This window comes from Osmerus eperlanus, chromosome 8, assembly GCF_963692335.1.
Source record: "Osmerus eperlanus chromosome 8, fOsmEpe2.1, whole genome shotgun sequence".
In the NCBI taxonomy this organism is placed as follows: domain Eukaryota; kingdom Metazoa; phylum Chordata; class Actinopteri; order Osmeriformes; family Osmeridae; genus Osmerus; species Osmerus eperlanus.
Genome location: NC_085025.1, coordinates 11,494,967 through 11,635,316, shown reverse-complemented (window position 1 = coordinate 11,635,316; position 140,350 = coordinate 11,494,967). Strand labels below are relative to the sequence as shown.

The 140,350-nt window shown below is 46.1% G+C and overlaps 6 protein-coding genes across 9 annotated transcripts in view; 4 read left to right on the top strand and 2 right to left on the bottom strand.

The window, feature by feature from the left end:
* The window catches only part of col12a1b (collagen, type XII, alpha 1b), a 48,605-nt gene extending 14,659 nt beyond the window's left edge, over nucleotides 1-33,946 (top strand). The window contains exons 15-64 of the mRNA XM_062468112.1: nucleotides 3-183; nucleotides 2,074-2,203; nucleotides 2,562-2,710; nucleotides 2,885-3,014; nucleotides 3,579-3,727; nucleotides 3,950-4,079; nucleotides 4,265-4,404; nucleotides 4,669-4,798; nucleotides 4,921-5,060; nucleotides 5,665-5,794; nucleotides 6,102-6,241; nucleotides 6,372-6,501; nucleotides 6,715-6,854; nucleotides 7,094-7,223; nucleotides 7,458-7,597; nucleotides 7,983-8,112; nucleotides 8,232-8,371; nucleotides 8,485-8,614; nucleotides 9,757-9,899; nucleotides 10,877-11,006; nucleotides 11,182-11,324; nucleotides 12,158-12,287; nucleotides 12,977-13,096; nucleotides 13,345-13,491; nucleotides 13,610-13,726; nucleotides 14,718-14,870; nucleotides 14,991-15,065; nucleotides 15,802-15,941; nucleotides 16,125-16,248; nucleotides 16,363-16,506; nucleotides 16,654-16,818; nucleotides 16,986-17,024; nucleotides 17,132-17,270; nucleotides 18,606-18,748; nucleotides 19,361-19,470; nucleotides 23,326-23,484; nucleotides 23,828-23,905; nucleotides 25,468-25,554; nucleotides 25,909-25,962; nucleotides 26,402-26,497; nucleotides 27,092-27,145; nucleotides 28,351-28,404; nucleotides 28,496-28,549; nucleotides 28,707-28,778; nucleotides 28,889-28,924; nucleotides 29,075-29,141; nucleotides 29,306-29,491; nucleotides 29,892-29,960; nucleotides 31,414-31,584; nucleotides 32,975-33,946. Coding sequence (XP_062324096.1) covers nucleotides 3-183; nucleotides 2,074-2,203; nucleotides 2,562-2,710; nucleotides 2,885-3,014; nucleotides 3,579-3,727; nucleotides 3,950-4,079; nucleotides 4,265-4,404; nucleotides 4,669-4,798; nucleotides 4,921-5,060; nucleotides 5,665-5,794; nucleotides 6,102-6,241; nucleotides 6,372-6,501; nucleotides 6,715-6,854; nucleotides 7,094-7,223; nucleotides 7,458-7,597; nucleotides 7,983-8,112; nucleotides 8,232-8,371; nucleotides 8,485-8,614; nucleotides 9,757-9,899; nucleotides 10,877-11,006; nucleotides 11,182-11,324; nucleotides 12,158-12,287; nucleotides 12,977-13,096; nucleotides 13,345-13,491; nucleotides 13,610-13,726; nucleotides 14,718-14,870; nucleotides 14,991-15,065; nucleotides 15,802-15,941; nucleotides 16,125-16,248; nucleotides 16,363-16,506; nucleotides 16,654-16,818; nucleotides 16,986-17,024; nucleotides 17,132-17,270; nucleotides 18,606-18,748; nucleotides 19,361-19,470; nucleotides 23,326-23,484; nucleotides 23,828-23,905; nucleotides 25,468-25,554; nucleotides 25,909-25,962; nucleotides 26,402-26,497; nucleotides 27,092-27,145; nucleotides 28,351-28,404; nucleotides 28,496-28,549; nucleotides 28,707-28,778; nucleotides 28,889-28,924; nucleotides 29,075-29,141; nucleotides 29,306-29,491; nucleotides 29,892-29,960; nucleotides 31,414-31,584; nucleotides 32,975-33,096 — 6,010 coding nt within the window. The 3' untranslated portion in view covers nucleotides 33,097-33,946. The remainder of the gene's footprint in view (nucleotides 1-2; nucleotides 184-2,073; nucleotides 2,204-2,561; nucleotides 2,711-2,884; nucleotides 3,015-3,578; nucleotides 3,728-3,949; nucleotides 4,080-4,264; nucleotides 4,405-4,668; nucleotides 4,799-4,920; nucleotides 5,061-5,664; nucleotides 5,795-6,101; nucleotides 6,242-6,371; nucleotides 6,502-6,714; nucleotides 6,855-7,093; nucleotides 7,224-7,457; nucleotides 7,598-7,982; nucleotides 8,113-8,231; nucleotides 8,372-8,484; nucleotides 8,615-9,756; nucleotides 9,900-10,876; nucleotides 11,007-11,181; nucleotides 11,325-12,157; nucleotides 12,288-12,976; nucleotides 13,097-13,344; nucleotides 13,492-13,609; nucleotides 13,727-14,717; nucleotides 14,871-14,990; nucleotides 15,066-15,801; nucleotides 15,942-16,124; nucleotides 16,249-16,362; nucleotides 16,507-16,653; nucleotides 16,819-16,985; nucleotides 17,025-17,131; nucleotides 17,271-18,605; nucleotides 18,749-19,360; nucleotides 19,471-23,325; nucleotides 23,485-23,827; nucleotides 23,906-25,467; nucleotides 25,555-25,908; nucleotides 25,963-26,401; nucleotides 26,498-27,091; nucleotides 27,146-28,350; nucleotides 28,405-28,495; nucleotides 28,550-28,706; nucleotides 28,779-28,888; nucleotides 28,925-29,074; nucleotides 29,142-29,305; nucleotides 29,492-29,891; nucleotides 29,961-31,413; nucleotides 31,585-32,974) is intronic.
* Nucleotides 33,947-81,537: 47,591 nt separating this feature from the next.
* cd109 (CD109 molecule) lies at nucleotides 81,538-95,992 on the bottom strand. Of its 2 annotated transcripts, none has more exons than XM_062468508.1 (32): nucleotides 95,889-95,992; nucleotides 95,444-95,610; nucleotides 95,289-95,317; nucleotides 94,641-94,877; nucleotides 94,370-94,495; nucleotides 94,018-94,057; nucleotides 93,517-93,598; nucleotides 93,310-93,403; nucleotides 92,923-93,058; nucleotides 92,602-92,711; nucleotides 91,940-92,206; nucleotides 91,651-91,752; nucleotides 91,351-91,413; nucleotides 90,899-91,228; nucleotides 90,338-90,421; nucleotides 90,107-90,176; nucleotides 89,701-89,809; nucleotides 89,382-89,499; nucleotides 89,109-89,222; nucleotides 88,174-88,392; nucleotides 87,784-87,925; nucleotides 86,980-87,156; nucleotides 86,807-86,888; nucleotides 86,036-86,264; nucleotides 85,672-85,843; nucleotides 85,133-85,323; nucleotides 84,335-84,493; nucleotides 84,129-84,197; nucleotides 83,038-83,171; nucleotides 82,769-82,925; nucleotides 82,472-82,574; nucleotides 81,538-82,381 (listed from the first exon to the last, which is right to left on the bottom strand). In XM_062468508.1, exons 1-32 carry the CDS (start codon nucleotides 95,966-95,968, stop codon nucleotides 82,188-82,190), a joined length of 4,386 nt encoding a protein of 1,461 aa, XP_062324492.1. In that variant the 5' UTR covers nucleotides 95,969-95,992; the 3' UTR covers nucleotides 81,538-82,187. The 2 variants fall into 2 exon arrangements, with proteins under 2 accessions (XP_062324492.1, XP_062324493.1); XM_062468509.1 differs by having other exon boundaries at nucleotides 89,701-89,806.
* Nucleotides 95,993-96,476: 484 nt separating this feature from the next.
* On the top strand, nucleotides 96,477-98,394 carry naa20 (N-alpha-acetyltransferase 20, NatB catalytic subunit). Its single transcript, XM_062467326.1, has 6 exons — nucleotides 96,477-96,601; nucleotides 96,885-96,909; nucleotides 97,086-97,176; nucleotides 97,570-97,705; nucleotides 97,790-97,935; nucleotides 98,028-98,394. The coding sequence occupies exons 1-6, from the start codon at nucleotides 96,549-96,551 to the stop codon at nucleotides 98,111-98,113; spliced, it is 537 nt and encodes a 178-aa protein (XP_062323310.1). The 5' UTR covers nucleotides 96,477-96,548; the 3' UTR covers nucleotides 98,114-98,394.
* A 77-nt stretch (nucleotides 98,395-98,471) lies between these two features.
* On the bottom strand, nucleotides 98,472-103,496 carry crnkl1 (crooked neck pre-mRNA splicing factor 1). The gene is made up of 14 exons (XM_062467325.1): nucleotides 103,300-103,496; nucleotides 102,776-102,928; nucleotides 102,592-102,683; nucleotides 102,331-102,489; nucleotides 102,018-102,184; nucleotides 101,681-101,859; nucleotides 101,413-101,583; nucleotides 101,098-101,289; nucleotides 100,933-100,992; nucleotides 100,746-100,826; nucleotides 100,259-100,498; nucleotides 100,043-100,144; nucleotides 99,611-99,859; nucleotides 98,472-99,444 (listed from the first exon to the last, which is right to left on the bottom strand). Exons 1-14 carry the CDS (start codon nucleotides 103,345-103,347, stop codon nucleotides 98,668-98,670), a joined length of 2,670 nt encoding a protein of 889 aa, XP_062323309.1. The 5' UTR covers nucleotides 103,348-103,496; the 3' UTR covers nucleotides 98,472-98,667.
* cfap61 (cilia and flagella associated protein 61) lies at nucleotides 103,494-121,431 on the top strand. Of its 3 annotated transcripts, none has more exons than XM_062467324.1 (26): nucleotides 103,494-103,629; nucleotides 103,918-104,080; nucleotides 104,184-104,334; nucleotides 104,438-104,514; nucleotides 104,780-104,847; nucleotides 104,934-105,054; nucleotides 105,204-105,336; nucleotides 106,120-106,326; nucleotides 106,443-106,493; nucleotides 106,580-106,680; nucleotides 107,195-107,234; nucleotides 107,552-107,691; nucleotides 108,689-108,815; nucleotides 109,294-109,371; nucleotides 109,474-109,680; nucleotides 110,289-110,417; nucleotides 113,110-113,237; nucleotides 115,686-115,778; nucleotides 116,082-116,250; nucleotides 116,478-116,652; nucleotides 118,226-118,512; nucleotides 118,767-119,094; nucleotides 119,934-120,022; nucleotides 120,113-120,321; nucleotides 120,924-121,020; nucleotides 121,158-121,431. In XM_062467324.1, exons 2-26 carry the CDS (start codon nucleotides 103,938-103,940, stop codon nucleotides 121,362-121,364), a joined length of 3,555 nt encoding a protein of 1,184 aa, XP_062323308.1. In that variant the 5' UTR covers nucleotides 103,494-103,629; nucleotides 103,918-103,937; the 3' UTR covers nucleotides 121,365-121,431. The 3 variants fall into 3 exon arrangements, with proteins under 3 accessions (XP_062323308.1, XP_062323307.1, XP_062323305.1); XM_062467323.1 differs by having other exon boundaries at nucleotides 103,548-103,695; XM_062467321.1 differs by lacking the exon at nucleotides 103,494-103,629 and having other exon boundaries at nucleotides 103,876-104,080.
* A 2,055-nt stretch (nucleotides 121,432-123,486) lies between these two features.
* insm1a (insulinoma-associated 1a) lies at nucleotides 123,487-126,003 on the top strand. Its single transcript, XM_062467450.1, has one exon. It carries the CDS (start codon nucleotides 123,769-123,771, stop codon nucleotides 125,137-125,139), a length of 1,371 nt encoding a protein of 456 aa, XP_062323434.1. The 5' UTR covers nucleotides 123,487-123,768; the 3' UTR covers nucleotides 125,140-126,003.
* The last annotated feature ends 14,347 nt before the right edge of the window (nucleotides 126,004-140,350 follow it).

Here is a 140,350-nt window from a genome sequence, read left to right as displayed (position 1 = left end):
AGCGATTTGTTCATTGGAAACATGTGTGTTTGTGTGTCTGTAGCCCCCACGGGGCCGCCCCAGAACTTGCAGGTTTTCAACGCCACCACCACCACCCTGTCCGTGAAGTGGGACCACGCCCCTGGCCCAGTCCAAAACTACAAGCTCACCTACCAGCCTGTGGCCGGAGGCAAGACTCACTCGGTAAGTTCAAGACGTCTCAAGCTCCAGTCTCAAGCAGGGGATATGTTAGGGTTGTGATTTGGCTAGACTGTCCCTTTAACTGAGTCACTTGATGGAATTTGTCCAGTGTGTTAACAAGATGTGTTTATCAGCTGGTTGTCATGGCCAACCGGGCCACCCCTTGCCCTGAAAAATGTGCAGTTAAGCAAACACAGTAATCCTTTAAAATCCCAACATGATTTCTTAAGACTTTATCATGTAATGTTTTTAGTTTTTTTTTGTTTTTCTTCGCTTGTAATGTGCAGTGGTATTGTTCTCGCTCTCTGCCCCCCCCCCCCCCTTTCCCCACCTAATTTCTTGGAGCTGTTTGAGCTGGGAGTGGAGACATTAGTTATCATAGTAATGGTCTCTAACTTGGGGATTCCTCGGCAAGCCCAAGCTAGTTAGTTTGATAACCCTTTCATAACCGTTGTGATGTAACGGGGAATCTTACAATAATAAAAGAGAAGACAACCTCCAAAAATATCCCTCGTGCCATGCTGAGCGATATAAAAGGTTAGTAGAAGTCGGTTCAGTAGAAATAGTCGAATTGGTTTATAGTTCTCTTTAAAAAGCATGTTGGATGTCCAAATCACAGACAGTCAGGGTTAGTAAGCTGTCGGTCTGCTCTCTCATCGTTAGTTCGACCTTTGGACAGTCTCTCCTAAACATTTTTTTTTATTCCTAGAGTATCACTGCATAGCTGCCAAGACTACATTCCAAACTGGTTACTTGATTGTGATCAGGGATGAAATACCTTAATAAAATGTTGTCTTGGGATGATGTTGTTATATGTCCAAAATGTAGTGCACCAGTTACCATTTTTATTGTGTCTGTGAAAAGTTATGACAAGTGTTCTCCAAACAGTGTATCTGTTTCTGAAGCTGTGATCTCAACACAACGCCACAGGAAAGGCCTGTCATCCTTTTGATTCAATTGGAGTGTTTTAGTGACATGACGACTTCCAGCCGAGTGTGGAAAGCTGTCTCGACCTCGTTGTCCATGGCCTTGTTGATTTAAACTAATCTAGATATAATCTACATATCATATCGGCACTGACGGCACTGAACTGCTAGTGATAACAGCTTAAGAGGATAAGAAAGGATCAACATAATGTACTGTTGATGTGCTCCATTAAATAAACAGATTTGGGGTAGCGCCACTTAAATGGGGTTTCATAGCTTGGCCTTCTTACTTTATGTGCTTAGTTTTTATTAAGCGCCATGATACGTTTCATAAATTGGATTACAGACTGAAGCATTGTTTGTGTATGATGTCTGACGTCCCACAGGCCCACTTGGTCTGTTCAAACATTTTATTCATGAACTAAACTGTGTAAAAGGGCATTGTTCTCTCCTAGAAGCCATCAAATGGCACTAGCCTTTGGGAGTTCTCTCACTATTGGACTGCTGCAGGAGCAGTGATAAAACATTGGCAGATTTGAGGAAATCCAGTAAGCCTGTTTCAACAGTTTTCCCTCGGCACACCGGGAGGTAGCCGAAGCCGTGTTCCTAGCTCCGCCACTTTGTCAAAGTCCAAACCTGATGCAGGAGCTCTGGGTTTACGTCTGTCATGTTTGAATGACTTCTCCCCTGACTTAGTGGAGAAGAAGCTTGGCCTTTTTACTAAGCTTGTGTGTTCAGACAGGTGTGGGTGCGTGTGTGTGTGTGTGTGGGGGGGGGGGGGGGGGGGGGGGAGTTCTCCAAGCTGACAACATCTCGTAACCGTCAAAGCCACTTTGCAGTACTTGTAATCCGAACCTCACTTCTCCTAAACAAATTACGCTCTTACTTTGAAGCAAGAGGTCCTTTGACTTCCCTAAAACAAAGTGGAGACTGATAGATTCTTGACACCTTAACCCCCCCCTGACAGACCCAGGTTGGAGGGAAGAAGAACAGTGTTCTTCTCCAGAAACTCATCCCAGACACTCCCTACTCGGTTACCGTGGCAGCTGTCTACCCCAGCGGAGAGAGCAAAGACATCTCGGGCAGAGGAAAGACCAGTAAGTGGCCCCCGATGAAAGGATCTCTTGACACAAGATTTAGCCAAGGCCACAGCTGGCACCACACACGCTCAGTCAGTCACGGTCAATAGACTTCACAGAGTGGAGTAAGCCCACCGTACTTGTACAGGCATTGTGACATTATTGCCAGGATATAGCATCCACTAGCACACACATTGTAACATTCTAGATATGTCATGTCACATGAAAGTCTCCAAAGCAATGTACAGCACAGGGGGGATTTGAGCCTGTGACCTCATTATCATGTGCTCTACCACTGAGCTAAACCCAGCCCAGGTTTAAAGAGTGAGGTTCTCATTATCTGTGCAGCTAAACAGGTCTCGTTTGTGTTCTCCAGAGCCCCTGGGTGGAGTCAAGAACCTGCAGGTGCTGGACCCCACCATGACCACCCTGAACGTGCGCTGGGAGCCCGCCGAGGGGAAGGTCAAAGAGTACAAAGTCATCTACGTCCCTGCTGCTGGAGGAGCTGAGGCAATGGTAGGACTGGTAGGAGCACCGTCAGCTGCCTGTCTTAGCTGGTAGTGGTTAGAGGCCAGAGCTCCGTTTGATGGAAAGATGAGTCAACAGTTGATATGGCTGTTAGTTCTTTTGAAAGTTTTTATTATGTCATTGACAGGGTTTGGCTATTTCACAGTGTCTGTACTTTGTGTGATCCATCAGGAGCAAGTGTCCGGGAGCACCACCAACACGGTCCTGAAAGCTTTGCAGCCAGACACCCTCTACACTGTGTCCCTGGTGCCGGTGTACGCAGAAGGAGATGGCAAGCAGATGTCAGAGAACGGGAAGACCAGTAAGTCTGGCTGGCCTCCCTGGACTCAAGCATTCTCTCAACTTTGAACCACGGATCAATCACATTTGGCTCGTGTTCAGTTCATTTGATTGAGGTCCCATTTAGACAAGCAAATATCACTTTATATCAACTATATCTCGAGGGCCTTTCTTTTAATTACAACATATGGGTCATATTTTCAGTTGTGTCCTTTTGGCACTGAAAGGATCTCACTGAGGGCTTTCATGTGATATATAATACTCATGTTCACCCAACATGGTACTTAACTATAGGAGTCAAATGGCTGAGTGGTGAGGGAATCGGGCTAGTAATCAGAAGGTTGCTAGTTCGATTCCCGGCTATGCCAACCAAATGACGTTGTGTCCTTGGGCAAGGCACTTCACCCTACTTGCCTCGGGGGGAATGTCCCTGTACTTACTGTAAGTCGCTCTGGATAAGAGCGTCTGCTAAATGACTAAATGTAAATGTAACTCCCTTTGGCTCCAATTCCTCAATATGCACAGTGGTAAACACCCTGGATTCTAGAAGAAAGACACAGACTGAAGTCCTGTTTGTTTTCTCCAGAGCCCCTGGGTGCAGTGAAGAACCTGCAGGTGCTGAACCCCACCATGACCACCCTGAACGTGCGCTGGGAGCCCGCTGAGGGGAAAGTCAAAGAGTACAAAGTCATCTACGTCCCTGCTGCTGGAGGAGCTGATGCAATGGTAGGACTGGTAGGAGCACCGTCAGCTGCCTGTCTTAGCTGGTAGTGGTTAGAGGCCAGTGAATCCATGCGTTATTTGATGGAAAGATGTGATTAGGGTGTACTTGCGGGTTAGGGCCAGTGTGTAGTTGTGGGTCAGGGATAGGGTGGTGCATAGTGTGAAGTTCTGAGTCATGTCAATGAGTTGCCACTGGCTGGCCATTTCATGGTGTCTGAATGTTGTGACTTTCAGGTGTCAGTGTCTGGGAGCACCACCAACACGGTCCTGAAAGCTTTGCAGCCAGACACCCTCTACACTGTGTCCCTGGTGCCGGTGTACGCAGAAGGAGATGGCAAGCAGATGTCAGAGAACGGGAAGACCAGTAAGTCTGGCTGGCCTCCCTGGACTCAAGCATTCTCTCAGACACCAACGAAAAACCTTAGATAAAATACATTTAGTTCCTATTTATTGTATGTTTTCATTTGGACTTTTCGTTTAGAAAAGACCTTTTGACCCAGAGGGCCAATTCATTGATCATAACACAATGAATTTTGTGTGGTTGTCCAGGACCGTTGGGTGGAGTGAAGAATCTAAAGGTGACCGACCCCACCATGACCTCCCTGAACGTGGCCTGGGACCCAGCTGATGGTGCTGTGCGCCAGTACAAGATCTTCTTTGTCCCGGCTGAGGGCGGCACTGAGGAAATGGTGAGACTCAACTCTGGTTGTTTCTTTCTTTTCTTTTATTTCTTTCTTCCTCCCTCTCTTTATCTCCCTCCTTTTCTTCTAACAGGTACCTCTCTCTCTCTCTCTCTCTCTCTCTCTCTCTCTCTCCCTCTCTCTCTCTCTCTCTCTCTCTCTCTCTCTCTCTCCCTCTCTCTCTCTCAAACATTTTCCACTTGTTCTTACTTGGAGTGTTTGATTTGCACGAGGTTCTCTAAACAGAGAGTTTTCCTCCCTGCTGTTGAACAGGAGCAAGTTCCTGGAGGCACCACCACCATTGTCCTAAGGAACCTGAAGCCAAACACCCTCTACACCGTGAACGTGCTCCCTGTGTACCCAGCCAGGGAGGGCAAACGCCAGGCAGAGAACGGGAAGACATGTAAGTGTGTAGCGCCCAAAACCTGCCCCAAGCAGCTACATAGAGAACAGAGGAAACATCCGGAGAGATTTGAAACTGAAACCATCCGGAACTTTCCTTTTCTTTTCTTTTTGCGTACCCAGTGCCTTTGGGGGGAGTCGGCAAACTGCAGGTGACCAACCCCACCATCACATCGCTGACCGTGAACTGGGATGCGGCTGACGGGAACGTCCAGGGCTACAAAGTGGTCTATGTTCCTGCCGCGGGGGGCCTGGAGATTGTGGTGAGAATCCGCCCCCCCCCCCCAGCGCCCCTCCTGTCTCCACACAACTCAACACCAACGTAGTGTGGTCACACATGCCGGCTATGTCATCCCCACTCGTAGCACCACATGTGGCCCAACGGCTTCCTGGTCCTCTGGGGGAAACACAGTACTCCTCCACTGGCGTACACAACTTGGCGTGTCGTCAACCCTGTTGTGGGAGCGGAACGCGGCGATGACAGGAAGTCTTGACAGGAATCTGGGGGGAGGGGGTTTTCAGCCTGGGTGGGTGCAAGCAAAGCGTGAACAGCTCCGTGATCGTAAGGTAATTGACGGTAGGGACTTGGCTGGCAAACGTGTAATGCAATCCGTTAAGCATTACTTATCTGTTTGCAATTGGCGCGTTCACCGTGGCCTACGACACTGCTTTCATTCTCAATCGAACGACTCGTCAAAATAATCTCCCCTGAAGGTGGCGAAAGTCATTGGACTGCTTGTTTTACATCGTTTTGCGCCTCGTTTCCCCCCCTAGAGAGACCAGCAACCCTGCTCGCTGTTGTCATTTTGGAACGGTCCCTTTCGTGGTTTTAGAAGGCTTGTTGCTCACACTGCCTCTCCTCTGTAGGATCACGTGTCAGAGAGCACCACCTCAACAGTCCTACAGAAGCTCCTACCAAACACGGTGTACAGTGTGTCTGTCATCCCAGTCTATGCGGAGGGGGATGGGCCCATCTCCTCTGACAACGGAAAGACAAGTAAGTGTTTGAATTTTTTTTATATCATGAAAAAATACCTCCGACATCGTGGTTGATGACCACTCGAAAGTGTCAACAACTCAGGTCGACAACTCCCGACAAACTAGTCATTTTGACAATATATATCCTTTGACCATGACTGTACAGCAAAAAAGCAGCATGCTAGTTTAGTAAATATCAAATCATACTGTATTGCTGTGTGATTTTTTTTATGTGATAAAAACAAACATGTCAACTGACTGTACACCATAGATGTACCGTACAGGTGATGAAATGACAAGGCCCTTTGTGTCTCTCCTCTGATAAGAGCCCCTGGGCTTTGCCAAGAACCTGCAGGTGGTGGAGCCCACCACCAGCACTCTGAACGTGCGCTGGGACCCGGCGGAGGGCACCGTGCGCGAGTACATCGTCATCTGGGTCCCAGCTGCAGGAGGAGAACAGGATGTGGTAAGGCCGTCTCGCCAGCACCAGACTCACCGCCCCAGAGAATGTCTGGTGTTCAGGATTTTCCCTCTAGACCAGGACACAGTCTGGAGCCGGAGCGCTTTCTGAGGTCGTTTTGTTCTGTTCTGCCCAGGACCAGGTGAGCGGAACCACCACCGCCATGCTTCTGAAGAACCTGGAGCCCAACACGGAGTACACGGTGACTGTGGTTCCAGTGTACCACGAGATGGAGGGCAAGTCCCAGTCCAAGAACGGAAAGACACGTGAGTTCCAAACGGGTTCGGTGACCAAACAAAAAGCTCTTTCACTTACGCGGCCTAAAGTCTGTCTACTGTCTGTCTACGGTGCTTGGTTACGGAAATAAAACAAGTCGTCGACCCAAGAGTCGCGGATATCATTGCAGAAATGCTACCCACCCATATTCTTTGTCGTTTTCCGACTGGCAAAACGTCCTAACGTTGTCTTGTCCACCGCAGTGCCCATGGGTGGGGTGAAGAACCTGCAGGTCATCGACCCCACCATCAGCACCCTGAACGTGCGCTGGGAACCTGCTGTGGGCAATGTGCGCGAGTACAAGGTCTTCTACGCCGCTCAGCCAGGAGGGGAGGAGCTAACGGTAGGACTCTGACAGCCACGATGCTAACTACCTGTGTACTACCCTACTGGAAAACCCTTTTTATATGGGTGGGGCTTGCATTTGGAGAGGGGAAAAAGTCCATTGTTTATATTTTGTGTCAGTGAGTTGATCATGTGAAGTATTTAGACACACCCCTGGAGGTCAGGACACAGTCTCGGTCCGTTTCATTCGATTGGACTGTAGAACTCTGACAGAGCTCTGTCAATCTTCCTGAACAGGAAGTGGTGTCGGCAGGCACGACCAGTACCGTGCTGCGTAACCTGGACGCCAACACCGTCTACAACGTGTCGGTGGTGCCCATCTACCCCGACGTAGTGGGCATACGGGCATCCGAGAACGGGAAGACGAGTGAGTGATCTTAGATCCACGACACACCCAAAACAACCTCACGGTGTTCGACGCACCCGGCACGCTTCTACTTGCTAAAAGCGTACCACACAGTGGTAACTACAGAGAGCTCTCGCTGCTCAAACATGACGGACAGCTAGTCCTCAGCTGTACTCCCTAGACAGGTTATTTAAGCCCAGGCTCGTTTGGGAGAGGGGGGGGCGAGAGAGTGATGTAATCAGGGCTTTTTTTCAGAGCCGCTGGGTGGAGTGAAGAACCTGCAGGTGACCGACCCCACCACCAACTCCCTGAGAGTGCGCTGGGAGCCCGCCGAGGGGGACGTCAGGCAGTACAACGTCCTCTACGTCCCTGCTGCAGGCGGAGCGGAGTTGACGGTACGCCTCAGTCGCTGTCCGGCGCAGTTCAATAGATCTTTGGCACTTCCGAGGGACTCATTCACGGCAGAGTTCAAAACCGAACACCCGAAGGGCGTGGGTTTGGTTTGAACGTTGATGGGGGACAGAAAACATGATTTCATTACCTTACATGCTAGCAATACCCCTGCCTCTAATTACTGGTGATCTGGTCTCTTGCCACTGGTAGGGAGGAGGTACATATCCCTACTGTCCGCCCCTAAACCTAGGCCTATGCTAACACCTAAAACACATTGACATTTACAATCCACTAATGTACATGCCTGCACACGGGCATGTCGTCAAGGATCTGGTAGATCATAAATGAATTATAATGCTGTGTATTGGGTTAACTCTTTTCTCCCAGACCCAAGTCTCTGGGATGTCCACCAACACCGTTCTGAGGAACCTGCAGCCAGACACAAAGTACAAGGTGACGGTTGTCCCCGTGTATGCGGACTTGGAAGGAAAACGCCAGTCGGAAAACGGAAAGACGAGTAAGTGGCGAATCAGCATTCGGAACGCGCGGAGCTCTACGGTGACTCCTCTCGGTGTTTCCCTGTCACTGAACGACCTCCTCGCTGAGCTCATCTCCTCTCCCGTTTCGTCCCGGCAGAGGCCTTGGGCGGGGTGAAGAACCTGAAGGTGACCGACCCCACCACCAGCTCCCTGAAGGTGCGCTGGGAGCCCGCCGAGGGGAACGTGCGCCAGTACCGCCTCTTCTACGTGGTGTCCTCTGGCGGCGCGGAGGAAATGGTAAGACTGTCGCTGTGGTCGCTTCTCCTCCGGCTGCACTGTACCGTTCATTATAACCTGGTCACGTCGGCACATCCTGTGTCCAGTAATGTGTCGTTCCTGTCCGGTCACAGGAACAAGTGTCTGGGGGCACTACTAGCACCATCTTGAGGAATCTGTTGTCGAACACGCCCTACACGGTCACCGTGGTACCGGTCTACCCTGAGGGAGAAGGCCTGCGCCAGTCTGATAACGGAAAGACCCGTAAGTTTTTGGACAGCTGCCTCTGACTCAAATCCTCCCCTCAATGTTTTCATGTTTTCGTCTTTGATGTTTTTTTCCTCTGGAGTTTGAAGTCCTATCTCAAGTCGCAAACAGCCTTGTGGGAAGTGTCCCTCGGGTTAACCTCAAACAACTGTAGAATTGAACAGGCTTCAAATCAAATGCCTAAACCAGATAGACTTAACACAGCCAAGAGGATAGCTCGTTGCCCCGTGTCAGGGTGGTGTAATACCCTGTTGTGTGCCACGGTTTTCTTTGTGCTCAAACGGCTTGCCATGCCCAGTCAGCAGAATCCATCTCAGGGAAGTTAATTGGAACGTTGTGATTCCAGCAGAGCATGTCAGTATTACAGAGCTGAGGGTGCATAATGATTCCGTCGAAAGTTCCAGTTATGTGCAACGCTGTGAAAAGGTTTGGAGGGACATTTTTATGTGAGCTTACTAGTTCCTTGTCATTTCATCTGTATTAAGACACTCGTTTACTGGCATTGTTATCTGAAGTCCTGTGGTGATGCTGGACCAGATGAGCACGTATATTTATGGCTGACCGATCTCCCCGAAGACACGTCATACAGTCTAGGGCTCTGAAACATGGGGGCGTTTATAGTATAGAGTAAGTCTCCTTCTCGTTTAGATAAAATAGACTTTGTAGCTTTTTTCTCTTATGAAAAAGGTGGCTAAGCCTCATGCTACCTACTACATCTATCTTTATGGAGCACACATGCTGAATGCCAGAGGAATATGCACATCTGTTTCAGTTTAAAAAGGAAGTTAAGAGGCTTTTGCCTAAACTCAAAACGGTGCAGCTTCTCTCCACACAGATGCTATAAAAAAAGAAAAATGGCATTGCCACAGGACACTTGGCTTCCCTCAGCAGTTGTGAGTACCTTCTCTGGTTTTTACTGAGCTGTTTCCCGCTGAAACACACCTCAGCGGACGTCTACCCTTGACCTTCCTCGTGTGGCATCTTCCCTCTCATTTTGAGCTGCGTGTGCCCGGAGTGAATTCCACAGTTGTCTCTGCTTTGTGTTGCGACCTCTACCCCCCCGGCTAAGTCGAGTGGAAGCTGTACATAGCACTTGCACTTTCCCCTCTGACTTTCTCCTACCCTCCTTGACCCTGCAGTTCCACGCACGCCGCCCAAGAACATCCAGGTGTACAACCCCACCCCCAACAGCCTGAACGTGCGCTGGGAGCCCGCCTCGGGGCAGGTGCAGCAGTACCGGGTCATCTACGCCCCCCTGACAGGAGCCAAACCCGCCGAGTCTGTAAGTCACTTTCTCCGCTGTGAAATGGGGCCTGTCATTACACAATTTGAGCCCCCGGGGGGCTGGAGAGTGAGGGGGGGGGGGGGGGTCGTGTACAGTCTCCTTCCTCCACTCACAGGAAACTCACGCAGCGAAATGGAGGGAGCGTTCCTCTGAAGGCTCCCTCTCGGAAGGTTTCCTGTGCTGGTCGTCTATTACGTCGTAGTCCAGAAGGGTCGGTGTCGATTCACCCCCAAAAAGAAAGACTTTCTGTCTCGAGATGATTATTTCTGGATGCCCCATTTCGCACCAAAGGGCGGGAAATATGTCCGAGCACATCTGTGGGAAGCCTCGATGAAAGTCAGATGTGTTTGAAGTCCCGCGGCCTCAGATAAAGGATAATGGAGCCCACTCCAAAGATTACACATTCCATTTCGATGTAGGATCGTTCCGTTTGAGAACGGCAGGCTGTTTTAATACACGTGTCCTACACCTGCATGGCCTCTCCATGGCTCCTTTGGTCGCGACACGGCCAGTTCAGTCTGCAAACAAGCCTGATAGAAGGGTCCGGAGGCAGCTGTATTTACCATGATGTAATGACTCCCTCAATAAGTAATAGGGGCTGGGTGTCGTGCTTATTGTGGTGATACGGACACTTTAATCCCCGCTGTTGTTAGACACCGCATTGAGATTAAAGCCGAAAGTGTGTTCTGTAATAACAGCCGCATCGTAGCACTAACTGTTTACCAGTCCCCCATAACGGATGACTTTGTTTAACATTTAACCTCTTAAGGCTTTGTTAGTATTTCGACGTTTTTTCGGCAACCCCATGCATCAAAAATGACACCGGTAAAGAGTAACAGTGAGCTCATTATATACATTAGTAGTTCCAGATTGGTGTGTAATCCACAGAGGGTTCATTTGAATAGGGAGATTCTCTCGGGTTGTTTTGGTGATGTTTATGACCCTCCCCCCCCCCCCGTGACCCCTCTCAAAAGGTCCTGGTTCCTGGGAACATCAACAACGCATTCTTGGACTTGCTCATTCCAGACACCCCCTATTCCGTCAGCGTGCTGGCTCTGTACTCGGACGGGGAGGGGCACCCGGTGAAAGACAGCGGCAAGACCCGTGAGTGTCCCCATCGGATCATGTGCCTGCTTGGTTTTCACCCTCCGACTCACGCAGTACACAGACCAGCATGCCCCCCCGGCTCTTAGCTCCAGCATGTCCGCTGCAGTAGATGTGTGTGTGTGTGTGTGGGTAACTGATGGGGGGCGGTGTGGCGTCTGTGTGTGTGTCGCAGTGCCCCGTGGTGGCCCTCGGAACCTGCGTGTGTTCGATGCCACCACCAGCACCCTGACCATCGGCTGGGACCACGCAGAGGGCCCCGTGCAGCAATATAAGATAGGCTACGCCCCCATGACGGGAGACCCCATCACTGAGTTTGTGAGTACACCACCTGATTGTCTGTTGTAAGACATCACAAAAACACCCCTCGATGGATGGGTTACATAGTTTGAAGGGTTCCTATGTTTGCATTTACAAAACAAGGTACTAAACATGCTGACATTTCTGTATGACTGAGGTTTTGTAATATTCACATTATTTGTGGAGCACAAGGGAGGGAAGCTCAACCTGTCTCTTCTTTACAAAAGATGTCAAATATGCTCTATTGAAACTTTCATGTTTATGTTATCGAGAACAATTGCAAAAAAAGATTGCAAGTAGCAAAAACATTGACCTCCCACGGGCAACAAGTAATCAGACTTATCAATGTTAACTCTCATATCAGCTCTCATGTTCAATGTGGCGTTCCAGCCAAGATCTTGAATGAAGTCATCCTGAGATCTTAATGTGTTGTTATTCTTGTCTGAGTTGTGAGATTAATTCATGTCTCAGTTAGAGCCTCTGAGACGGTGTTGCATTATGAATGGTCGTAAACACTGTGTTTCACCAACAGTCGCGGAAGGCCAGCTGTTGTCTTTCACCAGAGCAAGGAGCTTGGGCACGAAGACTTAGAGTAGACTACTTAAGAGAGAAAAATGAAGGCATGGCTCCGTGTTGACGTTTGGACAAATGGTCACCCACCGAGGCCATAACTCTGTGTGTGTGGGGTCACCAAGCATCCTTTTAACCGATCCTCATTGTCCTCTGAGTGATGATTCACTACTCTGGGAGCTAGCATTAGCAAGTAGCTTCCGTCATCACTTCTTCCTTTGTGTGTTTGCATGTGATACTTAATGACCGAGGGGAGCTCTCTTTGGTGCTTTGTCACACAGACCTTCGTCCCCGGGAACAGGAACAACGCCTTGCTCCCGAATCTGCTCCCAGACACCCCCTACAACATCACTGTGGAGGCCATCTACGCTGAGGGCCCGGGCGGTTCGCTGAATGGAAACGGACGCACAGGTAATCAAACATTTTCGACCAGACCAGTTTGTTTCTAGTGTACGATACTCTCCTTTGGAGACATTTCCCAGGCTAAGCTAGCTGGAACGAACAATGGCAGTCTGCACAATGGGGGGGGGGGGGGGGGGAAGCTCACAATAGACATACAGTATAAATAATTGGGCCAACCAAACCCAAATCTGTTTTGAAGAGTTTGGAGGATTGGGAAAACACGGTAGAAGGAGCGGCAGAGCTCTGTGACTGGCGAACATTAGTCTGAGTTACACAAACAAAAGAAACTTTATTTCTTGGCTGGGAGAGTGCAGCTCCTGTTGCCAGGCGGTTTTTAGCTGGCCTCCTTCCAACCAAGGAGCCTGGAGCTACCGCAGCTACCCACAGTGCCCGGCTCCCTCCGCAAGACCGTGGAAAAATAAACCCAATCGAAACATTTTGCATTACTCATAATAGCCTTGATAAACACAGGCAGGAGGAGAAACAGCCACGGCAGCAAAAGCACACGAGCCGACTGAGGCGACGGCTGATGCCTACTTTCACTATGGGGGTGGGAGGGGGGAGAAGGGGGGGGTGGGTGGGGGGGGAGGGTGTGTGTGAGGCCTGGAAACAGGGGTCATGCCCCTACATGTCATTACCGGCTAATTAGCGTGACTGATTGTGTGTTGACGTGTGTTTTACTCCGACCTTGGTTCCAGTGGGCCTGCTGGATCCCAGGAACCTGCGCGTCTCGGACGAGTGGTACACCCGCTTCCGCGTGGCCTGGGACGCCGTGCCGGCGCCCGTGCTCGGATACAGGCTGTCCTACCAGCCCGCAGGTTTGGAGATGTCCTGTCGCTAACACCAGGCCACGTGTCTACCACTGTACAGGATTGTCTCGAACCCTGAAACATCCTCCTCTGACTAGCTCCGTCAAGCTGAATCTCTCATCGTTTCTTCGTTTTTTTTTTTTATCGTTTTCCTATTTTAGAGGCATGTTTATAATTATTCATGTAATATAGCTCAACCACAGTGCATTTATAGGAGCCCTATTGAAAAGCGGAATTGGCGTTGGTTGACTTTGCAGATAAGGACGAGAGCCTGGACGTGTTTGTGGGCGACGTGACGTCCTACACCCTGCAGAACCTGCTCCCAGGCACCCCCTACGACGTCAAGGTGACGGCCCAGTACACGGGCGGCACGAGCGGGGCTCTCATCGGACAGGGCACGACACGTACGTATCCGAACGAGCGGAAGCGCGTCTCCTCTGTCTCGCGCGCCGTGTCCACTCCAGTCTGACGCGGCCTCTCTCCGCGGCCTCTCGCCCTCCCCCCCCCCCCTTGCCCCCGCAGTCTACCTCAACGTGACCAACCTCGAGACGTACGACGTGGGCTTCGACAAGTTCTGCATCAAGTGGAATCCCCACCGGGCTGCTACGTCCTACAGGATCAAGCTCAACCCTCTGCTCGGTGAGTCCCCGTCTCCCACCTTCGAGTCCGTTCCACTGAGGGTCTCTCCGTCTTGACGAACCACAGTGGCTACCTGTGCAGGATCCAGCTACTGGCCCCTCTACTTCTTCTGGCACGTTCCTGTCAGAGACGATCCGCTGCGCTGTTTATCCCAAACCCTTCCCCTCCCCGTGTTTACACTTCGAAGCAGGATGCGTGAGCTGGATGTTGTTGAAAGCGTTCGACCACCAAGCTTTTAATTGTGTCTCTGTCTGAAAAGATTACATCCTCCTAACTACCGCGAGGCTTTGAATCCATCTGTTTCATATTGGCACACTGGCTCTGGGGAGCCCGTGAAAAAACAGGAGGCATTATCAGAGTATTTAAATACTGTCTGTGCTTGTCATTATTACTCATCCGGGCGGTGACAGGTTGCCAAGTGAAGTAGGCTCTTGCTTGTGTGAGAAGACAGCTGCTGTGGAAAAACTATCCCAGTAGATAAATAATCACAGGGGTTTGGGAGGACTGTAGGCAAACCTTTTCAAGAGCAGACAGCGCTTTGAAGTCAACAAATAAGTAAAATGTTTGTTCTCCAAGAGGAATTCAAACTGTGGTTTGCTGTCCTCACCAACATTCCTCAGGAATTAGAATGCTAACAAAGCTAAGTCAAATGATATACAGGCCAACTCAGAAGAAGAAGATGGAGAGATGAGTCAACCATATAAGGCCACAGTCGTGGTTGTTGTGGTAAGCCTGACAAGAAGAGCCACATTTGGAAAATCTCAACAGTTTCCCCAAACATTTCAAATTCAGTTACGTGCACAGCAAGATATTCTGCACGTCCTGGATCTCTTTTTCCAGGAGTCTCTTAGCTAGAAGTCTGTAAGTGTCCAGCTGCATGGCGTTACGATGGTGAAAGACTGACGAATCTCCGGAGCAGCAGACATGTTTACATTCTGCCCCGAGCTCTCAGCTCACGCGTGATCTTCCCCAATTCTGTGTCCTTGTCTAGCCTCCAGCAAGGGCCAGCAGGAGATCACCATCACCGCAGCCCAGAGCCACTACTGCTTCGAGGGCCTCTCGCCCGACGCCCTCTACAGCGCCGCCGTCTTCGTCCAGACTCCCAACCTGGAGGGCCCCGGGGTCAGCATCAAGGAGAGAACACGTGAGTGTGCTTTTGGATCAAGGCATGGCAAAGAGCTGCTGCGAATTTTAAGGGTTAGGGTTAAGGTGCACGGATGTACTCAAGGGTGACTTTTTCCGGTCTCTCTTCTTCCCCCCTCAGTGGTCCAGCCTACCCCGTCCCCAACTACCCCACCAACTCCTCCTCCTCCTCCCACCATCCCCCCAGGATGGGCTGGTAAGGACCAACGTCACCAGTACTGTCTCCAACACGCCGGTCGAAACCAGAGCACATTGACTGTTGGAGCTGTGCACTTTTTGACCCTTGATTATCCTTGATTATTTTTCTGACCCTAATTGTGTGTCGCTAAATGCTAAATGCCCTCTAACACCTTTTAGCAGACCGAGTTTCACAGCTGCAATCTGACATGTAAATGGGTCTTAATTTACGAAGTCCGGCACCATAATCCAAAAGAGTTCCAATAAACTACACATTTGGCTAAAAGTCTGAAAAGGTTCAGTTCAGTGGGAGCACTTTTTATGCAATACTGACATAGGTGTTAAGAAAGGAAACGTAACTGTCTGTCTGCTAAACTTGTTTATGGACCTCGAACAAAGAGGAAAGAATGGAGGAGAGAGCTCAAAGCGTGCGGCGAGCACATAAGGCAGACATTATCCATCATTTTACCAACTTCTTTTTGTACTACAGAAAGTCATTAAAGGCAGTTCTTTTCCAGTCCTTCTGGTGACCAAATGTTCCTCGTTTTCTTAGTATTTCTACCAAAAAAGTGTGATCAATTAAACCCGATAATTGCTATGTATAGCTCAATGATGTCATCTGGCAGACCTTTTTATTTGCGAGGATGCCAACCCTAATTACGAAGAGCCATTCAGTGTGTTGGTCTCGGTGTTGGGGCTCCGGTTTGGGGGGGGGGGGGTGCACAGCGGTTCACTGGTATGTTTTCCTGCTTCAGTGTGCAAAGGTGCCAAGGCAGACGTGGTGTTCGTCATCGACGGCTCGTGGAGCATCGGTGACGAGAGCTTCAGCAAGGTGGTGCAGTTCGTCTTCAGCATGATTGGAGCTTTCGATGTCATCGGGCCCTCAGGAATGCAGGTCCGTGGTCCGGGAAAATAGTGGTTAAAGAAAACGACTTCAGAATCATTCAAAGGGGCTATAAGTTGTCGTTGACTTGGAGGGTTGTTCGTTTTAGTCCTAGATCTGCCTCGACAGAGGTGGTGCACTGTTAAATCACACCATAACTCCTTGTAATGCTGGTGTCCTTGACTTTGGAAACAGGTGTCATTTGTGCAGTACAGTGATGACTCTCAGACAGAGTTCAGGCTGAACTCCTACCAGGACAAGGGCAACGCCCTCGCTGCGCTGCAGCTCATTCGCTACAAAGGAGGAAACACCAAAACAGGTGAGCCAATCGAAACTCTGAATTCAGCTCTCGCACTGAATGATTGCGTCTCGAAATTCACCTGTCGCGCATCCAGTGCCGTCGCTTGACCGGGTTTTCGTTGTCGTCAATCAGGTGTCGCCCTGAAGCACGTCCATGAGAGGGTGTTCGCCCCGAACAACGGCATGAGAAGGAACGTTCCCAAGGTGGTCGTCGCCATCACGGACGGCCGCTCCCAAGACGAGGTGAAGAAGAACGCCGCCAAGCTGCAGCACGCCGGTAAGCCCAACCCCGCCGACCTGTCCGTCAAACGCTCCGTTCCTCCCGTCTCTCTGCAGGAGATGACATCGTTCGGCTAATGGGATGTGCATCCGAGCAGCTGTCACTGACGCGTCCGTTCCGCGGGCCGTGTGTTCTTCCCCCCAGGGTACAGCGTGTTTGTGGTCGGAGTGGCTGATGTGGATTACGCCGAACTGCAGAACATTGGCAGCAAGCCAAGTGACAGACACATCTTCGTGGTGGACGACTTTGACGCCTTCGCCACCATCCAGGACAACCTGGTGACTTTCATCTGCGAAACCGCGACATCGAGTATGTGCATTTTTGACGCGCTCTCGCTCTCTCACCAAGAGACATATCTCTTTAGAACTCTAAAAGCGTCTTTTTTGATGATTTGTTTTACTGAAACATATGTCTTCATAACCTTTAAGACTTTGTTTTGTTGTATTTTCTAACATCTGTTATTTGTTGTTCCGTAGCTTGTCCATTGATTTACCTGAATGGATTCACATCGCCAGGTAAGAACTCTTGCCAGATTCAACCGTGGGACCAGCCGCAGTGCATACTGTCTGTCAACGTTGGAAGCATCAGGTGTCTGACCCTGTTTTTGATCATGTGCGCGCAGGCTTCAGAATGCTGGAGGCGTTTAACCTGACAGAGAAGACCTATGGCTCTATCCAGGGAGTGTCCATGGAGCCTGGCTCTTTCAACAGCTACACGGCCTACAGACTCCACAAGAACGCTTTCCTCAACCAGCCCACGACGTAAGTCTAAACCCCAAAGCTAAAAGATGGGTCAGTGTGTCCACCTTCATTCTCAATGAGATGTTCCAATTGCTTTAGGAGACATCCTTTTTCAATGTTTTCAAACCGAGTCAAGCACAGGGGACTGTGCAATCTGGCGGTCAACCGATAATCAGCACAGAGCTCCGGTCAATGGTTTTAGTCTGTGACACGGCAGCATCTGTTGTATTTGAAATGGTGGCGCTATGCCGTGTGCTTTTGCCTTGGGCCCCGGTCCATCTTTTCATGTTAAAGGCCTGATTAACCAGAACAATATCTTCGCTTACATTTTCTTTTTAATTTAATCAGCAGTCTGGAACCCTGAGGATTGAAATCACCTCAGCCAAAAGGCTTTCCCAACCGCTGTCACAAACTATGGGATCAACCTCTAATGAATGAAACTGATATAATTTATGAAATGGAATATAAGTGTGCGCGGCTCTGACCAAGCTAGTTTAGCTAGCCAGAGCTGCTTTTTCTCTTCTTCTTTTTTAGAGTAATAAATTGTCTGCTTGCTAATACTTACAAGATGACGTTCATTTTCATATGTGAAAAGCCTGTCTCTGCTTTGCTGTTGGGTGGTAATAGAGTGAAGGTCTGTGTTTAATTGCAGAATAAGAGCTGTCTAAACCTACTGTAAATTCATGCTTAATGACAGTCGTTAAAATATCCTCAGGCAACTGTGCTGAACGACATCAATTGCCAGCCCAACTTAGACAAGCATGATTAGTTTATTTCTGTATATTTACTTTTAAATCGGGTTACTGTCTGAAATGTTCATGGTTTTACAAGGATATACCCCCAACATGAAACCATGGCAGCTGGGGTTCACATGTCTCGTGAAAAAATGACTGAAAATGGTCTCGGTTTCTCGATATGACTGCAGCATTTTTACTGCTCTGGTGCCTGGGTGCCACAGGGCTGAGCAGGTGTGTGTTGCGGCCAAGCGCTCATTAGAGCCCCTGTTGTTCAGAAGGTCAGCGATGTCAGGTGCATAGAAGTTGGGGATTGACTCAATCCTAAACGCACTCCCGAAAGAGTCCCTGTGGGGTAGTTGACACAGTGCATAAAGGCAGAGCTTTAACATGGGGAGCCGTGGAGCAGTTAACAAGAAAGGTCTTGCTCTGCTATGTTTCGCAAAGAGACGCTCTCCCCTTCAAAGTAGGTCAATGGATTTACGATGTCCTGTCGTGAGTTACGTTTTGGGCGAGGAACCGGCAGATCGAGACAGGGCGCAGGCCTCGCGGAGGCGTCGTTCCACCCGACTTATTCTGTGTGTGTGTGGGGGGGGGGGGGTTGGTTGTGCCGTCGGAACAGGGAGATCCACCCAGACGGACTACCTCACTCCTACACCATCATCATGATGTTCCGCCTGCTGCCGGACACGCCCACCGAGGCCTTCGACATCTGGCAGGTGTCGAGCAAGGACCATAAACCCGAGACCGGTGTCACCATCAATCGTGAGGCATACTCCTCTGTTTATGTGTGTGTGTGAGTCCATGTGTTGCTAAAAATGTCATTTTAATCGGTAGACACTGTATGCGGGGGGGGGGGGGGGGGGGGCTGGAAGCTCGGGGGGGGGGGGGAGCGGGGTTAGAAGTCATGTCAAGCAGCTGTGCCCCTATTGTGCAGACATAATTTCAAGTGAATAGCCCCCTAACAGGATCCAGAGCCCTGGAGGGTCTGCTTTGGCCTTCATCAGTGTAACCACAGTCCCTCCTCCAGCCCCGGCATCCTGCCTTCAACTAGCTTCAGCTGGGGGCCTCACAACGCCTCGTTGCCCTGCCTGTGTTTTGTGGAGCAGCTTTCACAAAGCATAACTACTTGGGCCCCCTCCATGTGCACCACCCCCCCCCCCCCCCCTCCACACACACACACACACACACACACACACCACCACCACACACACACAAACAAACAGACACACAAACAGACACGAACAGCGAAAACGCAAGTCCTGTTTCTACTTTAGATCTCGCACGACAGCAAGTATTTATGCAATGTGGGAGAGAAGTGTCTGGCCCCGCCACTCTCAATCTCTCTCCCTCTTTGTGTCTTTCCTCACTTCCCAGCTGGAAGCCAAACAGTATCGTTCTATAACAAGGACACGCGTGGTGAGATCCAGAGGGTCACGTTCGACAGCGACCCTGTGAAGAGGATCTTCCATGGAAGCTTCCACAAGGTAAATACGGCCCTAAACGGAGGGACGGTGGCATGGATGGATCGCAGAATGTTCTGGAAGGGCTTGGCAGGTGGAGGTGTGGCACATCCATCACATCTGGCTCCAATGTTCTCGCTGCATGTCCCGAGGATATATAGATCCCATGGAGAATGCCTGGCATTCCAAATGTGTTGTACATTACAGAAGGTGCGCTTTGCGACGCCGCTTCGGACATGTGCTCTGCAGAGAGTTCTGTTGGCACATGCAACAGATGGTCTCTGACTGCTGTAAAAGACTGTGTTACAGTACTGTAACGCTGGGCTCCAGTAAGTGGGGATCGGGGTTATTGGTAAGAGAGAGAGAAGGAACATTTGGTCTTTTGTGCAAATCAAGACCTATCATCACTGCCAATAAGGGAGTGTTAGAAGTTGTGGTCCATGGTTGGATGCACAAGGTTCAAGTCTGATGGGAGGTTCAGTTCCCTCATCTAGGATTCTAGATAAGCTGCTTCAGCAAGTAAGACAAAGTGGAGGAGTGCAAACGTAATGGGCGAAGGCTAGCGCTCTAGTACACCAGTATGGTACTCTTTCACAAGAATATATAAGTTATTTTGGGGGAGGCCAATAAATATGTACTGCTGTCGCTCGTTGGAGCGCTTGTCTGGAAATATTGGGTCACTCCTCAAGCTGTTAAAGAATGACATCAGACAGGAGCTGGATGCCAACCTCAGGGAGGTGTCCCTCCCTTCAACTGTTTTTATTTCCCCCCCCCCCTATCTCTCTACCTTGTTATGCAAGGGAGTCAGGTGGCTGAGCGGTGAGGGAATCGGGCTAGTAATCCGAAGGTTGCCAGTTCGATTCCCGGCCGTGTCAAATGACGTTGTGTCCTTGGGCAAGGCACTTCACCCTACTTGCCTCGGGGGAATGTCCCTGTACTTACTGTAAGTCGCTCTGGATAAGAGCGTCTGCTAAATGACTAAATGTAAATGTAAATGTTATCTCTCTTTCAACCCATCTCCCTATCTCTTCCTGTCTCTCTCTCTCTCTCTCTCTCTCTCTCTCTCTATCTCTCCCATAAACGCCCTCCTTCTCCTTCATCCCTCTCTCTCTCTCTCTCTCTCTTCCTCTCTTTCTCTCTCTCTCTTCCTCTCTCTCTCCCTCCCTCCCATAAACGCCCTCCTTCTCCTTCATCCCTCTCATGGCTCTATTCCCTCCTTTCCTCCCACCCTTCCGCCTCTTTCTCCTCCTCCCCTCCATTCCTCCCCTTGGCTTCGCTGCACTTTTGCTGTCTGGATCAGAGCCTTGTCCCTCCTCTGTAGCCTCTGGTAGCTGACCGCAGGGGAATTCACTCTGTTGCCTTAGTAGCAGTGAATCTGTTTTGCGGTTTACCTCCCAGCATGGTTGGATGTACCGATATGGACCTGGGTGAGATTTTGAGTTCACGCCAGATCAAATGGATTTTAGCTACAGACCATAACTCCTGGCAGTGCCTCTGTGTCATATCACCTCTCCCCAATGGTTCTCGACAGGCGGCATGATCTTTACCATCGCTGAATGGGGGATAGAACGTCGGTCACGCATCTCACTGTGACACACACTAATGGAACACGATGGAGTCCCCCCCCCCGCACACGCCTTGTAAACTAGCCATTTTTACAAAAAGCGTCAAGGTTGACAGTTCTAGTGCTGTTCTGGCAGAGGGTTTCCTCTGTGAGTTACAGAACCAACTCCCTTCTACCAGTATCGAACACAAAGCCAAGTGTTCTTCGGCCAAAACTCTCACTCTCCATTTTGATTGGTGTGGCCGTTTATTGTTTTAGCCACCCCTGGAAGCACAATGAAAGTGCTATGTGGTGAGCGCTATCAACTTAGCAACATCCAGTCTAGCCACCTTTGTTCCTGTCCAACCAAGCCAACTCAGCTTTTACCGGATCCCCGTAGCAGAGCAGCCAAAGTCCATCTGATGAGTTCTGCAGCAGGATCTCAAAAGAATGTGGAGACTCCCGTGAGTATAGATTGAGATGAGTAGAAACCCATCCAATCAGTCGGTGAGGGATCCGCCAGATGTGTCCGTCAAGTCCTGTCCTATATTATTCCCCTAATTCTGAGAATAGCAAAGACTGAGTTATGTTCTTGATGCGTCTCAGGAACCTTTTATCATTGATTCTTTTACCCATTCTGGGAAACATCGGATTCCCCCATACAGTAGTATATTCAAGGTAGATAGCACAGAAGTCTAAGTCGAATAAAATGTTAAACTTTTGAATTGAATTAAAACATTCAGACTCAGTCAGGGGAGGAGGGGAGAGGAGAGGTGGTGGGTAGTGACTGTCGTTATGGTGTAAAGAGTTGAGGAGTCTTCTAAGTGACCTCTCATGGAGGGAAAACCCCACGTTATATGTGTGTGGATAATTACTTTTATCAATTAAATGTCCCTGGAGTGGCTGCAGTCTTCACCCTTACTGTTGTAGACAACACATCCATGGCATTGTTCGTTACTATCATCTCGACCTATCGTTAGCCATGTTCCAACGGAATATTCTATCAGGAAACTGGGATTGGCTACATTTGCTTGGTTTATCACGGTCAGTTGGTCAGACACTGTCTCACTGTCTCAGAGGTCTAAAAGAGGAAAACGGTCACATTTAGTCATTTCCATCCAGCAGAACGACTCTTACAAGTCTTCTGTGTTTGCTTCAGGAAAGTGCATGTTTAGCTTATTTACCAAAAACATCTCCTCATCGGCGGGCTCCTGCCTGCTCTTTCCACAAATTGCTGAGAAGGCTTCACTGTTGGTCGGCTGTCGCCGGGTCCAGAGCGAGGAGTTTGTTCTTCTCAGCCCCGTGGTCGGCCGCCTTCCCATTTTCTGGGACGCTGACCGCAGTGTTCTTTGCGGTCAGGGTTAGGGTTGGTTTCCTAGAGTCTGGGCATGACATTGTACAGTAAAATGTTCCTTCTGAGAGCGAACGTGATCCCTGTGGTTCAAACGGAACGGCGCGACCGCTGCCCCTCGTCGCGAGGGAGCATGCCTGAGGGCACGACGTCATCGTCTCATCTTTTTGCGGCGAGCGAGAGCGTCTGATTGATGACGGGCAATCGCGCAAGCCTCGACGGGCTACACGCAGCCGACACGGCCGTGTCACCGATCGGTGGGAAGACTCATCCTCCTGTAGCGGCACGCTCTCTCTCTCTCTTTCTCTCTCTCTCACTCTCTCTCTCTCACTCTCTATCTCTCTCTCTCTCGCCCGTCACCGCAAGACGAGGTAACAGATGAAGGGTAGCGTTGCGAAAACCAGCGGCCTAACCCCCCAACCGATCCAGACTTTTCCTACCGTTTATCATCCACCACCAGATCCATCTAAGCAGCGTGGACGATGTGACATGCCATGAATCATATGTAATTATCAGCTAACTGCGCTATAATGAGGTTTGTAGAGGATGAAGAGCTGTGTGTTTTGGAGCCAAACTGCAGCTGATCCACATGGCCGAGCTTGCCGTTTCTTTTCTCTCTCTCTCTCTCTCTCTCTCTCTCTCTCTCTCTCTCTCTCTCTCTCTCTCTCTCTCTCTCTCTCTCTCTCTCTCTCTCTCTCTCTCTCTCTCTCTCTCTCTCTCAATTTTTAGAGCCGCTTCCTTCCTTCCGTGCGTCTACTTTCCTCCAATGTGCGCGCTCCTGACTATCGCCTGCGTTCCATCTGAGCTGGCGGGAGCAACCACTCAGAGGATATACTGTACTGTAGCCTATCTATTTCCACGCCAAAGTTGGATTGAGAGAAGAATTTAATTAATAGCAGAGCGTCAGGATGCAAAGCAGACAGAAGACTTAGCCCCAGTCGAGAGTCCGACTCATTAATCAGTCTTTATCCTCCTCTTCTCTCAGGTCCACATCCTGGTCTCCCCCACCAGCGTCAAGCTCAACCTCGACTGTCAAGAGGTGGCCACCAAAGAGATTAAGGAAGCCGGAAACACGTCTGCTGATGGTTATCAAGTTCTGGGCAAAATGTCCAAGTCCATTGGGTCCAAAGGCGAATCTGCAACTGTAAGTCAAAACCTGGGACTGGAAAAGCCTCATGCTGTTTATGTCCTGGACATGAAATGGTATTTCTGTGAAGAGAGCGTGTGCATTCTGTGTGTCTGGAGGACGGGAAGCAGGAACGTCTAGGAGTCGCTCTGACGCCTGCACTCCTCATTGGAGCGTGTTTATTGGAGCGCAATTATTCTTATCTGATGCCTCGTGGTTAGTCTGCCCTGCCTTGTCTTTTGAATGTGTTTGTGTTTTGGGGATGGGTGGGGGGGGGGGGGGGTGAGGAGGATGTATCATTGACACATGTCCTCTGTAACCCTGTTTCCTTTTTTTTTTTTCTCTTCTTCTCTCTCCACAGTTCCAGCTCCAGATGTTCGATATTGTCTGCACTTTGGGCTGGACTAGCAGAGACAGATGTTGTGATCTCCCCTCCATGGTAAGAGGGGAACGTCGCCGGGCCGTCCTGCAGGGGTGGGGCTTAGCACGTTAACCGTCCACCCGACAGGGTCGGCGCAAGGAGGGCATGAGGATGTCCGCTCATTTGTATCCAACAACCTCCTGGCATCCGCTGGACCCAGCCTGTCAGTGAGGGGCCTGTGTGGGCCTGGCCTGGCATGCCGGATAAATCCGTGCAGTTTGTCTCATCTCTTGACAAAGCTGTAAACAAATTCATATCCATCCCACATCTTTGCTTGAGGACATGCTCACATCATCCAGACACATGAAGAACAATGGAAAAAAAAAAAAAATGTTTTGCCCTGTCCTTGACGCCAGTGGTCCTGTGATTGGTAACATGTATCACAGCTGCAGTAAAAAAAAACTCTACTTCTCCCACTACAAATCCCACTTTTCCAATAGTTACATTCTGTGTGGACCGAGAGCTCAGCATATTTCACTCAAGCTCTGTCAAAGTGATTGGAGAGCAACATTTCATACAACATGCTCTGAATACCCCTATGCAGATGTCCTCCGATATGTCAGGCAAAGCAGAATAAAAAAGCTAGATGTGCATTTTTGGCATTTAGGGAAGGGTAAAGTCAATGGGGCTATATATTTGACAGGAAATCTTTGAGACACCTGTTTCTTGACAGTATTTGACAGCACTTGGAATGGTCCAAGTGAATGTTTTCGGGACACATTAAGTTATAGACCTGGTTGGATGTAATTATAGACTCTTGACAGTTCAAGGACAATCATTGTGTTTATATCGCCCAGCTGCATGTTCGAACAGCGCCTGGAGACTTGTGCCGCTGATTTGCAGTCAGGAGCCAGGGGAAAGTGTTCTGGGAAAAACCAAGGCCAACCAGAAATACCAATAGGTTTCAAGTTCAAGTCTTCATTGTCAGATGCACAGACCAACACAGGGTTCACTATATAAATCCAAAACAAACAATGTAATTCTGTCAGGACATCTTCACCAACAACTTAATGACACCGTTCATCGTTTTTTTTGTTTGTTAGTTTTTTACTGTACAAGTGTAGCCTCGGGCGCTTTCAACACTGAGCTTTGCACTGTTTTTCACAATCTGGTGTTTCGTGGCTATGTCCCCCCGGATGTGTTTAAGAGAACGCTCGGGACAGGATCGCTGGTGTTGACCACCCAAAGGCTTTCAACGTGCTTCAACTCTTGTGGGTTTTTCCATCGCAACTCCAGCCTCTGAGTTACTGCATGCAAGGACAGCTGTCTAGATTGAGCTGTTCTATTGTCTTTTCGGTCTTTTTTTGCCATTCCTAATGAGTGAGCATTACACAGTAGTACACTGTTGTTTTGTCTGTTTGAGCTGTACTTGTGGACCATCGTAATGCTAGACTGTTTTACTGTAGCCCAACCTCCTGTGTGTGTCTGTTGCAAGGGTTACTTGTCACCCTTGAAAGGATTCTGAAATGTAAGGAGGACTTCTGGCTGAGTCCCAAATCTTCACTGTTATCTCAGCTCACCACTGCTCTGTGTGTGTGTGTGTGTGTGTGTGTGTGTGTGTGTGTGTCCACGCTCCACAGAGAGATGAGGCCAAGTGCCCCTCCCTCCCCAATTCCTGCACCTGCACCGTAGACAGCGCAGGACCCCCGGGCCCCATGGGACCAGTGGTAAGGGCCGCAACACACTCCTTCCAAACCCCCCAGTCGGTCATCCATTCTGACAGCCGATGGATGTTATTGTTCTGGATGCTCATCTCTGTCCGTCTGTCCTTTCTGCCTCTCTATTTCTCTCTCTTTCTCACTCTCTCGTTCTCTCCCTTCTTTGTTTCTTTGGGTCTTTCCATTCAACCTCTCTTTATTTGATCTCCCTTGTCGTTCTCCTCTCTCTTTCTCCGTCTCTCTCTTTCTCTGTCTCCCCTCTCTCTCTCTGTTTCCCCTCACTCTCTCTCTTTCCCTCTCTCGCACATACACACACACTTAATTAAGTTAATTTATGTCAAATGCTCTTCGTTCCCTCAATAGGGCTCACCCGGTAGCAAAGGTCCTCGGGGTGAAAGAGGAGATTCTGGCGCTGTGGTGAGTCCCTCGCTAACCTCCTCTCTCCAATCCCCCCTCTGCATGTTTACCTTTTAAAGTAAGGAAATATGAGTCGAGTCGTAAAAACGATCGTCGACGTTGAATGTGACGCTTGACACCGAATGGGGAATGTGGATATTGTCTCCAGTAAAAGCTATCTTCCCTTGATGAAAACCAAGATCTGTTTACAGTCTAAGTAGCTTTGAAGGGAAGAAGCCCATCTGAATTCACTTACCGAGAGAGTGTTAGTCTCCTTCTTGATATTGAACGAGGTTCGACAGTGCAGATGCATTCCACAGGCTCTGGTGTCTGTTTCGAGAGATTTCAACCGGTAGCGGTTCTGAGGCACCGCCGTATTCGAGAGATAACAATATTGACTTCTTTCCAGGTCTAATTGATGTGTATGGCTTATCTCTGGTCTCTCTTCGTTGTCTGGTAGGGTCCAATGGGGCCGCGTGGGGATGTGGGACAACCAGGACCTCTGGGTCTGCCGGGCCCTCAAGGGCCAAGCGGCATGTCTATTCCTGGAGAAATTGTGAGTCTCATACACACACATATTTACAACAACAACAACAACAACAATAAAAAACGTCCTCGCATACACACATACACACTGCCGTGCACCAGCCACGGGCACCTCTGTGCTACTTTTCAGCGGTCGCACGCAAATCCCACCATGCCTCAACGCAGCAAATAGGGGCCGCAGCGGCCATTTCTCGTGTCGGGAATTTACAAGGCCTGTGGAGTCATTGTGGCGGAGGCCTTGTTGAGCCTGCGTTCCATCACGTCTGGAGATAAACTAGAAAAGCTACGGCTTTTCAAAAACCACCTCATCTCAATACTTCAGCATAAATCCTCGCAGGGATTTCCACCATCGCGTGCACTCAACTGAAGTTGAGAAACTCAAACTGAATTCACAACACAGAGCACTACCATTCGAGATCCACGTATCACATTGCAAAGTCACTGTTTGTCTTGGACCGACACAGTGACATATTGGCTGAACATTTTATCAGGTTGACGCCGCGAGATTGATGAGATTTAAATGTGCAAAAAAATACGAAAGTTTTGGGTCTCCTCTGATTGTGTTTTCCTCCTTTCCCCCCTCCATCTTCTCTCTCCGTCTCAGGGTCGACCCGGGCCGAAGGGAGAGGCTGGTGACTCAGGCCTACCTGGGCAAAAAGTGAGTGTTTCTTTGGCCGGGAGCCCCGGCTTGTGGTTTTTGAACAGGAAACTAGGGGAATAATTCACAGCGTTGGGTTATGCTACTGCTCTGGCCTCCCTCCATGTAGCGAGGCCACAGACGACATATATCACCCTGAGGAGGACTTTTGAAGAAACCGTTACCAGTACCCGGTTGAGTTTTGTTTCGAGTTGCAGGTCGAATCGCTCTTGGAGTTAAGAGGGATTCGGGGGGATAAGAGGGATGTACTGAAGTAATTGCTGGGAGTTATTGTCTCAGCTGATAAACTGGTGAAAAATAGATAGGAATGTTTTATATTGTTTTAAGCCTCTTAACTTTCTCCTACCATGTCTTTATGATTGATGGCGTGGCTGAACCGGTCGCTGTGGTGGGTGATTCAAACCGCTCTCGCACCGAATGACAACCGTCCCATTGACAACAGTGTGCACAATGGTTTCCAGGCAATCGCTGTTTACTTTGAACTCCAAAGCATTGCACTTGCATATGTCCCCAATCAGGAACTTCTGTACTTGAGAGATCACCAGAGATGGTCTCCATTAAATCTGTTTATAGACACAGACGCTGACTAATGCAGAGCCCTGTGAAGCCCCCCTCCAGACTCATTGAAGGGCATATGTTTACTTCACCAGCCTTTATGGTCTGAGATGAAAAAACGAGCTATAGGCTTTGCTGAGGGCCGTGCTCTCTGAACCCAATTTAGAGGTCTTAGTTCATGTTTCTGAGTTGATGCCCCTCAACATCATGAATAAGTAAGAGTAAGATCTTGGGAGTATCGATTCCAATTTACCAGCCTTGGCTTACCCATCTCCAAGGGAATTGTGGGTAGCTTGCAGGTGACCATGTTGGAGCAGATGCTATAGCAACATGCATTTAATGACTTGCAGAATACGCAGCCCTGGTTTATAATAGCCAATAAAACGGATCTGGAATATATTATGTTCCCTGTAAATCTTATGCCAAAGCATCAAAGGCGAGAGAGGATTGATAATAAAAAAGTGAGCAGGCTTTCGGAGCAAATGAGAAGTAAAGGGAGATTTACAGTTTGACACGCGGAAAACTGCTAGTGAAACAAACTGGTTTTAGTTCGTTGGTCAAAGGTAGTTGACCTTGGTTAATGTGGCTAGTGAGGGGGAAAAAAGATTTCCCAGCACTGAATTGGCATTTTTTTTTCTTATGTTTCCCAGGGTCCACCTGGGCCTGCTGGTGCGATAGGCCCAATTGGACCAGCTGGACCAAGGGTGAGTAAAACATACTTTGTTGTAATGATCATGAGCTCTACACTTTTACAAGCTCCGTATTGTGCTAAACTCCCTGGAACTATTCATACAGGGACCCCAAGGAAAGGAGGGATCCACAGGACCCAGAGGCCAAACAGGACCGATGGTACGTCAAAACCCACAATCCCCTTTCTTTGGCGTGAGGTCTTTCCTTAATCAATGTGAACCGCCATAATGCACATCAGATGCCAAGCCTATCTAACACAGGGAATACATGACAAGAAGCCATTGTTAAGCGGCCTGGTGTGTTTGCTGTTATCCAGGGACCTCCCGGATCTCCTGGAAACACTGGGACTGCAGGCCAACCCGGACAACCTGGGGACGCTGGACCCTCCGTGAGTCGTCACCCGCTGGTCCCGTCACATGCAATCACCCAGCACACTCAGCCAATGTTCAAGCTGTCCAATTGTAACGTTTTTTTGGTTCGCCTTTTCTGTTGTGACAGGGGGGCGTAGGTGCAAAGGGAGACAAAGGAGAGAGAGTAAGTGCATTCGTCTTTTGTTTCAAGAGCTAAAACCTCAACATACAGAGTTTACTGTACTGGGAATCCATCATTATGAAGTTACGATGTTCCTTTACGTAACTTTCATCAACTGGATATTCATCACCACGACCACCTCTTTCTTTCCAGGGCGACTTTGCTCCTCAGAACATGATGCGGTCCATCGCCAGACAAGTCTGCGAGCAGCTAGTGAATGGTTCGCGCCTCCTTTGTTTTTTTGTTTTTTTTCTCCTTTTCATGCACTGCAGGCAGAAGTAGTTCTGGCAATCGCTTGGAAAACCAGACTCCTAACAGAGCTCGCTCAGTCTTTCCAGAACAATCTTCTCTTTTCTCAATTGTAATTTCCTCCTTGTGTTGCAGGGCAAATGAGTCGAGTCAATCAAATGCTGAACCAGATTCCCAACGGTTACAGCAGCAGAAACAACCCAGGTCCCCCTGGACCCCCTGGCCCCTCCGGCGGTCAGGGGCCCCGTGGAGAACCAGGACAAACGGGCCGGAATGGCTTCCCTGGAAGTCCCGGTCAACCTGGCCTAATGGGAGAGAGAGGTACTGTATGCTAGCCGAACAACCACAATTGTTCTTATCGGAAGTATGTTGTAGGAGAACATTGCAGGTCTCACCCATTTGTTGATCAGTGGGGCATAGCTAGAAGTGTCATGGTTCTTTCCGTGAAATTGGACATGAGTTTTTGTCTGAAAATGTCAATAGAAGTGCTCCATGAAGTTTTCCAGCTTCTCATCTCCTCTCTCTCTCTCCTCCTTGTCTGTGTGGTTCTACACCTCTTGGTGTTTTTTCCGTATGTCTCCCATTATTTTCTGTGGCTCTGGGAGGCTTGCATTTTTTTTCTTTCAAGCTGCCAGCAAAGGTTTATTTTGTGGCACAAGAGGCATTCGTAGAGTTTCTTCATCCTTTCCAGGCCTGTACATTATTATGCGTTTCCTCGCAGGCTCCGCAGGAGAAAAGGGTGACCGAGGAACCCCGGGAGCCGGACAGCGAGGACAGAGAGGACCACCTGGTACGTTTGACGCAAACGTTGCATTCCGAAAAAACTCTGCTCTTTCTCCTTTGGTATCGTACCCGCGATCCAGATAAGGGTTGTGGGTCTCCACATTATTTGACCCAGGCTCTATCAGAATTGATCTCTCTACTCATCCCTGTTTGAGACCTCCGCTGCCGGCGCAGTAGGCTAGACCCAGCTCATCTCTGACGCGGAGCCCGAGGCTGTGTTCAGGCAGCTGTGCTTAATAAATTACCACCGGCTCTCCCTTCTACAGTCCCCCGTGTTAAACACCCGGCCTTTCCAGGGGATTTATGTTGCTTTTGTGTTTTAGGTGCTCACACACACACATACACGCACACACACACACATACACAGATGTTGAAACCAAATTTATATCCCCACCGGACTGAACATCAATTGCTGAACATCAATGCGCTGTTGTAAGCCACTTCTGAACTCCATGGCCTCCGGTCAGCAACGGTTGAGGAGGGAAGCTAAGCGGAGCGGACGCTGATGTAGAGCTCCCAGAGAAGCAGAGAGGGTTAGGGTTATCACAGATTTCATGTACTAATCGGATACACGGATATTGCCTGGAGATTCCGATGGAACCGCAACCGTACTTGTTACAACCGACAAATGCATTTGAAACTCGAGTTAGACGGAGCTGGGATGAGAGACAGGATAGGAAGTAACCCTAACAGACGGGTTCTCTTTCTGCAAAACACTTGAGTGTCCTGAGTGCTTTTGTCAAAATGGTGCTCTTCGCTAAATGGAGTTGTGAAACAGGACTGACAGGAAGCCCAGTGGCATGAACTCCTCTATTGCAGCCAGGATACTTGTTCAGTTCATCCAAACACTAACGTCAGTCAGGGACTATCGAGCAGCTTAGCTGACTCAGCAGTCCAGCTGGTCCGTAAGACCTACAGCAACACAGTCACGTGACCCAGCTGAAGCCAGAGTCTTCCATGAGCGCCCCCTGGTTCAAACAAGAGAAGCAGACGGTGAAACACATGGCCCGCCCTTATCCAGAGACCTGAAAAGGTCAAAACCGAGGAGGGGGTGGCTAGAGATGGCGAGTCATTGTTGAGGGGATAATCTGCCTGGTGTGCTCGGGTCTTCCTCCTCTGGACGTCTTTGGCTTGGTTCGCAACACATGGTCCAAGGGCTTAGTGGAGGACATACGACACGGCGAGGGAACGTTTCCAAGCTGGCTTTATGAACGTCTAGACACAACGGGGAAAGGGGAAAAAGGATCAACAAACTCTAGGAGTTTTTCCCTCTTTATTTTTTATTTTTTAAATTGAATGTTTTCTCACCGTGGCAGAAAACCAGTCACCAGTTCCCACACTTACAGTTCCTGTTGGGATCCTATGGAGGGGGGATGACATTTGTGATGACTAAGATGACAATGTTTATGACGGCGGTGACAATAATCGTCCAACTGTGGTTTGTTTATTTCCTCCCCCAGGCCCACAAGGCGAGTCTCGGACAGGACCTCCGGGCCCCGCAGGTCCCTCTGGGGCCCGAGGGCCTCCTGGCCGCCAGGGCTTCGCTGGGATTAGGGGGCCCCCTGGCCCCTCTGGTTACTGTGATTCCTCTCAGTGTGTCGGCATCCCTTACAACGGACAAGGATACAGAGGTATGTAGGCAGACAGGTGGCATGACTGCATGACACTTAAGCATGAAAGAAAACCAAAACAGCCGAAAAAGCATGCCATCGGTAGTCTGGAAAACAACGTATGAGATAACATCGTTTGATAACCAGCTATTAGGTAACATAGTTTGATAACCAGCTATTAGGTAACATAGTTTGATAACCAGCTGTTACGTAACATACTTTGACGTGTGACAGCGAATTGATCAACAATTTCAAAATATCATTTTGTTGGGGGGGGGGGGGGGGGAAGGATGCTTGAGTGGAAAACTAACATCCTGTTTGACCTGTTTCAGGTTCACCGTAGTAAACTTTCTAAATGGCCTGTGATGCTTTCACTTTGAATTCCTGAGACAAGTTCCTGTTACTGAGAGGCTTGCTCACACGCTCTAAAGCTGTTTGAGGATAACCACCACGGAAATGATTAACAAACTATGTTGAAACAAACTCCATCAGAGGACTGGTACTAACACCAACTTAGAGCATCTAGAACACACAAGCAACGGTGATGGCAGCAAAAGTAGTGGCCTGTTTGCATCTTGACGCCAAAGAACCAACAAAAGACCTTCTATGGGGGTGGAGGAGCATGTAAAAAACAAACACAAACAACCAATACTAACAAGGTGGAACAAAACAACAACAGCGACAGCACCGGCAACTTTCTTTCCATAGTTGACTTAGTTTCCTCTGAGGTGTTTTTACCTGTAAATAAACTAATGGTGCCTTGTAAATGATATTTGAGTCACATCCACTAAATTTAGTTTAACACCTGTAGTACGCTTGTGCCTTGTAACCTACTGCTTGCTGAATGCCAACACGAATGCCTCTTTTCCTTCTGAGTGGAACCATACCAACCATACCAAGTGTGACCATACCTTGTTTCCCCCAAAAGGGTTAGACCACAGACCACTCAGGGCCATTTAGAACCACATGTTTTCCCTTGTTTCCTTGTCCCTTGTTGTTTTTACACAGTAGAAGAACCAGAAGGTTGGCTTTCTTTTTGTCTCAGTTCTCGTGTTATGCTATAGCAGTAGTAGTAGTCATCTCCCAATACCAGCTGCACCTCTGTATGTTGAGAGGATGAACACCACTGTCCTAGGCTGGTGGTTGCATTTATGTGTGCATTTCTTCAATAGTTGAATGGGTTGCCACCTCACAATAATGTCACCAGTGTTTTTCACATAGTAATACATGCATCAAACAGAGATGGAAAATGCACTGAACTGTTTACAAACCCTTTCTATCAGTGTCATCTGTTTTATCATTACCATTCAGCCATATTTTTCAAGTTTGATAGGTTGTAATTACAAAGGTCATCTTGTGCATGGTGAAACATACATTCATGTTCAATTGGCCAACAACTATTTCCAACCAGACCCATACCCATCTGAACCCGAAACCCACGTAGTCCCAATCCAAGAGGAAGAGGAGTTCTCACAAAATGAGCGTCGAAAGAGGTCACTATCAAGAAAGGAGTCCAAACGGATAGCATCATAAGAAAGGATGTTCTTTCTTTTTTTTCTTGATTTGTTTGTTGTTGCTGTGTTCACATATGCATACAATTAAGGGCCGTGCACATTCTCACACTTAAAAGGGGTTTGATACCTCTTCTTTATTAGGAAGTACCTTAGAGCATATGCGAGTTCATTCTTTTGTGGCGGGAGAGGGACCAAACAAAAAGCTTAGACTAGTCCACAGGAATCTGTGATCTTGCTTTCTTTCTTCCTATTGTGCCTTTTGCTTGTAACATATCAGCGTTAACTGTTCATCCACTCCCAGTGTCAGACAATGCACTCTTCCTGACTAATTCCAACTCTTTGTAAGCATTGGAGAAAAGAAAAGGTTTGTTTAATTCATAGTATTGGGATATCCAACGTGAAACCAATGTGTTATCAATCCCATTTCATCCAGTATGTCTGATTATAACTACAAGTCTTTTTATAATTTTTTTCATCGTTTTGCCTTCATTCTAACTTAAATAATGGCCTATTGTTCAGCGTCTACCAAGATGTTTCCAATTGAGTACTGCAGTTAAACATGGCTTCCATTTTTTATCTCTAGACAAAATATTTATCAGTTTCCTATATCAAGTCACAGCTGATTTTACCAAAGGTGGAATTGCATGTCTGTGGTGTATATTTAGTAAATGTTTTAATCAGAATATAGTTGTTGGCATTGTTGTTTTATCAATATCTAATGCAGTTTGAATTTGTATGCAAAACTATGGATATGGTATTGCTACGTCATGTTTTAACTGCAGATCGTGAATTCCACAGCCTTATTTTCTTATTTATTTCTGAAACAAAAGAGGCATTTTTCAATAAAACTACTGAAAATTTGAACCTGGTGCCTTGGCTTGATTCCATCATTTTGACTTGTGTTGTATTTTTGTTGTAATACAACACCCAGATCTTAGTTTTTGGGGGAAATGGACTTAACAGATGATAATATATTTGCTCTTGGACTAGACACATGCTGGGGAGGACTGGGAGTAGATAAGAACGTCTGGAAAGACACTTCACTTGTCAACAGTTGAGACGTATGCTGAAAAAAATAAAAATAAATAAAGAATGCTACCTAGTACTCACTTTTACAAGGCTCTTAACATCGTGGACAATGGAGAACCCAGCGAACCCATTTCTGCACAGCTTTTTTCCCTTCAGATAGTTTCCTCCTGAATCATTCCCCTGAGCCAGACATAAAAAGCTTAATTGCTAAGTACACAAGTCAGACTCACAAATCTGTATAAGACCAATCATCGGGTCACAATTTATTTAGTACTAATGGAAACACCTCATCATCACACGGGTTAGTCCGACTGCCTTAGTGATGAGTTCATTTCTGCTGAGTATGAATCATGTCAGCTACTTGTTGCTACTACGAACTGAAACATGAAGGTGCCTATTTGAAAATGTTAATGCAGTGTGCCTCACAAAGACATTGAGAGCATTCTTTTCCGATTAAACCATGCCCGGGAAATAATGAATTACCATGTTTGTTTTGCAGTTTAAAAACACAGACAGTGCAAGCACACTGCCAGTAAAAACACAATGCCCATGGATGCCTATAAGGATTTCTCCTGTTCCAACACTGTATCTACATTATGTACAGCTCTGGTATTTTTCAGCGGCACCATTCTGGAGATAAATTGGAAAAAGATAACCCAGGGGTTGGAACAATCCTTCTCTTTTGGGTGTACAACTCTTATCGATACCTTGCCTTTGAACTCCCACTGTAATCTGGAGCTCTCAAGGAGAGCTAACCAGATTAAGTTACTCTCTCTTTGATGGTGGCCAAATTCAAAACACCCTGGTTGAAATATTTCATATGTCCGTTTTTTCTCTCTCCTTGTTCTTCTTTTAGATGATGGAAGACCATTGGGCCTGAAACCAATATTGTGTGCACTTCTCTTGACCCCTCGTCAATAAAGGGCTGATCAAAGGGATGTCACATCCCTTTTCAGACCACTATCCTTTCACCATAAGCCTATCAATGTGCTGTGTGTCAGACATAATAGAAAGGAAAGGATATTTAATATTGGCACACATGATGAATTCCAAGTCTAATATCTTGGAGTCAGTCTCTCGGAGTCAAATACAGGTGGTACACTCAAAGGGTCGGGTGGTTCCTACAGTTTGTCACAACGTGTTGAAAGCCTGTCAAAGTTCTGTGTGTGGGACTTGACAGACAACAAGGATGCCTTTAGTACAATATTGCCACAGAAAAAGTCCAATATGTCTGAGTCAGTCTCTAGCATCCAGCCAGCGGGTGGTTCACTCGCAGAGTCAGAGGCTATTTGCCCCGTCTGGTCCAGAAAGGGGCGGAGCTACATGTGGTGTAGCCGCTGACAGAGGGATGAGCCTCCATACATTTGCGAACGGTTTCCGTCTGCGGGACTGTGAGGCAGGGGTCCGCAACTGCAGCTCGCCTGGCTCCGCCACCTCTTCCATCTGCGGAACATAATCAAACACTTTATTGTGAAGCCTCGTTTGTCAGGGAGAAAGGCTTTGATTAATGGGCCTTGGCTCCTCCACCACTGCAAAACACACACGGGACTACTTAGTATTGATGAACACCTTCATATCACACACGGCAGTGCTCATTATGGAGCGCCTCGCTCTCTTCAGTTGGCATGCGAGTGACTAATGTTTCATTCATGCAATTACAGCCTCTTGCTTTTGAGAAAACTTTAATGTTTCGAGGCAAGCTATGGAGAGCCACAGGAGAGCAGCTTTCAACACAGTATAGACTCGTGTTTATAAGTTGCTGTGAAGCGCAATAAAAGCTCATCCTCTGTCTTGAGGTTTTTTGAGGCACTTAGCAGAACTCTAAACTCAAGATTCTCCGTGACCAGAGGTGACCTCATGGAAAGAGGGAGGCAGGCAGAGTCTGGCTGAGGGGCTCGTCTGGACAACCTGAGGTGTTCCGTGAGCGGACACTCCATAGCCTGATAGCTGCTCTGTCAACACTTGACACAAACGATTACGGCAGATAGCGTTTCGGAGGTGGTATCCTCTCCCCCTTTTGATGAATGAACACCTGGAGTTTACAGGATTTAACTGGGGCTTTTCCTGGAAAAGAGTGGAAAGAGAGTCATAATAAAAACTCGGGAGAAAAAGAAAGAATGAAAAGGATTTTGCCCCGTTTCCTTTCAACAGTATGTACCTTACAAAACACCTCATAAATGACATCATCCCATACAATATTGTTGGTTAGAAGAATATTATGATGCATATTTAATATCGAAGAATTCATCAATAACGTTGAAATGAGATGTGCCAGTAAAACGTAAGCAGATTTTTTTCAGAGAAAGCCAAGGGGAAACTCTATAGTGCAATTACCAATACTCATACATACTTTTCACAGTAATAAACTGAACTCTATCATCAGACCTCTTGTTACACAATCTTTGAGCACTTTGAATCCATCATGTTTGAGTTTCATAATGTAGGCCCATGTCTAGTTAACAAAACAATGTTTTATTTCTGGTCACACAATGTCTGTGCAATATGAAGCACTGTCAGCTTTGAAGCTCTCCAAAGAATAACGTTTTTAAAGGACTTCATTGCATGACACTATGAGATTTATCCTACACAGGTACATTTTATGGTACCCAAAACACATGTGATAGATTAATGGAACATTGACAATGTCTACATGCTTGAACAGTTTTTTAGACGTGAAAAACTATCCTCACAGCTTGAACGATATCTCTAGAGTCCTCTTATTGAGAAACAGCACAAAATAATTGCTCAGCAAATTCCCCAAATTCCCAAAATATATCACTCCTTTTGTGTTTAGCCAAGCTTACAACAACACATTATAAATTGCTTTTGGAGGCTATTGTACTGTCTTTCAATAAAACTATGTTACACTCTTGTATTTTAGAACCCTGGCTTCAATGTTGCATCTTTGCCGTGGAACTGGAGAAAAGTGAATCCCCCCCTTCTACTTAGAATGATTGTTTGTGTGCAAAGTGTCACAGTTGCATGCTGACCCACTTATGCCTGTCACATAAAAAGCTTTCTTTGGGAAGTCTCACTTGTGATCTTTAACAGACATAGCACAATGACTGGCCATTACTGTTAGCTGGAGTGTGTGCTTAGCTCATGAGTACTGAGCAACAAAGTAAAACCAATCTCTGTGATTATCTCTGTGTTTAAACATACTTCTACAGTATAGGCTAACTCTGTTTGATATTTTGTAAGCATTAAGTCATTGCAATAAACTTCAATAATGACCTCATATAAACTTTCATTTCGAGAATTTACTCTTATATTTCATGAATGTCTATGTTTGACAAGATGGAAGATTTAAATATAATCATGTTCCCATCGTCCAGCAACATTATAGTAAATATTGTGAACATAGACACCAGAAGCCAACAATTTAACATAGTGTGAGAGACATTGTCTACACTAAGCATCTGGGTTGCTATTTCATTCCTCTCAAAAACGGTTCTCACTTAAGACTACACTGACCGAATGATTCGATGGGTTTCCCCCCCCCAACAACTTGTACTGTTCACAAATCTACACCAATGGTGGCTGTGATCTGTTGATGGAATACTGTACAAAGCACGACTCCAGCATGCTTTCAGAAGTCCAATTTGGATCGGACAAAAACGAGACCGTGCTCGGCATCTGTATATTCAGACGAGCTTGTTTGAAAACAAAACAACAGCGCCGCTGCTTTGATGACCAGCCAGTGAAACCTCTGCCAGGTTGGATCTGCATCATCCGACATGGAGGCTTCCCTGTGTTCTCTATGGCTGTGTCTGCTGCACATGCACTGTCTTCGAATTCAAGGATGGTGTGGACGTACTGTTGGAACACGTCTCTGTTCAGCCTAAGCGTTTCTCCTCCTCTCTGTGTGGGGGTCACGATCCCTCAAGGTGGCACCGTAAGTCTTGGAACGAAATCGCTGTCATGGTAATGGATGAGTCGCACATGCAAATCAAAGTCAGTGTTTACTTAGTCCCTCGAGGAAAAGACCAATGCATAGGCGGAACACTCGTTTGTTTGTGGGGTACATAGCAGATGACCGCATGTGGGGCTTGTGTTTGTGTGTGTAACAAGCCTAATGTCGATGGCTAGAGAAGAATGCACCTCAGCTGTGTGAAGGCACATCTGTTGCAGTTTTTCTTGTGAAAATCTGTTGTCCAATGGTCATAAAACGTGATTTAAAAGCCAGCTGATACTATAGGATCAAAATACTTGGATGATAGTTCTCAACCCGAGCATTCAAAAAGGCCTTGTTGTCCAATGAAATGGCAAATTGAAAACAGCTCATCCTTTACAGTATGCGAATTATGTAATAGCACTTAGACAATCTTAAAGAGATACTACAACTAGAACATTGAGCTCGCTACATTGAAGAGGACAGTGTACATAAACATGAGTTAACTCTGAATTTTTGGGAACTATCCCTTTAACAGCCGAAAGGGAACTCTTCTTACTTCCACCACAAGAAAAGTTTACATTGATGGGTAGATCGACATAGACAATCAATTAATGAGGCTTTCAACTTGTCAATTATTTGTATTCACTCTTCTTCTTTGTGCTCTATAAATAAATATATATTCATTGATTGATCTATGAGTTAATTTCATTCGAAATGTAGATCTGAATGCCTCAGTCATTTTTGACAATTGTTCAGGCTTACTCAGAGAGCCAAGGAAAATGAATGTTCTCAATCCATGAATATCTACTCTATTGGTTTAATGAGGACCCGACTATTAAAGTTAATTGTGGCAATCAAGGAAAAGAATTACTGAGATGAGATGTGAAACTGAGATGTTTTTTATTAACATTTATTAGGCTTTGATACATTATCTAAAGGCCACAATAGTTTATAATCATTATCAAATGACAGTATTAGCCTTCATCAGCACTACAGGGACATTTATTTCCAATTAAGACCAACCCAAAGAAAATGTTTCCTTGTGATTAAACATATTAATGACCAATAATAAACTCTATTAAACTATGATGAAATGAGCCGTACAAAGTGGTTTCAGATTGTCGAAAAAAGCCAATTGTCCTGGTGTGGGGAGGGTTGTTTCTAAGTACAGGTTGAGGGCCAAGTCAGTGTGTAACATCTAACAGACCTTTAAACCAGATACGGCATAAAACCTTTGTAACCTTTTGTCATTACTGAATCAAGTCAAAATCAAAAATGCCTTATTTAAAAATAATTATACAAATTAATTCTGTAAATAATAACAAATCCGCCACATCAGAGGGCACCATGTAAACAAACAAATGAAATGAATGCCACCTGTGTGTCATACAATGAACTGGTTTGTTAAAAACATTTCTTACAATAAAGAAAATTATTTATCCGCACCCCTTGCCTTGCGAAGATGGCCCTATGATTTGCCAAGAAATTAGAGTATCGGTAAGTGTCTCATTCGTGAGCAAATAACTGGATTTTTTTTCAATTAGATTGTTGTTTTAGTTCTGGAATAGTCATCCTCCATAAAGGAATGTTCTGGGTTAGAAATTATCACCTAATAAGAAAATTGTCATTTCCAATTAAGATTGTTACACTCTTGTGACCACTAATTGCTAAATAACCCTGCCCAGTAAGGACGGACATCATTGTAAAGCCCTCAAAAGCATAAAGAGACAGTGAAGTCATTTTTCATACAATGAATGCAGACTTAATGTAATAGCCGTTTCACAAGCGTCTCCTGGGCATCATGCTCTTCTGTCTACATCACCAAGCTCACACTGAGCCTGCAAGCTTCCCTGTCTACCGGCGAATCTTCACCAGCTGCGAGAGAAAGAAGTTTTTTTTTCTTTTTACTGTGGGAAGTTATTTCCTACTGGACCTCTTTAGCCAATGTCCAAGTTATCCAAGCTCTCTTTGTTTCCCTGAACTTCAATGATGGTAGACAGGCAACTCACTTTTCGGCATGTTCTAATTTAAGTGGCCGAATTGGAAAAGACCGTTAGTGTGTTTCCCTTTCCCCCCTGAGTGCAAGCAGATACAGCCCGGCTCATCTGGAGTTCTGACCTTCATCCAAAAAAGACATGGGACGCAGACTTCTGTGAGTTTCACATTAACAACAGCTTGGGTTGTCATGGTGAGAGAATGACATTGGCTAATTTCAGGCAAAGTTTGACATGTTTAAGCTCTGAGTGAAGAAGTTCCATTTCCAACACTTCCCGAAGTGACTAAGAAAGAACAACTTTTTCTCCCCAAAAGAGACACAGGCTGATTGATGTAGATCTTGGAGTTGACTTTGGTCTGAAGCAATGTTCCCACAAGACACACTTTCCTCATTAGCACTGTATTAGCATTGAGGCTTAATTACTCTTGTTAGGTCATGTTAAGCAGGGAGCAGATAGAGGTCAGTTGACACAAACATGAACTGTAATGGAACATTTGCTTTAATACCTTTGCGTCATGCAAACTTTGTAGTTTTTTGATATGGCAAGAAACAATTGGGGAACTATGCCTTCTTTTATCATTTAGAGGAACCTTCTGGTCTTGAGTAATCACATTGGAAAATTGAATTAATTTCTAAGTTTAAATCCTGACCAGATATATTGTAAATTTGTCAAGTTAGTTCTTTTATTACATTATTCATGGGACATTGAGTTGGATGAGAAGAAAATGTCTGACTGTTATTTGGCCTACTTCTAGGATAACAGGGAAGAAACCATTTTTCCCCATTAACCCGTTAAGGAGTAGCGTCACACATATGTGATTCTGAACATTCCAACCGACTATTTTCCGATAGACAAAAACTATATGACAAAAGCTATAGTATGGCTTCAAAATGTACAATTAGGAGGCTAACAAGTAACACTAGCAGGTAGTAGCATTGCTACGAGTATTATGCTAGGTTGCTAGGTAACGGAAGCTAACTAAAACTAGCTAGCTTCCGTTTTGGAAAAATAACTCACTCCTTAAAAGGTTAAAGGTTATAGGAACTAAAAAGCGTTCCTCCAATGCAAGTTCAGGACAAGCTCTGATTACAATTCTTGAAGTCACCTCAGGGGCCTGGGATTACAAGATATTCAACCGCCATCTTCTCTCTACAGGATCTCTGGGGCCACTTCATCAGCCAATTATTTTAGGATTCGGCCTCCATTCCTGAACGACTTTTACAATGCCCTGGAGAAATCCTCCCTTCCCAATGTCGGTTTTTATTTCAGACATGTATGTTGTTTTGTCTCCAAGTTTAGTGAGTGAAAAAATGTCTGTCTTATCTATAGATGGTAGCACCCTTTGATTGTGATGATTGATTTACTAAGGAATGAAAAAAAGTTGCATGGTGAACGAGATGATCTGGTTCTCAATGACGTGCAGTGCATCTATCGTACATGGTCTGTAAACAACACCATATAAATGATATCCCTCTTTTATACTTTTGGTTTAAACTTCACAGCCCTGCGTGCACATTTAAACCAGAGACAGACACGCATGAAATGTTTCAACAAGCCCCCCTTTAAACATGCTCCTCTTCCATAGCCCAAAAGTAAGATCACGTTTTAACTTTATCTTTATTGAATTTCAATCTGTAAACAAATCAGCACCCTATCCTAGCTTAAGGTTTAGTGCAGGAAACCCAAGCCTGTAAACTATAAATCAGTTGTGGGAAGTATGGGAAAGAGATGTCCCTGCCATGGCCATGCTCCTGATGTAGTCTGCATATGCCCTCAAGTATTCAATGGTTTTCAATCAGGTGACACGTAGCAACCTGGACTTGACAGCCATGAATCATTTCCTTTTACAGGTAATGGTTTGTGTTCTGACAACCTGATAAAGGCTACTACTATGTTAGAATGCTCGGCCAAACTACAGTATAGCAAACTTTCTTATGTGCAGAGCTGTGTATACATTTCAAAAAGGCATTACACAGCGACACTTCTTTATTTTTAACACATTTCTGTGTTCAACTGCCGATGAAAACCACAGGACAGTAAATGAGAGACATTGAGAGAGAGAGAGAGAGAGAGAGAGAGAGAGAGAGAGAGAGAGAGAGTGGATGAGTGAAAGGGAGAGAAGAGAGAGAGAGAGAGAGAGAGAGAGAGAGAGAGAGAGTGGATGAGTGAAAGGGAGAGAAGAGAGAGAAGTGTGCGTGTGTGTTTGTGTGAGAAAGAAAAAAGGAGAGAGAGAGCGCGCTTAAGGGGCCACATCAATTTTAGCTTTACAAGCCCACTACTGAAGAAGCAAACAGACTAGCCTGTCCAGAGGGTGAGGGCCTTAACAGGGAGCGGTGACCTGTCCATTTTCACAGAGATGTACTGTAAGACCGAGTGGTTTGAAAGAAGCTTAGGAAACAGTCTGCCACAACCCTAAACCAAATCAATCATACTCCTGTCCTGGACAAGACTTAGGCCTTGACGTGCCAAGTGCATCTGTCAACAAGCAGTTAAGCGGTAAAACGATCTTTGGAGCAACACATTATTCAGGAGAGCTGTCTTTCGTCTATGTGGAAAGAATAATGTGACTTTTCAAGTCGTTTTTGTATGATTCTTCTGATTCCTTAAACTGCTCTTGAAAAATTGTAACATAGTCTACAGGGGTTTGGAGGAGGGTACATGGCGAGTTGATGAAGTCAATCTTATAGAGCACAATCATGAAACATCACCCCTGCCTAATCATCCATCAAATGGAGTCTGAAATGAAACACTGGCAGACCAGGCCGATGGTAATTGTGCTTCTTTAATAGCTTTGGTAACTGTAGCCGTTCTGAGCCTGATGACGGTGCTTCTGTCCCCATGTCTTCATTTATCTGAGAGAACAATACTTCCAGTCTGAGACAATAAGAGTTAATGAAGACCAGTAACTGGCTCTGGACCCTCTTCTTTGGAGGTTTGGAGTTTCGGAGCTTTATGAGTTTAGGTTTACTGCTCATCAAGGGGTGACACAGCAGCTTGAGTAAATGTGGATATTAAACACATACAAAACCAGACACTCCATTGTTAAATGGCTGTGTATTTTGTCTGTTACCATTTATTGCCTCGACATACAGTACTTACCTGTAGATGGAACATTTTCAAACACTGCATTCCTAAGCGATTACGCTGCACAGACGTTACAGTACATAAACTGAAGGTAAGCACCTCATATTTATTTCCCTCATAAACTCTGTTTAGTTCCAGATTAGGGATCGTTTTTTTATCATTAGGCTTGCTTTTCCAAGACCTCAATACCAGACCACTGCCAATGCATTCAAACCAATGTGTTCATTCTGTGTCTTTAAAGAGAAAGTAAATGTATGCAATCAGTAGCATATTATACTCCATTGCCTTTACAGAAAAATGTTATGTTGTTATGAACCTGGACACCATTTTAGAGAATGTGATCTGGTCTCCTGTCACTTTTATTAGAATTCCTTTCAATTCTAGCAAAGTTCAAGTTTCAAGAACGATAAGGCGGATTTCAAACGGTTTAGATAAGTGGTTTGGATGATTCATCGACCAAGCAAGACACTTTGAATGCTAAAATCCCTTTCTGCTTGTTTTATTACTATTGTTTTGTAAGCTTCCATGCAATAGACTTTGTGGATAAGCCTATCTTCAAATGACACCATGTGTTATTGTTACTTGTTACAATTTCACAGTGGGGATGTGGAACTGCTGTACACCATTAACAGCCTCATAATTTAACAAACCATGAAAACACAATTTTGCTGAAATGCATTTATTTGTTTTGCTGCATGGAACCCAAGCCTTTCCATCTCAGCATTAGCAGTACCTGAAAACCAGCACCAAACTGGTGGATATTTGATTTGATTTATATTAATATTGCATAGAAGTACACATTGTGTGTTATTAAAATCCACTCATGTAGAAAAAAAATAGATTTTCCAACTTCTGTATTATAAAAAATCTAGATTGTTTTCATGATTTCCTTAAGAATAATCCAGTTTGGAGCAGTACACTGCAGTCAAGGTAGGATTCATATTGATCTGTCTTTTGGGTGAGGTATTTTCTTGACTTTAGTGAGAGAACTATATGCTTAACATCTGACAGACGTCTTTATGGTTTGGGCTTTTCAGGACATTGATCATCCTAACCCTGAACGCCAAGGTTCCAGCGTAATGTGTCTTAGAATTGTAGGGAGTCAGGTGGCTGAGCGGTGAGGGAGTCGGGCTAGTAATCCGAAGGTTGCCAGTTCGATTCCCGGTCATGCCAACTGACGTTGTGCCCTTGGGCAAGGCACTTCACCCTACTTGCCTCGGGGGAATGTCCCTGTACTTACTGTAAGTCGCTCTGGATAAGAGCGTCTGCTAAATGACTAAATGTAAATGTAATGTAAATGTCTTACCTACACCCTAAACCACAGAACCTGTAGTTAGGGATCCTGTACTGGGGCCCAATTAACAGTACGTCTGTTGACTCATGAGTGGAGGAAAGTCTTTCAAAGGCTCATTAGTGAATCACTACTACAAGAAGTGACCAGCTTTCTGACTCACAACATTGCTAGGCGCTGATTCCTGGAATAGATGCGAGGTATGACATTTGTCTTCTTGGCACACTCTTATCATATCAACATTAGTGATATAAATTCAATTCAAACTTCAGTACAGACTCAGGGTTCAGATACACAGATTAAAATAAATAAACAGCACACAGAATAAATGATATACAAACACAATTAAGGATCAAGGTTTTAATTCGAAGAAGTACACATTAATGTCTTACATGGAGACAGCTGTGCAAAAGTATCCACAGCTGGGATTGGTAGCGTGTGCAGTGCTAAACCTTCTGTTTGTTAAAGTCGAGAGGACCTCATTTTCATTAAGCCGGCAAATAAATACATACACATCAATTTTCTTAAAACAGCTTGGAAGGAATTGACCCCTGCAGCCGCAAACCTTTCACTTGCACGATAGGGCGGTGCTTCTTAGAGTGCAGAAATCAGAGTGCTAGTGCCAGGGACAAGGTTTTAAACGCTGACCCCAGAACACACCCATATCAGAATCCTAGTTTCACCGATGCTCCTCTTAGGACAATATTATTACAACGTTGTCTTCCGAACATAAATATTGGCCGAACGGCGCCGTTTTCACTGACATCGGCAGAATCCCCCGTTTGTCAATGCTTTGGAGTAGAAACAGACACAGGCCAACCTGCAAAACAGACGCACACCATCTCCCAAAGAATAGCTGTCTTCGTCTTTGAACCACGCAGCCTTTAGGGGAGAGGGGGACTGCAGAGAGGGAAGGGGAGGAGGGGGGGGGGACAGGTTTAAGCAGATGTCTTTGGTTTCATCCAAACTTTTCATCTGAACCTGCAGGCTCTCTCTCTCTCTCTGTGCAGATTAGAAATAACAGACATGGCACAATTGAGCCTTACAGCATCCCCAGCTCTGTTTTCACTCATGTTTGCGTGATACGTCGTGTTACTTTCTCCGCCCATAGGCAGGCAATGTTTACAGGCTGCCCTGTCACATTGTCCTTGAACACTGGTCACGAAGGCGGGTGGGTTGAGAAGACAACTGTCCCCAAGTCACGGATAGGGGGGGGGGGGGGGGGGGGGATTTGCCGTCACACTCTAGACACTTCAGAAACACCTCCCGATGTCAAGGTTTGGTTCGGTGACACTTTTTGAAGCTACGGTGCAGTTTCTTATTTAAACGTGAGCATGTGGAATTGTCCTAGAAATATCCAGAATATTCTATCAATAACTCAGTGTCTTCTCCAAGGAGGACAGAGTTCATGCAGGAGTCCCACACTTGCACGTCTTCATCCGTGGAGTCACAGCCGAACACGTCCATTGGACGTTGGGGTCTACTGGCTTTCATCCAATGTGTTTTAGTGTCGCAATCTTTTTTGGGATCTGCAGTATTCCGCCTCCTAGCGGCCCTCCCACCGTCCAAAGAGTCAGACATCTTGTCTCAACAAAAATATGGTCGTCAAGGAAGCAAATTATCAAGCTGCAAACAAAGCACTTTAAAGCCCACCATGTACTAAATTGTGTTTTTGGTATGTGCGTTTAGCAGCTTAATATAGAAGGAAAACACTAAATGCCTCCATATAGTCCCAATTTCCTCTCTCATAGTCTTGCCAAAAGCCTCAGACCTCCCAAGAGTTTGTGCTTGGCTTTCTTCTAAGTGAAGGCAGACAAATGGTGTCTTGGTATCAACCTCTGATTGTGTATTGGTATTCAATCAATCGTTGGTTCCGTGCACACATCCTTCTGGCATTTGATCGAAAACTGGTATTGTGCAGTTATCCCCAAATGTTTTTGTTGATTTTCCTTCTCCTGACATTTGGTTTGAATACCTCCACTGCTGTTTTTCACGCCCAACCCATTTGTTTAGTTTTAATGCCAGCGGAAAACAACACAGCTGTTTTTCTAGGCAGACATTATTAATTGAGCCGCAATAGCAGATGTTCTAAATTCTATCTAGCACTTCTAGTCTTGTTTTATTTTTTACCACATCTACATTTTTGGCACTCTTTGAATACTGTGTAATGAGTACTCAGTCAAACCACATCCTCTGTTTTTTACACAGACCACTGATCTAACAGAAAAAGAAGGAGATAAAAAGATTTACAGCATAGGAAGTCAAGTATTAAAGTAGCGTGCTATTAGACAGACTCATTTAACATCATCCCCATTACAGAATGGATGCAGGCGCCATACTGCAAGTCCAAAAAGGAGGGAACCCAAGTATTGAGTGACATGTTGAGGAACAACTGGGATTGTCTTGCTCCCTATGCCCTTTTTCCATCTTTCTGTTCACTGTTGCAGAACAGATTACAGATCTCAGTCCTGAGTCATGCTTGGAATGAAACCATGTTTTGTCATGTTCAGATTTTCCTCCTATATGATTTGAGCGCGTGGATGGGAAATGAAACATTTTCTGCTGAGGAGATGGAATGAAGGGATTCCAGAAATCCTTATAGAGGCCCATCAGTATGATGGACTTGGTCATGCCTCAGTGAGTGTGAGGTCATCCTGCTGATGCCGTGAGATTAAATCATCAGATGATTCCAGTCCACTGACAGTGGTCTGTTCCAACAATGGTCCTTTTCACAATGGAATACAAATAAAGCTTGTAGCATGACCAGCAGTATCATTATGAAATGTAGGTGAGTGATTACTCGTAAATTCATAACAGTTTTTTTAACATTCAAATTCAATGCAAATGTTACAGTACACTAAGTTGTTTGGTCTGTTATGTTTTTTGTTTTTTTTTGCAGGGAAGGGGGGGGGGGCACAGCACAGACCTACAGGCAATAACATTCATTACCACTATATGTTGGTACCAGTTTACAATCTACACCTGCTTTTGGGATTCACCTTCATATAGAAAAGGATGCATCTCAGCCCTAGAACAGGATCTCATAAAAAGATAGGCTTGTGAAATGAGAGGAGCAGGGTGGTGGAGAACCTCAGGGGAAACACCTGCTAGCTGGCTAGCTGCTAGCTGATTCCCTTCAACGCTGAGCCTGCACAGATTTACAGCATGACAATGTACTGAGTGGAGCAGTTGACTTTTATGACCCAGTGTCAGTGCATTAATATACTGTACTGTACTGTACAACAGTGGGATGTGTCAGAAACATGTAACTTTGATCATATATGAAATATGAATTTCTCTGTGGAGAGGGACATTTACTGCCATTGTGCCTTCTCTAATACAGCCATATCTATATTCTATTTGACAGATCAACATAGGACATAGCCCAGTGTTGGTTTTAGTGGCAGTTTGGCACTACTATAAGAACAGTGTTCACACATTGACGTAAATTCCACTGCCTTGATTTGAAGAAGTAAATAGCCCCATTTTCGCCATGTGCCAGAAGAATCAAGGAGAAAGAGCGTCAAACTCTGGTCCCTCAGGAGCCAAAACAAGGATATTTGTAGTTATTTGGGGGGGTTTGTCTGTGACACACACACACACACACACACACACACACACACACACACACACACACACACACACATGCACACTCTGAAACCAGAGAGTACACATGCAAGGAAAGATGAAAATAAATAGAACGAGAGAGAAATAGAGACAAAGAGAGAGAGAGAGAGAGAGAGAGAGAGAGAGGGGGGGGGGGTTGTGAGTGAGGAAGAGAAAGAGTAATAACTTTGACTATCCAGTTTATTTGCAATAACCTCAACACCTGTCGGAGCGTGTGGCGTCGGGAAGTGGGGAACGATGTGTTAACATTCTCCATCAGCCACTTGTGCAGTGGAACAAGGTGACATTTGTGGGACTGCATGCCGTTTTACTGGTACACCATGCTGCTGTCATTATTGTTATTGGTCAAACAGAGGTATGGTAAAACTACTGAATACTGGAGTACATGGTAGTTATGCAGTCTGAAAGCTGCATAGTAATCACTGTCACATACTGTACACAAAAATAAAGTCAAACCTTTTCTCAATTACGTGTTTTGCAGAGAGTGAAAGTCTTGAAAAATATTTACGCAAGTTGGATGAGATCACCAAACAAAGTTTGGTTGATTTCTCCACAGACTGATAAAATCAAAATTACTGTATAAAGAAACAATGGCCTCAAGTTCTAGCTGGTGTTTTGATGGTATTACCATGGTTTACGTTACTGCCACACACCAAAAGAAAATATAGTGAATGGCTGGGTGCATCACTGAATAGCTATGCAAATCTGTCACACAAGCGGTTGAGGGAAAGTGTAATTCTGGGAACAAGTAGACAAGGTAGTGCAGCTCTCTGCACAGTGCCCACAACCTACAGTAACAGCTGGTACTCATTGAGGCCAGAAGTAGTCCTGATCAGAGCAGATCTCTGGGCCATGGAACGGGAGCAGATCCTCAGACTTCACGCTTACTGCGCTGAAAGTGGACATGATGTCAGTGGAAACGTTTACTTCTCTAATGAATGGCTTCTCTGAGAAAAGGAATCCCCCCCAACCCCCCCCCCCCCCCCCCCCCCCCTTCGATCCCAAAACCCCAGCACACTGCCTGTTCTTTCCAACTGATCGGAATACGGCCAAGCAGTAATGACATAATGAAACAGGGGTAAAACACAGGTGAGCCGTGACTCCGCCCATGTTCTGTGACCCGCAAAACAATAAAAGAACAGGAATAAGAATTTAATCAGGCCGGATTTGAACCAGCGACAAATGATTTGGCCCAACCTGCGACCCGACCCAACTTGAACTGACCCTACTCTACTGATCTTCGCTGCTCAATCAATCAATACATCAGTGAGTTAATCACATGTATGTATTGCTCAAAAGAGTTCAAACAAAAGTTAAAGCTTCTCCTTTCGAATTCTCTCAACAGTCTTTTGTGCTAAATGAGTGTAATGCTGTAGATAAAAAAATGACTTGGTCTCGTAACTGTTAAACTATGTATAGGACTTAACAAGCACTGTGAATAGATTACAGATATGCTGTTTAGAAGTTCATGGTATATCATGTATTAAACTAACTCAGGAAGTCATTGAGCAGAAATGTAGTTTACCACTAAACCTTGAGACCAGGGTTTGTTTGGACAAAGCTCGGAAATGGCCTGGGTTAAGAAACAGCTCCCGTCATGGTTTGGATTGGGACTAAGAATGGATTTCACAATTTGATTTAAAGGAACAATTAAACTGCAGGTTTGCCAAATGCCCTCAACATGTGCTCACCACCAGAGTTCTATGACAGATTGTTTGCAGAGCTCGGTCATGTGATTTCTCTGGTATCTCTTACTCATAGTCCACCAACAATTACGACAGGTTTCACCACTGCCTAATCGTCACCACCATTAAACAACATGTCTAGAAGTCTGGAGACACTTTGCTTTCATTCATTGCTTTGGTAATATCCAATTAATCCAACAAGGCACAATTTACGGTGAGATTATTTCTCCCCTCAGAGTTTACTAGCATAGGCGTCTAATTGACTTAAAGTCCAGGCATCTGCGTGAAGTGTCAAAGGGGTCATAAAAAGAATGTTACTGGGAATGATGCCTTGCTGAGTCCTGTGGCTTGTGAAAGTGCCTGTAGGGTTTAGTTTATGCAACAGATAAGATGCATCCTTTGTACAAAAGACCAAAGAAGGCACAGTTGCTCAGCATAGTCTGAATGAGTGACAACAAGAGTGACATTTTTGGATGAAGTGTCTGGCAAGGTGTCCAACAGTGCTCCAGGACTGTTTACCTTGAGAGGAATTATTTATCTGTGTTTACTGACTGACAGGCAGTATGTCTTCCCGGGTGTTTAACGCTCCATTCCTCAAGTTAAACCATCATTGGCTGTTCATATTAGGAGCATACATACAATAAAATCCTTTGTAATAAAATGTGTTGTTTTGTGTGTGTTAGACTATCTGGCCATGTATCAACTATAAAATGAAGTTAGTAATATTATTTTATTTTTGGAACAGAAGGCACAGGAATTATTGCATTATGTGTTGGAAGCACAAAGGTTTAGAAAAAGTCCTGAAAAATTACATAACAATCTACCATGTCCTGTTATATTGATGCATTCTGATGTACCAATGTACTTTAACAAGCTTACACTTTTCAGGGTCACAAAGCAAAGCCCTTAAACTCTTAAAACTGTGGTTCCATTATGGGACAACCATGGTCATTGAAAAAAAAATTAACAGATCAAACTGAAATAACATAAACTAAGCCAATCAAACTACAAGTTACTACTTAGCACTTTACTACAATATGGAACAATATGGCATGTGAAACCCAATCTGCCAGTTCCTGACATGATTGTGGTTAAATCATGTCTAGACGAACACACTTGTGTTTAAGATCTTTCATCAGTAATAAAAATGATTGTTTTATGCTGTTTGTTTGATTTTTATCTAAACTTCTGAGGTTATTTGTCGAAACCCACAAATAAATAAGTTGCTAAAGAAGCAACAAAAATTTGGGGGAACATCACATTTCAGATCTGAAACTGACAATCTTTCGTAAGAAACTAAAAATCTGATCCCCCTATTATGCAGCATAAGTATTTAACCATATCAGGAGTCAAGAATAAGAAAACCAATGGACTTGTCAGAAGGCAGCTGAATGGTTCTTGAGTTCCTAGGCAGGATTTCCTTTCTCTAGGAGTTGTTCTGGCTGTGGTGAAGTTGGGAACCTTAAAACAGGGATTCTGGAATCAACGGATGATGACTCTTTCCTACAGTTGGCTAGTTTGTTTCCATGGCAAATTCCATTGGGGGCTTGGAAAAAGTTTTCCTCATGACATGCATTTTATATCTCCATGTGATGTGGCTGTAGATACAACTATAATCTTAAAGGCTTCATTTAGTAATATAAGTGTTGTTTTTATGTCTAATCTTACATTTATGAGGTTTACAAACAAGGGACCTACTTCTACCTACATTAATTGCACCTTCCAAATGAAATACATTCATGTTGCTGAAAATCCCCTTCCTTTCTCTCAGATTTAGGTAAACAACACCTGGTTTGTTTCACGTCTGTATCTTTTGCTGTGTCTCATCAGCAAGTTATATATTTTCAAGAGACGGTTTGAGCAATTGCTCCCAAAAAAATTTTATCAAGAAAACATAGGAAATGTCATTGTGAAGCAAGTTGTGATTGAACTTGTCAGTTTTTCCTTTTGTGAACGCAGCACGGCATGTTGTAACTTATGGCACAATGCTTGTATGAATGTGACACCACAGTTCAGCAAAATGCACACAGCATGGTGCTACTGCCTAGAGTGACGGAAGAGTTGGATCGATTTCGAACAGCGGGATTCAAGTTCCACATAAACTGAGACATAAATCCCACCACAAAGCCGTTCTATCCCTGTGCCCTTTTGCGGAACAACTTCAATAAAAGTAAACTTTCCATGGCAACAAAACGTTCACAACAAACTCCAAAAACTATGTTACCTGTTTAAAAGTATGGGGCACGTGTCAATCCATGAGACTCACTGGAAATCATGTCTGGTCTATTTGCCACATAAGTGTTTTTCCTTACAATTTGACCACACACAATGACTCCCTAATATGAGTTTGGTGTTAGACAAACACCATAAACTTATATTGAGCTTAATAAGAATATCCCACAATAACGTATCTCTCAATTAGCAGTTGATATGAAAACTGGATTCTGCCTTGACGTCACTTCGACAACACAAATTGTCGTTATATTACAACATCAATTATATTGATGGTCCTTCTTCCCAAAATGATGTGACTTACAGATGGTCCACAAGCGACCAACTTGTTACGGTATGAATCGTTATCGGGTAATCAAAGTAATCAAGTTGATTCTAGGTCATTTTACTGCCTAACAGGACACAGATTTCCCACAGATTATCAGTAAATGGGGAAAGGTCTGCTATGCAGCTTCCATCTGAAGAAGATGTTGGTGTGGAGGTCTTGCCAGCTGAGTAATGAAGACCACATGTGGTGCAGAGGAAGCCTTGCCAAAGTGACAGACTCTGAAACTATGGAGAGGGTCACAAACCTTCACCAAGGTGTTCTAGGACTCGACTTTTGTTTCGATTCGAGCTCACAACTCATTGTCTTCCCCAACAGTCCCTCAACATTCTTAAATTCATATAAAGTGTCTTTGATTATTCACAACAAATCATATTGAAAGACCTTAATGGGAATACATGAGTCTGTGGAAATAAAACTAAACTCTGCTCGAGTATGGTCTGGTAAGTTTGACACATCGAGCCAAGTAATGCTTTATGTTCCCCTGTGGAACATGACAAATTTCCATAAGGTGAAGCTTTCATCATTCCTGATACCTTATACCACATGTAGGACATATATATTTACATTTCAGGATCAAACTTTAAGTGATGTGTCTTTTAAATAAAAGAAAAAGTTCTTATGAAAGGGGAACCAGTATACCCCACAAACCTATGATCACCTTTAGAACACAATTCTCACTTGTCTGCTTCCCACCCGTCTAGACAACAATGTGGAGTAGGTCAGTTCACAAGTTCACGGCAGCATGGAAGACCTAAGCTGTATTTTTTTCATGATCAGACTTCCCTCTCTTTCGTTTCACTCTATGGCAGCTCCGAATCTGTCAATCACTAACACTCAGCAGAAGCATTCCAGCATGTGCAGCAGTGCCAGAGATGAGAAAGGAAAGGAGAACACGATTATGTCAAAGAAAATAAATAGGCAATTTACTAAAGGGATCCGTTGTTAGGATAGAACCGTTTGTCCTTTGTCATTGGCTCCTCACACATCTACCGGTACATCTATACATTTCGTAAACGTACCGCTACATTGGGTGTCAAACATTCAGTGTTCTTGGAGACTGTCAATCACAGTTATAACCTTTGTTATAAATCTGTATTCGACACATCAAGAAGGAGGATCAAAGGTCCAGGACTGCATATTTGAACAAGATGTACATCAAGGGTGTGTGTGTGTGTCCATGTTCATACAGTTCACGCTTAAGTGTAAATATCGCTTCACTTGAAATAGGATCCGATTGCAGCTGACACAAATTCGCTTTTTCTTTAAACAGTATCTGTCACTGCATATTCATGCGTGTTCAAGTCAACACTCTCTTATATCTTTTGTTGAAATGCTGTGTAACTCACCTCCACTATTACTGGAAACACTTTTCGGTGTTTGTGGAAGAAACATCTGCTATATGCTTCTTTACCAGGGCAGGTGGTGAGCTCTACAGGGAACATCTGGGTAAAGAGACTTTACTCCACCATCCTGAGAAGAGAAGGGTCCAGGAAGAGAACTTGCATGTCTGCTCAACTGCACATTTTCAAACAAACAGTCCATGTAATGATCGTTTACAGATATTTACTGATCATGGTATGTTCAAAATTATGGTAAGGATGATTCATTAAATGAATGTAATCAGTTGAACAGTATTTTTTGTTGTAGCAGAGTGTACACAAATCCAGTAATACACTGGACCTAAAAACCTGTGCAAAAGGCATTCAAAATGTTGTACATTTCCCTTTGATAATTATTCTACCATACAGGAAATGATTGGAAGATGAAGACTTTTCCAAAGTATATCTGAAATACGTTTTCTGTCTGTTTTCTTCATCTTCTTGTCTCAACCATCCCTTTGTCAGCCAAGGAGATCCCTCAGGACAGGATGGTTAAATTTCATCCAGGTGCTTGTTTTTCCCTTTGTACAGTAATTATGGTTTGTATTAAACCCAGCCTTAGGTTACATTTTATAATGAGTGGATGTCCTGTTTGACTTTTCCTTTGTGTGAATTGTCCATGTGGTTTGTTCATTTGTACGGTCATGCTTTGGAAAAGTCCTCAGCAAGTCCACATGGTCCATCAACCTTTACTTCCCCTTTGTCAGACATCACTTCACTCCCTCCAACTTCAAAGACAAGCGAATCGGGAAACATTTCCATAGAACAACGAACACACAATGTTTTAATCCATGAAAAACCCCCATTAAAGCACACCTTCATCCTTCATTATCAAGGCTGCGAGGAATCACTACACCAAATCACTTTGAAGACCTTTCAAGTGGGGCGATTTTTCTGTGTTTCACGAGCATTCTGAGGTCATTTAAATCCAAGGTCTGTGAAAATGGATTTACTTTACTATTTTAATGAAGCGTGCTGACTTCCATGGTGATAAACTGCACACGTGACACGGTACAGTATCCAGCACATGGAAAATATAACTGGACTTTCCAGATAATTTGCTTCATCAGCAAACGCATCTACCCTCAAGGAACAACTATAAATGCCTCAAGGACACATCTTGTAGAGGTAGATGACCTTTAAACAAAACTGAAAACTGAGACGGAGGCCATAACTTCAAAGCTGGAAGACAGTAATACATTTCACCCAATTTTTTTTCAAGAGTTACATGTCATATCGCAAAATATAATATATCACAGCACATTGATTTAACTTCACCACACTTGGAAAGTTCCAAGCTCCACTTTGCACAAGCGAAATGCCATTCAGGAACTCTTTTTCTTCTTCTTTTGCCAAGTTTCAGGAGTGTTAGCGAATGTGGGGGTCTTAGGAGACATTTATGCTGGACCAAATGGATCTGAAAACATTAAACACAAGTATCTGACAAAAGAATATCTATCAGGAGTACCCACAATAAATACACGTGAACTGAAGTAGGCCTAGAGCAAAGAGCAGAAAATGAATGTTTTAGGGAATTACTCTTTTGTGGGAATACTTGTCTCTGTTTCATTGGGGGGTTTTAGCCTTAATTTATTATATTTAGACTGAGTTGATCAGCTCCATCAGCTCTGAAGATAAAGCTGTGGAGGACTCTGAGCCACAAGAGCTTCTTCTTAAGGCCTTAGGGCTCCAAGTCCAAAATAGTGTGTCTGCTCTGGAAAGACACTAAAACACCCCATTGCAAAAGAAAGAGATGTATCTTAAAAGGTTTTCACTTCAGAGAGAGGTAAGGATCAGGTAACATAAGTACATTAAACGGGGTTTACAAACATTTTCCGATTTCAAAAGGTCCGTTTGCGATGGGCCAACAGTAAGTACCCTTTAAATCAGAAGGATTTAGGTGACAGATGGTCACCTGACTCACCAGTCCACTTTGCTCACCATGAGCAAATTCAACCAGATTATGTCAGTTCTATTTGTGTTTTTTTACTCACACAGTACCCAATTTACTCAAAATGCTTTCTACAGGCTTGGAGAAGAACTGCATCGGCTACAGAGGTACTGAACCAGAATTTGACTTCCTCCACAAGTGTATACCAATATACTATTGATTGCATGATAGTGATCTAAACATTAGTAGTAAACAATAAGTAGAGATGAGTGATGCTTAGTTCATGTCCTTATCTCAGCACCCCATTACACATTGACAGTCAGGAATGAACTAGGGATACAACTGCTATTGTTGTTTTAGAAGTAAATCCAGACACAACTTCTAAGAATCCTGTAAAAGCAACTGAAGGGTCATAAAATGTAAGGGAAAAAGGGAGGAAAGAGAGGAAACAAGAAAAAAGTCTAAGTTATGTTTTCATTTTCAGAAACCTGCTGTTTAATGACTTCCACCCCAGTTTGGGATAAGGCTGAACACCACCCACAGTGACAGCTCCAGTACCCTACAGGACCAGCAGTGTCAAGTCTGAGTCTGTCAGCTCCATATGACCGGAATGTGTGGAATGGTGGATGTTAGGGGACAGTTCATTCGTTTGAATCGTACGTATTCAATGTGCTATGCTATGTGAAACAGTGAGAAAAGGTGAGAGAGGGATCTTCAAATATACTACATCAATCCTTCTGTCAGCTGTTGGAGTTTGGTCCTTTCATTCCACAATCGCAAGCTGTCCCAGCCGCCTGGCCCAGTTAAAGTCAATCATGGATATTAGGCGATAGACAGGAAAATAAAAACGAATTGTGAAGAAAGTTGTGAAAGTCAAAGTGGATCATTTTCCACATAAAGCACAAGTATCTGACAAAACACTTGAGTCAGGAGTACCCACAATAAATATACATGAACTGAAGTAAACAAATGTGCAGAAAAGGAATATGACTTACGTAAGGAATTACACGTTTATGGGAAGCTGTTAGCAGTTGAGTTGAATTGAGTTTTCCACCATGGGTGTGATGGGTGGCTGAGGACTGGCAGTGACCCTGAGTGCACTGGGCCACAGCCCCATCATCACTGCAGGAATGTTTGCCCACTGCCAAGAACCACTTGATTGCACTTGACAATCCTCATGACCATTACAGCTCATGCAGACTGACAGACAAAAAGGACACGTCAAGCACAAGCACATGTATGATGGTTAAAAGGATGGTTTCAACTTGAAAACATTAGTTTACCCCATCAACAATAAACGTACAACATGAATGAGTGCAGTACTGTAAATAAATGCTATTTTACCATTTAACTGTTTACCTTTTTCATGTACAAAAATCCAAAGCAGTGTAAAGGTAACTTTTTTTATACAATTAATGAATAAATGTATAACTATCTAGTGACAGTATAAAGAACACTTCTGCATTTAGGCAATGCACCTTTATGGAAACTTAAGTAACAAGGACATTTTTCATAGTATTGCAAGTAATCAAATGCTGCAGTCGTCAACATGTCCAAGAATCTGTTCATTATGGCTATTAGCGGAGTGAAAGCTCATTTGTTACACAACATATTTTGTGTTCAGTCCTAAGCTCATCTAGTGTTCTTACACTGCTGTTTGTGTTTCGCATCTGTTCCTCCGACATGGCTCCTCAGGCTGTATCTGCACAACAGAAACAGGGTGTTGGAGAGACCTGTGCTAATGACATTGACACAGCAGTAAATCAGTGCAATCATCGTCAGAGAGGACACCCAGAACCCGTCGAGAGAGCCAAGTTGCACAGCCACGGCCCCTCTCCTTTCATGTGGAACCAGGTTCGAGAGGTGAGGGAGGAGACCTCTCAAACAGACAAACAGAGTGTTGATAAGGATCCCAGATCCCATTGGCAGGCCATCTGTCATGTTTACACTACATTTACAGCTGCTCTTGCTCATCGTTTCCGTACGTATCGCTGTCACATAGTGTTTCGGTTTGGATGTCGCTGATTATATATGCCATAGGGACCAGATACTGTCTATTCTGAATTTGACACCATTAACGTGGAGTGTCACTCTAGTCATGTTGCAAATGCACCACATGACAAGGCTCAGAGGCTTCTGCTAAAACTGAGTCTATGTATAGGTGAACAATGAGCAGGGCAGCGGGGCACAGCAGTCTGTATGGATTCTTTCAGTACAAACATGCTGTCTTCAGAGGAATTCCCAATGAGGCTCAAAACATACTGCACATCTGGGTCTTCAGAGATCTGAACGCTAAACTCCAAGTAAAATACCGCACCAACTTCTGGAATCCATAGAAGGACTTGCTTTCCTCACCAGGTCTTTTCATAGCGAGGTACTTGAAGTTGAAAATGTCCATAAACATAATGTGAAGTCTCACAACTTCATTGCTTACCAGAGCTTATGTATGTTTATAAAATGAAAACAGTTCAAATATAAAAAAATATGAATGATTATTTTTTGTCATCATTCAGTCATGGACCACTTCTCCTTCATTTAAGATGTATTTTTTCCTGATGTACTACAAGGGCGTCTATTTACAAAAACGGCATTTATGTTTTCTGAAAAAAATTATCAATATTTATGGCATTACATGAATTGAGTCCAAGCAGTTAAAAATCTTGGCTTGAAAGATGGATTGGCATATTGTCTAAGCCCAATACAATATAAAGCCATGGTAAACTATAGTTTGGTCTTGGTCCTCACATAAATATTTCTTAATCAATCAAACAGGTGACTGATAGGTTAGGTACAGTGACAGACTACACAGTGTGATGCAGAGGATATGGCACCCCCTACTGATCTGCACCACGAGACCCCCGGTCTTACCCACGGCTTCCAGTACTGGAATGCTAAAAACACCAGAGCGCATAGTTCAAGCACAAACATGATATATTCACCATCCAGATAATGAGTTTCCCCACAGGGGATTCTCCAGATTCTATGTCAGTAGATGTACAGGATCTCAATGATGGAGGTGGTAATCATTAGGCAGACATCTAATTTTCCCTCCACAGACCGAGGTAGCACATCTGTCAGTGTCAGAGCCGTCACGTGTCCTTGAATGTGTGTTAGTAACTCTATTGACCCCCATAGTCATAGGTATCCACTGCCTTCAAAGGCAATATGCTGGCACACATCAGGTTATTTTACCCTTAACCTTTTCATGTTCCTGTTAAATTTGCCTGAAAACGCCTAAACAGCATACCCAAAGTAAATTGGAAGCTGTTCTTGAACCATTTGGAGTACATGCATGTAAATGATCTCTTTTGAAAGCTGACACTCTGAAGTTATGTCCCCTGTTGTCAGGACCCCTGTCAGTCCTTCTAGTGTTGAGTAATAGAAGCTTGAACACAAGGAAAGTGAAAATTTCTATTTCCGCCTAGATTTTGTTTTGAAAACAGAGGCCTGAAGAGGCCTAGAGGTGGTAGGTATTATCTGGAAGACTAAATTGGACCACAGGTTGAAGCCTTACCCAATTCAAATCAAAAGTCAAACATAATACCACAATATATTCATATTTGACACATGTTTTTATAAGAGTACATCCAGGAATTTTCTAAAAGGGTCTTTTGGAGACTCCAAAATGACCCTTTGTAACCAAGGTCAAGGTCAAATAAAAAGGTATTATTTTTCATAATTGTTATCTCTGGCCCATCTCTGGTACTTAGAAATATCATATATAATAGCTAAATCCCTAATTAGTAATACTGAAACACAAAAACTGAAGCATGAACACATTGGAGTGCTTTATCTGATTCCAAGGATTGGCGCACAAAGAACACTGATTCTGTCAACCATATTGCGCAATCGACTGTTATTTTGAAGGCTCCACAGACGCATACAAATGAGGTATTGGCATTTTCAGCTAGCTGTCAGCTACAAGGCTAACGAGCTAATTTCAGAGCCAGTCGAAGCCAGTTCGAGAAATTTGTTTAGAACGAGTGTGGGGGGGGGGGGGGGGGGGGGGGGGGGGCAGGACGCACAGACCTAGTTGGCTTTAGAGGGCTGTCAACGGGGCATGGAAGCTCCTATTGGGTCGAACAAGGTGTCAATCAAAAGGGGAGGGTTCAACGGACATTTTGAGACCTTCATTTTGTAAATACTCCGTTGATAAATCGGAGAAAATAACACTTTTATGTGAACAAGTTGTTTCTTCCGTCGGCTAACTTGCATAATGAAACAAAGGATAATGGCTATTCATGAACGTAAAACATTGTATTTGGACGAATTACTTTACATGGTTAGATACTTTGAACCCTTGGGACTTACGCAGATCAAGTTTTGATGGCATGATTTGCACACCTGGACCTATTTGAACAACTTAGGGTGAGTACAACTTTTTTCTTTGGCATTGTTGAAGGAATGTTCACCGGAAAAAGACGTTGACTTTGCTTGCTATTGCGACTTGATCTTGAATTGGTTTATTTCAATGGAAGCACAAGAATCGTAGCTTTCCAACGATGTATAACATGTGTAGCGTCTAAAAAATATATTTTTTAGAATTTAGTGCGTCGTAACTGAGGAAGGGGGAGGCAGCATTTTTGTCTCGCGGGCGAAACAGGAGCGTAAACAGGTTAACTTGTTTGCTGTTTCACACCGGAGTATAGTCAAGTCTATCATTCAGTCGTCAATTGGGCAAGGGTCTTCAGCTGGACGTCAGTCTATAAGGAGGAAGGAAAGTGAGTACATTCTTTCATAGTGAAACCAAGCTGTTTTTCCAAACCACAGAAAGTGTTTACAGATGAGCTGTCAGTTTTTACATTTAAAATGACAGCTCCGACCCAAGTGTTTTTTTTTACATCGACAACACCTGAGTAGTGCACTGTCAGCCAATGGCTTCCTTGTAAGGGAATATATGTGTTTAATTACCAACCGTTACAATTTCAGTCATAACTCAACCATGTTGTTTCAATGCACGTAGAATTTTCTTTTTTTTTAGGGAGACAAAATAACAGTGTGTATTTCATGTGGTATGTCCTCTCACCCTCAGTCCTTTTCATGGATTCCAGATGTCTGAGATATCTCTTGTATCTAAAATATATACTGGGTCATGAGACATGTCTGAACAATCTGGGCAACTCTGGACAGAATGACGAGAAATGTAGAAGGTATAGATTCTGGCAGTCAAAAGATGAACCCGACTGACCAGTTTCAGTCAGGGAATTGTCATAAGATGAACATATCAGCTCAATCATTCAACTCAATAAAGAGTTTTAATTTTCTGTTGAAGGACAACAACCACCTGGGCCCTCAATATGTATGTATACTGCACCTTCATCAGGTACTGTTTTTCTTGACTTATGTAGCCAGGGAACCAAGTCTGTATGAACCAAAACCACAGTTGACTGTCAGCAAGTTGGCTACACTGCTCTTGACATGGTACGGCATGGAATAAATCGCCCCTCTGGCATATATTTCATAAAGATACCTGCCTTGCATGAAAGTGAAGATGCTTGTTATCCAAATACAAACTGCAGCGTATTGATTGAATCATTTCAGAGCAGTAGCTAACACACAAAGAAAACCCAGCAAAAACTGAAGAAGGTGAACAATCTGTTTCCAGTTCATTCTCCTGCACCTAACAAAGAACACTCTGATTTACTAGCTGTTACAAACGGAAACATTTGCTTTTTCAGAGGAGGTATTAAATAGTTAAATGTTGCCAAATTCTTGCTGTTTAATTTCCATAGCAAGAATGTTCTCCCTGATTCTGACTATGAAGTAATAGTGGGCAATATGAAGAAAGACTTTAGTGCTTTGGCTAAACATACTTTGGTGTTATTTGATTTGTGCCGAGGCCAAGTCCGTCTGTTCGAAATTGGATAAAGTGTACAGATAAAAGACGGGCAATAATGAATCAATATACATTATTACTACATGCAGAATTTACTGTAGACTGTACACGGATTATCCTCAGGCTGGGTTGATGGTAGCTAAATAATTCCACACATTGCTTTATGACATGCTATATTTCTTAGAGGCAACTGTTGAGCCATATACATTAGCATATATTTATTGAATGAGCATTTGAACAAGCTACAGACCCTGTGGCTTGAAGGGAGCGTGACAGACCACCCTTAACAGCATGACATCATCAATACAAACCACGATGAGGACATGGTCGGCTCATGGCTCAAGGCACTATGGTTGAATTTGAGTTGTACTATCTGCAAAAAGCATCTGATTATCTGTGTTTAACAAGCAGGCTAATGTGTGTTTCACCTTTTTTTTGTTTGTTCCTTTCTTGAAATTATGTAAACAAACACATAAAGTGTAATAGTTCCCTCATGGTTCCGTGTTTTTTTTCTTGGATAGGTTCTTTTGATTTCGGCAATCCCCTCTAATATTAGCCCTGTTTCCATTACATCGTCACAACCCCCACAGGGTTAGATAATGCGGTACGCGTGCCAGTCAGATATTGCAGTGCAAGACATTACTAAGATAATGTTATCCAATTCCGATTTGTCACGGCCACGGCCATGCTCCCATTGTTTAGTTCTGTTTTTCCCTGCTCCAGTGTTTCCCTTTGTTCTGTTTGTTTCTTGTCTTCCTCTCTTCCTGCATTTGGGTCTCCCCCCCCCCCCCCCCCACACACACACACACACTGTGACATATTTAGCATGTTAGGATTACGAACCCTGAAGTTTTCAGAGCAGTAAAATGCAAAATACTAAGATGTAAATGTTCCATCTGACACATGAACGCTGACAGACATATTACCTTGAAGCTGTGGTTCAACCTGCAAATCACTGTCATTTGCCTTGTCTTAACAACTAAAATGCAGTAGTCAACGCGTTCATTGAGTGAATTATGTTGAGTCCCGTATTTACCAGGGATCTCCTCAAAGTGTAAAAGGGGACACTTGTCTCTCAGCCCTCTAATTAAGAGTTGTGTTGAACTTTCCACGGTCGGTCATTCTGTTCACAGAAGCCCTGCCATTGGTGTCCTCCGCCAGTAGCCACTCAAATCAACTGTGGTCAAAAACAGCTCAGGGAAACGGTGTATAGGGGGTCAGATGGCTGAGCGGTTAGGGAGTCGGGCTAGTAATGAGAAGGTTGCCGGTTTGATACTTGGCCGTTGTCCTGTTGCCTACCTCACTTGAACCTACTCCTTCCTCATCTGCTGAGATGAAAGGAAGACCGGAGGGAAGTTCGATCCGGGGCACACTGAGGGAGGCACCGCAGAGAATGCTGTGGAATAACAGCACAGAGGAGCTCTCTCCTCACTCTCCTCTCATCACGCTGTGTGTTTAGTAGCCTAAGTGATGACAGCTGAGACCTAAACGCCAAGATGGTGGATACCATTAGAGATATCGGGCTGAGAACTCTGACTGACAAAGGGAGACCTTCATTCTTTGTTATGAAAAGCTCAATGGGTTTTACTTGGTTGAGATCGATTTTTGACCATACATTGCATTCAAGTCACGTCAAAAAATAAGTATCTGATGTCTGAATATTTAGACTTTGTCATTTTTGATGGTTCTCAGTTGAGCAATTGTTGTTTCATATAATTCATTTGGTCAGAGATAATTCAACTAAATGAAGTAATTGAATTAAATGTTCCAGGTCTCCATCTAATACTCTAATATAAAGAAAGGAGGAATGCCTGCCTAATGAATAACAAAATACAGGAGTGGAAAAATGGCACAGATGTAAACTTGGACAAGACACTGTCTGCTGTCAAAAGCACATCCATCAAAAATACAGACATAGATAAACAAAGGTTCATAATATAACCATTAATTTAATAATCTAGCATCTGCCAGAGGAGGCAGTTTATCTTCTTCTGAAAGATTCTTTTTCATTTTTTGTCTTGACCTTTGGGTGATTCCAGGAATACACCTTGTAAATTTACAGCCTTTTATTTTCTTTTGGTACAATTTCATCATCAGACTACATTTTGTGTTTAATCATTCTCAGATACTGTTGGGCCAAACCTGTCAAGCAGAAGAGAAGTTAGATGCAAGGAATTACAGGCGCACAAATAAAATACAAAATGTTCATTTCCTCTGGATGTTACATGGGTGTTGAAAAGTGTGAAATACAGTGATAATAATGGCTGTGAGGAAGTCAGGAAACAGTGTTGCTTGGTTACCATTGAAGAACTGGTAGAATGTGTAGTGCATACACATTTTACCATTTAAATGTGCCTGAGGCATTACTATCACAATTTCGAATTCGCTTCAACAGTGCATTTTAATCTCCTTTCCTTTTATGTGCAACATAGTTACTCAAAATGAATGGTGGTTATTTACAGATAATTGGAAGTGGTGTTAACACAAGCCACCCTGTCATGCTAGGGGTCATTATCACAAATGGCTCATTAATTTCCTCAGGCTGTCAAACTACATGAACCATGTCACATACTACCGGCCTTCAATACTAGACCACTTAATGGATATAATGATACCATCATGGAGGATATGGTCATTTCTGTTTCCACATGTTTATGCCATCATCCATGGCATGTCAGTGGTCTAGCCAGTGTTTTTTCTATGAGTCAGAGGCAAAGTTGCCTGTTGGTTGGCTACCTTATAAAGGTACTGGCTGCAAGACATCATGCTGGCTAGTCGACTGACCGTCTTCAAAAGGATAAACCTCAAGATTGAATGATACCGCTTGCTTCGTGTAATTATTTACAAAGTGCTGCAGCCAAATGTCTCAGGGTGTCACTGAAGAGGTACAGTAACTGTCAACACTCTGGTAGAAAATCACCGTCCTCCTCGAATTGGCGCCAGTTTGCAAACAGTTCAACATGCTTGTCCCACAGTAAGCCCTGTATGTGGTCATGCATGGAGGCTTGCATATTTCACTGGCATGCATCCATTATTTAACACAAGAGGCTTAGTAAATGACAAGATCAAAAGACCCAGCAGATGTCCACGGCTGGGCTCGACAGGTGAACGCTCAATGCTTTTTGATTGTGAAAAGGTGTCTCAATCTCAAAGGCCGTGTCCATATCTCCAAGGCCTGTGTACAATATGCTCAGACGGCAGCGGAGGTGTCTGAAGAGCGTGGCTCAGCAGTCAGAGCGCTCCAGGTCAGAGGTCACAGGTCCAGGAGAACGTACGTACAGTAAAGTGGGTCAAAATTCTGAGGGTGTTGGAGGAACGCTAAATGGTGGAACAGGGAAGACATCTGCAGTGGGCTCGGGCAGGTGGAAAGCACATGCTTTCACCAGAACACCAGCACACAAACACATCATGTGTAATAAACATCAATCCACATGACGGCTACTGATCTGCTCGATGTGAAAAATGACCCGCCTCGCTGAACGAGCGCGACATGAAGAATGAGCATCGCAGATCATGATTCACTTAGTGCGATCCATTAAGGGAATCCACATGTGGGCACTGACAGCAGAGTGGACGACATCAAGAGACAGAGTCTGTGGTTGTTGCAATGAGTCTGGTGTGGAGCAACTGTTTATTGTTGTTTATGCGCGTGGCTGCATGCAATGAGCCACACACATGCAGAATGTTTGCATACAGTACCTACTCTATATACATGCATGCGTGTCTGCGAGGGAGTTCAAATCCCACAAGAAAACAAGAGATTCTTGCACATCGATTGCTTTTGATTTGATTTAATGATCACCATATCCTTATTTTATAGTTGTACATTTGTCACATGTAGGATTCGGCGAAGCAAAACAGTCTGTTTTGTTCTGCTTTCCCATCCTCACATGCATGTATCAAACAAAGCTCCAGCTGTCGTCAGCTAAGTCCAAGTGGTTCTACTAACCATTTAAGATATTCCTAATGGTGTAACGACTCCCATTGTGAACTGTTGTCACAGAAAGGAAAACAAACACTTGAATAAATACCATGAACAAACAATTCGGGACACAAGTGTAGCATAAATACATTTTTCAAGATGCACAATAACACAATGTTTCTGCAGATGAACTCACTGTTAACATAAAAAGTACCATTATAATGGAAGAGAATTAGCAGTCTGGATATTACATCCATCCATCTTGAACAACTCTAAACTCCCTCTGGGCAAAGAAGCCAAAAAGTTATATAGAGGACTTCGATTCTCTGCTGTTGTGTTCTTCAAGGGAGGAATGACTTCGATGTTTGAGTGAACTCTGGCTCTTCTCGTGATCATAGAGAATACTTCAATAGTTCAAGCCTCAGAGCTTTCCCACTGAAACAAAGAAAACACTGGTGGTTTTGGACTCCCATGCAGATCATTGGGGATGATCCCAACAGCCAATAGATCTACAGCTCAGCTTCTGTCCACAGAGCCTCTCCAGAGAGCTCTCTCCAGTAACAGTAGCTCTCTCTCTCTCTTTCCAGTATCTCTCCAGACAAGTCTTAGTATTTGGTCATGATGTCTTACATTTTTTCGGCTTCTCAAACATCAGAGGAGGAAGTGGAGGTCAGGGCCTGTTTATGTCTCCAGTATTATACGGTTCCAATGTGTCCTTCTATGAAATTAGACTCGTATGAAGTGGTTTAATATAAAGTTTATGTAAATCACTGTAGATGACGTATTTTACCACTCAATCTTATAACTATCACACTCACATAAAAGATATCTGTAAACTTCTTATTGGACATTCTCTCACTTAAATTGAGATGCAATTTTCTCTCCCGCTGGTCTTTAAGAGGAAGTGACATCATTGGTGGTCCAATTTATAAAAACTAAAATACCCAGGCTCATACATATCATGGTTTCTTGATAATTAAGATCATGTTTAATATAGTCCAGTATAATGGGATGATGAAGATGATTACGGATATGTTAAAATGCAGGGAACACTAAGCAAAAAGAAACCTTGTGAACAATCTGCTTTGGTTTATCAGAAGACGGTGGTATGGGTTGGGCAAAATCAAATGTTTATTGTCAGCATCGTGTTGTGCCAAATAGTTTTCTCTTCATTTTACAATGCCGACAACAAGTGAAAGTCTACCATCATTTTTTTTCTGCCAAAAAGTAATCAAAATTCAAAACAGATTCTGAAATTAACATTCACTTGCTATGAAACAAACCTAACTGTGGCATCAAAATACATTAACCCAAAATATACATGGGACAGCAAAACATTGAGACAAATCATGCCCAGGTTTATTATTTCACTAAAGTAGAGATGTCCAGCATATCCAGGTAACATTACAGGTGCAAAAGAGTAAATATTAACTATGAGATACATAATTCCACTCGATCCTCCAAAACCACAGCTTAGATAAGACTGGTGGAAATGGTTTGCACATGCTTTATTAATGGGAGGCAAATGACCTGCCAATGCATACTTGGAGGAGCAGTAACCGTCAAATCATTCCTAAAATGGCCTGAAAACACCAAGAGGGGTGAAGGTAAGAAAACTATAAAACACTACAAGTTCATTTGGGATGTTTTTGTGTTTGGAACTGTCTGAGTCGGACAAAAACAGCCCCCAGGAACACTTTTGTAACAAACGTTATTAGAGGAGGAAGTGTCGACTCATTGCATGATCAGAGGAGAACGATGTTGGAAAGGGAAACCAGCTGAGCCATAGCCCCCGGGAGTTAGTTCACAGTGGTGGTCTCCAAGAGGTCAAAACATGCCTGAGAGGCCAGCACCACACCAGGCTCTCATATTCCACAAACATAAACTTGCCCAGCCAGGATAGATCTCTGGAAGCGGTTGTTGAAGACATGTATTTCAACCTCCAGATACACTTCATTCATCACACTGCCAATCGTAGCCTCCAGGAGTATGGAGAATTTATCACATCCTGACAATTTAACCACAGGGTGAAATATGCAAATCCGCCTTGCCGTCATCTGTTTGTAAACTGTACGATCCGCAAGCGCCTCCGGGCGAGAATGGGAGACTCAGAGCTCAGCTGAGAGATACAGTACGGCGCAGGAGCTGCAAACACGAGCAACACCACAAGTTCTAAATTCGTTTTGATTTGACAGCTGAGCCTCACTCCTCCATAATGCCTGGGATCAGTACCGGTCCTAGCACATTTGGCACCCTAGGCAAGATTTATCACGAGCCCCCCCCCCCCCCCCCCCCCCCCCCCCCGGGAGGGTTAATTAATGGATACACTTCGGAAAAGGCCGCCCCAGGTGGCTGCCTATGTCGCCTATAGGAAGGACCGGCCCTGCCTGGGATCCTACTGATATGAGTGATGAACCACTGGCACATTCCTCCATTTCACCCATATTGTGTTTCTGTGCCCGACAGCAGTGGAAAATGACTTGACAAAATGCTGTATCACAAATAATGTATCACAAATATTTTACAATTTCGTGCAAGTTTCAACAACAACTGCAAGCATTGATGAGCAGCACATCAATAGTTTGAGGTGTAACTATTGTGCGGACATGCTATTGTCATATCATGTCAAGCTTGGATCAACTGTTCTACCCACTAAAACAGGACCCGCTTCCTTAACCTTATGGCCTGGTTGATTAGTGATGTCTGTCTCCATGGCAACACTCAGGGCCTATTCTTGAAAATCCCTGAATCACATTCTGGCAAAAGGCTTTCAAAGCTGTTTGGCAGAAACTCATGTATCAGTGGGGAGAACTTGTTCTGGCCATGTATCCATTGTGTTTGATCACACTGTTGTTACATCAGCTCAGATGCTATGTATGTTTGGAAGTGTGTTTGGCTCAGGTCCTCTGGGTTGGGCCCAGTGACGCATGTAGAATTTGGATACTGTACATTATATACGATTAGCCACTTCATTAGGATATGCATGCATTGATTAAGAAGGGATTTCTCTATGCAAAACCAAACACATTATCAAGAGTGCACAATTCCCAAATTGCACATTTTGATGCCAGTGAAACGGAGGATTTCCACTCAAAAAGAGAGTTGCCATTTGCCGGGATTGAAATGAGCGCTCAGCCCTTTTATATATAATCCCCTGCCCAGCCTTTTTGAGTTGCAGTTCTCAGTACATGACACCATCTAAACATTTATCTTTCTTCACCTCCATATCCTACATGTACACAGTAGTTTCAAATGCAGACACAAATAAAGACTGGTGTCTGAGTTGATTCTGACGTCATTATGGTGAATGTGCTTAGTGCCTGTTTTCAGCAGCTGAAACTCCAGACGAGGATCACTGGCCGCAGTGTCGGGCGGACGTTAGCTTGTTCCGACAGATGACCTCTTTGGAGAAATGGTGTTTCCAGACGCGGTTGCCCTGAGGTGAAATGTGGTAGTGGAAAAATATCCTCCTGCCGTCTGCGCGCCTGTCAGAATGTTCTGCTCCATGGATCGGGGGAGGGGGGGGGGAGTGGGGTCTGGGAAGTAGGACTGGCGGGGGGTGGGGGTGGCGGGGGCTAAAAATGATATCATGTGTGAAGGCATTATTTAGCAACTCTATCGCATCCCTGCCCCACCCCCACACTTTGTCCACCAACCCCGACTTAGTCCCTTTCCATCTTGAGCTTGTCAGAGAGTTATACTGACCCCTAGTGGCAGCCTGGAGGTCTCCTTGAGTGAGAGAAGAGCCACAACTCAATCAGTTAGCTTTGGCCATCACTGGAACATTGAACTTCATACAAAAACCGGAGACACATAGCAGAGTCTGTGCACATCATTGGCTAGTACTTCATCTCTAGATGATACTGTGGTCCGAGCAGGAACAGTCACCGTGCTTCTCTCCTATTTCCCAAGGTTTCCTGTGCTGTATGTAACCACACGCAACTAGAACCATCCGCAGCCGAGCTTCTGTATCCTCTAACTGTCTCATCCTAAAGTGTAATCAAATCCCATGGAAAATATTGACACAGTTACCAAGACACACTCCGTAATGGAAAATTGAGTACTGGATAATGATGGCAAAATGATTCTACTCAAAACAGTAGCACAACCATTTATGTTGGATCTCTGGTCTTCACAAGCCACGAGTCCAGCAACAATATACACCACTGGGCTACACTCATTAACCGCTCCCACTGTGTGTGCTTTGCCACATTGCTGAGTCTCAGAACGTCCTGTTTTGACAGTGTCAAAGTTTTTCAATGTTTGTCATGGAGAATAGACCTACTCTATTGGCTCACATTTTCTTACCCCATAGCCATGAGGGGGAAGACGGCTTCCACATAACGATCCCCGGAGCTCAACAACCATTGATCCCTGACCTTAGCGAACATGTTTAAACGTCACCGTTCGAATAGTCCATCGACGCTGGGGTTAGACACACACCCCCCTTTATCAAGCGAGTGACTCTAATGGCACCGTCATCTCTGAGTTCATCTTAAGGGACCGTGCTTCGGTCTGGTCACCACTGGTGTCTCTTTTAGTGTTCTTTTATCCATGAACATACCCCACATTCCTCAGGGGCTTAAACTCCAGCACTGATTTTCTGCTCTCTGCCACGTCGCCAGGTCAGGTATCATTCTATTCGTGTTACCACATTATCCTGCCTGCACTCACAGAACAGTCACAATGGCATTCTTTGAGAACCCTTTGAACGTTGACATCGCTTCAACCGTGAATTATTTCCCTCCACCTGTAGGAGGGTCCATTCGGACATTTTTTGGTATCCTTGGCTCTCTCGCAAGTCTACTATTTTGGGTTTGATAAAGGGAACATCTGTGTCATGAATTTTGCCATTAAACTCTTCCAAGCTGTCTCCCTCTCTGCTTCGACCCTGAGCTCCAGAGAGTTATTAACTTTCTGATGAAACTACAGAAGAGAGCTTGGCAAACAGGCACGAAAAACAATCTAAATGGGTAGTAAAATCTGAAATTTCAAGTATGCAGAATCATGATTCTGGGTTTGATACTGTGCAGTGTCTGAGCTTGATCCCTGCGTACTGTGGCAGCAAGGTCGAGGCAACCGCAGAAGAACACTGAGGATGATAACAGAGTTGTAGTTTTGCCAGTTTCAGACTTTGAAGCAGTTCTGTCATTGATGTTGTTCTATCAGTAGATGCTATCTATTTTCTGAATGCCATGGAGCGAACATATTTCACAATGAAATATGGTTTCTGTGAAGGACAGAACATTCCGGCAGGACCTACTTTCCCTTCTCAATCTCTCCGATTTATATAAGCAGGACAACCAGGGGGCAGGAATTCTACAGGTACTGTTCCTCAAACTAAACAGGCAAAATGACACAAACGGTTAGGAGAAAAAAGCCTTACATAATTCTCCTTCATTCTCTCATCCCCGTTCGTGCCAAGACCCACAACTCACAAGGTCCAGCCTCGCAGCTCGGCTGTGGCGGCAGATAATTTCTGTACCGTTTAAGAGGAGGTATGTTGAAGCCTGTTGATCAGCTGAGGCCAGAACAGGGACCCATACGTAGTCAATGACTGTGTTTCAGCTCTGTATCATCGAAATATTTGTCTCAAATCTCCTTGCAACTTCTGCAACCTTTTCCATTTTTTCACTCGTCTCCACACAGCCCCTCCTTTCTCTGCAGAAGTCATAGTCTGGAAATTCATTACTACTGCTCAGCGTACACTCACTGGGAGGACTGAGATGGAGAATAAATCTTCGGCCAAGTTTCAGGGAAAGCTTGAGCCACATGAAATTTATGATATTTTTCCATGCATAAACTTGAGGCTGAATGAGAGAGAGAGAGAGAAACAGAGGGAGAGAGAGAGGGGGGGAATCTGTAGATGCCTGCATCACGGCCCCTAGACCACCTGCAGTCTCGAACATTGCGGGCCTCGTTGACGTCGCCAACGCTTGAGTTTGCACCAGGCTGCATTTGCATGTGAGTGGGCCGGCGTTACTATCGGGCGGCACCATCAATCTGTTTTAATGTACACAATGACAACAGTGAGATCATGCAATGTCCACGGCCATGCGAGCAGGCTTTTTAATGCGCCTCTGAAGCTCTTGCAGACATCTGGGAGACATTGTGTAATAGTTTACCTTTCAGAACGGAGGTGACTAGTGCTAAGCTTATGATCACAACTTGGATTTAGTCAAGGTGTTGCAGTCCAAAAGGTCACTTGCAGTCCAAAAGCTGTATGTCATAGCAATGTTACTGTTGCTGGTATAGACTTGTTTGGCTGGGGTATTCAGTATCACACTACTGCACTGATGCATTTTCCCCCAGCTGTACTGGTGTCACTAACAAGTGTGTTATTGTTGAAATAAATAACACTTGCCTCCAGCTTGCAGGCAGTGGGTCACTGGACTCCATGTATTAATACCACAGGGCTGCACATCCAACACTTGTGTAAGCCTATTGTGTTTAACACAATTTCAGATCACACTAAAGTGAAATGTCTCTGTGGAAAATAGAATTGAGCAATGTTTATGTAGCTGGTTTGGAAAGTATTCCATGCCCTTGGGCAAATTGGAAATTCCCAATGTACATGTAGCCATTAATAATAGTCACATTTAGTCTACAAGGCTCTGCAGGTAAAGGAAATACTCACATGCTGATGGGTTTGTGGGAACATGCATGTCTGCCTAATCAGCTACAGATACTAAATTTTCTAATCGGTTGTAATGTAAGTGTTTATATCAGAACTAATTTGATTATATTTATTCAGTTGCTGAACCAGGCCATTTTATTCCATGATTGTCATTCTAATGACGTAAGGGTTCTGCTTTAGTCTTGAAATGAACCAGAGTGTGACAGGATCTTTTGGCAGTTCTTTGGATGCAAAATGAACCATTTCAGTTTCATAACTAGACTAATTGTTTTAGCATAACTGTTTCCACGTTCTGCAAATTTCCTTTTTTTTCACAATCTAAGCCACTTGCGTTATCATAAAAAGTTGATTTTAAGATGTGAATCCCCTGAAGTTTGTTCAAACAAAAAATTTTAACAACTTCTTAGAATGGCCATATCAGTCACATTCATTCATAAGATATTACCTCATGGCAGGTTTCTTTTCAAAGACTCTGTAAAAAGGTCAATGTTCGAGTCATTTACAAGGATTACGTTACATCAAGGCATGAAATGGTTCTGATCTAAAGAGACAAGTATGACATATAAACAGAAGCGTATGTCAAGATTAAATATTTATATAAAATTACCAGCTGCTGGGCCATATCAATAAGTGTCTAAATACATAACCACACTATCTTCAGATTGTGCCAGTCATATGAGGTCACCTTAGTCTGCTTTGAATCATTCTCAGTTATCTAATACTTCATCAGACTTTATTTCACTAATTTTCAAGTCTGCATGGGACCCCCCCCCCCCCCCACCCACGCACACACAGACACACACACACACACACACAAGCACAACATGTTTTTGACATTCCTGGAACAAAGTGGGATTCACCATTCCAGCTCACACCGATTGTTCCGCTGTTTCTGTTGATCCCAACGTTCTGCTTCAAGGGTTTAGAGCGTACGCCTGCAGTCTGGGAACAGCCTGACCCAGCCAGGTTCTCAAAACCTAGGTGGATGGCCGTCCGCCGAAGACCCTTCTCATCCTTACAGTCATCATTTATCATGTACTCCTCCACAGTAGACAGACACCAATTAGCTGGTATTAGCCGTCACCCTGGGACAGGGCAGCACATGCTACTGTTGACAGCAGAGTAAAGGATGGCAGGCAGGCCCAGGGTTACACAAACCAGATCATCACACGCACACTGAAACACCCACCGAGGCCTCTGATTGTCATTCCATCCCTTGAGTGTTGGTATAGGTTTTGAAGAACTGCCCTGTAATGTTTTGGGATTCTTTCCTCTCTGACCTTTGAATGCAGTCCGGACTCTTGCTCACACATGAGAACAGGGGATTGAGTTTGTCCTACAGGCTCCTCCATTACCCCTCTACCATCTCAGAGGACTTGAGCCAGACTCTGATGTTGGAGAGGGGTGAGGGGGCTGGGGACTCGAGGGAAATCCCATTAAGGAACTCTGAAATGCAGCCTTTGCTTGAAGTCTGACCATCAGATCTGAGTTGTGAAATACGAACAACTGGAGACTCAGACTGTTGCTGTTGGCTTTTATCATGCTGTAAAAAAAAATGATCTGAGAGAAAAAAGATATGTGCAGTGTTTGAAAAAGGCTTTAATAATGATGATGTAAATCTATGCTCCTCGTGTTTGTTTCATAAACATGTCTCCGGACCAATTTATCGCCAGCCCAGTTTGTCTTTGAAGTTGAAATTTGTCCATATATCTTGCGTTTGTGAAGGCCTTGGGTTTCTATTTCAGAAGGAACAACATATTTAAAACATCTTAATCTTCATCCTTCTCAGTACTGCCAACCTCTGTAGTGAATACTATAGGGGCTCCAACTCCCCCCCTGCCCCCCCCCCCGTTTAGTTTAGCTGAGCCCTTTTTGAGATGCGAAGATATGAAGATATGGATGTCTATGTCGTCATGGGGGGAAAGTCAGATGCGTCCTGCTTTGTTTAGCACCAATGAACGTGCAACAGACTCCATTTGTGTCGTGGGCCTGGTGTTGTTGGGTTAACGGTTTGTAAAACTTCTCCGAAGGTCCATCCCATCAGCCTTCATGTGCAGCTCAGATGTTCAAAGTGAGCCATCAAACGGACATTCCTCAGAACACATCATTCTGCCGAATCTGGCAACCCACAGTATGTGGCACCTCACAGAGGGGGAATCAGACGCAAATCTGCCTGGAAAAAACCCCCCATGTCCAACATTCTGTCAACGTTCCACATGCGAGCCCTGTTTTCCAGTGGCCATCTGATGGGAGTGCCTCTCACCCGGACGTCACAAATAATTCCTCATACATAAATAAATGCAAAGCCTCGGTGAACTCACAGCTGCATGTATGGGTGAACATAAGCACAGGAAAGATCCCACTTCGATGTCTAGATGGAGAACACCTACAGTTACTACAGTATCCCCCTACAGAGCCGTGCTCATGGTAACGCAATGGTGTGTGCCATGATGTATTGTGCACCGTAGCAATATTTACATTGAACATTCCGTACGGTTCGCTGTATGGAACCCCTGGTTGCAACACTTGCTATATGGACCTATCAGTCTTCTGTTTACCATATCCCTGGAATACGACCGAATCGAATTCTGCATACTCCCGATGGATTCGGATATTTGTGCGGAGCGATTGTGTGAGAGCGCACATGGTTGAGAGATGCGCCCCGTTAGGGTCGCATACTGCTGCTGAGGTCGACCAGAACGTTCTTCTACGCGCGGGGGGGGGGGGGGGGGGGGGGTTGACGTGTGCTCTACATATTAAAAAGCCTACCATTATCTTGTCTCCCTCCCTAACGTTTTGATTTCATTTTTCCTTCTTTCAACTTGAAGATCTTCCAGATCGTCGGGTCTATAGCCACTGGGAGGATTTATGGCCGGGTGATTGATGCCATATTGTGGACGAGTCCATGTTCATTAGGCGCCATGAGGAGGCTACGAATCCCAATTTAGAATGTTTGCCAACCAAAAGTTGTTCATCTCCCTCTGGCTCGACTTCAGGGCCAGCGAGACATTGCGATTCCGTGATAAAGAACCAGACGGAATTCTTCAGTGACATTGAGAAACTCTGCGGGCTCACTTTATCTTGATGTTGGTCTCTTTAAACCCCCTTCGACATGAACGTACGTCCTCGTTAAGGAGATGCTAATAGTTCGTGACCCTGTAAGCCTAATAACATGCCATCAATACAGGAGCTTACTGGTGCTAGCCGCTACCTCATGACATATATCAAAGCATTGTGACATTGGCATCTGGTGCTGTGTCTCTGCCTTCTCAACGGGTTCACCATGTCTACATTTACAATGTGAAATCAGGGGAAACCCGCCGATCTGGTCGGTTTGACTGAAGACCGGGGAGTTCAGTCTCTGGAGCCGTTCTTTGCAGTCAGGAAAATGGCTTAAGAGCTGCTTTGCTGTACCCTTGCCATGACTCAAAGCCCTGTAACAACACACAGACCTCCAGGAATCAGATGAAACCTCCTTCTGTGAGTACTAAAGCCCGGCACTCCATCGTCAACATTACAGAGATCCCATCCATGTCTTCAATCACTCACTTGGAGATGGAAGTCCTTGACGTCAAAGAAGTTGACTTCAAATTTTTCAGAAACACACTATAAAGCAGGGTTATAATCAGAGTGCGAATTATACAATGACAATCGGGGGGGGTCAACCTCTTCTCCAGACAATTGGGGGGGTCCAAGTCTTAATTAGGTGGGTCAGACCCCCCCCAAACCCCCCCCCCCCTGTAATTCGCACCCTGGTTATAACGAGTTTGGATGTTCTGGCGGTTAACGATGGAAAAAAAGGTGACACTTCTGAAGACTTTGCCTGGCTTGGTTTCTCCCTGAAGTGAATAACGCAGAACTGTGGTTTCCAACAAACAAAAAAACACTCACCAGTCTGTTTGTTTTCACACCATTCTCATGTATGGTGGATACACGTGCCACCGAAAATGAATGTCTGTTTCTCATTACACTCAGCCTATAGTAACTGGGGAGTGGATGAGGAACATGTATGGCAGCTGTCTTCATTTGTAAAAGTAAGCTCATGCTGAGTTCAGGCAAAACTAACTAAAGCTCTTCCGCCAGTAACAGAGCGTGGCTGGAGTCCGGGCTCCCTAGCGGTTTTCTCTGCCTGGCAGCATCAGACCAACTGACAGCTGAGTCTTTCTTTGTTCCTCCATTGAGGTCCTAAGGACTATTGTGTTGTGTTTCACCTGGAGTCTGTGTCGTTATTGTCCAAACAATTGTTTCGACCAAGCAGTGGCCATCAACCGTATATGCACAACACTAACACAGAGTGTGTTCAACTCTGCTGAGCATAGAAACTCCACGGGTTGTGGACCCCTGCCAGCTGCAAGCCGACAGGAAAGGGAGTCAAACGTCCCCTACATGAGCCATAGACACCCCCCTTCCCACCAACCCCCTTCCCACTTCAGCTGTCCATGACGCGGCACTTTTACCAGCAGCAACGTTGTAACTGGAAACACCTCTAAAGCACCACTCTCCTCCCCGGGACCATAGACTGACCTCTCTGAGCATGCTCGGTGGATGACTTACTACAGGCCGCCCGCGGGGACTGACAATCACAGTGCAGGGGACGGACGCAGGCACATTTTTTCCAGAGAAGAAGGGCGCCTGACCTCGTTGAAGACAACCTTTACCCTGAATTTTCTGGTTCCATTCATAAATCAGTGCAGGACTCCAGACTTCATATCCCAGAGAGCCTTGAGAGACATCAAATTACACAAGCCCCAACTCCTCTGTGGGAGTAGAGAATGGGATTTTGTTTGAATCGGTTCTTGAAATGTCCCAGGCTGAGGTCTTTGTCTTCCTTACGGCTGTTTTGAAAGTGTTTCTGTGTCGTGAGGAGCTCCCTGTTCTCTTCATCTGAGGCCAGCATTTAACTACGTTGAGCTGGCTCCGAGTTGAGCTCTTTGAAGAGGTTCCGCGCTGTGTTGTGAGTAAGCTTGTTTGAGTGGGACCCTGGGTGGGAAGACAACCAGAAGACTTTCCATGACTCCCTGTGATGAGATGAGCAATTCCCCCGCCAGTTGGATGTCTCACCACTACCAGCAAGAGTACACCCCACCCTCCCCTCCCCCCCCCCCCCCCCCTCTCCTCCAGAACTATTTTGAACTGTGGCCTGATGATGACATCACTTTGGGCTCTAGGCCAAATCAAAGATTTTCCAGGAGGGAGAGTGTGACTGATATAGACAAGGTTGTACCAACTGTGCTTGGAACAGCTGCCTATAAGAGTTTAACAGTAATTGAAAGATTATCATTGGGCAAACTGCAATTTTAGGAGATGAAAGGCAATTTTTAAAGGGGATGCATCTGCATTGAAGTATTCATGTCAGAGAATTCCATGCAAAATTCCTTCAACTGACTGAACAACGTGAGTGGATGAGACAAGGCTTGTTATAGTAAAGAGTTATTACTTCAGCAATGTAATAGTTTGAGACCTCTGCACCTTTGTACTTAGTACCTTGCAATTACAGGTTAGCCACAGTTATTGAAACTATTTAGAATGAATAAGTACTTTGTTTTTTTTTGCAAACCATTTATTTTCTGGGAGGATTTCTTTGCGAGTGTTCATACTATTATTTGTTATGCTTGTATCTTCATGGTAACTGTTTTATAAAGAGTTTGTTTTCCTGAACTCTTTCTTTATCACTGAATATCAATGGTTAAGACCCCAGTGAAATGATATGACTGCCAGATATAAATAACCAGTTGCAAACATAATCATTACCTCAGACTCATTCAGCATTATTTACAAGCGAAACGTGTTTTCTAATAGAATATACGAATTTCCTGGAAATTGTTTTCATCAAGCACACTTGGACAGAGGAACAAGGGTTGATTTCAACATCTCACTTCTGAGAGGTTTCTGCAACACAACACAAAATGAGACCCAGCCCTCAACTTGATTCATTTCGAAAAAAAAAAGGGGGGGAGGATGATAAAGGGCAACAATAAAAACGTCCTCACAAGAAACCTCTATGTAACCTGATTCTCTGCAGGGTCGGAGGAGGGTTCCGCCACACACCATCACCACGGTAATAAACAGGGGCCAGGTCGAACGTTCCCCACAGCAGCGGTCCACTAAGCACCTTCTCTAACAGCTCCGCGATCCAACGTCGAGCCTGGACATTTCAATGACTCTATTCCAATGATCCATTTCCCTTTTCCTTTCCCTGACCTGTCCCCATGTGTGACGACATCGGAGAATGGAAGCATTGGCATGGGGCCAAAGCCCCAACTCTGTAACGGGACACCCAGGGTAAACTGTCTCCCCTGGGGGGCCTCCTTAATCTCCATGTTCTGACCCCCAGGGGCCTCTAAGGAAAACCGAGTACTAATGAATAGTGTACATCTTCTCCACGATGGCTTTCTCTTTGGCGGGCCGGACTGGCAAGAACCTCTGCTTCATGTGTGGGACTGGAAAAGATGGCTTCTACGAAAACCGCCGCCTTTATTCTCTCGCTGGAACTTTCCTTTTCCTCGTCAGCAATGTGATTGCTGCGTTTACGCTCTGAGCGTTCTGGTTTGGGGTTGGCCGGGTGGGATCTTGTCTGCGCTCCCTGTTTCTCGGGAGGAGCGTGTCTGGCCTAGCTCGATCCACTCCAAACCTTGTAAAGGAATGGAAACAAATCCCTTGTTCACAGGGAAGATGATTACAGCGTTATGACTCGGATCAACAAGAGAATGGAAGAGAACGAACATTTCTCACCTTCCTCTCTCCAAGTTCTTTTCCTTCAGTTCAGTCCTTTTCTAACGTGTTCATTTCATTCGCTGATTATTTTCCCTACCTAAACACCGTTAGGTGTGAACATGATTTTCAAAAGATCAGTGAACCAATCATAAGACAGTAGATCCTTCACTACAGCATAAAGTGGCACAAGGACATTTGAGAACCACATTCAGTTGGTGAGAGAAACCCCATTATGCACAATCAGGGATGTCTGCATGGTGTGTGAAACGCTCATTCCATATTGTCCTCATTATTTTGGTGCATGTGCTCCATGAGTTTCTGGCAGAGAGCCCAGTCCATCTGCCTTGGATTAACAGTGGCAGTTAGAGAGGCTCTCTCCTCACACAGTTTGACTTACCCAGGCAATGTGAAAGCCTCTATAAAAGGTTTCCTGTTGTTACCTTTTTCATCATGGAAAACCCTTCTTGGCTTTTTTTTCCCACCACATGCAAAAGCCTGCATTGAGCAAGCTCGCCACCTGGTGGTGGAACCAGTAGGAGCAGGAACCGGAGGGGTCAGAAAGAGGCGTCCACTCTTTGCAGAGGAAAAGTGTGCTTGGATTCACGGTCGATGTTACGTTCACATGAGGTTAGGTTCTGATTCAGCCTCGAGGTAAGGAGGTGTTGTGAGATGCTTCTTGGCTCCCTTAACAAACGTAAACAAGTTGGAGACTGAAATTTCCCAATCCCTCACCCCTGGGCATTTTTCTCATAAGCTGAACTCGATTCCCGTTGCTCTAATAGTCAATTATATTCTGTTAACTACATTATAAACCAAACTTGCTGTGATGTCACCTGACGTTTAGGTGTCCTCTGTGTATTAATCAATGCAGTGAAAGCAAATACCATATTGGATCCATACCCATTACCAACAAATTAGTGGAGTGGAGCATTGTTTGATAATTGGATCCAGGTGTTTGTAGCAAAAGCAATTACTCATCTCCATGACAAAAAGAATTTGGGGGGGAAGGAAAAAAAAAAGTTTCTTTTATGAATTATGTTGGAGCACAGTATAATTTTGACATTCTTGTATTGTTTGATGTCTGTTCGTCTGAGGCTGGCGTGGTCTGTGGTGCATATGTTGTGGTGGTTTTGGGCCTACACATGGACCAGGCCTATTTAGACAGACTAATGATGTATTGAGAAGTTATACACTCTGCTGAGGAAACATATTGGCCTCTGCTGTCTTGTTTATGTTGTCACACGACCAAGATGCATGCTTAACTGGCCGTACAAACCATGTTTATCCGCAAGTGGTGTATTTGAGATGTTTCGGGACTTAGGTGACCATCCCTACTGGCCTGTGTTTGTCCACACACGAGTTTGCATGGATACCGTGAGATAACAAACAGAAAACCCACGCACCAGAGAGTCGTGCGATAACTCTGGTTGTTAGCAAGGACTGGATACCTCTATGTGCTTGGCACAGGAGTACATGGCAAATTATAGGAATTAAAAAAGAAAAAGCTCAACCCGATGTGGTGTAATGACTATAAAATAGGGTATGGTACCTGGAACTGAAAGAATTAGCTGGCTTTATTCTCATGATCTTGAACCATCTGGCCAAGAGTCCATGGCCCACCACTGCATCTCACGGCTGTGTTTGATATTCCTGACTTGCTCACTCACTTCCTGGTTTGGCTTCCCAGGTCTCCCCGGTTGCCTGGGTCATTTCATAGGGCATCGTTACATCTCCGGTGCGAATCAGGTTGTGTTTGTAAGAATCAGTGGGTGACGTGTGCAACAACTACGGATGGACTACGGAACTATTTTCCGTAAAGCCCGCCTTACCAAGGGAGAGCAGAGACAAGATGAGGACAGGAGGATGAGATTGGAACTCAGGGAAAACGTATCAGACGTGCATCATCTGCAGCTGAGGTGAATCCAGGATGGATCCCGACCCAGGCCTGCAGAGCCTCGGGTTGACCCAAGCAGACCCAGAGCCGCCTACCCCAGAAGGAAGGCCGGTGGTTTCAATTACATTGGCGCAAACACAGAACCTTCCGGCTTGAGGTGGAGGAAGCTGAAGAACAGTGCAGAGTTTCCCAGGTTCACCGCTTTTCATCATTAGTCTAGATGGGCTTCAGAAGAGTGGAGTGGGATTTACATTTAGTCATTTAGCGGACGCTCTTATCCAGAGCGACTTACAGTAAGTATAGGGACATTCCCCCGAGGCAAGTAGGGTGAAGTGCCTTGCCCAAGGACACAACGTCATTTGGCACGGCTGGGAATCGATCTGGCTACCTTCTGATTACTAGCCCGACTCCCTCACCGCTCAGCCATCTGACTCTGACTGGGAGTGGAGATGTATGTCCAGGATATCTGGACGGCTCCCCTGCCTTTATTCTGCTCATCCTTAGTCGTGAATTTGTCATGAAGGCACTTTGAAGTCACGAGGCCTTAGCTTTTTTCATGTCTCAATCTCTCGGAATATAGCTCAGTTTGCTACAGTTCCTCCAAAGCAGCATACCTGCTTAAGTGCCCGAATTTATGGGGACTCTTAAAAGTGCTACTCGTGCCCCCTGCGCTTGCCGTTCCCTTCACGCGGTCAACGGACTGACGAGCGCCAGCCTGGCCATGTACATCGCTCTGAATGAAAACATGCTGGACGTTAATGGGATTCAGTCAGGTCGACAGAGTCTATCTCCTGGTTGTGATTTACTGCCCTCCTGAACACTTTTGGTCATTTACTTCAAAAGGCCAGGAGAGGGCCGTAGGACACTATGTCATCTCACCATGATTCTCTGGCCAGCTACTCGAGCATGCGTTATTGCTCCGCACTCCCTGTAAGACCTTTGTGACGAGAGAAAAAAAGTTCTGTTTGAAGGTTATCCTATAAATCACGACATCCACTTTTTTTATTCCATAGATTTAATATAGGCTCATGCACGCCACATCAATTATTCTATGCTGTTTTCATTGTAACGCCTTTGGTTGTGTCAATACTAGGTGTGGGTTGTGTGAATGTATATGAATCCCTTAAGTTACCAGTAGGCCCTTTTTAAGATTCTATGGAATATCTCACTTTTCCTAATTCCATCTTCTGTTTCAATGTTCTAATGCATATATTCATTCAGCTCGTACTTCTGCAATCCTAGATTCATTCTGAAATTAGAGTCTACTGTTTTAGTGGTAAGATGTTAAAAAAAAAAGCAAGTGAAGGAGCAATTCATCTATTTCTTCAATGGCAATCACTTGTTGCCATGGTTTCATGAGGTCAGGATTCCTAGTAGTGAATATATCATACCAGGCCAATTAAAACAGAAACATAATTCAAAAATGCAAATGATAAGCCTCTTCTCATAATTCAATCTAGTCAAATCAATTTTAGGTATTTACAACATTCACATTCCAGTGCATGATTGTGAACCTAAACCAAAACGTTTTAAGAAGCAAAATTATAGAATTAAACATTGATCGATAATGCCCATTCAAGCTAAATAACACACCTGCTTATTGGGCTTCTGCTAATATTATCACACAACCAAATAGCACACACAGTGAGTCTATCGACGGATATCTCATTTACAGGCCACAGGCCAGCAGGACAAAGAGAGTGCATGTCAGACTGGCCACAAGGTGGCGATAGCGAGAAACAGGCACACTTCCAGACATGACCAAATATTCTCCCCCACACTGACTGCAGTCCTCTCCACAGAAGGAGCATGGAGACATGTCTGACCTCAGTTGAGATGTGTACGTGGTCACCGTCATCCTCCCTGTGGGAGAAAACAACAAGAATTGGAACGATGAGGCCCCTGAAAATGTTCCTGATTGACTTCCTGGTTGAGAGGTGACTCGTCTCTTACTTGGCTCATAATAGTCGTAGATGACAACAGTCGCATCCTGGACTCTGACCACTTTGTGCTCGACCACGAGGGGGATTTCCACGCACATTTCCTCCATCGTCACCTGAGGAAGCGAGGTGACGTGTGCGACATAAGAGGCATGTTAGACGGTGAAATCAGCTGACCAACCTGACCTGACTAGCTCTCCCCATAGCAGGGAGATGTGTCTTGTGTGTTTGGAGCAGAACAGCGGGGAGACATGAATCCAACCGTAAATCAAGGAAGAGGTTGTCTGGGGGATGTCATGGGAAAACGTACAGAGTCCAAGTAGAGGACGACTTTGCCCGCCTGTGTGTCCACCCTTCGGACGATATCGTTGATGTCCACCCCCTCCTGGGCGAGACTGAGGCCGCTGAGCAGGCCCACCTCCAGGATAGCCATGCCCGTCTGGTTAATACCCTGACCCTCCTCCAGACTGCAGGAGACAACCCCACATGGAAGCGACTGTATCAAACCGTAGTGCTGAGGACATCTCACGCAACCTAGGGTGAATAACAGCACTCGGCCTGACGGCCGAAAGCCCTCACCTGGTGCAGATGTGGAGGTGGGCGTTGTACATGTCGATGTCGAACATCTCGACGCTCAAATCGAAAGCTTCGTGCTCGGCGTGGCGCTTCCTCCGAGACAACCCCTGACTCGCTAGATTGTAGAACACGTTCATCTGCGTGAGACAGATGGGGAGGGGAGGAAAGGGCGTAGGAGAAGAGAGAGAGAGAGAGAGAGAGAGAGAGAGAGAGAGAGAGAGAGAGAGAGAGAGAGAGAGAGAGAGAGAGAGAGAGAGAGAGAGAGAGAGAGAGAGAGAGAGAAAGAGAGAAATGAGAACTGGTAAACTAAAGCAGAAGTGCAAAAACACTTTGCGTCCAGCATCATCTCCATTGTTTTCCCTCTGGCAGCCTGCAGGTTGTTCAAACCGTTTTACAATGTCAAAGCATATCAAGATGTAGACGTGCCGTCAGGGCTGGAAACACGGACCGACTCACGTCAGTCCGGCAGAGGGGGCTCCACCCCTGGTGGGGGACTTCAGCGTGCGGCGCTCACAAAGAAATAGGTGAAGCACTCAAAATGGACACATTTGGACAATTTGACATTTCTTTCTCTTTTGATCCTTTCGATTAGAGATAGGTAGGGGAGTGACGGGGGCACGGTTTCTATTGTTCCCAGCTGCTGTGCTTGGTTCATGTGCTGTGCCTTGCTAATGAACATCTCCCCCATGCTGTCAGGCTCTATGGGGTATCTGCAGCTGACAGTATGTCATGAGCATCAGCGACTATGAATACCATATGAATCCATGCCACCCCCCCTCCAAAACACCAGTTCCATAGGAACCCCTTAACAAGCATGCTTCGATCACAAAGGTCATGTCGCATGGTGAGGTTCCTGGAAGGAATGCAACCCCAAATGCTTGAATTGCCATGATTAAGGTATAACATTGGTTAGGAGACATAAATCAGGATAAGTAAATGCAAGACCTGGTTTGAAAACTATTAGAAATGTTCTAATAAATTTGGCTTTAGAATTGGGCGTGGGTGATGGTATCATTTTTTATGTTTATCATAGAATCCATTATAGCCTACGAGGAATACATTTCAATTGGATTTCAACAAGTATTCGAGCCTACCTGGAACAGGGCAAATCCATGACCCTCTGCAGTGACCTGCAGACGGATCTGTCCTTCCAGCTCTGACACCTGAAACAAACACCACAATGGTCTAACATGTCCAAGAAGAGGTGTCGACCCCAATGGGCTTGTTAACTGGTCTTGGTTTTCAGTTTCAATACAGACAGTCTCGGTAAGTGTTTTACAGTCAGACAAATTCAATGGACCTCTTGGCTCTGATAGAGCAGGTAGTTTCCGGGATGGATGTGAAAGTTGGCCAGCATGGTTGATGGGGGTGCCGAAGTCACCCGGATCCAGAGGTCCATGTTTTGAGGCCCAGCGACGGCTGCAAACTCAGACAAGGCCTGCAAAGCTATCACCGTGTCCTGCGGAGAGGGAACCCCCCCAAAAAACACTTTGAAGTTGTGCTTCAAAGTTGTGAAGTGTGCATTAATGTCTCCACGTACTTTCATGCACGTGTGCATGTGCGTCTGTGGGCGTTGAATGCTCACGTGAGCACGCAAGCGTGTGCGTGTGTGCGTGCGTGCGCACGTGTCAGAACACAGGCTGTTGAAAATAACTTTAATCTGCACATGCCCTGCCAGCCCCCAACCCCTCCCACCCTGACACACTGACAAGGCAGCTGGTTCTCGTCCTGTATGATCACAACCTTCTTACCACAGCTCAGGGCCAGGTGCCAGCCCAGCAGACTGTACAACGGTTGATCTCCAATCCCATCTCCACTGAGCCTGTCTTTTAAGCCTTTCGGGCCCCCAAATATTTCTTGACCCCCTACGCTATCCTTCGTGGGCTTTAGGTATAAGCCCCTCGGTTTAATCACAGCTTCCCCATCTCCAGGCTCTTCCTTTGGGTCTGTGAGACTGACAGAGAACAGGCTCCATTGACAAGTGAGTTCATGTGTTCGGTTTCAATGGCGACGGGTGGATATCGGCTAAACCCAAAGAGGAGCACATTTCCAGACCCCGGTCAGTCAGACCCAGAGCTCCGCGTCCAGGGGTTTTTACCTGCGTGGAGCCGTACCCCCCCAGATGGTTCCTCTGCTGGCTCAGCCACTTCATGAGGGGGAAACCCTCCGACATCTTCCCCCGCCGGAGCATGGAGAGAAGCGTGTAGGCGGCCATCTCGATGTCCACGGTGCGCGGCTGCCAGGAATCCGTCAAGCCCCCGCTTGGCGAGCCCCAGAACGGAACACCGTCTGCACAGGAGGAGGCGAGAGGGGAAGAAAAAGAGATCCAATAACATTCCCTGCTCGAACGTACTTGATATATCAGAGGGGAGTCAGGTGGCTGAGCGGTTAGAGAATCGAGCTAGTAATCAGAAGGTCGCTGGTTCGATTCCCGGCCATGTCAAATGACGTTGTGTCCTTGGGCAAGGCACTTCACCCTACTTGCCTCAGGGGAATGTCCCTGTACTTACTGTAAGTCGCTCTGGATAAGAGCGTCTGCTAAATGACTAAATGTAAATATATATGATGTTGCACAGCATCACAGCACCACCCAAGCCTCTCACACAGGCTCCAACCTTGCCCCCACCACGTGATTACCCCTCATCTCTGCTCGTCTCCACAGCTGATCTAGCGCCACGTCTGCGTTGCTGCTGTTGGCCAGGGCCAGGGCGTAGGTTACCAGACACAGACTGTAGTTACTGGATACCCCCAGAGCCAAGTGCGTCTCTAGGAACATCAGGCCACTGGAGACCTTGCTGGCATACATGTTCTGAAAAGGAGACACATTGGGTTGATATTTTCCCAGACAAGGCAATACCTCATGTTTTTTCGGGGGTTCTTTCTTCGTAGATATACTGTGCACCCTCAGGGAATGTGCCTTGCCATGTTGGTTATGTACTGAATGTATTTGTGTGTACTGTGCATCTATTTGCATGCACTGACAGTACAGATTGTTTCCCACCTTGAAGTCACCATCCTCCAAATAGGCCATGAGGACATAAGCTGTGAGGGACACAGGACCATCCAGGCCCCCTTGGAGCTCAGTGTGGATGACCCTGCCAGGCTCCAGGAAGGCCCCGTCGAACCGCTGCTGGGCACCCAGCCAGAAGCCAGTGCCAGAGAGCACCATGGGGTCAATGTAGATGAAGCGCTGTGCCTGCAGGAAACACCTCAGCACGAAGGCAGAAAGCCTGAGGAATGGATACGGCCGCAAAACGGTTTTGACTTGTGTTAAAAAATTGACTTAGTTCAAAAGTAAATCAACAAGAGGATTGAACTGTATGATTTCTAATAGGGAATAATTGTCGGAAGCAGAGGAAGAACTTAGATGTTGACTTAAAGAATGAATTACAGATGGTTTATTAGTAACAGGCCTGGAATCATTAGTCCATCACAGCCTGGTGCTTGGTGGTCAAATTGACGTGAGTAGGTTACAGAGTAGACAAGTTCAAATGTAGTTTCCATTGAATTCTTTCCTTCTAGAGTACAGCATGAGATAATCGAGTCTCAACATAGAATGTCCACTCCACAGTGTTCACCTTCTGGCCTTATAGAGTACCATGACAACGTCATAACTCATCATACACATCGTCTCGGCTTACTGTCTCCTTACTCCTGGATGGAAGCCTTGTGCTCTACATATGGAACTAAGTATCCAAGATGACCTATGACCTTGGAGCGACAGGTAACTAAAAACCCTACTGTCAGGACCAAAGTGGGAGAGCTCACGCACCAAGTGCTCCCAGAGGAGTCACTGTCTCCGAACGCGCTGAAGGACCCGTCGTCCCTCTGGTAGGACAGCTCACGCTCATAACCTGTGAGGACCAAGAGACGGCGTTATGGTAGCTTGTGTGGTTCCTCATTTGGATACAAAAATGACTTTGCGCAAAACGACAAAGACGGCACCGTTCAGCATGTAGGATGTGGCTTTGTCCAGGGTGCCTTGTTCTGCTTGGTTTGTGGTCTCGAGGTAGCGGATGATGTAAATGTTGGGTGCAAAGTGGATCATGTTCTGCTCCCCACAACCATAGGGCATCTGAATGAGGGACTCCAGACCCGTGATGGAGGGACCAAGAATGTCACCTGCACAACAGATGAGCGAGAAAGAGAGTGAAAGAGAGAGAGAGAGAGAGAGAGAGAGAGATAGAGAGTGGAAGAGAGAGAAAGAGAGATCGAGCTTAAAGGGGGCAAAGACATCTCATCCATTATTCCATTTGAGAGTCCTCAGCAGGAATCTGAAACAAGAGTCGCAGACCAACAAACACAGGCTCTCTCTTCTATTTACAAGAGCCACCACTTCAACATCAGGCTTGTTTACCACTGCAGACTACAAAAACAACCAAGCAGCATGCTAGGCTAACTAGCGTGACAGATGCAGCAATGTCACGGCCCAGTGCACTGAAGGGTATGAAAACAATCACACAGCTGTTGACTGTAAAATAAATTGGAGCCATTTTTTTTTTTACGTGTCACTGTTTTCCATTTTTGCACTGAAATTTACGAATCTATGAATGTTGAAAGGATTCGATTACAGTCTATGTTAGTGTTGCTCCTTCTTTTGTTCTTCAACAACGTATTTTATGGGGACTAAGGTCATTTTCATTAAATTCAGACGATAAAGGGAATATGGTTTTTACAAGATTGTAGGAATGTGGTTTTGTCTTCAGTTTATGACTCCGGTGAAAGGGATACATTCTACATAAGACATACCGACAGCTGTCAATTGAACTCTCTCACTGCCTTCCACTACATCTGCAGGGAAGGTAAATGAAATGTCCTTGGTGAAGTTCCCTTCTTGTGACGTCAGCTCCAAGAAAACAGTCTCTGAAAAAGACTGCTCGAGTCCTTCCGGCTAGGAACAACAGCGATGAAAAATGAATGTGCACAAAGTTGGTGAGTCAACACTTCCTGGGCAAAGCTAACTCATGTATTTAACAAGATCAAGTTTTGTGTATTTAGTGAATACAACACTCAGTGCTGGTATGTGTATTAGAGTACTGTATTCATACAAACATACTTTTCCAATGGGTGGTCAACAGACCTCAAAGATGCTTACGATAACTGGTCAACTGAAAGTGTAGGGAAAGTCAATGTCTCTACCTTGACCTGAACCATCTTGAGGATGCGGTCAGACGCAACGAAGGACATGGCTTTGACGGAGATGGGGATGTGTCCCAGGACCAGAGGCCTGATGGGAAACAGGACAGACAGGCCACTCTCCCCCTCAACCAACACGTTCTGTACACTGGCTGTGGACAAGTCCTCATTGTCCGGGAAAACAAACTCAAAGGTGTCACTCTGAGCAACAGTCACCATGACCTGGCAAAAAGAGAAGAGAAGAGAGAGAGTGAGAGTGAGAGTGAGAGTGAGAGTGAGAGTGAGAGAGAGAGAGAGAGAGAGAGAGAGAGAGAGAGAGAGAGAGAGAGAGAGAGAGAGAGAGAGAGAGAGAGAGAGAGAGAGAGAGAGAGAGAGAGAAAGAGAAAGAGAGAGCACAGAGGGAATTCACCTGATCGTTTCACACGGATTTCAAAGGTGCAACAAAATGCACACAGACAAAAGGAAGTGTTCTTCTCCCAAGAAGATAAAAGCAACAGGACAGGTGAACACTGACTTGAACAATGACACAGATCAGAACAGTGATAGAGAAGCACAATGATCTGCATCAGATCAACCCAAAGGTGACCTATCCGGCAGAATACTCAGATACCTTAAAGTCAAGGTCCCAAAGGTACAAGTCATAGACAAGACTACATGGATAATTATAAAAGATCCATACAGCCTCTGATTTCAAAAAAGATAATCAAAATGTAAAGAAAACATCACAACAGATGATTTTGTACTGTAAACAACACTAAATTGATACAATCAGTCATTTGAAAACTGGAAGTGGTAGAGTTTGTATAAGGGTTCTGAGAAGGCATGTACATGAATATAAATCATATCTAACTACGAACCTTGCTACTGGATATACTGACACAGTAACCAATGTACACTTCAGTTTTAGTGTTATGGAAGAGTGCATTAAAGACTCTCACCTCCAGGTCATGCTTGAGGTAGTTGAAAAGAATAACCTCGACGAAGAGCAGCTCCCCTCGGATGATGTAAACAGGCAGATTCAGGGACAGGAAGAAGTCCTGGAACACTGTGAGCTGAGAAGAGAACTCTCTGAGTAAGCAAGGAACAGCCAGGGCCGTGACACGGTTTGAAAGCAATGACCCGTATTTGAACTTGTTTGTTTTCTAACCAATCCCCCCCCCATAGATAAGTGGGGTTGTGCTTCTGTTGAGATGGTGTGTTGTTAACCGTACCTCCACAGGCGTCTCCACAATCCCCAGGCCCAAGTTGGGAGACATGACGAAGGCTGTGGCCACCCAGGATGTGATGCTGTCTGGCGCAGTCACAAACAACTCAGCTGTTTCCGAAACACTGAGAAACAAGCCCGCCCGTGTTCAGCAACACTTCAGGTCCCTCAATACAGAAACACCTCTTTCCACTATCCACCCCAATATCCAGACTCCTCGACGAGAGAAGGCAACTTTGAGTTTTTCCTCAGTCATGTGACTCGTTTGGTTGGAACTCTCTAATCGGTTTCCAGGCGGGTCAGGTGACCGGCCCCGATCCTCTCACCTTATGTTGGTGTCCAGCCACAGCCAGGTCTCAGGGAAGTTCGTCCGAAGCGGCGGGTCCTTCTCCATGGCCCAGTCTCCCTCTGGTAAGATGTTTAATCCCTCCCCTGCTGTGAAGCAAACAAGCTTGATGTGAGCCCTGCTCTGGAGCGCCACGATATGAACAGAGTGGAAAACAACATTTCAATCTACATGACTATACGAAACGAAATGCCTCTCTAAATCCTCCTAACATGCTCCCTGCACCTTCCCTTCCGTAAGTACTGGAGACGATCAACTATTGGTTATCTTGATGAAAGTTCTGTCAGAAGAGGGTTTGTTTTATCCAATGAAGAGAGAATGAATGGGTGTGTTTGGGCAAATCCAAGCAGGATCTATGGGACCATGAGTTGCATTTTAAAACTTACGTAATTCAGGTCTTAGGCTGTCCTCCATCTCCTCCAGCCTGGCATTGGTCAGAACTGTGAGGCCACATGCCTTGGGATTTGACACATCATCACAAAGAATGCATGACAAACAATTTGATATCGGTACAATATCATGATTATGTACTTTCTGCTCTATGAACAAGAACATGTTCTACGGGTATGTGCAATGTAATCGAAACCATTTGACATGCCCGGAAGGGTGATAGGTACCGTGAAGATGGAATATGGATCTCCCATTGTTGTCACCGAGTTGAGCATGTCTTTCATGCCGTACTCGTCCATCTCCTCCAGCACCTGAGAACGACACACCCCCCAGTCCCCAAAGCCCACTACTGTTACAACCAACAAAAGCCAAACAATAACAGAACTACACAACAAGGCCTACATTGTTAGAACCTGTCGACCAGGTTCGGAGAAAGCCCTTTATGGTGCCTTGCTTTACACCCGGCCGATACTTGGGTGGGAGAGAGACGGATCGGGTTTCAGAGGTGGACCTGCAGGGTGTATTATCTCACACCGAATATGTGTGTCGTGATGAGAGGTGTCAAAGGAACGTCCTTGGAGGGAAGGGGGCTCTTCCTTAGGCTGAAAGAGTCTTTTCTAATCCCACCTGAACTCTCGCTTTCCCTAAACCCTACCAAATGTCACAGAGGAAAATACTTGGAAACGAGATACAGTCATTGACTCATTCCCCTTTCTGAGTTACCCGGTAGACATATTTTCCGTCGTCTCAAGGAGTTCTTTTAACTATTATATGGAGGTCTTCCTTACCATTTCCCTGGTGATGTCGTTGTTTGACTGGGAAGAGCGTGTAGCCTTGTCCACCACCAGGATCCCTACCAGGGAGCCAGGCTCAGCCACTGACACCTTGAGGGATACCCCACCTGCCGGCTTGACCCGGGCCTCACTCCAGCTCAGAGACACCTTGTTCTTCAGGACTTGGGTGATGGGAATGTGCAGAGCATCGTTGATGACCTCCCCGTCTGGATGGATGCAGTAGACGACCACACAGGCCAGGGGAGCCCAGGTCTCGTCCGGGGTCAGGGTGAGGGAGGCGGAGGCCCGTCTTCCAGCAGACACTACCTGGCCCTTGGATATCACCTGGGGAACCGTGAAAACCACGGTGAACCTTTGTGCCGTCTATCTTGTGGGATTCAGCAGGATAACTGCTGAAGAGATGCACATTCTCTTTTGCGAGTGTTTTGTCAAGCCAGCATGCTCACCATATAGTGGAACTCTTGTAGTCCAAAGTTGCTCTGAATTAGCAGGGTGAGTGGGGATCCAACCTGAGACACAAACAGGTTGGCTTACTAAAAAAACTACAAATGACAAAACAATTGACTGTCATCAAAACTAAATTGCCATCATGACTGGTCTAATTACACGAATGGAATAATGTACCATGTGTTCCAAAATACATCTTAACCTCCGAGCCTCAAGTCTATATCATCACGCTACCAACCATCCCATCTGTATTCTTTAATCATAGCAGATTTGAGCAGTTGAGCACGGACCACGTGTACCTTTGGAGATGTGTGAGGACTCTGGATCTGAAGGTAGGAGCGACTGGGGGACTTGTAGCTGCAGTACAGCTGCAGCATCTTAAGACCATCCTTAAACGAAGCCTAGAAACACGACACCAGACACCATGTTTAGCTTATCTTGTTGTTCTAACCGCAGCTTTGTCTGGTGTTGCAAACATATTCAAAGGGAAGGTCACCAAGTTCAATAAAATGGTTGCTTGCGCCTTGGACATACATGATGGGATTTAACGGTCGCGGCGGTGTTTGGAGAGGAAAAAATGGGCCTTACATCTATGGTGACTGTGGCTGCTTCTTGTGAGAGCAGAATGTGAATGGGTATGACTCCATCAGCCGGCAAAGGTAACGCCATTTCCTGGACCAGTATCTCATCAGGTATCGGAGTAAAGGCCTGCATGTCTGGTTCTCGATCTAAGCGGGGCCGCAGCATCTCTGGGTTCCAGCTCCAGGGACTGTGCTTCTGCTGTGTCACTGTCACCGTCACTATTTCCCCTTCCTCCTTCCCCAGGGACTCCTTGTTGTACGTTGATATTTTCAGCTGTAGAACAGAACAACCCGAACTTTTGACACAAAAGCAAATCCTCCAGAGATGTCGATTTTTTATTACTGGATTGAGAATTAGGGTGCTTAGGACTGGGAAAGGTTTCAAAGGTTTGACATGCGACACAGGAAAGATCAGTGACACATTGACACACATAGAATAATCAGATTAAACTCCCCACCGGTGTACCATGACATGAGGTGGTGTGAAACGATGATATGCGCTACACAATCAATCAGTGATCTGACTGGAGAAACCGAGGGAAACGCAAAATGGGAACGAGCGACATGGCCTACTTCAGAAAGCTTTACCCACACGTCATGCTTGTAAGAAGGAGCATTCCAGTGTTTCTACCAGCTCAAGAAACAATTAGGTGACCTTGTCATCTTTACCTCTGCAGTGAAGTTCAGACCTGGTTTTATTCGTTTGGGATATCCATGGAAGGCAAGAGCATATTTCGATTTCACCACTGTCACTGTCCAGGTGGTGCCATATGTCAGTCCTTTCGGAAAATCAACAAAAATTACTTTCAGAAATTGTAAACTCTTGTCTGTATTTCTGCTCACTATTTTTTACCTAATATTATGTTTATCACCTCTGGGAAGTGACTGAATACGACATACAATTCATTGAGGATATTTTACATTTTTTACTGAGAGAGAACACAACACATTGTAAGAATGAAATACAGTAAATGAAAGAACTTCATCTACCAGTCAGGGACTCAGTGACGTTGACCGTTATGGTGAGGAACTCCTCATTTTCATAATTGTACATGTTTACTGATCGTTTATACATCCACCAGTCATCACTGATGATATCAAACGTGATTTCTGCTGTACCGTCAATCTGTATCAAACAAATATCAAGACAAACATTGCAGACCCCAGTTTGCTATGAATTAGTTATATTTATGTGACCCTAATATATAGGCTGTAGGTTCTTACCTAATTAACAACAGACATTCAACTATCAACTACCCCACAGTCTTACCTTAACTAGTTGTGTACCAATACATTTGCACTTAGTTGCAATTTGCATAGTTGCAGTTTGCATGCATTTATGTATACAAACATAGGTGCAGTTTGTTGCCAACGTACCTCTTGTTCTTCATCATAGCTGACGTCAATACCATGGAAAGTATGCAAGTATGTGACGTTCATTTGTCCATGTACAGGTTTACCATACATGTATCTATGAAATACATATTCCAATACAATTTAGACATTACTTCAAACTTACTTCCATGAAAATGTACATGCTTGTGTACATTCTAGTTGCAGACTAGTATTGTATGGAATACTCACTTGGCTGTAACTGTCCCCCAAAGGCTGTTATCACGATATAGAACTGAGGGAGCATCTATCTTCACCTCAAACTTAGGAAGCACTGTCAAAAAAAAAAAACTGCATGTTTAACCAATTTTCAAGGGCCGTGATCGGGGGAATGTCCCTGTACTTACTGTAAGTCGCTCTGGATAAGAGCGTCTGCTAAATGACTAAATGTAAATAAAAGTCTTCACTGTGCAAAAATAATACAATTCAATGTGTTAAACTGTAAAAGCATTTGTATCAGCATGGAGATGCTGATAGTCACTACAGACGGATTCTAACACCTGTCATGAATCACCAAGTGGAATACAGTAGGGAAGAGCAAACCATAAGAGGGAGTCACAGACGTCACTGTAAAAGAACTGAGACATAACCTGTCTTCCCTGGAGGGTCATCTCACTCTGTCACAAACAGAACATGGGAGTGGTAGAACAGTGAAGGGTGGTTTCTCAAAGAAGCTGAAAAATGCATTCTCACCGTAATGAGCGACATTGAACTGCTGTTCACTGACAACGTCCTGCAACACAATAGATATATTAAGTAGGAACAGCATTTCAGACCCGGACTCTTCTTAGATTTTTGTTGTATAAATATCCGGAATATTTAGAGGTTTATACATAGTATAATTGTATTTTTCACTACATTCCTAATCAAAATCCATCGCGTCGCATGACACCCTAAAATCGAACACAAACTCTCACCACAAATACTGCCCATACAAAATATGGCAGTGCTGTTTCACACTTCAGGAGTCAGGAGCAGCAGTTATGGTGGGTCTTATGTACGGCTGGTCACATTAGGAGTACGCTTGTCGAACGAACAGACTCACGTTGACTGTGGTTACAATGGTCCATAGGCCGAGCGGAGGATTCTCTGACAGCTGAAGCTCCTTAGACACGACACCCAAAACACTGTCCAGAGACAGCCACTGCTTGATCATGTTCCGCTTTGGATCCTGCCTCACAGCAACGACACAAGACACGGGAATGATGGAATCGCCGTGGCTACAACAATGTCCCAAGCTACATTCAACCACCAGCTCATATTTCCATACGTAATCCTAACATTTTAAAACAACAGTGGGAAGTAAACACACTCACCTTAATGAAAATATCTATGCGGTTCACATACGGCCTGCCATCTGGATGAATGGACACTGCCCGGATTTTCACTACCTGCCCGGGCATGTAGTTAGGCTTGTCAGTTTGAATGAAAGTGGACAAGCTTTTGGGATTGAAGTGTAGATACGCCGAATCGTTGAACACCACATTGTTCCCCACATAGCCATTGACCAGCAGCTTGTAGGGTTTCCAGTAGCTCTGTTCAGAGTAAGGGATCTGCAGAGAGAGGAGACGGACCACAGCAGCCCAGGGTTCAAAGGTGACCAGGGCTGGATGCAGAGGGGCCCTGGCAGGGTAAAGCAACCTTTGTTCTCGCAGTCAAAATGGAGGTTGGTGATCAATCTTTCACTTGACTGGTCAGGTGTATAGTATGGTTGTTGTTTATTAAGGCCTGATCTTCACATGACTCACATAGGAGTCATGGTGTATCACACATGGTGTAGGACCTGAGATGAGACAACCTAGATGGTCGCCGTTTTAATATTGACACGATTCTCTTCAATAAAATGAGAAAATGTATGTCAACTCAATAAGTAACCATAGACAGACAGCAATCAAATCGTCATCATGTAGAGATACCTTATTTTCATTTTGGTTGCGGTACAAATGAAAGAAGGACACACTTACCGGTGGAAGAACCAAGACCTCAGTGGAACCTTTACGAACGCAAATCAATGAAGAAAACAAGTTCAAGTCGTGTAAGGTCTAATTCAAACCAGCCGATAATAAAGTGTATCTGGAATGCAGATGTACTTGTAATTTAAATGAGAATGATAGGTCACCTCCTTGAATTGTTGTTGTGTTTGAGGCAACTCTATTGTTGCCATTCATAAGCTCAGCACTGACTCTAACAGGGGCACCAGTGAGGACGGTGACTGATAATGTTGTGGAGATGCCAGGCCGGAGATCCTTCGGAACAGAAATCAAATACGAAGGATCACGCCTGGGGCTGCAAGAGAAGTGAAGAGGAGCACAATGAAAGGGGAATTCGGGCAACAGTCGGTCATACGTGCTTTACATCCATTTGGTAGTTTAGTGAAAACATATTTTGTGACAACATTAGCACAACCAGTATGTTCCTATTTGTTTTTATAGGTTTTGATTATTATAAAGGGAGAAATTCTCTGTTCTGAGAGAGTTTATAAATTAATATTACAGGAGAACGGACATTATTGTTTTCAGCTCACACTACTCTAATGAAAACCAAAAGCACAACTAATTACATACCTTGCTGTTGTGTTCTGGGCACTGCTGAAACTGACAAATAATCCAAGCAATCCAAACACTTGAAACAACTCCATTTGCATGGACCACACACACTGTGTTATGCTGATAAGTGTACCATGTCGTTTTGGTGATTGTCTTCATAATCTGTCAAGTAACTCCACCTACAATGTATAGCTCCCTGGGGAAACTTGGTAATGTCCCCTTTCAACCAAAAGCGGCTGAAACACGCCTGGCACTCCAACATGAGTTGTATAATGGACCGTGTGGTTTAAATAATTCTGATTTTGATTATGGACAATTGATATAGCCAAATATAGTCATTTGTTTGAGAAGTTGAGAATATACTGCATTTCTCTTTGAAACAAATAACTGTCAGGTATATATTTTTTATTGTTATACTGGTGCTAGCTCGGAGCTTATAAAAATATGGCATCAATTAATAATGCCATTCATGATCAATGATTTATAGTGATACATTTTTTTTGTCAAAAATAAACCTGCATGTTATGCTATGGACGAAACTAACCAGCAGGTGGCAGTGTACTTCATGGGCCTTTAAGGGTGTGGTTCCCCTCCAAACCAACAGAGGGAAGATTTCTTAAAACACAGACAAAGTCTGATTGATAGGGTTCCAGAAAGGTCACTGTACACTGCTTCAAAATGACAACAGTGCGGGCTTTCACGTGCGACGATTTGTTTAAATTCAACAATATGTACGTTTATTTAACATTTTTTCACAATTACTAAAATGATATTACGAAACAGGGGTTGATGTTACATTGGCAGGACGTTTCGTTTTTATATATATCTTGTACATTTTTATAGTCTAACTTGCTATTGAGCTAGCGTTAGCTAGCATCTGGCCAGAATAGATAGTGCAAACAGAATAGCAATATTCATGTAAGGTCACCGAAATTATACAGAAAGAACATACAATAAATACAAAACTATCGAGTAAAAATGGCAAAGCTAAGATATTTCTTTTTCTCTTCCCAGAAACTTGGATCCATTCACAGAAACTGTATCCTTTCAGAACTGATTACCAGCTGATTTTCTGCAGGATTGTTGGATAGACTTCACCCTGATCCCAACATGTCTTATGTCAAGCTCATGTGAATAACGTAAGACAGTGTCAAATAATCTGGAATTCTTTATGCACAAATATAGTGCTAAGTTTGCCTTAACCTTCCATTCCAGTATGGGATTCCATTTTACCTACAGTACCTTGCCCACTGGCCAGAGTACTTCATTGTTGCAGAGGCACCTGGTGGGGAATTAATGGGATACAGTAAGTACCAGTAGGCCTATATGTAGTCATGATACAGACAAACGTTTGTTGACCATTGCTGGAAGAAATGCCTGCATGTCTGCAGCCTTTATTAGTCTCACAACAGCAAGTTAACCATGGCCAGCTCAAAACAAATTGCTTGTATAGTTGATAGCAAACACATTTTTTTTATCAACAAAGTGTTCCCGGATATGTAGACATTCCAGAGCTATAATTCCATTCTCTTGTGAATTTAATTCATTCTTCGTAAATAAAAAAGTAGATGAACCCTTAAGGGTCCAAAGGGGCAACTCAAAACAAAACACAGAGATCTGTAGTCATGCCTTGCCAGTCCTTGGCACCCCTAAAGGTTCGAGAAGTGCTGCAGTTAAAGCATGCTGCTGTCTTTTCCAGTCATGGGCAAGGCGGAGGGATCCGTGGCACGTGAGGAGTGGCACGGCCACGTCACAGCTCTGTCTGTGGCCCCGGAGTTCAGGAGACTGGGACTGGCTGCCAAACTCATGGAAATGTTGGAGGAGATCTCGGAAAGGTAACTGACGCGCTCGGCCCCTACACGCTTCTGTACCTTGCCGCCGTTGTGCGGCCTCACGCCTTTGATGTCCCGTCCATTCAGGAAGGGCGGGTTCTTCGTCGACCTCTTTGTGAGAGTCTCCAATCAAGTGGCGGTCAACATGTACAAACAGCTAGGCTACAGTGTCTACAGGACCGTAATAGAATACTACTCTGCCAGTAACGGGGAGCCGGATGAAGACGCCTATGGTAAGCGCCGTCCTCTCCCGTCGAACACATTCCTGTTTCTCCATGAGCGAGCGCGCGCGGTAACCCGACGCCCCGCCCCGTTGCCTCTGCAGATATGAGGAAGGCTTTGTCGAGGGACACGGACAAGAAGTCGATCGTCCCCTTACCGCACCCCGTCAGACCCGAGGATATAGAATAACGGTAGACTGTGGCTCTCCGACACCACTGCCTCTCCCCTCACGGTGACGTAGATGAGGATGAACCGAAATGTGAAATATTCCACTATCAGGACCTGTTTTTTGCTAGGTATTTTGAATTTCACTGTACATACTGTATGAATCTGTCAAATAGGCCTACATCTTTGCAGAATGTTTTTTATGCCGTTGGGTCCGAGAGCCACAGTTTAAATACATCATCAGTGTGCGGATCTGAGAGGCGATGGAAATGTGCTTCATATTCAATAAACAACTGTGTGACCTACTTCTGTTGCGTTTGCAGTGTTCCAACTTTGTAATATCTGCTGCATGAGGTGCACGCAATGAGACACAAACATCAGATTTCATTTTGTTGTTTGATGTATTTACAATTACATGATTCCTACAAATGAAACAAGGGCCTGAAACAACACTTGTGAACAACAACCTTTGTTTTGGGATTTTATTAGAAAAGCAATAGAAATGGAACCAAGGGAAACATCCCTCCCCAGGATACGGCCACCTGCCATAGAGTAAAGGAAATAGCAGCGTGCTGAATTCAGTCAGAATCCTTCTTCCTCTTCTTGGGCTGTTTCTTAGCAGCATCATCATCCTCACTCTCACTGCTACTACTGCTGCTGCTGCTGCTGCTGCCACTCCCACTATCACTACCACTGCTACTGCTGCTGCTGCTGCTATCATCTTTGTCATCAAATGAGCCCTTCTGGGGAGGTTTCTCTGGAGCTGGCTTATGGTTGGCTGGCTCATGGCTAGGAGGCTTCTCTGATGCGGTACCCTCCTCGGATCTCTCTGGCCCCTTTCCTGATGTCTCTGGCCCCTCCCCTGATCTCTCTGGCCCCTCCCCTGATCTCTCTGGCCCCTTCCCTGATCTCTCTGGACCCTCCCCTGATCTCTCTGGCCCCTCCCCTGATCTCTCTGGCCCCTTCCCTGATCTCTCTGGCCCCTCCCCTGATCTCTCTGGCCCCTCCCCTGATCTCTCTGGCACCTCCCCTGATCTCTCTGGCACCTCCCCTGATCTCTCTGGCCCCTCCCCTGATCTCTCTGACCCCTTCCCTGATCTCTCTGGCCCCTCCCCTGATCTCTCTGACTCCTCCCCTGATCTCTCTGACCCCTCTTCATCTTTTCCCTTCTCTTCTCCCCCCTCCTCCTCCTCTCCCTCTTCCTCCTCCTCCATGTCCTCCTCCTTATCCTCCTCATCCAAATCCACCTGCTGCTTCTTCCACATCTTGGCCATAGCGAGCAGCTTGAGGTTGGGCTGGTTGGCCGAGTCCTCTGGGAAGATGTAGTCATAGTACTCCTCCCAGCCTGCGTCGGACTGACGGGGGGGGGAAAGAAAAAGTGTGAGGAGCAGAAGAAAAGAAAAAAAACGTGACCACAAGTGACAGGCTACGCCATTCAAAACAAAGAGCGCCGTCGAGTTGTCGAGAAAACTCGCCGCAGGTACGTCTCCTCCGCCTCGCCCCCCCCCCCCCGACACTCACCCCGTCCTCGGCGGTCAGCTTCCTCCTCTTCTTCACCTTCTCGGGCAGCAGCTTCATCACCCGCTCCCTGGTGCTGTCGGAGCCAAACTCCTGCTCAAACTCCCTCCAGGACTCCAGCAGCATCAGGCGCTCCTCCTTCTCCTCGCAGCTGCGCAGGCCCTTGTTGGCCTCCTCGAATATCTGCCGGCACCTCTGCAGCCGGTCGGGGCTGTCGATGGAGAGCTCGTACTGGGCGTAGCTGATCCAGACCTGTCGTCCCAAAGAGGCGTTGGGAGGGGGGGTGGGGTGGGGGATTATATTATCTGGGGATTATTTGACGACACTGTCCAGAGGCTAAACCCATGGAAAGCAAGTCCTTTTTTTTTGTTGCTGCGTAACTAAAGAGAGTACTGCGGGTGGCGACGGTGCGGTTGCGAGGGCGGTTCTCCTGACCTTGACGTGCTGAGTGCGCTGCAGCAGCCTCTTGTACAGCCCTCTGGTGTTGTTGTACTCCTCTTGCTCGATCTCAAAGTCGATGTAGGACTTCCACAGCACCTGCAGGTGGCAGCGTCGAATCATTAGCCATCTCATCGGCGGGCCATTTCTGAACAACACTGGATAGTAAATCCCCCCCCCCCCACCCGCCCGCCCAACGACGGAGAGTCAGACCTCCGGCATGTCGAGGCGCGGCTGGCCGATGGCGAGCTCGAAGATGGCGCGGGCCCTCTCCGTGTCGCCCAGGATGGTCTCCAGCTCGGAGAACTTGATCCAGGTGGTGCAGTTCTCCGGGGCAAACTCCAGGTACTTCTCGTACAGCTTCCTGCAGCGGTCGAACTCCCGCAGCTGCAGCTCCAGCTCGATGTAGCCCTTGAACAGTTTGTTCTTGGGGCACTTGCCGATGGATGCACCCTGGCAACGAGCGGGAGAGACGGGGGTCGTTAACGCTGAACCGTTTTTTTGGGGGGGGGGGATGTGTTTATTAAACAACTGCGATTCTGTTCGAGCTGCGCGCTTCCGGTCTTTGATAATCCGCTGCATTTTAAGATAAGCTATTTTGCCTGTCGCTTTGGATGAAGCGTCGAGTTAAATAGTAAATGTAACTGTGGGGGGGAAAAAACACCAGCCACAATGACATCCTAATAGACAAGACTCTTACCAGGCCTCTTCTGGCTGCCTGCAGGTTCTTCTGGCGGATCTCAAACTGGCTGTAGAGGAGCCACATCTTTGCAAAGGTAAACTGAGGAGAAGAAACGGCAAGTAAGTGTCACGGTAGAACTGAATATCACATCGATGTGAGACACAGTGAGAGAGAGAGAGCTGGATGTCGCCTTCTCTGCCAGTACCTTTTTATGAGGGATGAGATCCAGGCATGCCTGGTACACCTGCCTGGTTCTCTCTGGATCCTGCCAAGAAGAAAAATAAAGATCAAAACTAGCCAATTGCACAAATGCATACATTCACACAGGTTTATTTGACAAGGGTTCAGACTTCACATCCCAGCGGCCCACCTTGACCTCCAGTTCCTCATACAGCGCGTAGTTTATCCACAGGTAAATGTACCGCCGCCAGTGCCTCTTCTCCTGTATGGGCGGGATGTTGGCGATGGCCCGCTCATACACGTCTCTGGCGGTTTCGGGATCGGCATCGCTTTCCACCAGACGCAGGTAGTCAAACCAAGCGTCGTAGTTGTGTGGATTGGCCTGAGGGGAAGGAAGTCACAAAGAGTGATCAAGAGGAAGACAAATTATATAAAATAAACAAATAACCCACCAGTAAATACCATTGACCTACAGGTGACACTCTAGATAAGATGTAGGTTTTACCTTGACCTCCTCCTCGTACTGGAACCTCCTCTTGCTAACGATGACATCCTCGATCCCCCTCCGGTCTCCGTACTTCTTCTCAAACACGGTGTAGCTCTTGAAAAGCTCCTGGGCTTGCTGCTTGGGGATCCGGTCGAGGGCGTACTTGTAGATGACTCGAACCCGCTCGAACTAGAAAAACATTTAAAAAAAGGTAGAAAGTCTTGGAACTGGGTTTCGTCTACATTAGGTACAAAAAGGAAGCGAATGCTTGACGTTCTTTACGAACCTCTTTTTGTTTCTCTTCGAAGCGGGCGAAGGCCACAAAGAGGTTCTCGTCGATGTGCTCCTCTCCGAAGAACTCCACGGACCTCTCGAAAACCTTCCGGCCGTGGGCGACGTAGCCATGCTTCTCTTCAAAGCGGGCGTACTTAATCCAGTTCTTCACGTCAGGATGGACGAGCACAAGTTCACTGGAGTCAAGGAGATTTAAAAGCAAGAAAAACGACAAGCCATACAGGCCCAATGGTAGTCCTTATCCCGATCATACGCTTCGTTATCACCATATTTGAATTGCCTGCTAACAGTGACATTTGGGAAATGCAGAGTGAACTTAGGAAGGATATATCTCTCGTAGGTGGAGCGGGCCTTCTCCACCTCCTTGTAGCGCAGCTCAAAGTTGATGTAGGAGTGCCAGGCTTGCTCCTCCGGCTCCCACTCCATCCAGCGCTCAAACACCTGCCTGCAACCGGCGATGTTGCCCAGCATCTCCTCCATGTAACTGTACTTGTACCTGAACAACAAAAACAAGAGAAACATGGAGTTGGTCAATACATTTCACACAAGTCCATGTAAGATACACTAAAAGTGGCATACAATTACGCACTGTGTAACTAGCAAAGGCTTGCTTCGTTTTTAAAGGGAGTGGTAGGGACGTACCAAAACTGGTTGACACGGGGCAGGATGGTGATGGCTCGGTCCCAGATGTTGCGGGCATGGTTCACCTGTCTGTTCTTCATCTCCATCTCGGCATATTTCAGCCAGAGAGCAATGTTCCGGTGGTCTACATCCAGAGCACGCTCGTATATAGAACGAGCCCTGGAGGAAGAGAGGGAGACGTTCAGGTTTGGCTACAGATCTGACACCTCTGAAACAACGTGTAGTGAACAGTAGTGTATCGCATTGAAATGACAGGCCTACCTCTGTACTTCCTTCAAGCTTTCTTCCCATTGTGCGTATTTGATCCAGTTGCTGATGACTGTGCGATTCTTTCTAATGTTATCTTCAAATCCCTGCGAGAGACAGACATTGCGTGTTTGAGTACGTTTTGTGAAGCATGACATGCGAATGCCTTGTAAATGTCACATATTTTGAGCTAACTTACCTTCCGTTTCTTCAATTTGTAATCATTTAACTCCTCCTCATCTGTGATCTTCTGTTTTGGTGGAGGTGGCAAAAGTTCGAGTTCTCTCTCTTTAGCTTCCCTGAGCAGTTGCTCAGCAGTGATCTGCACTTCAGCGGGTGCTTTATTTTTCACCTGTGTTGAGAGGAAAAACATCAATATACATGTGGAACATGTAAACAACAGGTAGTTAAAAGATTCAAACTGTTCGATTCCACTAATAACACAACTTGCTAACTGCCCACTGTCTACAAAGTTGTTAGCAGGCTAAGGCTAACTTTTCCCTGAAAATACAAAAATTGATGTTTATGGTGAATTCTATTTAGTCGTATTGTCCATGAAAGTCATTACAATTTCAGAAAAACGTTACAGTTAACGTTACAGTACAACATAAGGCTGCTTTATTAGCAATCGCCCTTGTAATTCAGAGCTTTACGATGTAGCAAGGAAGTTAGCAAATCAGCTAACGTTATTGTTGCCCAGCTAGCTACTTTGAAGTGTTATACCTTCGCCACTTTCGGTATCCTCTGTTTGCCTGCTGCAGTGGAAGCCATGTTTCTGGCTTAGACGATGGATAACAATATAACTCTGAATAAAGACGTTTCCCAATAAAATACGATACACCCACGTAAAGTTGTGTGTGCTTTCACATGAAAGTGTGTCCCGCCATGACACTACCCAAAATGCATTGCACATTACCTTTGAACCCTGACGCTGTCAGGCATTCTGTTGCTATGGTTACTCCACCATCCTTTTCTAAGTTAGCTTCAGTTAGCTAAGTATCAAACAGTTAACAGAAGATACCGAAAGTGGCACATCAGTTTGCAATTTGCAACGTAAGCACATTTTACGCTGTTACGCAGATAACATAATGCATATGGCATTGTTTTAAGTAAAAAGCGGTAAGTGACTGCCAGCAAGCTTAGATAACAGGTTGGCTAACTTGACGACTGGGTTACTGTACTGTACAGTACTGTACTGCTAACAGAGTACTAGCTGCACAACATAATAGAATAGTCTTCTATTCAGTCCCAGCAGCTAATTCGTCTCAATGGGTTAGAGCTAGTATTATTTTATAATTCGTTTACAATCTCAGGCATGTTTAAACTTTCTTTCTGATTTAGTCTTTTAAATTCAGACCGACATGAGGACAATAACTTCAGCAGGTGGCAATGTTGAGACTGTGAGCGTCAGAAGAACTGAGTCAGCTGATGCGCCACAGATCAACAGCCTCATAAGTCCTGCCACTGTGTCAGTGTTTGGAAGGGTCAATGTCATTCATCTACTGTGAGTATTCTGTTAAAGATTGCAAGACCTTAATATGAGTCATTCAAAGGCCACAAATCAAGAGTACACAAATAAGTAGGAAGTCAAAGTCTGCTATTTTCAGGGAGAAGGCCAATTTGGCAGTGAGCCTGAACAATGCCACGGGTGAAGTTCTGGCCCATGCTGCCTTCTTGGACTACCCACTCGGTGACATGGTGGATCAAGCTTCCTGGGAGCCACTGATGCATGATCACTTTAAAGCGGAAAAATGCACAGTCAGTATTAGGCGTAACGATGCTGAACTTTGTTGTTCTATTTACCTATACTTGTAAAGAGAAAGAGATGATTTGAACGGTTTTGACGTTCTCCTTTCGGCAGCCTTTGAACACGCTCTTCTTGCATCTCTTTGTGGCTCAGCCAATCTACTCTGTTGGGAGTGCAAAAGAGATAATAAGGTAAAGAGTTCCAGATCTTATGATAACATAACTTGGGATAACTTCGTTCTTCACATAATGTACTTAGCCTGGGTTGGAATCTAGTTTGTGCAACTGATGATACAATATCATTCCAACAGAGCACAATCTTTGTCCACTGTGATTCCACAGACATTACATCAAATGTGTAATCACAGCCATTGGTCTTGATACTCAGGATGTGCCTTCATTGCAAGGTTTCCCCCCCCCCCCCCTGACAGACTGATGTAAACACATGTCGTTTCAGAACTGTCTTTCATGCTATCACAGAACTTGAGTACATCTACCTGGTCACTCCAAACAAGGTCCGCATAGGTGAGATGTCTGTTGATATAGGTATACCTTTTCTCTATTAAACTACTCGTGGGGCATTCGACACAATACTCACTGTACGTTCTCAGAGCCTGCGCTGCTGGAGATATTTGAGCCGATGGCGAGAGTCAGCAATTCCAAGGTCCAGTGCTTAGCGTTTGTGTGCCAAAGACACAACTACTGTCCAAGGCTATATGTCCGGAAAGCAAGGTCGGCACCATCAATTAATCTCACAACACTTGACTGTAGCAAAGAGATATGACTTTGAATTGAAGTATTCTTTAGCTATATATATGTTCAAGTTTGATGCATGACCCCCGATGGTGGCACACGGCTGATGGTGGAGTCCCATGTCGCAGGATCGAGGATCACGATGACCTCACACACATATGTTCAGAGCAGACCAAGGCTCTCACAGGCTCCTACGGACCCTACTTCCTGGCTGAGCTCATTGAGGCTCAGGACGAGGGAAACCATGCAGCCGTTTGTGAGGTCAGTTATGTGAATGGTTCTATTCAGGTTTTGTCTTGCGAATCTCTGCTGTTGGTTTTTCAAGTGCTACTTAGTCAACTTTTGCCAAGCCACCGGTTGGAAAAATGTCAAACCTGGTTGGGGGTGTGTGTGCGCTTCGGATAGAGTGTACTGTTGACTTCTTTCTGACATTTTCTCCGTTTTGATTTAATCGTTAGTATCAAGCATTGAAATCTGCTGTCAAGGTTGGAAGGCTGTTTAAAAATTTATAGCAGTAGTGCAGATGCTTTAGCCCCGTTCACAGAAATCCTGCTGGGATACTTTCCCCCAGGACCTGAAACCTGACAGATCCCCCCACCCCCACCCCACCCCAACCCCACCCCCCAGCAGCTCAAGCTGACATGTGTTCATGGCAGCATATGGTAGATGGGAGTTGATCGTCTGCCAAGACATGCTCTCACTAAACATATTGTGTCCAGACATCTGTAGCATTTTTGAGGTTTTGTTTCAACGTGTTCTCCATTCAGAGAACAAACATCACAACATTGCCCCGGAGGATTACACCGCCTCTTTCTCTGTGGAAAATCATAAATTATTCCACAAACAGCACTGTAGATTAGAGTTTTGGCGCCCGGCTGTGCCATTTGCAGACCTTTCGTTTTGCAAGGCCAGCCTACAGTTGTTCAAGTGAAAGCTGTCAGAGAGTGCTGCTACATCTCTGTATCGTGCATTTAAGTCAGTAATAATCAGTGGTGTGTGTACTGTACATGCATGTTCATGTTGTTTTGTTTCTTTTCTTCACAGAGTGAGGGACTGGCCGTCGGTTTCATCAGTGTGAGCGGTGACATCAATTTGAAGCTGTTGAATGAGTGTTTTGAGCTCGGGCCGTTTAATGGCCTCTACAAGCCATGCTCGGAAGACCAGCCTGAGCCTGTCGAAGACCCCCCAGAGGAGGGCAGTCAAAGTGTGGGGGAATCCAAGCCAGGACACCCACTGGAGCACACAGAAAAGGTTCTGAATGTTTTGAACAAGGGGGATGGACCTGCTGAGAGCTTCAAGCATCACAGTACTCGTGTCCGTTTCTGTATTTAATGCAGTGTTCATTGTTTTTGTGTTCGAAAACAAAGAGCCCAGTGGAAAATGAAGGTATGGCGGATGTCCCTTGTGAAATCTCAGAGGTAATTAACCGTCTTCATCTTAAAGGCTTTATTTGATTCATACTCCTCTTCGTGTTATCTGTCACATTTGTTGTTGTTAAATAAAGTCTCAGATTTCCGGTGATGGTCAAGGACCAAGAGACTGTACAGAAACAGCAAACGCCTTCTGTGTTCAGCTATTTGTCATCGACAAGAAATTTGAAATGAGGTAAGTTCAGGCCAAAGTCACAAGCATAAAATTACACAACACTTTTAATTACTTGTAGATATAAAAAAAGAAGCCCACAATTCAGTACATTCACAGACAGTGAATGTGCAAATTGTAAAATAGAATTTTCCACTTTCGGAATGGTTGGAAGTAGCCATTCACACGTTATGGCGTACATCCAGCGCGTATCAGTCATGTGCTGGGTGAAGCAGAGACACTGATCGTTAGTTGGCTCATGCTGAGCCCTTCTCTCTGTCGCCTTGCTGCCCAGCTGTTACCGAATACGGGCCCCAGTCGCTCCCCACCGAGAGTGAGCATGTAATTAATGAGTGTGGTGCTTAAAGTGACAGCGACTTGAAGGAGAGAAGTCAAGCTTTGACCAATGGGCATTGAGCTAAAACGGGCAGATTGCTCGGCCAGTTGTTCCACTTCTGTGATCTCCGTTCTGGCTCGGAGTCAGGGTTTGGCAAAGGTACGTTCTCACTTTTTCTTCCCCCTTTCCCTCCGCCAACAGATCCATGGACTTTCTCCCCAACATATTCAAGCTCTTCCCTGTAAGTAGCGCACATGTTTCTCTGATTTGAGCAACGTTGAAAAAGGGCTGATGGTAAGTGCAGCAAATCATCAATAACTCAAAGTGCAGGTCTGACAGTAATACAGTGCATAGTGCCATGGAACAGTCTTTATGTTTCCGAGACACTGTGCAGCAGCAACGTCATAGCTCAGATATCTGGTGATCTTCTGAGCATGGCTCTTGGATACCAAGCAAACCTGTCTACAGTCTATATTTCGACACTCTTCCTCTCAAAGCAAACAATCGAAGGTTATGTGTTGAAAACTGTGCTGAAGCCCGTCTCCTGGTCCCCTCCAGGACAGGGACTTCTGTGTCATCACAGTGCCCAAGCTGGCTCCTGAGTTCCCCCTCCTCCAGAGCTTCCTCAGGGTGGTGCCACGCCACACCAGCAGTATGCCCCAGGAGCTCTACATCTTCCACCGCTCCGGCCTGCTCAAGTACACCCACCACACCCAACACCACCACCACACCCACCACCACCACCTCACCCAACACCACCACCACACCCAACACCACCACCACACCCACCACCACCACCTCACCCAACACCACCACCTCACCCACCACCACCTCACCCACCACCACACCCACCACCACACCCACCACCACCACCTCACCCACCACCACACCCACCACCACACCCAACACCACCACCACACCCACCACCACCACCTCACCCAACACCACCACCTCACCCACCACCACCTCACCCACCACCACACCCACCACCACACCCACCACCACCACCTCACCCACCACCACACCCACCACCACACCCAACACCACCACCACACCCAACACCACCACACCCAACACCACCACCACGCCCACCACCACACCCAACACCACCACCACCACACCCACCACCACCACACCAAACACCACCACACCCAACACCACCACACCCAACACCACCACCACGCCCACCACCACACCCAACACCACCACCACCACACCCACCACCACCACACCCAACACCACCACCACACCCACCACCACACCCACCACCACCACACCCAACACCACCACCACACCCACCACCACCACCACACCCAACACCACCACCACACCCACCACCACCACCACACCCACCACCACCACCACACCCACCACCACACCCACAATGCTTCTCTCATTAAAGTTTGCACCTGATCTGGAGCCAGATTCAGATACAACAGCGAAAGCTAGCTGCAGGAAGTCTGCACCCTTTTAAGAGATTTGATATGAAGCCAAAACGTTTTTCCATTTTTAGAGCATCAGACTGTGCAAATAGAATATACATAATTGACATCTCGTAAACAACAATCTTCAGTACGGCATTAGCTGTTGGATCCAAACCAAGCTCAGCGTCTGACAGGTGCATCTAGGATTTTCCCAAGATCAATAGAAATCCGATTGGAGTTCCGAGAGTATTCTGCTGTTTTGTGTCCCCAGAACCTTCCAGGTGAGGGTGGCCGTGTCTGCAGACAGGCCTTCCATCTGCGCCATGGTGGAGAAGCTCCTTCTTCATGAGTCCCTGCTGAACGACCTGGATGTGTTCTATCAGGCCCGCAGAGACCCGGTCAGTCACAGGACGCAGGGAACCAGACCACAGCTTTGGAAAATGGACCCGGGCCATCTACAATGTCGTTTCGAATTTCCAATCAATCACTCAGTCAGACAACTAGGGCTTGAATGGATGATTGCGTTGTGTTTTTATCATTGCCAAGGGAAATTCTCAATGAACGAGAGCGATTGCTATCTTGTTAAACATGTTTTATGTTGTGATTGACACCCCAGCTGTCAGCGAGGACAGAGATCCAACACGGATAATTACTGCTGAGATGAGGATGGAACCAGTCTCACGTAATCACCGAGCTGGCTGGACCCTGTGTTGTGTCCTGAGCCCTAGAGGATCTCATCCTTGTTTATCTCCTTCCACTCCCCCCTCTCTCTCTCTCTCTCTCTCTCTCTCTCTCTCTATCTCTCTCTCTCTCTCTCTCTCTCTCTCTCTCTCGCTCTCTCTCTCTCTCGCTCTCTTTTTTTTTTTTTTACTTCAGGATGGAACTCCCCTCCAGGCGTTTGTGGCCCAAGTGCAGGACCAAGTCGTGGGCGTCATCATCACCAGAAACGAGGAGGTAGGTCCAGTTTCAAGTTTCACCCGCTCTGGCTCTCCACCAAGCATCGGCCAAAGGGGCTTCCCGACGACGTGCTGACACAAATCTCCCCTCCCCCCCCAGGACATCGATTCTATCCGCGCCAACTACGACATCGAGAACTTCATCTACTTCAGCCACCACCGCTACGAGGAGCACGCGCAGCTGGGCCACTTCGCCCTCAGCCCCGTCTTCCAGCACTACGCCAAGCACTTCCTCAAGGAGGCCCTGCGCCTGGCCCACAAGTCCTGCCTCTACTACCCCGTCTACCCCGTCTGCCACAGCCAGAAGGTGAGCCGGCGGATCGCCAGAGGGGAAACATCCAGGCCTCGCGGGCCCTTCACCCGTGCACCGAGTCTGCGGTACGCAGGGCTCACTCCGAGATATTCATTAGCGACGGCTTCCTCCTGTGGGTTGCCCGGGGCCTCTTCGGCTCTCTCTCGGGTTCGGGGCAGCAGGTGCTGTCAGATGTGCCAGCCCCACTCTCCGGACCCTGGTGAGACGTTCCCTCACCGCCGCAGTGGAAGCCTCCACTTCCTCTGCTAATTACCTTTTCGCAAACATGCACCAGATCGGAGGAGGACGAGGTGTCAATAGAATAATGGAGGACCGAACGAGAAGAGAGGGGCCACGTGGCATTCTGGGAAGCGGGTTTGAGGGCTGGAATTTGCCAACCGTGGTCGAGGGGGGGGGGGGGGGGGGGGGGTTCTGTTCGGTTGGAAATGCACGTCTAGGGATGCTGCACATCGCTTGTGCCAGCCTCCTCACAAAGGCTTATTAGCGACGTAACCTTAGCAGCTGTGAGTTGCCACCCCCTCAGCCTCGGATTTGGTCTGGCCCAAAAGGTGAGTTGCCCTCACTTCACCTGCTATTGCGCCCTTTTCTTCCCTTCTCCCCAGAACTCCTGCGCCCATTACCTGACCTCCGTCCTGAGCGCCATGGTTCCCGTGCGCCCGCGGCGCCAGATTGTTTACCCTCTGGAGGACCTGGGCATCAACGCCCCGTCCAAACAAATCACCAAGGACCAGGTGGGCACGGCAGCAGCTGGTATAAAGGCCTTGGCATGCCAGAGTTTGCAGATGGGCAAACACTCTAGGTCTCTCCTTTCAAAGAATGAGAGGAAGAGGGAGATTGTGTGTCGTAACTCGGGTTAACCACAAGGGGGCACTGCTTTACAGTTGCTGTCGCCCTGGTCAGGTTTCGAGGGGTGGACTGAACTGAAGGCGTACGTATTCACACCAGGACAATGCGATTGAGAATGGCTGAATGGCTGAGAATGACAAGACTGGTTCATTAGAACGATCCAATCAAAAGAAGGAAAAAAAAAAAGAAAAAGACAAAAATAACCTGGCTTGAGAAGACGTTAAACCTAAAATAGCTCTACATTTAGCACCCTCACGATAAACAGCACTACAATCTTGAATTCGGTGTATTTGGAAACTGTCAATGAACGATAGAGCCCGTTTTGGGAGCAGGACAACACCACTTTTCCACACGAGTCCACACAGTCAGGCTCCACCCACGGCCTCGGGCTGTTTTCGAAGGGGGCCGTGTGGAGGCGAGTGGCAGATGGCTCCTCTGACAGATGGTTAGTCATGTTCGCTGCTGCCGGTTAACAGGTAAAGCAGCATCTTTTCATTCATCTCATGTTCAGTGGACTGGACAGCCTCTGGCGTAATACGCCGCACATTCACAGTCTGCTTGTACTCGGTCTGAATGGGTGTGTTATACGACGGGGGCCGAGGGCGGACATTGTGCGTGCGCGCGTTGCTGTCTGGCGATTCATGAGCCCCTTTGCTCGTACGTGCCGCGGGTCCCGAACCGCCGGTTGTCCCCTCGCCCCCGGTGACGCAACAGGTCCTCTCGCGCGTTGGCGCTCGGGTCCTCGCTGCCGGGTCGACATGTGTTTTACCTGGCGCGTGTCAAAACCCTGTACGCCCCCCCCGCCCCCTCGCGGAACACCTGCGCACGACGCTCCACCCCCATCCAGTTGGGCGCCCCCCCCGTCGTCGTTGTCGTCGTCTGGTAGCACGGCAACCGTCCTTTCCAGGCTGCCATGTAGATAAGAGAAGGGGGATGTGCGTGGCACCTTTGTCCCTCTGGCCTCGGGGGCCGCAACACTGCTGGGTTAATCAGATTTGAAACACCTGTTCCCTCTCTGTCAATACCAGATCCTATTACACAGACACACACACACAGGACGGTGGCCGCAGCACCGGTGCCATTTGTGTCACGCGTGTCGGCGAGGTTGGGGGCGGCCGCACCTGGCCACGTTAAGCTGCCTCTCCTGGGCTGGCGGGCGTGTTTGACTGATTCTCATGCTCGTTCTCAACAAAGAAAATGGCGTTGGCGGTTACTTGTTTGACGACTTGTGGTTGTTTAGACTTAAATGGTATGTAGCGGTGCAGATGTCACGGTTCGGTATGTGCCTTGGTTTTGGGGTCACGGGTCGGTACGTGTTCAGCAGGAAAAAGCCACAAATTCAAAATGCTTGGTTTCATTTCATATTCAATACCACAGCCTAAACTTTATCTTCATGTGTTGGGAGTCTGGTGGCTGAGCGGTGAGGGAATCGGGCTAGTAATCCGAAGGTTGCCAGTTCGATTCCCGGTCATGCCGGACGTTGTGTCCTTGGGCAAGGCACTTCACCCTACTTGCCTCGGGGGAATGTCCCTGTACTTACTGTAAGTCGCTCTGGATAAGAGCGTCTGCTAAATGACTAAATGTAAATGTGTTCATGAAAGATTTTCCATTTGGGACTTTTCAGATATTTGTCCAATGAGTGCCCCTGTTTTACATTTTGAGTGCTGACAAACTGCCTTTCGCTCTATCTAGCTAGCTGGCCTCGAGCATTTCTCCAACTCTCGGGACTCAAATACAGACAGATGAGGGATGATTGAACGCTTTCGCTCATTTCATCAGATCAACCTCATAATCAGTTTTCCATAAAGTACAAAAGGCCTGTGACTAGCCTATGTATTCTCTGTCTGACTGCATGCACCAATCCATACCACAACGGTTCTGTACGAAAACATGTACCGTTACACCCATAATAAACGGTTGTGATCCTGTTTCCCCATAAGATCAGACTTAGAGATCTTTTTAGCAGAGGGTAGGCCCTACTGGGGAACTAAAAGGATTGGAACACTTCCACCAACCAGGTTCCCTAATCTTAATGTTCCTAAAGATAGTTGTTCCATGCTGCTATTTTCCATAGTAACTTCCAGTCTAACTGCAGTACGACCCAGCAATAACCAGTAGCTCACAGACATCACAGCAACAATATTTGATCCATCGTCATCTGAAGAGTAGGGAAATTATGTGGAATACGCAATGCTCTCTGAGTTTATTCAAATTCTGTGTGCCATATTTAATTGGATCCAAAGTCCTAAATGCGTTTTTCATGTTACGGGTGTGAACGCTGGTGCAAAATTTGGCTAAAAGCTGGCACTCTGTTTTAGAGAGCTAAGTGCTCGGCGAGATGCCCATCTCTGCACTTCAGACATTCGTTTGCGATTGAAAGACACTCAAAATGGAACTTGTCTGAGCGCATTATTCTTAGTGCTTTTAGGAATTTGATAATTGTGTTCAAATGGTGGTATCTGTTCAAGTAGCAAAGTGAGTGACGGGTCTGCATCATTTGTATCACGGAGGCCTTGAAAGACGTCCTATTTGAACGGGGCGAGACTGACTGTGAATCTCTCATGCTTATCCCATTAGGTTCCATATGCACTCAACCACATCAACAGGAAACTAACCATGGAACCGAAAGTCACCATCAATGCCAGGATCGTGGTGGTCGGGGCGTCAGACACGGGGCTGGCCTTCCTGGAGGTGCTTGCATTCTGGTAAGGATTCCCTGTCCTCCAAGACAAGAGACAGACATATTGTGTGCATTTGTGTGTGGTGTTGTGTGTGTGTGTGTGTGTGTGTGTGGTTTTGTGTGTGTGTGTGTGTGTGTGTGTGTGTCAGTAAAATAAGACACCACTTTGATAATTATAATCAGGTGAAGTAACATGCAGGTCTTAGAGGAGCAGATTGGGCAGGTTTTGGAGCAGTGATTAGCAGAAATATGAACAGGGGGCTTAGAAGCCAACCCGAAGCAACACATGCAAAAGCAATACCATTTCTCCCCCGTCCTCATCTCACAACAAGGGACCAGACTTGTATTATGTCACTTGAGCTGTTCTCCCAGGAGCCATGCATTATGGGTCAGCATCTGGCCCAGCACTGCAGTTACCTGATTAAGCTAATCAAGGCCTTTTTATTATTAATCATCTTGTTGAATTAGAAGTCAGAACCCTATTCCGGGAAATAGGTCTGTGGACACGTCGGAAACGTTAAGAGTCCAGATTGCACAGTACCTGTCCAGAGAGTACTTAGCCCTCTTAGAAAGAGTGGGTACTTGTTGTCCTTGTCCCTTTCTCTTATTCCAGGAATCCAATCTCTTGAAATGTCACCAGAGCTTTGGCACAATGCGGAGGCGCTACATGTTTGCATTCAGCCCCGGCTTTGAGATTAACTGTCCCCTCTAAACAATGAAGGAAGTGAGGCCTGCCGATTCGCTGCGAGGCCGATAACTGCCAGGCAACCGGGGGGGTCATTGTGTGTGGAAGTGAAAGCGAAGAGCATGCATAACTCAGGGGGGGGGCGGGGAGTGGGAGAGGGGGGGGGGGGGTTGGCAGGCAGGCGCTGGGGCGGGGCAGCGGGCACACAGCTGCCCGAGGCTGGCATTCAGAAGAGCTGGGCGCTGGCCCTTTAATTAGCCACTCCACTGTTCTCCTGTCAGGGATCTTCGGCAGCGATCTGTGTTTGCTGTCACTAATGAGTTGACTAATGAGGCAGTTAGTGTCCACTAAACTAATGGGGAGAAGGGCGCTGCAGTGGCCGGGTTGAGTAATGGGTCAGCGCTGGCCTGCTGGGGCCCCTTCTTATCAGTACAACCCAAACGGCTGGCCTCCAGCTTTACCCTGGGTCCTGCAAGGCCAGATCCCTCCTCACCCCTCCTCTCACACACACACACACACAACAGCCCCCTCACACGCACACCACCCTCTCCATTACTTAGTGGGGACAGGGTCAGAGGAGGAAGCAGGACAAACAGATAAAGATGTGTGTGTGTGTGGGGGGGGGGCTCTCCACGCCTTGGTCAGGGGGCAGGGTCAACATGGCCGTCTGTCATGGCCTGATAACAGCCCAAATCCAGAAGCTGGCAATTTCATCACGTCCAGACACCAATAAAGGGGCCTTAAATGCCTCAGTGCTGTGCCTTAAACCTGCCTCCTGGCTTAGATTAACCAGCAAGCTTTGATTGACAATAGGGATTTATAATTGTACACATACTGGAAAGTGCACCGTGGATTATGGCTCCAACGCTTAAAAGTATCATCACGTGACACGAGTCATTCATTCAAAATAAATAAATGTACAATTTGTTGTCATTTTCTCTTCCTCCCCCCCCCCCCCCCCCCCCCCCCCCGACTATTCCTGACTATTCAACAATGGATATTTGTGGTGGGAGACATCTGCTAACTCCTGTTGGAAACACATCATTCTCCCCGTACACAGGGCTCGCTAATCAAATTCAGGACATCCATTACCCGGGGGAAGATCAATCACTTTCCTTCCTTAAAAAGGAAGAGCTGCAGGTGATCTCAGGCCCTGACGCGACGAGGCTCTGGCCGACTCACACGTCCTCCTTTTCACCGAGCATCCCAGCTTCTTCTTTTCTTTTTTCTTTTTCTTCTTCTTCTTTTGCTTATATCACCAACGGAGACAGATAATGTCCTTTTGGCACTGACAAAAGAGGTCATTTACATCACAAGAGACCCCCTTTTTTTACACTCATGAGAGTAAACATACAAGAGGGACACTACATGCTGTAAGGGGGGGGGGGGGGGGGGGGAGATCTGACAAAGTGTAGGCTTTCATTACGAAGCTTTTAGCGAAATAAAAGGAGTGTGCGTAGACCGATGTGGATGCATGCATTCAGTTGCATCTGCACCCCTTCGATTTCAGAGTGAATAGCAGCACGGCGAGTGCACTGTGCGTATTTGCGAGCGCTTTTCTTTTGTGTTCTTCCTGGAATCAGGGATCCCTAATTTGATTCTCGGGGGCCAGGGAGCAGGAACTAGGAGATAATCGTTGGTGGGATACTGTTTTACTCATTAGGTTCTGTGGCACTCTGTATCAGAGAGTATCAGAGAGCACGCATCTTGTTGAAATGGCCCTCCACATGGCTGAGACGGGCCCATTTCTGGACAAAAAAAACATTTCATTTGGTATTTGTTTTGCAGTCCACATCTTAGGTTCAACAACATGACTTTGATCTCCATGCATGGATTTCCAGGATCCTACGTGGAAGAACATATGAGTTTTCTGTCCACAAGGTTAGACCCACATTTCTGCATTAGAATGTTTACGTCGCATGTACAGTTCCATCCAAATCAACCCTAACAGTATTTTCTATAACTTCTATTATTAAGATAGATCAGACACACACTCACATACTGTATACACACACATGTAAGTATATGTTTTTGTATACGAGTGTACGAGAATTATTACCAGAAATAAATCTACATATACACACAAACTGGATGTTCAGTGTACCCATTCTAGAACAGGCTTTAAAAAATGTACCTACAGCAGGTCCATTCGCTTCAAACTACTGTCTGAACTCCCCCCCACAGCCATAGCTACAGTGAGCGCGACCACGCCCGGCTTTCTCTCCGCTCCTGGGTCAACGTGGTGACCGGCGAGATGACGGGGATCGACCGAGCGGCCAAACACGTGCTGCTGTCAGGGGGCAGGAAGGTCCCCTACGACCACCTCCTGCTCTGCACCGGCCAACAGTACCAGGTCAGTACACCGCCGGACCTTAGGCACCGCTGCATCACGCACGTCCCAGTGTTCAGTGCTGTCGGCGCTCGGTGTCTTTATAAACACTGTCGGCCTCTCACCCCATCTAGCGGATGTACTGTCCTATCCTGGAGTAGTTACCGTGTTAACATTTTTGTCTTTTTGCCAATAACAGCCGGTGCAAAAAAAAACACGGCGTGATATCATGAACGAATGTCTCCCTAAAGGTTCCTTGTCCCAGTGGAGTGGATATCAACCAGCCGACCACGAACGGCGAGCTCCCAGTTCAGCCCGGCCGCAGATACACAGGGAAGGTCCCCTCCAACCTGTTCACCCTCAACGACCACCGCGACTGCGTGGAGGTGCTCCGCTGGCTGGAGGAGAACCTTCCGGATCTGAATGGTACACCGTGGGCTTTAGAAGGCGGGGGTCGTGTCATGCGGGAGAAAACAGGAGGGAATCGTTTGACCTTGAGCGCACACTTCAGTTTGAAGCACATTGTTGTCCACGACTACCGGCAGGGCACCCATATGCATGATGTATGTAGCACAATCACAAGATGTCTTTGAGCATACTTTACATGTAAATCTTAACATTTCAGAAGGCATTCAGGTAGAAGGGGGGGGGTGTATCAGCATGATACACCCCCCCCCCCCCCCCCCCCACCCCCTAACATGAATCTCCTCAACAGTATGTCATTATTCAGCTAATCAACTGCTCAACTACCTATGAATAATGAAGACCTAATTAGTCAATAAGAAGATCTTTCATCCTGTTGAAGCAGGACTGCCTGCTCCATCCATTTACAGGATCATGTCGGTTTTTCCGAGAGGCGAGGTTTTCCTCTGCGTATGAAAAGGCTAATGTCATTAAGCGAAATTTATCTTTTTTTCTCGGAAGAAATATAAGATGTGCAGTGATCCAGATTAAGCGTATTATATTAACTAATTAGGAAGCCTGCTCATTATGGGGGAAATAATTAGTAAATGCAAATCATAAAGGTCGAGTGCATCACTATTAAAAAAAGAAAGAAAGAAAATGGTTTTGAAATGCGATTGCATGTTGTTACTCTAGTCTAGAGCTCTAGCCATGCTAAACAGAAGATGAAGAATGGTATAAGAATGTTCAGATTCTCACAAAGATGCCAAATTGTGAGAGCCACTATTGCTAACCTCGTTCCCTGTTTCAGCACCATGGACAAGGACACCACAGAGCTCTGTCCAGTGAGCTAGCTGCTGAAATGTTGCTTATATCCTTATAAGTGCAGTACAGTAGACATTTCAAAACCAATAATAGGATACATACAACCACAAATAAGATATTTTTCGGTCAGGGAATTTCATAACTTGAGTACCTGCACTCAGTTACTCTAGATATGGACTGTGGCATTCTCCTTTTCTGTTTCAAACCTTAATTCAATTTGCGCTCTTAGCGGGAGGTCATTCCATGCTGTCTGAATCGCACAGGGTTAAGGGTTATTCTTAGCAGGCGGACCCTGCGCTTCATGCGTCAAGCGCCGGCCTTCCAATTTCAGATAATCAGCCTAAGAGCAGGAAGCGCGCAGCCTGGAGGAAGAGTAAGGGCACTCCCGACCACACGCATCAAAGGGATAGGTCCTCCGGGGGCTAAACTCATGTAGATTTCCCCCCGTCCGCCTTATCATCATTATTAGCATTGCATCGGTTTTCATGATCAAGGCATGCCTTTTAGCACAAAGAGGCTGGGCCGGAGGAATGCGAGGGGCCCATTGTTCGCCCTCAGCCGGGTGTTTAATTGTCTTGCCCTCTGTTGCCAAGGGACCTTCTTCAGACAGATACCATCTGTGGAATCAGAATAGTTCTATTTTATTTGTATTTCTTTTGTAGGTGCTTTTTTGTCCCTCCTAGTCCTCCCTATGCATGTGGTTGTGGCATCACACCACCTGTTCTCCCTATGCCGGGTGATTCATTTGTCTTTCGTCACATTCCATCCGTAGGCGACGTGGTAGTGTACGGCCACAGCCTGGACGCGTACACCTGCGTGGAAGCCCTGCTCTCCATGCGGATCCCCGGCTCCTGCATCCACCTGGTCCGCCCGCCGTCCGAGGGCTCCTGCTTTGACGGCCCCGCCGTGGGGAAGGCCGTGGGGAAGGCCCTGGAGAAGAGCCGGGTCCACGTCCACCACGGCTGCCTGCTGGCGCAGATGAACGACGGGCGCGACCCCGAGCCGCTCACCTCGGTGTCGTTCACCACCGCCGGTGACCCCCTGCTGCTGCGGTGCTCGGTGAGTCGAGCATTTTTTTCCAGGGGTTTACGAATGTTGACCTGCGTGTTATTGTCTTACTGTCCAAAGTTAAGCCTCGGTTGGGGGACCGAATCCGATAAACGCTTGACATATGGTCGGGTGTAGACAACAGCAATACATTTGGAACTAGGCTATTAGACAGCTTATCTTCTTTGTCGCCGTGGTATCCAGGAGCCCTGAATGTCAGACATCGAGCTCATCTGTCCCTAATCTGGCCTCTCTCGCTCTGTTAGGTGTTCCTGAACCTGTCCTCCAAAGGGGTGGATTACAGCGCCTTCAAGGCCATCAACGATGCCTGTCTGGTGTACGACGGCCACCTGGTCATTGACTCCACCTTCCACACCAACGACTCCAGCATCCGCGCCGCCGGGCCCCTCACCAAGTTTGCCCGGCGCTACCACGCCGACCAGTGGTCCCACTCCCACTTCAGCTCCAGGGAGGTGGGCCAGGAGCTGGCGGGCGCGCTGCTGCCCCTGTTCGACCCCACCCTGGAGCCTGCCACCAACCCTCCGGCCGACCTGGACCGCCTCACCCCCATGTACCAGCAGGCCAAGGTTCAAGGTCGGCTTCTCTCCCCATGTAGAGCTCCAGCGTGAAGCTACATCCGTGTGTTCGGTGTGTCCTGGTCCGGGATCATTCCAAGGCTTTATTTCCATGGTTTTTCTGGTCTAGGATGATTCCAGGGTTTATGTGTTCTGGTGCAGGAATCATTCCTGAGGTTCTGGGTTCTGGTCCAGGAGAATTCCAGGGCTTTCTCTTATCACCTGGTTGATTTGATCCACCAACCACGTGTGGTACACGTGAGGTTAGGATGTGCCGGAACCCTCTCTTCCAGCAGCCCATGGTCTTATCTAGGAGAATGTGCCCCAGCTCGTATTTGTGCTGTATTGTGCAATGGTAGTGGAATCTGTGAACTGCTCACTTATTCCCTGTTTTATTGTGTTTGATAATCAAACCGTGGTGAATCATCCCAAAGAGTTATTGTGTGTATTGTTAGTCACAGGGTACACATGGTCATGCCAGGCGAAGCAAGAACAATAAAACCACTTTGCTTTGTCTTTTTTAGGATAAAATAACCCTGACCTTTCCATAGATGCTCGTTGAGAGAAAGGAGAAATGTCATATTATCACGAGACATTTCGGTTCATTGCTCTCTTAAAAGGATTTTTCCCTTTCCAATGTTCATCAGACCATTTTTATAGACACGGCCAACACGTCAGTAGAACATTAAGTTTGAGTTTATCACCCACTCGCAGTGTTTTAGCTAAGTTATAAAAATCATTTTTTATGTGTAAAATACAGTACGTTCAATGTCATCGTTGTTTTGCTTCTGTATACAACACATTAAGCTTTGAAGGACATTTGTAATTAAGGTTTTGGTTTATCTGTTGTTTACAAAGGTGGAAAACTCCCAGGAAGATACAATTACCTCCATGTTACCAAACCCCCTCTTCAGCTTCCTGCAACAGGGCCGTCAACAGGCCAACCGGTAAGGACACCATTTTAAGACTCTTCCCATAGGACCTTTTGTACTTCCAGTATATTGTTTCGTTAAAAACCAGCCTTGCCGTGTCCTCAGCAGGGCCGAGAAATCCTGACCGGCCGCACAGAGACAGGGAACTACTTCCTCCTGCGTCTGAACCAGTACGACGTGGTGGAGACCCTCACCTGCCTGTCGCAGAAGCCCATCCCCGTGTCCAACTTCCTGTGTCTCTATGGGAAACACCAGCTGCTGCTCAACCGGCTTTGCTCGCGCTACGACGAGGGCCTGGTTCATGACCTCTACAGGTAGGAAGGCCAGAGTGCAGCATCGCATAGAGAGCTCAGAGAGGCTGGGAGGCTATATATATATATATATATACGTATATATACATCTAGTTGGTGACACGATAGGGCCAGAACAGACAGTGGCTGTGTAGGTTTCAGTATATTAGCATGGTTGCATTTTAATGAATGCCAAAAATGTATTCCTTGACATTCATCTCCTATTAAGATCTGGAGTTGAGCGTGCGGATGACCTTGTTTCAACACGAGTCACCCCCACACATAAGGCCCCTTTGTACCCGGGTATAATCTGTTTATGCAGGTCCCCAATCTGCTTTTCTGGTCTGTGAGAAGACAATGGCTTAGCCACCCTGTGGTGCTCATGAAGCTTTCTAACACGTCTTAAAGCTGGCTTCCTCACTGGGCCATGTCATGGCTGGGACCGAGGCCACTCGCAACGTTATCGTTGTCGTCGGCATCGGGAACCGTTCAAATAATTGATTGAGCGTGCTTCTCCATGAGGGTGTTAGACGAATGCAGTGTTCAGTCAGCGCTGTGTGCGTATGTGTGGCCTCAGTATCGGTGTCCTCCATGATACAGTCCTAATGTTAGTCATGTCTCTGTAGCTATTTCAGGGAGAATTGGTGTTTGGCGATATATCACGATCGCTTTACGGACTTCGAACAGGAGATGCGTCAAATCATGGAATCCACAAAAGTGAAGGTTAGAATCCCGCTCTTTTCATCTGGACTTCTTCACTTCTAGAATCAATGAACTGAACAAAACAAAAAAAGGCAACCAAAAAAAAGCAGAAAAACAAAGCTTCATATTTGCTCCTGTCTCTCATTTATGTCCTCCAGGATAACAACTCAGTTGTTGAGTCCATCCCTCACTTCATCCAGCGCTTGATGAATAAGACGCTGGATGATTCGGAGGACCCAATGCTGATCCTCAAAAAGGCATTTGCTGAGAGCGGAGGGCTGGCTACTCTGAAGACAAGCACACTCAACTTCCTGAGGTACAACACAAACCATCTGACCATGTACGCCCAGCCTGGAGTTCTGTGATGGATCCAAATATACTATTTTTATTCAATAAAATAGAGAAATGCTAGCCTCTCACTGTACAAACCTTTTCAAGGGCTTTGATTGAAATTTCAATCCTTGCGATTTTTCTAATCACTTTATATAGGTTTTGCTTGAGACTCCAAGCCTTCAAAAGAGTTTTAAAAAGAGACTATTTTTACACAGTATAACCTAACTTTCTTTCTTTCTTGAATTATACCCACCTGTATAATCAGAGTTACTTGTAACTGGAAGGCTTAGTCTTGTTGGCAGCGTGACTAATAGGACATGGGCTATGGGTCTATAGATGAAAGTGGATTTGGTGAGTATGAAGAGGGGGGGGATATTCTACAGCTGTATGCTAATGAGGCGCAATATCTCCACTGGCCCTCTTTACTCAGCACACGCCATTGAACAAATATAGCCACACGCGTCTAAACGTATGTGATTGTTCAAACGGTAAATACGCAAGCTAAAGGTAAGAACGGTTCCTACAATTTGACCCAGTGACAAGCACGTGCATTCGAAATACGAATCCATGAAATTGCATCTCGACACTTGAATAGTGCTATCCACCGAAGAACCGATCTGGCGTTCTATTTTTTCTTCAAGTTAAATGACCGTTTCACCCCATAATTACATACTAAAATTCAGTCTATTACTTCATATTTAACACAACAGAGTTTTATAAACTTGATTACCAAAGGTAATAAATAGCTACTTTAATGGTCAGGTGATTAATCAAAGTTTACTCTACACCCATAGCTTTATGATTATATAGCACCCTCACAGCTATATGCTAATGAGACCCATAATATAGGCCACCAGGCAGAATGAAGCGCATATTTGCGAGCCTTTATCATGGCTACTTGTGGACAGATCAACATGGGTCAAACAAGCGTCAGGGTTTTACGTGAGTTAAAACGCCTAAAACCGCTATCGTTTAAACAGTTTTAATATGTGACGGGTTTGCAAGACTGTCCAACTTAAATGGTTTTCTCTACTACACTTGGTTTGGAGGCTTTCCATTTTTGTGATTTGCGAAAGCAGCCCGCTGTTGAGCAACATCATTGTATTGAAAGTTTTATTCTAACTTTTTCTCTCAATCCAAACAGGCACTTATATTTGTCCATACAAGCCTGCTAGACATCTGACATGTGGTTGGCATAACACAGGCATTAAGTCTTGAAGTAGGCTATTAGACAGCTCATCTCATTCCTTATGGTAATATTCAAGAGAAGAGAGATGATTTGACCCGAAGAAATTGGGTTTGAATGTTTTAACTGAAAGATAATCATGGTTTGGCCCATTTAGAGATGGTCTGCTTTGTCCAAAGCACACTGATTACGCACAGCACGCGCCGACAGTATCTCGTGTCCAGATTGCTTTTGGACCACATTTTACCGTGCAATTTCCTTTGCAATCACAACCCGTATACAGCCTACAGAAGCCCCGCTATTGTTATGCAAAGCAGGAAGCCCTTTTTTATTATTAATTATGTATGCGTAAAATGACTGATTCGTATGTCCAGAGTTAACTGTCGTATATGTCACAATGGATGCCTACTTTGCCTAATTTGTGTTTTATTTCATGTGTGCTAGTCTATTTCCTTAAATAAATAAAAATTAATTGAAAATAAAGTGGTCTGCTCTTATAATCGAACTTGTAATTTTTACTTACAAAATGTTTATGGCATAGGCCTATTATCGGCTTATTTTGTCTACTCATTCAAAAAACAAACTAAGGACTCCAATGAAACATGCATTTCCTACCTGTTTATTGTACGAAAAAAATTAAAGGGGAAAAAAACAAATTTTAAAGTCTTTGTTGTCGTTTTCTCTTGATCAGACACTCCCTTTCCAATTTTAATTTTAGATTCTTAAGGTTCTGAGTAGTGACGGACATTTCTTTGGCAGATCAGAGCCCCCCAAAGGAGGCACACAAAGCCGGGGCACGTGTGCATTTCTATACAAACTCATTAGACCGTAAAAATAGGAGGGTCCCGGCGTGTGCCTTCGTCGAGACTGGAGCTGGAGGTGGGGTTAATGCGCGCATAGTAATAATACAAAATACTCAGGTACATCTGCTTTGCAATCTGCAAATCCTCCTACATTTTCACCAGAAACCAAGCCCCTCTTCACCCTCCCACATCCACTGGTAAATCCATAGGGATCTTAGTTCCATCTGATTGGTTGGTGATGAGGCAACAAGGGGCGAGAACAATGTCATCATTTCTCTTTAAAAAGAGTGCTGCTATGTCGAGGTGAAAGCATTTCGGGAAGAGAACGATCAATAGCAGGGGGAACTTAAAAAATCAAAGTATCAGATGTGGGTAATATTTTAAGCCTGGATTTGATTTCAGCTTCATCTGTTCATCCAAAGTGCCTTTTTCACGTTTATCGCAAAGATGCCACGTGGATTTTTGGTCAAAAGAAACAAGAAGACCAACCCTGTGTCTTACAGGATTCGTTCTGACGAAGATGAGCAGGAACAAACAGCTTTACAGAACCAACATACATTGCCGTCTCTCGCATCCTGCCCGGATCGCGCACCAGCATCATCACCGTTCTGCAGAGGAGTAGCCGCAGCCCCGGAGCAGGATTCTAAACCTGTTCAATTTGGGAACCCAGAGGCGGTGTACCAAGCGCTCTACAGCCCCACCCGGCCCGTCAGTAAGGAACACGAGCGCTCACATTTTGAGAGACGTCTCAATCTCGGTTCCCCCATATCAGCGGAATCTTTTCCCACGCCCGCAGCGCTTACCGCTTTGGATCATCTCTTTGCCCCAGTGGACTTAAAAATCGGCACTAGTAACAGCAATCGCACCGGGACCACGAACACAGTCCCCACTGCTGTTGCGGGAAACGGCACCAAACGGCCTTCAAGTGACATCGAACGCAAAAGCAAGCCCCCATCCAAAAAACCCAAAGCCATCAGGAAGCTGCATTTCGAGGACGATGTCACCACATCTCCCGTTCTTGGTCTCAAAATTAAGGAAGCGCCGGTCGACCAAAAACCCAGACAACAGTCAGCGGGAGACAAAGCCCTCGGCGAGTTTGTCTGTCAACTGTGCAGAGAAGCATATGCTGACCCCTTCGCACTGGCCCAGCACAAGTGTTCCAGAATAGTGAGAGTTGAATATAGATGCCCTGAATGTGATAAAGTGTTCAGCTGCCCGGCAAATCTAGCGTCTCACAGGCGCTGGCACAAGCCGAAGCCACAGAGTGGTACATCTGGTACAGCGAGTGTCAAATCAGAGAGTGATAAATTGTCTGCCACTGAAAAGGCAGTGTCCGAGGAAGTGAAGGGCGCTAGCGACAGGGACACACCCAGCCCAAGCCTGTCTGAGTCTGGCTCAGAGGACGGACTTTATGATTGTAATCACTGTGGCAAAAAGTTTAAACGCCAAGCATACCTGCGTAAGCACGTTTTATCTCAACATGCCTCACCAAACGGGCCCACCAGCAGCGAGGAACACGACGCGTACCCATCACCCCAAATCGACGGGAAGCCGTGTGACCAAACTCAGGGCCATGCGCCATTGAATTTAAGTTCCTCCGGTTGCTACATGTGCCCGGTCTGCGGAGAGAACTTTCCCAACCGAGTGAACCAGGAGCGGCACATCCGTCTCCTCCACTCCTCGCAGGTGTATCCGTGCAAATATTGCCCGGCAGTCTTTTACAGTTCCCCGGGACTTACACGACACATCAACAAATGTCATCCGTCTGAAAACAGACAAGTTATCCTTCTCCAAATGCCTGTGCGCCCTGCCTGCTGAAGACGATACCGTGCCTTGAGACAGAGCGTCACAGGCGCAGGGGAAGACCCAGTCACCAGAGGTGACTCCCAGCCGTCCACAACATCGAATAGGGGAATGTAAAATCCTGTTTGGATCTCGAATTCTATATTTTCAGATTCATCTTAGTTTACCTACAGAAAGTAAAGCTAGACTGTTAATTTATTTTTCTAGGATCTCTGCACAAGTGCTATTTAGCTTATAGACCTAAGACCGGGAAATCCTAGCTGTACTGTCTTCATGAATTGCCTTCTAATTCACAGGCTGAAAATGTATCTTTCACTTAACTAGCTTTAATATAGCTTGTGAATCTGTGGACTTTGTCTAGCTTTGTCTCTAAAACATAAAACAAGGTTTTCCTTAGTGTAGCCAACAATGCCTGGGAGTAGAGCCCCTGTAGACTTCTGCTGTAAAACTGCCTTAATTGAAATGTTGAATAATGATTGTTTTAATGAAATATCATTGGTCAAATGTTGTGTTATTATTTTTACATCATGTACCAATATATTTAAATTCTTATGATTATTTCTATTTATTTAATTTGCTTATTTATTGAAACTATAAATTATTGTTTTGTGTGACTGTTTTGTGGCTTATTCTTGTATTTTTATTTTCAAACCATAGCCAAATTGTCAGTTTGTCTTATTTATATTGAATTTACACAGATTATGCGGATGGTGTTAAAAAAAAAAAAGTGAAGTAGCAATCAATGAAGTTGAGCTTGAGAAAAACTGTCTCTTCATACATAAATGCAATCATTCTTTTTGCTCTGATTGTTTTGTAACTATTAGCTCTTACCGCATTTGTATGTCTCTGCAGTATTTGCTAAATGTCCAAATAATAAAAACAAAGCAAAAAAAACAAAACACATAAACCTGCCAAATTGTTTGCTTTTTATTACTTAAATCGAGAGGCATAAATGAAGCATTAACCATAGACCGCATCATTAACCTTGATGTAGAGTACAGAATTGCGGATTGTCAGTGATGGTAAGAGCACTGTGGTCAGTGATTAGGCATGGCTTAGTCTAGGTCATTCCATTCAACTCAGTCCCTGCTCATACTCACTGGGGCCCAGAGGCAAACTCCATTAAAAGCACCACAGAGGCTGGCATAGGGCATAGCAACAGGACAGAGGTCACTTAAGGACCAGGAGAGACGAGGGCTGTTGTCTCCTCACTGCATCCCATCACACACAGGGCAATGTGAATCAGTCACCCTAGGCTCTCTAGCAGTCATATTTACATTTGTCGTCTGCACTTATAGTCTCTCCAAATTGGAGAGGTATGGTCAGGGGCTTAGGGGAAGGAATTGAAGGTAAAACACTTGTGTGATAAGATTTATGGTCTTCCCCGTGGATGGAATACCTTCAAAGTGAAAGTGTCCATAACTTTGCTTTACTTAGAGTAGCACTCAACTGATGGCAAATATTTACATATATTCTTATCACATTCCATCAGTTGCTCATCGCCCTAAACCAGGCCCATTCCATACTTGCCATGCCCAGCTTTGAGCCCCAACCATCGAGCCCATGGCCGTCCCCCAGCCCTAGCACTAACCTCCACCTCTTGCTTTGTCCTAGCCCCAGCCCAAGCCCCAGCCCGGCCTTAGCCAATGCCCTGTCCTCAGCCCCTTCCCCAGCCCTCCCTTCCCAGTGGGGCTGGCAGGTGTTCGGCAGCTGGGGAGCGGGTCAGAGATAAGAGCTGTAGATAAAGCCAGGCTTACACACAAAACACAACTGCATCCCCATAATGGAGCTGCAGTCTACCCAGTGTAAGGCGCTGAATGAGAGACGGGGGCGAGTGGAGATGGTGAAAGAAATGGTGTTGCAAAAATAAACATAAAACTCCGTAATAGTGTGTCACTTCAACTTGAACTTGTGTGACGGGGTGGCAGGGGATACTGTCCCTTAAATCAATGATCTGCCGCAGACAGTGTCAGTGTCAAACCTAACTTTGATTCGCCATTGTGTGTGTGTGTGTGTTTGAATGTGTGTGTTTGTGTGTGTGTGCATGTGACAGAGATGCCTGGTTATACTTAAGGGCAGATCCGCTTCCCTTTGGTCCTGTTCAAAGCCACAGGCATCTTATGTGAGACTGCTTGATATCGGACATGAAAGCAACACAGAATTATGCAATTTACCTGATTTAATCTATCTCTGTCTAATGCAGTTAGCCAGACCTGGGGAGTTGTGTTACACGAGAAGTGTGTGTGTGTGCATGTGTGTGCTGTGTACAACGTGTGTGTGTGTGTTTAGCTAACTGTTGATTATAACTATGCAGATAATGTTGGCATTGCTGCCTATGACGTTATAACATTGACAGCAGCTACTTGGGTTTCATTTCCTTGACAATAACGATCAACACAAGTTAATGAGGCTTGGACGCTCCTACTGATGACTTCCCAATTGTACCCCACTTTGGTGTGACATACAAGGGCTTGTTGTCGTTTGGGTTTTAATGAATCTGAAAACAAGGCAGCCTGTTTCAGTCAAACACAGATGGTGAAAGTTACACCTGCCCGTCACACCCACACCCACAATTTCCTGCCTCCTCGCTTTTTATATTTACATCCGTCCCCTAAATCCACTCATCCACCATCACTCAGCGTGAAAAAAAAGAGAGAGAGGGAGAGAAAAAAAAGTGAACAGGCTGTCTTTCAGCCTAATCCACAGTAGAGTGCTGCCCAGCACGAGCCGCCTCTTATCTTCACTGCCCTGAGACAAAGAAAAGACCAAAAAGTAAACAAGCTCTCGCGCTCACTGACGGCCTGTGGCAAGTCAAACAAACCTCCAGGCATTTTCCAGGATGGCAGGTGTTGGTGTCAGGGGCCAGGCAGGCATGGGGAATCAACAAGGAGTGGATTCGAGTCAAAGCAGCGACACACACACACACACACACACAGGGAAGCAGTGCTGTGAGTGGCCTGTGGCTAAGCTATTTGGGATGCCTTTGATAATTAGCCTTACAGCCTGCAGTAATTCCACTAATATGGGCTGCAACTGTATCGGGGCTGGATGTGGACACACGGATGCGTCTTAACGTGCAGCTGGCTGATCTGGATTCAGTGTCCGTTTTCGTCGTTCGCATTTATTGTCGGAAGAAGGAAAAAATGGTGCTGAGGGATTTCACCCCGCGCCTGCACCTCTCCTCCCGCCCGTGCCAGTCGCTACACTTCTGCTCCTATAGCGACAGAGCGCCGACTCGTCTCCAGGGCTCCGTCCCTGCAGATGGGTGGCGACCCTCTTTACAGCACAGGAGGATACAGGTGGCTTCAATAGCCTGCATCTCGCTGTGATTAGCACAGCTCAAACAAAGCTCTAATCACTTTGTTGGCATGACACGCTCGGGAAATGACAAGCTAATTATCGAAAGCCCTGAGACCAGAGATACCTACAGATTTATTTATTTTTGAAACGAGAAAAAAAAAAAAAATGGATTGGAAAATCATTCAGGATATCTGCAGGTTGTCTAGCGTGACACTATTTCAAAATATATATCGGAATGTTTGTCGTTGTGAATTAACGGTTCAGACGTCTACGGTTGTTGCATACAGTGAGTCTAACATGCCTTTTCTGCGATTCCTGAAAACCCGGTGAAACGCTGGAGTGTTCTCCCCAAGCAGGCAGCTTTTGTTGAAGGACAGCTGATTCCAACCACAGGACACACAAAAGCACAGGACCTCCTCCACACATGGCCCACACAATGCCCCGGCCCTAATGCTTGTAAATCTATTCACAGATCCAGAGGCCAAGATAATAACAAGCTGTTCAGAATGAATCTCCAATGAGGCCAGAGAGGCCTCTCATATTATCGTCTGATTATGTCGCAGATATGTTCTGCTTTATGGTTAGACGTGGAACAAATCCTCTGTTTAGCACCAACTCCGAGAAATGTTTATTTTAGGACTAGCCCGTGTCTCCATGGTCCATGTAAGGCAGGCTGTTGTTCAGAGATACTCATAGCTCCTAACCTACCTACAAAGGAATCCTACCTGGAGGGGAGGCATTGAAATCCATAAACATGTTGATAGTGCATTCAGGGCTCGCGCACACGATTGACAAACGGGCGCCAGTGTTTTTTAAGGTGCTCTCTGTTTCCATCCCCTGTTTTCCCCACTGGTCCCTAGGCTGCTCAGTATGCCAGTTGATGAAAGGTCGTTGGAGGTTAGAGCAGGGCTTCTCAATGCCTCTCCAGGAAGCAGGGGCATAATTATGCAAATGGCCTGGCTCCCCTCCGCTCCTGCCAGTCTGTTAGTCTGGCCTACCCTCTGTGAGCCTGTAAAAGAGGATCTGCTGACATGCACACACACACACACACACACACACACACAAACATACACATGCACACACACACATACTCTTACAAACATTTATGTCATATTGAATGACATAGTACCTGATGACCCCCCACCCCTCCCTCCAGAAAGGAGATTTTATTCGTGGATGATTGAATCAGGCAAATCAGATAACTCCAAAACAAATTCAATCACTTTTATGGCTTTGATGCCTTTGTTTTTTTGGGTGTGTGTAACGAGCGTCTATGCAGTGGATAAAAATGTATTTGTGTTTAGAATTTGGATGGTAAAGTTGTCTGGCACGATCTTTTTCAATATTTGTGGGGAATATTTGTTTAGATTTTGTGGATACTGACAACTTCTTCAAATCAGTCAGTCCTAAAAATCAAATAAAAAAAACGTTTGTTTTATTTTCGTGTTTGCATGAATAAAAGTGGATATATAAAACACGCTAAATACACCCATTCTAGGTATAAAAATTCTAGACCTGGGTTAGAATCACTCCATACAGTCCAGAAACTAGTTTCCTCCTTGACATTTGACCACTTTAATAGTGAGCACAAATACATCTATCCAAGACAACATACTGTAAGGACACAGAAGGAGAAAAGAAAACAGGGAAATTGGAAAGAATGTCAAATAATTCTGCTTAAAAAATAAAAATAAACTTTTACTTCAAGAGGTTAAGGTGTAATTGGAACATAGAGACTTGGAGGCCTTTTGCTTTGAGCCAGACGGACAGGCTGACGAATGTGGGGACAGACATGGGGACAAGCATGGGCTCGCTCAGGGGCCAGCTGGGCCCCCCATGTCACAGACTGACACCAGGCCCAGTTCAGCCAAGAGTCACACATCTCCCCAAATGTATGGAAATGTTTTACCATAAAGCTTGAATTCAAACATTTTCAATAGTTTGATTACCTCCAAACAGGGCTCATTGGGCATTATGAAGAGCTCAAGAGAGTAATGTAGGGATTGGTTTTGCTGTTGTAAACATTTGAGAACCTCCCCTTATGTGACAGTCACATATTTGATTGGTTACTGTACAAAAACTAATGTCTTCCTTCGACAAATCCTGAAAACGTCATGGGATTATTACACAACAAAATGTAATTAGTACTACAGTGCACTTTGCTCCAATTTGACCTAATTTAGGCCCTGTGTCTGTCGTATGGTCTACTCGTAAAAATAAATATTGATGTACTGTGTGTAATCTTAAATCTGAAAATAGAATTTGGAAAATATGTTTACGATACAGTAGTTCGAACTTAAATATACTGTATATGTCCAATATATTTTTGAGGGCATTTCTGCTCTATTGGGGCAGAGAAGGTGAAGAGCGACAGGAAGCGTAAGCAGAGGACCTGCAGGAAATGTCTTAGGCTGGATTCAAACCTGGTCCCCTGTGGTAAGGCCTTAGCCTACATGGTACGCACACTTATCCGGTGAGCCACCCCCTAATTCAAAGATTAAAGACTTCAGATTGCCCTGGTAATAATCTCAAACTAACCTGTGAACGAGGCAGTGACCTCTCCGACGGGGCTGAACATTAACTACCCAATGACCTTGGCTTAACACTCCCTCTTCCATAGCAGTGAGACGAATAGCCCCTGTGGAAGTGTGTGTGGGTTTGTATGTGCATGTGTGTGTTCTGGCTGGTTTATATGCATATGTGTGTGTGTGTGTGTTCGATCCGGTGTGTGTGTTCAGTCTCGCGTGTCTGTGTGTGCGAGTCCCTCCACTTGTCCTTGTCTCCTTCAGGCCTGAACTCCTGATGACTCGGGCTAATGAATAGCCCGCAGAGCTTCTGGAGAGAATGGAGAGGGCCCTCCTCCTCCTCCTCCTCCAGAGGGGACCCTCCATGCCCTTCGGGGGCCCGGCCTATTCTTGTCCTGGGTGGGGGCGGTGCTGCCGGGCCGTTGCCAGAGCCCGGCGACTCCTCCTCCGCCCCTGGGTGACAGCAGCAGGCTGTCAGGCCCGAGTGGACGTCTGGCAACCAGGCACGGCCACGCTAAGCTGGCACGTGCCGGCGCAGCAGGCTGGGCCCAAGGCATGACGAATCGCTGAAAGAGGTTCCTACAAGTCCAGGCTGACGAGCACCTGAGCCCGGGGGGGCCCCCAGACCGCCATGGAGGGGGGGGGCCTACGGCCTGTCACACCAAACGGGTCCGCCCCAGAACGGCCCCTTCACACCAACCCTCCCTCCATCTCCTCCTGCTGTTTGAGAGAAGCCTGTCGTCAAAAACTAAGCAGTGAGGCCCAGGCAGCGCACGCATTAGAACCCTGGATTGTGTGCACGGTCAAAGTGCCACAAAAGTTTTTATTATTCGTAAATCGTATATGAAGGGGGAAAAAACGGCAACAAGTACGGAATGGTGTGGTTGGACTTGAAAGAGCGTGGCACCTCCAGAGTGGTTCCTCCTCCTAATGGGACCGTCCAGAGCGGGGTGCAGCCCTTCTCAGTCGCTTCCCAATCTTGTCCATTTCACAGGGGTATGTTTGAACACCAAAAGAGCACTGCCAATGTCGCTGCCATGGTAACCAAGACCACATCACCACAGCTATGTTCGTCATCGCGGCACCCTCACATTGTACAGCCGGCAAGGCTACGGGGGCACCACAATGACTCGCACTATGTTGAAGGTTCCAAGACAACACATGAGACACAAGTGTCTCATACTGAGGTCGCGTTCAAGGTCAGGACTCCTTTCCGGGGTTTTTTTCCGACACTGAGTGGTGGTTCTGTATCTTATACACAACTTTGAGCGGATAGCAAAAAGGTACACTGGCCAATTAGGGATGGGTCTCCTCTCCTGTCACGCCCAGACAATAAGACGGGTCGGTAATTGAAACATTATGGTGCCCCCATGCTGCAGCCTGAGGGCTGGGTCTCCGGTGAAGGCAGGGGGCTGTTTGGTGCAGACCACAATCAATACAGGCCAGCAGGAGGGGGGTCGTCTTGAATCTCCATATACTGACAGCAGTGGTCAAAGACCAGCAGCGTGGCAGCTGAGTCTCACTCAGGAGCTGCTGACGGCTCGAGCCACCTTGGGGGGGGGGGGGGGGGGGGGGGCTCCCTTAATGCCGAGCATTGGGGTTTGGAGGAACAATGAGAAAAGCACTTTGACCATTGCCAGGTAGCAGGCGAGACGCAACATTATCTCGACTTTTCTTCTTATTTCTTCCAATCACAGGTTGTTTTACTCACTAGTTGTTGTGGTATTCATGGGTGAGATTCAGTGTTTTTTGTTTTACCTCGGTTCGAAACCTGACCTACAGTGTACAGTACAAAACAACAACAAAAAGGCAAGCTCAAAACACACCAGACAATTTTTCAAGTTTACCCCCAAAAAAAAAAAAACACAAAATGGCAAACATGCTTAAAAAAAACAATAACCTCTATTTCTTTCCGGAGGGAGCAGATCTGTCCTTGAATGCCTGAGATGAGAAATTCCCCCGACCGAGGGGAGGGCGTATGCTCACACTCCACCGCCTCTTGAGCCACGGTTGGTTAATTAACCTCCGTCAATTGCATTGACCTTCGGGTAACACGCTCAAGAGGCCCACGGTCACACAGACCCTCGCCGGGAAGGATAATTGGCCTGTAAAAGTGCAGCCAATCGCAGGGGCAGGAGAAGGTAGCTACCGGCAGCGCAACGCCACTGTCAGGCATTGCGCACATACCCCGTCTTACTGTGCGAAAGCCTCCAGAATGTCATTACGTGGAGGCTGAAAGCGTCCAATTAACCTCATCAGCATCCAAGTCTTAACGAGGTGCTAAAAGCGACTTAGTCGATGCGCAGCCTGCGTCAGCCGCCTTGCAGACAGCACGGCGCACACAGAAAGCATAATCCAATTTCATCGCCATTACCCAAATAAGTGAGCTGATTAAATTTTCATATGCATCTTGGTTTGGGGGGAAATTAAGACTGTGCTGTAACAGAGATGAGCAGTGATTAGCGTTAAGGATGGTTTGGGGCGGGGGGGGGGGTTGATGGGTGGGGGGGGTGAAGACCTCGGCACACCTATCAGTTCTCTAAAACCCCATTGAAAACCTTTTGGAACCTACTGAACCATAAATCGGAGAAAGCAGATCCGTCGTGGACATGGTCCGCCAGGGCCGAGGACGAGACTCGACGTCAGCGGAATGACACGTTTATTCAGGCGTGGTGACGCCGATTCCTTTCAGTTTGTCTACCCTTAAGCGGGCGTCGAATTGTGGCTGCGTTCTCGTGATCGAACGTGCCAAGTTCTTAGTTGCCTTAATTGGGGCTGATCACCGGTGTCCCTGTCTGTACATGCCGCGGCCCAGGTGTCTTGTTAGCCAGCCTGTTCCCTGGGTGGGGCCGAGAGATGCCGAGCAAGCAGGAAAAAGGAGGGGCTCCCGGCTGTATAATTAAGTAAATAACAGCACAGGACAACACCTCTGCTCTGGGAAAGGTGTCTCCTTCACGTCACGAGGGACTTGGAGGGTAAGCCACGGCTTTGCTTCTTGCTGGAACCGTGGAGGGCTGGTTGGGAGTGTGGGCTCTCTTGCTGTACGCCCAGCAGATAATGAACACGAGGGTTACCTGTGGAGAATCGTGTAATTGAACCTCAGGGACATTCTCTCACTCCACCTCAGACTCCTTCCTTTGTCGCTCACCACCTCTCATTTATTTCATTTATAGGCATGTGGTGGGGTTTTTGGTCGGCTATCTGGACGATGGACATTGATTTGCTCCTAATCAGATTTAATATTGATGTATTTTACCTTGAAGGAAACAAGTCTGGTCACGGGTGTGTGTTTCACATCGTGTGCTTCCACAGAGCCGTGCTCGGATCGAGTCAGGAGCCAGGGACCCCATTAATGCTCACGTCCTCTCTCTGGGGGGCCCGCTGGGTATGATGCCATCTCAGCCTGGCATCCGTAAAGAGGGGTGACCGTGGGGGAGTCGACCGTGTCTGCCACACAGATGCCCCGCCCTCCCCTGCCTCCCCCCGCAGTCCGCGGTGGCCAGGCCAGCCTTGCCCAGGTCTCTGCTCGACGCGAGGCCACGCCCGCCAGTGCCAAACGTGCCCCCTGGCTTCCTGGCACAGGCTCCTTTCACTCATCTCCTCGGACCGCTTGCGTAAATAAATAACGACAACAAACGGCGACAAGAGAGCCGACGCCCAGCGGAACCCCGCGGCGCCATATGGGACCCGCTCGTTTTCCGGCCGTGCCGCGATGCTGCGGGACAGATGGCGAGTGCTCCGCGCACTGGTTCCTCTTTTCGAGCCTATCAAAGGAGCCGCTGGGCTGTGTATTTAAATGAGCCCGCTCCTTACAATGCCTCTCTTTCAAGCTCCATTCAATTGTTGACTGCTGACGTGGCCTCAGATGTGTTAAAAACACAATGGCCAACAATTAACCGAGCGGCCAAGGCGAGAGGCTGCATTAAGGAGAAAGTTATTATAAGACGGCCCTGATAGATGAGTCACTTCCCATTAGGCTTTGTAGAAGTCCCTTGTGGCGAGAGGCAGGGCTTGGTTTAACATTTAAAAGCCTGCACATCTTGGCATCCTGGTTTGATCTCTCCTGCATTAGCGCAAAGCCTTTGTTCTCCTGAGGACTCGCAAATGAGGAGTCTGTTTTCCTGAGACGGTTTACAGATACTGCCACCTGACAGTCCCCGGCGGGACTTGAAGCAGGGCAGTGATGTACACACTGTACACACCTACTGTACACACCCCAGTAACACCCTTCCAGAAAAAAAACAGCACAATAAAACCTCCCTGGCCGGCTCTGGTGTCCATTCACATCAACCCACTGTACTTTACAGTGTTATCGTCCGTGCGCATGTTGTTGTTTTTCCCCCTTCATATTTCCGCCTCGTCTTAACATTTGGAACTGGCTTTGGTTCCAGCAGCTTTCTCCTGGAATTAGATCACCAGGATACCTGTGCTTCTTTGATTGCCTCTGGAGAGGGCTGTGTCTGATCTCACCGGCTCTGTGGAATGGTAACCACAACACTTAGGCACAAGGGGAAAGGGTGGGAGGGGAGGTGGTGCTGAGAGGACAGCTCCCTCAAACACAACACACATGCCATCTCACTTTCCTTTTATCATACTGCATCACACACCTGAAGTCAGGAAAGTCCCTGTCCTATATGACAGGGACTTTCATATTTGCGGAAAATCAACTAAGGAAACAGAGAGAGAGAGAGCGAGAGAGAGCGAGAGAGAGAGAGAGAGAGAGCGAGAGAGAGAAAGAGATAGAGAGAGAGAAAGAAAGAAAAATAAATACTTTGTAGTGGTGACTGTGTTGCATTTATGGCTTTTTTCTTGGGAACGTTTCCTTGTCTTCCTTGAGGGTTTCTATTGGCTGAGGGGCAGTTCTATGGGCGTATGTGAAGCCCTCTGTGACATTGCTTTAAAAAAGGCCTATGCAAATCCACTTTGATTAGATGTATAATGCATACATAAATAGTGCAATGAGGACACATACAATGAAACTCACACTGGATGCTAACCTCTTGGGACAAATTCATTAGAGTTACCAACAAGTACGCAAATATGGTTTAGGTATTCTAATTGGGTTTGCATTTTTGAGAGCGGGAATTACTCCTAGATCTCATCTTAATCCTCTCTTTAGTGTCTGCGTATGTGTGCATCAACTGTTGTAAACAAACATGTAGTGCTATTTACTACCACAAAGTGGAGTGCCCCTGTTGCTGTGCCTATTGTGAAGGAGAAAGGTAGCTCCGGGGCTAATTGGGCAGACAGAGGGGGGGGGGGGGGGGGGGTGTTGAGGCAGGCCCCTGAGCTTTGTGGTATCTGCAGCAGATGGAGAGAGATCTTCCACACACTGTAGTGGCCATTCACCTAAGATTAGCACCTCCACCCAAAAAAAAACCTCTACTTCCAGTCTTCTTTTATTCGCTCATTTTTCCGTCCCACTCCTTTCACAGGGCTCTGGATGAAGGGAGGCTTGGGTGGGGGGGGGGGGGGGGGGCAGGGGGGGGGCAGGGGGGGGGACGGGGGGGAGGGTTTGGGAGAGAAAATAAAATGAACTTCTGCACTAGCTAGCAACAGCTTTTCTTTTACTTCTTTTTTTTTCTTTTTTTTTCTTATTAATCCTAGCCCCCAAGCCGTACTGTGCAGTCAAGCGAGCTATTACATGGCAACAATTAAGAGGCCGAAGCTCGGCACCTGGTCCTCCCCATTCGTGGCCTTCAGAGGCAGCTGACTGTACAGTTTCCCTGCCAGGTGGTTCCACTTCAATCACATTAGCTAGTCACTCTAGGGTTAATAAAGAGCCAGACCTGGCCCAATCTGCCCTCGCCAGGCCTGCTAGCCCACACCGCACACTGTCCTTTATGGCTCTGGAGACAACGCATTTTAAAACTCATTAAAATTAAGATCCCCTCTGGATAATTAAACCAGGGGGTTGACAGGGCTCCTTGGAATTTCGGGGCTAATGTTTTTTTTTTTTGGGGGGGTGGGGGGGCCCTATCCGCTTAGCCGTCCATTTGTTCAGAGAGCAAAAGGGGGGGGATCATAATAGACCTTTTCACAGACACACAAAACAGATGGAGGCCAATTGAAATGAGACAGCGAGGCACTGTACATATCTGCCCGGATACTGACAACGTATTAGATGCACAAAAACACAAGGGGGAGTAGTGAGGGCAGGCCGCATGTGTCCATGTGTCGCTTTTTTCTGTTTGTTTGTCCCCTCCCGGTCCTTTATTACCGGCAGGGATGGTAGCTTAAATGACAAAGACGATAAATAAAGAAGGATGGACGGAACTGTCAGGACTCTAATCAATAGTCATTTGGGCCCACAATTACATGACTAATTTAGACATACGTCGACAGCGAGACAATGCGTTTTGTTTTCCACGCAGCCGACACGGCGCTCGGTGTGCAACCTGTCACACACAGCCTGTTGCATTGGCATTTGAAACGTGCTTCTCGATTTCAATTGTGTGGTTGAATGTCGTCTTTATGGTTATTTTGATGCAAGATCTGAAAGGTTACCAATTAGGGGGTTGCATTGCATTGTAAAAACAAACTGTTGATTAAAACTGATCAATCTAACACAAATAAAATACATTATATAAAAAAACGATTTTGCGCACTGGTGTGTTTGATGATGAACAGGATAAACCCGTCCTGTTTTATCACGCCGTGATTCATATTTCCACAGGACTCCTTTCTTGTCTCTTCCAACAGGTGATCGAAGCACCTTAACTCACATACGCCCCTTCTTCATAGGCATCCTCGGACACATCAAAGCCGTGTTCCGGATCGAAGGGAGAAGAGATTAAAAGGAAGGCAAAGAGAAAGAAGACAAGATACCTATACTTTAATCTTCTCCGGGCGCTGAAATGAGTAGGGCGAGAGGAAGCCTGACATTCCGTTTGGAACAAACACGGATGCCATAAAAGGAGAGGTGTAAAGACACAGCCAGGGACGCCGAGCCAAAGCCTTTGAACTGTGTGAAATGGCATAATGGGAAAGCCCATCAATTATGAATCAACCTTGGCTCAGGAAAAACACAGCAGAACGATGACATCACCGGCGCAGCCACTTTGACATGAAGTCATTCTGTTGTTCTAGAAGGATGAGAGGGGGGAGGAGAGAGGTCCCTACAGATAAGAATCCTACACAACGTGATAGATTTGATTTGATGAGTTTTTCCTGACGGACTCTGGGGATCTGAGTACCTTGTGTATTGAATCCATTCCGTGGCTCTCCATGGTATTTGTGGAGGCTTGTCTCATGTCAATAAACTGTGACATCGTTTTTCAGAGTTTCTGTTGTGTATATAATCACAGATTATTGATGTCTGCTTCCTATAGGGAGGAAAAGATTGTGTTCACTGAGCTGAGTAATGTCTCTGTTCAATATGATTATAGGGCGAGAAGACCTACATCAACATACAGCTTACCTACTAAACTTCATAAATACTGTTGGGTATAACATATGTGCAACACAATAGTCCTTGATTTGTAAAATGTGGAAATGTGTGGAAATATCCAAGCCCTCACACAACACTCAATTCATTTACAAAGGCTTGCCATTCTAGCCCACAATTACCCTTTTGTGGCATCTTAAAGTCACATCTTTTTTCCTAACTATGTTAGCCGTCCCCTCTGTGACGAAGACAGTACCTGCTGTCAGAAGAGTGTTGCAGACTTAGGACCGTCCCTAGGGAAGGGGGGGTCAGGGGTCAGGGTGACAATCCCTTTGTTTGGGAGAGGCTCTGGGTGACTCTGCGTTCTTGTCAGGGCCGTTGTGGAACTCGGAGGCTGTTTGCACGCGAGGCTAGCGAGGAACCCAGGCGTCCCAGAGGTCAGGACCACGTCTCTCTCCTCTCTCTCTCTCTCTCTCTCTCTCTCTCTCTCTCTCTCTCTCTCTCTCTCTCTCTCTCTCTCTCTCCTCTCTCTCTCTCTCTCTCTCTCTCTCTCTCTCTCTCTCTCTCTCTCTCCTCCAAACCCCCCTCCCCCATCTCTCTTTCTCTCTCTCCGAAGGTACAGTATCTGCCCTCGCCAGACTCGGGAGCAGCTGGTCAGTTAGCAGGCCACATCAGCGTCAGGTCGCTTGAGTGCTAATGGGATTAGTTTAAGCCATGCAGTGGGGAAAGCAGAGAGAGGGGGGCGTGGGGGGCCGGGGGTTGGGGGATTGGAGGGAGGGATGGGGGGGGCGGGAGGCTTCTCCATCCATCCCTTCTCAAAATCCATACCATAACTATGCATTGTCATAGACACACTGCCGGCATGTCAAGTTCTAACTGCTAAGCTGCAGGGGTTTGTGGAAGGGTTTCGATGTCTCCATCGGTGTTGAAATATGTGAAAGGAACTGGTCACACGAGATCAGCCTAAAGGGATTTGACAATCGCCATCCTTCAGACTAAACATCTCGAAGCACAGGGTACGTGTCAGCCTTTACAGCCTCCTAATCGTGGCCTCCTCTCACGACGACTTGTGGATTGTCCAGGTTCGCATCAGGGTGAGGGGTCAGAGCCATCGAGAACAAAGGGTCAGAACAGAGACCCTCTCATACCCTCCCCCCACACCAGCCCGCTCCCGGGACCCTCTGCCAACACCCCCCCAACACAACCCCCTCCTGCGGATCCCTCCCTTCTGCAACTCCTAGTAGTTGGAGCAGTTACAGGGATCGTTCCCCCGACCCACCAGGGTTCACCCCCGTCGCCCCAGTCTTACCCCCTCACCCCCCCTACACCACCACCACCAGTGCACTGCGTCCACGGTGGAGGCAGAGGCGGTTCAGACACATTGGGAACGTAATGGACCTCACAGTGAACCAGCAGACAGAACATAACCCTCTGGGCTATCATCACAACCACTCTCGCTAACTGTGCCCACCGTCAGAAGCCGGACGGTCACGGGGCTTTGATGGTGAAAGCCTTGCGGGAGGAGCGCTGGCCGGCACATCGATATCAACAACATTTCAGCGCTGCGGCCTAAGAGCTCTGAAGTATGGCCGTTACGTCTCTCTGGCAGGGGAGAGAGTATGTGCGCTCCTTCACCATAACCACCACCATCACGACCAGCACCCTTCTACCCTCACTGCCTTCGCAGCCCACCGCAATTCCGGCTAAAAGCCCCCCGGCCAGCACTCCCAGGTTGGGTTCCTGGGGATGATTGTTGGGGATTGATCTTGGCCAGGAGACTATTGTGCTGGTGGAGGCTGAGTACAGACCCTGTAGAGATATCGATCCTTGCAGCCGTGAATGCTGAACCCCACCTACCACAAAGGTCACGTCAGAAACCCTCTCCTCCATCAGGACTGTGGATGCACATGGACCTACGCGCGCACACACACACACACACACGGCAACTAACTCCAAACTCGAAATGTCACAATAGACAACTCTCCCAGATGAAGTCATGAAGAACCTCTCCCCA

Excerpts from the sequence above, each read along its gene's own strand:
- cd109 (XM_062468508.1), bottom strand. The coding sequence starts at position 95,968 with ATGCAAATGGAGTTGTTTCAAGTGTTTGGATTGCTTGGATTATTTGTC. Across the intron at positions 90,177-90,337 it reads ATCCATATTCCATCTTCACG|GCATGTGGCCTCACAGTTCT; the intron begins GTACCTATCACC and ends TCAAATCCCAAG. Across the intron at positions 84,198-84,334 it reads TGCTCTATCAGAGCCAAGAG|GTGTCAGAGCTGGAAGGACA; the intron begins GTCCATTGAATT and ends TGTTTGTTTCAG.
- naa20 (XM_062467326.1), top strand. The coding sequence starts at position 96,549 with ATGACAACAGTGCGGGCTTTCACGTGCGACGATTTGTTTAAATTCAAC. Across the intron at positions 97,177-97,569 it reads TGGGGAATTAATGGGATACA|TCATGGGCAAGGCGGAGGGA; the intron begins GTAAGTACCAGT and ends TGTCTTTTCCAG. Across the intron at positions 97,936-98,027 it reads GCCGGATGAAGACGCCTATG|ATATGAGGAAGGCTTTGTCG; the intron begins GTAAGCGCCGTC and ends TTGCCTCTGCAG.
- crnkl1 (XM_062467325.1), bottom strand. The coding sequence starts at position 103,347 with ATGGCTTCCACTGCAGCAGGCAAACAGAGGATACCGAAAGTGGCGAAG. Across the intron at positions 101,584-101,680 it reads TCGAAGAGAAACAAAAAGAG|TTCGAGCGGGTTCGAGTCAT; the intron begins GTTCGTAAAGAA and ends ATGTTTTTCTAG. Across the intron at positions 100,827-100,932 it reads ATCTCATCCCTCATAAAAAG|TTTACCTTTGCAAAGATGTG; the intron begins GTACTGGCAGAG and ends TCTTCTCCTCAG.
- cfap61 (XM_062467324.1), top strand. The coding sequence starts at position 103,938 with ATGAGGACAATAACTTCAGCAGGTGGCAATGTTGAGACTGTGAGCGTC. Across the intron at positions 107,235-107,551 it reads ACATATTCAAGCTCTTCCCT|GACAGGGACTTCTGTGTCAT; the intron begins GTAAGTAGCGCA and ends GGTCCCCTCCAG. Across the intron at positions 116,251-116,477 it reads GCACCGGCCAACAGTACCAG|GTTCCTTGTCCCAGTGGAGT; the intron begins GTCAGTACACCG and ends GTCTCCCTAAAG.
- insm1a (XM_062467450.1), top strand. The coding sequence starts at position 123,769 with ATGCCACGTGGATTTTTGGTCAAAAGAAACAAGAAGACCAACCCTGTG.